The sequence below is a fragment of the Gracilinanus agilis genome, chromosome 6, assembly GCF_016433145.1.
Source record: "Gracilinanus agilis isolate LMUSP501 chromosome 6, AgileGrace, whole genome shotgun sequence".
NCBI classification, from domain to species: Eukaryota; Metazoa; Chordata; class Mammalia; order Didelphimorphia; family Didelphidae; genus Gracilinanus; species Gracilinanus agilis.
Genome location: NC_058135.1, coordinates 161,691,765 through 161,813,660, shown reverse-complemented (window position 1 = coordinate 161,813,660; position 121,896 = coordinate 161,691,765). Strand labels below are relative to the sequence as shown.

Genomic DNA, 121,896 nt, shown 5'->3' with positions numbered 1-121,896 from the left:
AAAATGTCTATTTTCCCATGACTCTTCAAATTTAAAAAAAAAAAAACTAACTTTCTATTTTTTCATTTGTGATATCATAATTCATCAAAAGAAAATATGAGAAATTGTTATTCTACCACATGAACCAATGAGGATATGATTTGAAAGGTCACATTAGCTGTCTAAAATCAAAAGGAGGAAAAAAAAAAACCCCTGCTGCAAAGAGTAAATTATTTTAACTTCATTTTAAAGAGCTTGCTAGAGTACCTCAGAACTTCAGTTCAGAAAATTTGTTCAACCATGAGAGTACCAAAATAAAGTCAAAATTGTTTTCAATTACTCTGTTCCTCTTCTGTATAGGGTATAGGAGACAGGTTTTTACATCTTTTTTTGCAACATTACCAGCTGGGCCATAGTAAATGGTGAAATGCAATTCACCCAAGAAGCCTGAATTGCAAAATAAAACAAACACAATAAACTAGAGTGGTTCCTAGTTTATACACAATATCCACAGATTCTTTATGGTTACATGGACCGCTAGCTTCTAGTGAAGCCTATGGATGGACCCCTTGTCAAACTGCTTTTTTTTAACATTTAATTTTTATTTATTTTTTCTCAATTACATGTCAAGAAAAATTTTCAACATTCGATTTTTCCAAATTTTGAGTTCCATAATCTTTTCCTCCCTCCCTTTTCCCCACCCCTTTCCTTGAGAATAACATTAAAAAACATAAGCTTACTAAGTCATAGTTAAAAATTTTATTTAGTTATTTTAACTCCACGGATCCCATGTTAAGAACCTCTGGGCTAGACTATCATTTTGTTTTTCAGTTGTGGAAAACCTTTGGGATATTAAGAGTAAACAAATTATAATCTATAGCTCAGTGTTTCCCATACAACACACACAGCTCCATTGTAAAACAAATCCCCATCATTCTAATCTTTTGAGGGTCATTCTTGAAGTTGTGGACATCTATTCAACTCACCTGCCTCTTATACAAGTGAAACTGTTAAACAGTATATACACCAATACAGCAGATAAGGAACTTCTTTTCATACTGCTATCCTAAGCCACTAATCTATTAAGAAAGTTTAATTACGAAAACATTCTAAAATAAAATGAGGGAAATTATTCCTTAAATAAAAGTAGTTTTAAATTCTATAAGAATTTTTTGGCAAGTATGGTAACTAAAATCTTCTTGCACACAAAATTGAATTTTTTCCTCTGAGTTACCATTGGATAATATGGAATAAATGTTTACAATTCCATTACTTTGCCCTAAGAATTTTTATTCAGCTATTTAATAAAGCTAAAAGGAAAATCTCATGTTCCTATTACTTAAGTATAATTAATCTGGGATAGTCAATAAGTAAAAACACTTTGGTTTTTATATCTTATAAAGAAAACAAATAAATGACAAAATTACAAAGGCAAACAAAAGCATGTGGCAGGATCCGATACTTTAAGACCTACTTTTAGTAAGTCAATCATTCATAAGGCAAATTTAATAAAAAAATTTTTAAGTTCAGTTTTACATCCCATATAAAACATACCCCCCTCTTTCCACCCACTACCCCATGGCACATTCACCATTCCAACTTTACAGGGTAGTCTCCTGTGAGACATGCTGTACAGTGACCGTGCTTTTCAAAGTATTTCAGACCATTTCCATTTTCTTGAATTATATTTTCTTGCTTCTCAATTTTCTGTTTCTTCAATTTCATCCCTTCTTGAACAGATGAAATTAAACCTTCCACGGACAGATATACAACACTGTTTGCCCCTGGGGAAAAGGGAAAAGAAAATGGGTCATAGATAGTATAAAAAGTAAAGTACACAGCAAGACAAAAAAGCTTTGGCCCTTTTGTGTCCATATATTAAAAGGAAAGATTTCATTCCCCCTCCCCACCACCGCCAAATTCTCTAAATCACAAATTATTGGGTAATAGCTTTCCAAAAGTCAAAGAAACTTGATTTAGTTTGAACATATATAAATTCAGGAGACAACCACAAGGAACTAAACAATTGAGATGGCAGCAGATCACAGGGAGTTATTTTTCAATGCATGAAGAAAACAGCATGAGTTTAGGGAAAATCTACTGATGGGCCAAAAAACAGAAGATGTTAAAAAAAAAAAAAAAGTTAAATAAGGGTATAAATATATAGAAGAGCCAAATTGAAGAAGCTCATAAGACCAACATGAGGGAGAAGCTCTTGAAGGCAGAGAGCTCCCCATGGATGAGCACAGGAGTGACAGTTCTCTTGTGCTTTAGGATCATTATGTGGGCAACAGTGTCTAAAGAAGTGAGAAGTCACAAGCAGACTCTGCAGCACTTACAGACGTCCAGGGAAGGAAAGGGAGCAGATGCGAGAGTCTCCATGAGGAAGATCAAACAAACCTTGGTTAGGGCAGGGGAAGACACCATTGTAAAGGGAAGGATTGAGTCTGGGGAACTGAGGGGATGATGATATTCCCCACAGAAACTGGGAAATGGAGGAGTGGAAAAATGAGGTCTATCTTAGGTCTGATCTGAAGTGCAAGGTAGGAAATTGGGGCCGAGAAGTGGGAAATGTGGAAGGCAACTCTACTTTAAGTGGAATTATATCAGGGAGAAAAATTCAAGAGTTCCAGTTTAAAAACTCAACTTTTCACCTTGGCCAAACAAACACAAACTTTTTTCTCTAAAACAACCCTAACTTTCTGCCTCACAATCGATACTAAAGTAGCGATTCTAAAGCCAAAGAGCAGCAAGGGCCAAGTCATTGGGGTTGTGTATTGGTCCCAAGGCAAAAAGAGTGGTAAGGGTACGCAATGGGGATCAGGTTACTTGCTCAGGGTCATACAGCTGGGAAGTGTCTGAGGCCAGATTTGAACCCAGGACCGCCCATCTCTGGGCCTGGCTCTCAATCTACTCAGCCACGCAGCTACCCCCAAGTATACTGTTCTTGAAAAATACACTGTTTGTAAGAAAACAATGGAATCTCCAAAAACATTTACAAGGGTACAGCTGGGTAGCTCAGTGGATTGAGAGCCAGGCCTAGAGACAGGAGGTCCTGGTTTCAAATCTGGCCTCAGACACTTCCCAGCTGTGTGACCCTGGGCAAGTCACTTGATCCCCATTATTTACCCTCACCACTCTTCTGCCTTGGAGCCAATATGCAGTATTGACTCCAAGACGGAAGGTAAGGGTTTAAAAAAAAAACATTTACAAAAATATAAATAATTTAAACTATTGTTTTATTAAACAAGTAATGAAAACTGTTCCTAAGGGGAAATGCAAATGTTATATTTGTGTGGTCTTTAAATTATAGTGTGGTCACAATATAAAAAGCAACTTAAATAAGGTTTTTGCTTCAATTTAATAAGTGATGTAACTTTTGACAAATCAAGACTTCTTTAAACTTTAGCTTTACCATATTCTTACTGAGGTTATTATTTGTAATATTTAAGTGTTTCAGATTTTTTTTAATTCAAAGATATTTTATTTTCCCAATTACACACAATAACGATTTTCAACATGTTTTCCAATATTATGAGATCCAAACTGTCTCTCTTCTCCCTCCCTTCCTTCCCCCTGTTAAAAGACAGTAAGCAATTTGATTTGTTATACATATGAAGTATTTCAGATTTTAAGAAAAATCAAAGGTCTATGAAAAGTGTATTTTAACTACGAGACAAGATATAAGCTAATATTTTTATTAGTGATAATTACAAATAACATTTAAATTAAATGCCCACCTATGTATTTTGCAAGATCATCAAATTCAGGCCTGTTGGCAATAAGCTCTTCTTTTGTAGGAATATTTATTCCCATATAGCACGGAAATCTTATTGGAGGCGAAGCTACTCGAATGTGAACCTTGGCAAGGAAATATTTTAAGAAGATAAAGCTCTGGTTATTGAGAAAAGGTGAATATTACTTAATAAAAAATTTTATTCTCCCAAACTTTAAGAATAACAACTTTAGATCTACAGTGGAAAAGTCAGTATTTTATAGTATTTTACAGTACATTACATCAAAGGCACCTTCTTTATCCTACAACATGAAGCCTTCAAATTTTCCTGTTTTTAAATAACTCCAGAGAAGAGCCTTAATCTTTATATGCAACAAATTTCATCTTCATTTTAGCCCGTTTCCACTAGTTCTGTCTTATTGGGAAATGGTCATTATTCATCAAAAAAGAATTTCTCAAATTTTTCTTATCATTTGTTATACTGCCAAGAACAACAAAGAGATCTTTTTTTTCTAGAGGCTGTCAGCAGACTTTCCCCAAACAACCATGAAATTATCAGAAATCCTCTTTAAGGTTCTTTTCTGTAGGCCACCTATTCTGGTTATTTTCCCCAGTATCCTTATTCTTCACGAGCTGCTGTTTTTTATTTATTTTTTATTTTTTTGTATTTTAAACCCTTAACTTCTGCGTATTGACTAATAGGTGGAAGAGTGGTAAGGGTAGGCAATGGGGGTCAAGTGACTTGCCCAGGGTCACACAGCTGGGAAGTGTCTGAGGCCGGATTTGAACCTAGGACCTCCCGTCTCTAGGCCTGGCTCTCAATCCACTGAGCTACCCAGCTGCCCCCATGAGCTGCTGTTTTTAGTGAAGCTTCAACTGATCTTTTCCAAAGATTAAATAATTCAAATTTCTTTATACTCCCAACTAACTTCTAGTCAACAAAATGAAAAACTTCTTACCTCTTTTGCTCCAGATTCTTTGAGCAACTTAATTATGGGTGAGATGGTATTGCCTCTTACAATGGAATCATCTATTAGAACAATCCGTTTGCCTTTAAAATTATCAGAAAGGACTCCAAATTTTTTTGCCACACCTAGCTGTCTTAATCTCATATTTGGCTGAATGAAGGTTCTTCCTACATATCGATTTTTACAAAGGACTTCTACATATGGTAGGCCACACTGTATAAGGGGAAAAAAAGGTATATATGTGTATATCCATAAATACATAAAATGGACTAGATACACAGGTAATATTATTAAAGTATTTTACATGTTGACAGCTTCCATTTAAAATGATAAAATGTATTTATAGCATACAAAAATTTATTTTTGTTTTGGAATAAGTATTATGAAGCTTTGGTACTGCCTAAAAAACACTCTAAACCAGATAATGAGAGGGAGGAATTTAGAGAGGATAAAACATGTAAGAAAAAGAATTTTGTTAATTATTATTATGGCTCTTTCAATGAAGAATAGCAATTTAACATTTTTATTTTGAGCATTTTCTGATGTTATATCTAAGCTAGCTTCTTCTCAACTTCTTCCCACTACTCCAGGTTCTGCCACCTGGGCAGCTAACTAGGTGGCCTAGAAGAGAGAGAGCTGGGCCTAGAGTCATGACATCCCAAGTTCAACTATGACTTCAGATACTAGCTCTGTAAACCATGGTCAATCAATTCATCTGTCTCCTCAATTGTAAAATGAAGATGATCAATAATAACACCTACTTTCAAGGGCAGCTGTGAGGATCAAATGAGATGTCTGTAAGCACTTAGCTCAGTGCTTGGTACCCAGTATAGTCTTCATATACATTTGTTCTTTTGACCTTAATCATCCTCCAAATCTGAAGCCCAACTATAAGTAATCAAATCCCTCCCTAACATGACAGTCCTTCAGGTAAATAGATACAACTCTCATATACCACCGGTTCCCTACCCCACCCCACCCCTTTTCTTCTTCCTAGTTTAAATATTTCCAGTTCCTTCAACTGATTCTGATACAACATAGATTCAATGCTACTCATCATGCTGATACTTCACCTTTGGAAACTCTTGATTAATCAATATTCTACCAAACCATCGTGCCCACAACAGCACATCCTAAGACTCCAAATGAGATCTGCTCTGGAAACAATACAGTGAGACCATCATCTCCCACAATCCTAAAAATTATGCCTCTTATAATTTGCAACTAAAAAGACATTAGCTTTTAAAATAACACCACACACTGATAACATATTAAGCTTTCAAGTCCACTAAAAAGACCAAATCTTTATCATAATTCTTTTCTAGTTGTTCTTCCCCAGGCTTGTATTTGTAATTTTTTTGTACTCAAGTGTAAATTTTACATTTATCCTCTACTGACTATCATCTTATGATATTCTACCCTGTCAAATCTTTTTGAATCCGATCTCTGGTATCCAAGGTATTAGCTATCACCTCCAAACTTGTGCAACTTGCAAATTTGAAGAGCATGTCATCTATGCTTTACTCTAAATCATTAATTAAAAGACTATTGATACCACAGAGTCAATAAGAGAAACTTAGGGTACTCTTAATCCTACCACACTAGTACCAAATTAACAACTAAATGGGTTAATACCAGGTATAGGAAAAACTCAATAAAGAGAATATATAGCATTAGAAATGTTTACATCAAGACAATCTTTCTTTAAAATATGGCACTCTACAGTAAGTTTAGCAAGTTTATAATTACTTCTGGAATGAAAAACTTTTCACAATCTCCTTAAAAAGCTAATGAGTAAATTAAAGTACCACCCTCACAAGCCTTTCCTTCCCTAACTATCCCTAGAATAAAGTATCACTAGCTTAATTTATTCAACTGTTATTAGAATCATTAATTGGATTTTTTAAAAATTAAGAAAAAATACCTTTCCAGCATAACCAAGTGCTGCTGGCGTGGCTGATTCAGGAACAGTACTGACCAAATCAGCATCCACAGGGGCTTCAATTGCCAACTGCTGACCACAACGATGTCTAACTGTGTATACCATCTGGCCTGATTTGATTAAAAGAGAATTAATTAGACTACTAATACTAATACTATATGTAGTTAATATTGATATTGGTCATAATTTCTTACAATGTATTATGAAAACTAAAGGAAAAATAAAAAAGTTTTGGTATAATACTTAAATATAAAGTATCACATCTTTAATGAGAACGTTAGATCCCTAGCCCCTACCAAGGAATTCAAATCTAAGAGTTAAATGAAAGGGAAAGACTATAACAAGGAGCTATGATTATTTTGGCAGCTAGGTGGTGCAGTGGATGGAGTGCCAGGCCTAAGTCAGAAAGATTCACCTTCCTGTCAAACACTTACTACTTGTATGATCCTGGGCAAGTCACTCAACCAGTTTCCTCATTTGTAAAATGAGCTAGAGAAGGAAACTGTATATCACTCCAGGATCTTTGCTATAAGTAAACCCCCAAAACGAGGTCACAGAGTGAGACTTGACTGAAAAAAGGACACAATTATTTTAAATTATAGGTCTTTAGACCATAGAATTTTGATCCCTTTATGAAACATCAAGTTACTGTGGCCTTTAGAGCTCTACTGGGAGAGATCAGCTATCAGGCCTAGAGATGGGAGGTCCAGGGTTCAAATATGGCTTCAGATACTTCCTGGCTGTGTGATTCCAGGCAAGTCATTTAACCCCCATTGCCTAGCCCAGTGATGGGGACCAAAGGAAAGGAAATGCTCATCTGTCAGTCTGTTTCTAAGGCAACTCTTTTGAAGTTTCATTGTATTGTATCCTACTCATTGTATTCGTCAGATTAGGAATAATGTCACCAGCCAGAAAGAACATTTCAAGCCCCTCCCTCCCCCCCATCTGGCCTAAGGGTTGTAGTTTGCCCATCACTAGCCCTAGTCCATATTGCTCTTCTGCTTTGGAACCAATACACAGTATAGAGGGAAGGTAAGGGTTTACCAAAAAAAATAAAACTCCACTGCCAGTGGAGTTTTGTTTTGTTTTTTTTTTTTTATAATATAGAGGAGCAGAAGCTGAAGTGACTTTTGAAGCCTACTAATGTGAACTGGTATTGCCTATTGCCATTCTGGAAATCAACTGGGAACTATGCCTCAGAAGTCAACAAACTGCCCTTTGATTCAACAATACCACGTCTAGGCCTACACCTCAGAGGAAAAGAACTTATTTATACCAAAGTATTTTCAACAGCTGTTTTTGTAGTGGCAAAGAAATGGAAACTAAGACAGGGACCACTAACTAAGGAATGGGCAAATAAATTATCAGTGTAATGGAATACTTAAGAACTTAAGAAATGATTAAAGGGATATTTTAAGCAAAATTCAGTAAACTTCTTTAAAGTGAGAATACATAACAATTTATTCAATAAAAACATTATAAAGAAAACAACTTTATAAGACTTAAGAATTCTTATCAATGCAATAATCAACAATTACAGAAGACAGGTGAAGAATGCTAACCACATCCTGATAGTGAGGTTGAACAAACTCAAGATGAAGAGGCAGAAAAGATGCAATAAGAAATTTGGCTAAAGTTTTCAATTTCTGCTGAAAAGAATAAGGAGACCTCTAATAAGATAACTATGTATCCTAAAATAAAATCGAAAGCACAATGTTTCTTGCCTTCAAATATACTATCCGGTCTTGCAAAATAAACATATTCAAAGATACAGAAAGCCACTGGATCTCCTCCAGACCTCGGTACAGTATCAAGAGTCTGAACATTATGTCTGGATATTTTCACAATTTCTCCTGGTAAAATTTCTCGATAATACCTTAGGGGGGGAGGAAAAAAAAATAAAAATTTTCTTTAAAAATAGTCCTAAATGACAATATTCACTATTCTAAAAACTTATAACGCATATCTCTACATTAGGATAGAATCATTAATACCAAAGTATTAACAGTACTTTTATTAAATTACATTTAACTACTCAATGTAAAAACTATTTTTATTAACTTAATATTTAGGTTCCCCCCATTAGAATATAAGTTCAATGAGAATAGGAATTTCTGTAATTGTTTCTCCTAGGTCTCCCACAGTGTCTGGTCCATAATAAATGCTTAATAAAGATTTGCTGACTGATGAAATTAAAGGGCAATAATGGAAATGCAAAGATTAAGTATATTTTTAAACTGGATTCCAAAAGGAAGGCCCTACCAGATAATCATCTGCAAATGTTAATGTATTTGTGAGGGATATTTTAAAAATTTGAAAGTGTATTTTAATCTATATCAGATTGCTTACCATCTCAAAGAAAAAAGAGGAGAAGGGAAAGAAGATGGGACAAAATTTAAACCTCAAATCTTTAAAAAAAAAATGAATGTTAAAAAAACTGTTTTTACATGTAATTGGGGATAAAATATTTTAAAGCATACTTCCAAAAGAATCTGTATTGGAATCTGAATTGGGAATTAGGAGTGTTTTATCACATTAATTTTTTTTCCTAAAAATATCCTTATATTTTTCAAATCACAAAAAGCAATAAGAGCACTAAATTTGAACTCAGAATATTTGTGTTCAAATACTATTGGAAATATTCTCCCAGAAAATGTAACAAATAGGAATAGCCAAGAATTTTAATGGCTTGAATGTTACAATAGGAAGAGCTAGAAATGTTAAGGAGGGGAAATTGGAATATCTCCTTTCCTGCTTGTGGTACTGAAGCTCTGTGTATCTGGTTTTGGCCTGCGAAGGGATAATGGCTAGAGACAGATGCAAAAAAAAAAAAAAAAAAACCCTCTATTTAATAACTATTAAGGTTGAGGAAAGGTAAACAAAGGTTTTGGGGACTAGGATTCCCTAATCTAAAAGGGTCTTAACATATCCCAGTCCCACGGGTCCTCACTGACCTGCTTTTCCTGTTCAGGGTTACCCTTGAGCCTCCTTAAAACCCTTATCTATCACTAAAAATCCTGAAACTATACTAAATAAACCTTATGCCTCTAATTATATATTTACTGTCTCTGTAAATCTCTTCAGCTATAAATCAGCTGGTAGCCTTCTCACTCTAAACCAGCTGCGAGGCCTCAGGCGTGGTCAGGCTTCTGGGCCCAAAGACAGGCCTCACTGCAGCCACCCAGAATGACAGTCTCTCCTCTTACATCTCTTTCAGCTTTTAACCAATTCGGTTATTCACTCACTCTGCCCATGACCAGCCCTTTCGGGCCTAGCAAGGCTTTAGGCCTAAGCAGGCCTCAAAATGGCTCCACCCTCTCAGCAGCCACCCAGAGGAAAAACAGTTTCTTTCTCCCTTCTGTTAACTTCCCCCACAAACTCCCTACAGATACTCTAAGCTATTCTCCTCCTCCTGTCACTGGGCTTTTTCGGCGTTCCAGGGAACAGAAAACACCAGGAGTCCCCCTAAGGCCAAAAACCACCAGAAGCCTGCTGGCAGCTGAAAAACCCCAACTGTCTCCAGCTACCCAGAATTCCATCTGCCACACTACCCAAGATTCTTTCTGATCTTAAAGAAATCTTACCCACTAGTCTTTACCCTGTCCTTAGCTGCTAATTAATCCTAATAATACTACCTTTGTTATTTAGAACTTCTATGGTCTAACTATTCAACGCCCTCTAAGCCTCAGTTTCCTTACCTGTAAAAGTGAGGGATTTGAACTATTTGACCTTTAATGCTTATAACTATAAATCTATGATCTCTAAAGTTCTCATTAGTGATTCAGCTATTATTTTTTAAACTAACATTTAATACATTATAAAGGACTTACACTGCACCAATAGATAAAAAACTGCAGGATTCAGATGATACCACCCATCCTTCAGTTTCAGAATTATTTTTTCCTATAAAGGGAAAAAAAAGTTATCTTTTCAGGTATAAGAAAATTACATTTTTAAGACTATGGCTAGTTAATTAATGAACAAACCAAATAAGGCATAACATTTTCATTTCCTTTACCTCGATTTGTACAGGTTCTTACTTGGTTTGGAACAGATGAAAAACTAAATGATCCTTGAGTTCCCTTCTAATACTATGTTTTGCTAGAATTAATCAACACTTGACAAGAGGAAAAGAAAATAATCACATGATATTTCAGAACTGGAGAAATACTACATATCAGCTGAAGATTTAGTTTTTTACTTCCTAATTTGAAATGGTAAATGAGTAACTACAAGGAAGAAATCCACAGAAGATTGACAGGAGGTGTCCAGGGGCAGACATTATTATCAAATCTGTCTTGGTAAAATAAAATGGCATTCTTTACCTTCTGACATTTCAAGAAAAGTGCTCTGGATTTCTTTTTCAATTTTAGACAATTTCTCTTTATTTCACAGAATTTTACCTCTTCCATTTATATCAGATACAGGAATAAGACGTCCAATACACAGGGGACGATTTCCATAAGGATCTCTTACTGCATAAATAACATCTCTGTGCATAATAAGTAATGAATATGATGTAGGGGCTTCCTTCATTAAATTTTTAATCCTAAAATGAGAAAAATTTAGATTATCCATATTTGTAGTTGTTCCTACTTATAGCTACATATGGAAATACATACACAGATCTCAATAACAGATAAATCTTTAAGCAATATTTTTTACTCCTATTGATGCATTTTATTTTTACACTTACCTTGCTACCCAGTCAGGGCTGTCATCTCTTTCATGTGGAGGTGTATAGGCCAGCAACTGAGTAATCATTTCACTGTCAGAACCTGTTGACAATCCAACACCATGCCGTAGAAGCTATTTTAAAAAGAGGATGAAGAAAAGAAAAAATGAACAATTAGCTAAAAATTTAAGGTCTTTTGGACTTTATGATATTTATGGGAGAACTAACATCAATGCAGTGTCATAAATTATTTAGAAATATTAACACTTCATTCAAATTTAACTATAGCTAGACTTTGGTCCCCAATGATACAAATGATATGATTTTGATACAAATGATACAATGATATGATACAAAACTGACCAGAAATTTTTACTGAGAAGCTTGTAGAAAGCTATAAGGGAATTAAATTATAAAATATAATTGTTATTTAAAGAGGCTAATGAGATAAAGCAGGATATATACAAGACAGAGGTATGAAATAATTGAATAGAATTAGGTTTCCAAATAAGTAGTACAGAAATATGTAGTACAGCAGTTTTGGGAACATTAGCATAGCCTAATTAGTAACAGAAGACTTCCAGGGAGATGTGAGGCTTAAAAACAACTTAGTTCCTACCATAAACCCATCAAAAATGCTGGAAAAAATTGGTATCTACAGGACAGATTATGGGAGGATAGGCAAACAAAATGTATTGCTGAATGAACAAACTGTGGTAGATGAATGTAATAGAATAGTACCAGGTCATGGGAGATAAAAAATGAGAGACTACATGGGAAACTTGTACAAAGTAAAATCCAAAAACAATTTACTTGATGACAACAATGACATGAAGAAAAACAACTGGGAAAGATGCTAGACCTCTGATCCACACTATGTATGATAATGACTTTGAAAAAATAAAGATGGGGGCAGCTGGGTAGCTCAGTGGATTGAGAACAAAGCCTAGAGAGGGGAGGTCCTAGATTCAAATCTGGCCTCAGACACTTCCCAGCTGTGTTATCCTGGGTAAGTCACTTGACCCACATTGCCTACCCTTACCACTCTTCTGACTTAGAACCAATACCAAGACCTGGTTCTAAGACAGAAGGTAAGGGTTAAAAAGAAAAAAAATTTAAACCAGTGGAAATGCGCATCGGCCAGGGGGGAGGGCGAGGGGTGAAGGGGAAAGTAGGAACATGAATCATGTAACCATGTTAACTTTTCTTAAAAAATGAATATTAATAAATGCTAAAAATAAAATAAAAAAATTTTTAATTTAGACATCATTTTTCAAGAAGAAAAACTGCCCTAATATCATAGAACCAGAGGGCTCCAAATAAAGTTCTTAAAATGAAAATTCCCAGAAATATTATAGCTAAATTACAGAACACCATATACATACATATATGCATATATATATGATAACTAGCCAAAAAGAAATAATTCAAATAATATAGAGATACAGTCAGTCTAACACAAGATTTTGCAGCTTTTACAACATGGTATGAGAAGGTTCTGAATGGCATTATGAAAGGCAAAGGAGCTAGGATTACAACCAAGAATCACCTTACCCAGCAAAACTGAGTATAATCCTTCAGGAGGAAAAAAATGGATATTGGATCAAAATTTTAAGCATTCCTGAGTAAAAGACCAGAGCTGAACAAAAAAATATGAATTTCACATACAAGACTCAAAAGAAAACAGAAAAAGGTAAACAGAAAAATCACAAGGGATTCAATAATGTTAAACAGAAGATACTTAAACTCCTAAAAACTATCATTATTAGGACAAGTTAGGAGTCTACATAGAGAACATAGGTATGAGTATGATAGGATAATATCCAAAAAGATAAAATTAAGGGATGAGAAAGAGGGATGCACTAGAACAGCAATGGCAAAACTTTTAAGAGATGGAGCACCAGTTCTTTGATTTCTTTATCTGAATATTGCCTATTCATCAATTGGGGAATGGTTTGATTTTTTATACAATTGATTTAGTTCCCTGTATATCTGAGAAAACAGACCTCTGACAGAATTTTTTGTTATAAAGATTTTTTCCCAGTTTGTCGTTTCCCTTCAGATTTTAGTTGCATTGTTTTTGTTTGTACAAAACCTTTAATTTAATATAATCAAAATTATTTATTTTACATTTTGTCAATTTTTTTCTAACTTTTGCTTGGTTTTAAAATCTTTCCTTTCCCAGAGATCTGACAAGTACACTATTCTGTGTTCACCTAATTTACTTATAGTTTCCTTCTTTATATTCAAGTCATTCACCCACTCTGAATTTATCTTGGTGTAGGGTGTGAGATGTTGATCTAAACCTAATCTCTCCCATATTATTTTCCAATTTTCCCAACAGTTTTCTGAAACATTGATCACTCATGAGAAGGATGAGATAACTTAATAAAAATGACAATCCTACTCAAATTAATTTACTTAGTGCCATACCTATCAAACTACCAAGAAACTTTTTTATTGAATTAGAAAAAACTATAACAAAATTCATTTGGAAGAACAAAAGATCAAAAATATCAAGAGAACCAATGAAAAAAAAATGTGAAGTAGGGGGGCCTAGCATTACCATATCTTAAATTGTACTATAAAGCAGTAGTCATCAAAACAATATGGTAATGGGTAAGAGATAGAAGGGAGGATCAGTGGAATAGACTTGGGGTAAATGACCTCAGCAAGAAAGTTTATGATAAACCCAAAGAGCCCAGGTTTTAAGACAAAAAGCTGCTATTTTATGGAAAGTTGGAAAACCGTATGGGAGAGATTAGGTTTAGATCAGTGATTCCCAAAGTGGGCACCACCGCCCCCTGGTGGGTGCTACAGCAATACAGGGGAATGGTGATGGCCACAGGTGCATTTCAGGGTGATGAATAACTGTAAGGGGGCAGTGATAGTATGTGACAGGGGGCGCTAAGTAATATTTTTTCTGGAAAGGGGGTGGTAGGCCAAAAAAGTTTGGGAACCACTGGTTTAGATCAACATCTCACGCCCTACACCAAGATGAATTCAGAATGGGTGAATGACTTGAATATAAAGAAGGAAACTATAAATAAATTAGGTGAACATAGAATTGTATACCTGTCAGATTTATGGGAAAGGAGAGATTTTAAGACCAAGCAAGAGTTAGAAAATATTACAAAATGTAAAATAAATAATTTTGATTACATTAAATTAAAAAGGGTTTGTATAGACAAAACCAATGCTATCAAAATTAGAAGAGAAGCAACAAACTGGGAAAAAAAAATCTTTATAACAAAAACCTGACAAAGGTCTAATTACTCAAATATATGAGGAGCTAAATCGATTGTGCAAAAAAAAAAATCAAGCCATTCCCCAAATGATAAATGGGCAAAGCATATGAACAGGTAATTTTCAGATAAAGAAATCAAAACTATCAATAAACACATGAAAAAGTGTTCTAAATCTCTTATAATTAGAGAAATGCAAATCAAAATTATCCTGAGGTACCACCTCACACCTAGCAGATTGGTCAATATGACAGCAAAGGAAAGTAATAAATGTTGGAGGGGATGTGGCAAAATTGGGACATTAATGCATTGCTTGTGGAATTGTGAATTGATCCAACCATTCTGGAATGCAAATTGGAACTATGCCCAAAGGGCTTTAAAAGACTGTCTGTCCTTTGATCCAGCCATACCACTGCTGGATCTATACCCCAAAGAGATAATAAGGAAAAAGACTTGTACAAAAATATTTCTAGCCAAGCTCTTTGTGGTGGCAAAAAACTGGAAAATGAGGGGATGCCCTTCGATTGGGGAATGGCTGAACAAATTGTGTTATCTGTTGCTGATGGAACACTATTGTGCTAAAAGAAATAATGAACTGGAGGATTCCATGTGAACTGGAACAACCTCCAGGAACTGATGCAGAGTGAAGGGAGTAGAACCAGGAGAACATTGTACACAGAGACTGATACACTCTGGCACAATCGAATGTAAGGGCAGCAGCAATGCAATGATCCAGGACAATCCCAAGGGACTTATGAGAAAGAAAGCTATTCATACCCAGCAATGCAATGATCCAGGACAATCCCAAGGGACTTATGAGAAAGAAAGCTATTCATACCCAGAGAAAGAACATGGGAGTAGAAACACAGAAGAAAAACAACTGCTTGATCACATGGGTCAATGGATATATGATTAGGGATATAGACACTAAATGATCACCCTAATGCAAATATAAATAATATGGAAATCGGTCTTGATTAATAACACATATAAAACCCAGTGGAACTGCTCATTGGCTACGGGAGAGGGTGTGGGAGGAGGAGAGATGGATCATGTAACCATGGGAAAAACACTCTAAATTAATTAATTAAAGGGTTTTTAGAGAAAGTTGAAACTAGATTTGTCTTTATATAGTTAAGACTTTGAAAATATTTAAATGTAAAAAATTAAAAAAAAAAACATTAAAGGGGGCAGGGCAGCTGGGTAGCTCAGTGGATTGAGAGCCAGGCCTAGAGGCAGGAGGTCCTAGGTTCAAATCCGGCCTCAGACACTTCCCAGCTGTGTGACCCTGGGCAAGTCACTTGACCCCCATTGCCTACCCTTAACACTCTTCCACCTATAAGTCAATACACAGAAGTTAAGGGTTTAAAAAAAAAAACATTAAAAAATTAAAAAGTGAAGAAAATGTTGAAGTGTGAGATTTGATTTGGCCCCATGCAATTCAACAAACAATTCCCTAGCAAACAAGGAAGACCTCATATCCTGATATTTGGGTGAAAAGGTTTGAAGAAAAGATACAAATCTGGGTGCCCTCTGTGCAGTGAGAATAGCTGAAATTATGTCAATGAATTAGCAGTGAGTACTTGAAAAAGGAAAGCAGAGAAACTAAGTCTTGAGGAAGTCTCCAAGATTCCATAATAATGACAAGGTACCAAAAGGAATTATCATTCTTTTTACCTCTGTTCTCAGGACATATGCCTAAGACTGTTTTTGATTTCTTAATTTTATATTTTATTTTCCACTTCTTATGCATGAGTATGGAAATTATGGAGAGAGGGAAAGAAGGAAGTTGGTCGGGAGCCCTTTGTATCCTAGAAAGTTCCTCTCTAATCATATGATCCAAGTAAAGAACATTCCTTATCAAATTATTCTTATCAAATTATCCTTAATGTACTCTAAGCATACTGAGTTATCTAATATTATGACAATACACTTTCCCAACTTAAGTCATAAAAATCCACCACTGACTCCTCAGAAAAAAAGCACTTAGAACTCTCACCTTTCTCCTCAGATAAACAGAGTTTATTAATTCTCCATTGTGTGCCACAGCAATCTTTCCATGGAGTGTTTCAACAACAAAGGGTTGACAATTCTCTAATTCACAGTTTCCAGTGGTGGCGTACCTTGTGTGGCCAATTCCAAGGTTTGAAACATATAACTTCTTCAAATTATCTTCAGTAAACACGTGGTTTACAAGTCCCATTCCCTTATAAAATAAAAGTAAATTGATTAACCTAAAGGAAAACAGACTGCTAAGATAGTTATTAATTCACACGAATGAGCATTTATGTGACTTATTCACATTAATAATCCAAGAGACTGTGCTAGGGACAAAATGATAAAAACAAAAACAGTTGTTGACCTCAGCTAAGCAATAGGAAAAGTACTCAAGAATGAGAAATCTCAATTCTAACTTAGCAAATTGTTTATTCTTATTTTTGTTTGCCAAATATACGGACAAAAAGTTGCCTTTTTTTTTTTTTAAACCAGTGGAACCCAAAAGGACACTGAATACTGTTAAAAATCAGGTGCAAATAAGCCTGAATTTTTTGGCTGGGAAAAAAAAAAAAAAGCAAAACTTCATTTTGAAAATCACAAAAAGAAAAGTTCAGGGTACCAGATGAGCAAACTCTTAGTTTAAATAAAAGCCATATATTCTTCTCATAGTGAACCACAACTATCCCATGGATATGTTATAAATTAAAACTATTTTGATTATCTTTGCCCACTGCCAGAGAACAAGTTCTTGTAAACCCAAGGCAAGAGTAGGTTCTATAGGAGGCAGCCAGTTATAGTAGAAACAACAGTGCAAAATGGAATCAAAGGTACTGAGAATTCTAGCTCTGCTATTCACTCACCTATGTGACCTCAGACAAGTCACTAAACCTGTCTGGTCTTGAAGAAGTTTAAGGACGACCTCTAACTCCATCTATGATGCTAGATTCTGAGTGTTAATCAACCAACTACCTGTCAAATAATTCATTATACAAAAACAATCAAAACTTGCTATCAGTAAAAGGACAGAAAATGCTCATCACACTTATGTATGAATCTGTATTTCCAGATAAGCAGATAAGAAATAAAGAGATAAAACTCAAGCTTCATATGGGTATGATGTCTTCCCCTTCCCACCCCACAACAATTAAGAAAGAATTGGACAACTGAAACATTAATAAACGTTGACTCTTTGAAGGAAATATAATAAACATTTAGGCTCTAATTCACTTTGGCCCTATGTAACCAATGAAGGAGAATTCGAAAGAGAATTCCTAAGCCTAATAAATATTAATTTCTTAAATTTACCTCCTCACTTTGAGGCAGATACTATAAAGCAGACCTCTACATTCAAAAAAATGCCACTATTTCCCAAAATGATTGAGTACTTGCTGCTCTTATGAATATCAGTGCATGAAGATAAAAAGGACATGGTAACATTAAAATCCCATCACTTCTTATTATGTGCTTTTAAAGATATTTTTTTCAATAAATTGCTAGCTGTGCTTTTAATAAAAATTATGATCAACTTGTTTTTAATGACAACCAGGAAATGAAAGAGCATGACATTACCTTGTGTGTTCGGATTGTTGGCATTAAACCGTATCCATCGCTTGTTACAATCCCAGCACTCTCCTGACCCCTGTGAACATAGAAAGGTAACACTGTTCAAACTGTCTACCTGATAAACATTGCTGAAGAACATAATTAGACTACATACAAAATATAAAATTTATACCACTTTACAGCCCTGCTCAAAAATCTTAAGGACTTTCTACTGCCTAAAAAATAGACTAGATACTCCTTAAGCCTGGTCTGGTTCACTTCCCTAAATCCAGGCTTATGTTTCTAGCCTTATTTCAATATCCCTCACCTTTCTGCACTCTGCCTGCCAGCCCAACTAGATTAACTAGCTGTTGTTCCCAAATCTCCACCTGTAATTCTCTTCTCTTTATATTTCTAGGAACTAAGTCTGTAATGTATACCTTATGTCTTTTACAATCTCTCTTTTCATTTTAAGCTAAGAACGATTGTGTCACCTCTGTTTTCCTAGAGCACTTTCTCTACAATTCTCCTTTGACCCTATTAAATTTCCCTACAAACCATAGATAGCTGTTCTGGAATCTCCCTGATACTCTGAGAGTCTGGTTTTTCAAGGCCTGTAATTTCACAATACCTTGAACACAGTAGCATATTAACAAATATTTTTTGAACTGAAACCTAAAACTGACAATAGAATAAGGTTATATGACCATATAAAACCAACTTGCCTCTTCTGACCGTGTCAATTCAGTCTGACAGAAGGTTCAACTTAATTAAATTGATTGATTAGTATTAAGAACTAAGTTTATTTTCCAAATATATACAAACCAATTATTTACTGTTAAACATTTCCTAATGAATATATCCTACCAGCTTTTTAAGAACACATCAATATTTTTCTTTTTTTTATATCTTAAACAACTGCTTCTTTAACAATAATTAATACATTAAAATTACCAACTGTACTTACCATCATGGAATAATGGAGAGTCTAAAGATTTGTGGCTTAAGATAGCTGTGGGGTTGTGGGTGAGTCACTTTACTGACTATGACACTCAATTTCCTTCTAAATGTCAAGCCTGGGATAATATGGGATAGCCATGTATCACAGTGGATAGAGAGCCAGGCCTGGAGTCGGGAAACTCTGGATTCAAATCTGACCTCAAATAATTCCTAGCTGTGTGACCCTGGGCAAGTCACTTAACTGCCCTTACCTCTTTTCTGCTTCAGAACTGACACTTAGTATTGATTCTAAGACAAGAAAGTATGAGTTAAAAATAAACAATTAGATGATATCTACACTGTCCACCTCACAGGACTGCGAGAAAAACCATTTTATAAATTACACAGCACTATACAAATGGCACACTTATTTATCCTTAGTGTGTCAATTACAGAAAATTAGTATGTTGGAGTCATTAGGACAAACTGGTCATCACTGGCATCAGTAAAGCTGTCTTTTAGTTCATCTTTTATGATTTTAATAAATTTGTTGGGTAAAACTATAGTTACTTAAGAAAAAACTAAAAAATGATTTTTAAAATGCTTAATTATGCTCTTCTTCTTAATGGAGTATAGGTTACCACTCTTGCAGATACCCCAAAGACTAATAAACATTTAGGTCTTAGCTCCTTTAATAACAAAGCCTGCTTATTTGGCAGTTTCTCAAGTTACACCCTTCAGGCAGCTTGAACCAGTTAAACTAGATCCTTTCAGCTCTGTGGAGCTTATTGACAACCAGTCGTCTGGTTTCCAAGGAAACAAAATCTTGGCTAGAAATAGTGAATCATTTCCAGGTCACTTTCAACATGGAGAGTGGAGCTGGGAAACATTGGACTGAAGAGGAGGTTAAAGCTTTGCTAAGTATCTGGTCAGAAAAAAACATAAGAAAGCAACTTTATGGAACATTAAGAAATAAAGGAATATTCATCTACATTGCCAAAAGGCTTCAGGAAAAAGGCGTTTTCAGAGGCTGGAAACAGTGTCGGGCAAAGTATAAAAATCTTAAGTATGAATACAGGACAGTCAAATATGCCCACAACTCTGGAGATGTCTCTAAAACTATGAAGTTCTTTCAAGAGCTGGATGCGATATTACAATATGAACCTGTCTCACAATTAACAGAGGATGAAGACAGCAGGTACCTGGCAACTGAGACCCAGCTGGACATAAGTACAGCTCCGGGGAACACCAAAGGTAAAAAATAAATAAAAAGTATTCTTCCTATGTTTTATTTCTAGTAATGAAATATTAGCATGAAAGGCTTTAAGTACATTAATACATGCATAACTTGGAAGCAAGAGTTTTAAAAAAATCAATACCTAATTTATGCTCCAAATATAAAAAGCACCATTGCAAAAACAGCACAACCTCATTAAAATGACACTAACTACTAAATGCCAACTGCTCCCTGAGCATTTGTTAGAAATGTCTATCATTTAAAATCTGGATAGAACCCTGAATTAGTCACAGCAATTTTTTTCTAGCTTATCAAAAACCTACAAAAAATTTCTAAATTATGTTTTTCTACAACTCAAAATTAGGCATTTATTTTTTCATTTATTTTCCAAAAAAATACAAAGCATGAAGTTTCTATTTGTTCTCCAGTTTAATCATCTATATAATGAAAGACAGGGTTATAACTCCCGATTTTAGATTTTTCTAGGGCCTTTTCCAACTGAAGTAGTGCATGATTCTTACTTCTGCTGTATTGTAAGATGTTTATCTAAATGGACTTATTTATTTCACCAATAAAAACCAATCTGAAACTACATTCTTCAACATTAACTGTAAATTTCACTATTTATTATAAGTGACTGTGATTTAGAAATAACACCAAAAAAAAAAACTTGGATAAAACAAAAAATATTTGTCTTTCAATGTTTGGTGTGCTGGTATGTCATATTCCCCCCCCAATACAATGTGCCTTACAGGGTCTGTTCAAGGCATATTTATGCATAAATACATTAATCATTAGCATCATGTTATAAGGAGGGTGGCAATAGGAAAAAACAATCAACTCACGATATATGAATTCATAAGCCAGTTTTTTAACAACCATGACAAGTTGACATTTATAGAATTATTTATATGTCTCTTTTGATATTGATAAATCAATATAGTTAGAGCTACAAGTAGAAAACTATATACCCTCCTTCCCATCCCTACTTTATTTTTTAAGTTTTTCAGTACTCAACAATGTTCACTGCTTCAATTTCTGTGAAGATGAGCAAAGCTTGATTCACATGAATGATATCTTCTAAACAATTGCATTTTTAAAGAAATCTTTTTTGACAAGGATATACTATTACTAAGCACCTCACTCATTTGATTGCACAAGCCTTTCACAGGGCTACAGCTAGTTACTGTCAAAGGATATTTTCCCCTCTCCAAGTTTTTTTCTCACTTTGCCACTATCCTTCAATTAGGTCCTAAGAACCTGAGAAATTAGGGGAAAATAATAAAATAATAAAAGCGTGGAGAGGAAGAACTGATGCTCTACAGGGGATATAGTCATCCTATTAGGAGGAAAATGTGCCCAGAGTTGTATCACTAAGAAAATTATTTGGGACACTTAGGCCAAATTAGCTTTTCAGCTTCCTATTGTTGAGAAAGTTATCAAATTATACTTCATAAAATATATTTCTAAAAGGTTGCTTAACAGTACAGAATACCTGGTGATACTTTTTTTAATTTTTAAATTAGATAACCAACACTATTTCCTAAGTTAAATTCTATCTGCAATAAATATGACTATATTTTGCATTTCAGTTAGTAATCAAAAACAAAAAGGTAATTCCACCATCCTATAATGCTATTCCCAAATAGAAATGCTATTCAGTAGCTGCCTAATGTTATAAACAATTTTAGTTCACACAAGTGCTTACTGTTAGTAAACAATTTTATCTCTATACTGTTATTATACTAAACTGGCAATGTTAGCTTCCTAACATGATATGGCCAATAAGGTCAAACAGTCACTCAGTCATTTAATTTTTTTCCAGGAACCTAGCAGTAAAAATGCTTGCTTACTGAATAGTATCTGCAATATGGATATTATAATTTAAATATCTGGCAAAATAAATGTCCCACTTTTATTTTAGGTTCTGAGATACACTGGCTAGTCACTTAACCTCTTTGTATCCCAGTGACTTTTAAGACTCTTAAGTTGCAGAGTTACATATGATTTGCATTAACAGAAGAACTTCTACAGTAGTGCCCTCCATCAATGAAATCACAGGAACATTAAAAAACAAAACATCAAATACCTTACACTTATAGCATTTATGATTCGACTTCAAATGCCAATTTAATGAAACCTCTAGAATTGTTTAGTCCTCTAGTTTTTCCTAAATTTTGCTTTGGTGATAGATTATCACCCTCCTTGAAAAATGAATTCAATACATCTGTACCATACTTTATTAAAAAGCCATGTTACACAACAGTGAAAATTAGATGACTATTACAAAAACATTAACAAAGAGTTCCTTTAAAAATAAAAATCTGGAGGGCATTGAAAATAAAACTTGGTCTACATACTACTCCAAATTGTATATACTGCATATGTGAGCAGAAAGTTGATTTTTAACCTTTGCAAAGACTGGATACACTACAAGACAACAATTAATTGGCTAGTTCCAGGATCTTTCCTTTGTACTGAAGGCAGAATGGCACAAGTTAAATTAAAACACTGATGAAAGGCAAATAATACAATAGCATGTAGCAAGCTATTAACCTTAGCTCAAATCACAAATAATCACCTAATCACTATGTAGACACGGATATAATACATTCAAATGTACTAGTCTTTTTTACTCTTTGCTTATTGCCAAATGGAAACTTTGTTCTCCCTTCAGGTGAAATACCAGTTGCACTAGAAGATGATGAGGATATCTCAAGGGATCCTTTACTTTTTATTTCCCATATCAGACCAATGGAACTAGGTAATAGTATGGTGGAACAAAACAAACAAACAAAAAAAAAAAAAAAAAAAGCCATGGGAAGTGAGACAGCTTAAATCTAAAAATGGGATAAAGGTGCAGGAGTTTCTAACCAGAAGTAGAAAACTCTTCTCTCTTTCCATTACTAAAGCTAAACTAGGAAGATAACCTTTTCTCTCCTTAGAACAAAGACTAAAGATATCTATGATGGTAATTCTGACCTACACTCTCTTTCCTTTACCTTGAACATAAAACAGGAAGCAGCATTCCAAAACAAGTGATTCTTTAACTTTTATTAAATATTAATCACCTGAAACTGAAATCATTTCCAAATGACAATTCCTTTTTCAATTAACTTTTTTAAGCCATTTTCTGAATAAGTAAGGAATTAATTGTTTTAAAGGGCAGAAGTAGAGAAGGCAAGGGGGAAAAGGAAACAAATTCATTTGTATAACCTTATAGAAGAAAGAGCCTACATTTTTCCACCATGGTTAAAAAACAAAAACAAAAAACAGAGGGTGTCAAATCCTTATGGAACTTCCATGGCTTTCCAAAGGTGTAAAAACCTCCAAGGAGAATGTCAGAAGACATGGGTTGAGAATTAGGTTGAATCACTTCTTTAAGCATTATATAAACATTTTCCTGTAAGTAACACATGCTGCAAAGATGTGTATTCATCTTCTCCAGAAAGGCAATGAGTCTCGGTCATAAATGAAAGAGTCTGAGTTGGTAGAGAAGAAAACCTAGGAAAATGTTGGACATGATCTTCAATTGTGTTAATAAATTCAGACACTGATATGATAAGGAACAGCTTTGCCAGTTAATGGTTTGCTTTTTCCTTATTTCAGGGATGGGGGGGGGGGGGGAATACGATTAAGTTATTCTACTTCCAAATAAAAATATTTCTTACAGAATTTTTTCCTCCTTCCCTTTTGTTTATCCTACCTAATATAGGTAAACCAACTTCAATACTGGATTCTTCTAATAATCCAACATTTATTCCAAGTGTAGCAAATGAAGGAGGAAAACACTGGACTATAAATGAAGTCAGGGCTCTAATAGGCATTTGGTCAGATAAAAACATTCAAAAACAGCTAGAGGGAACCATGAGAAATAAAAGAATATTTGAACAAATTGCTGCCAGACTTCAGAAAGTTGGTATAGACAGAGACTGGAAACAGTGTAGAACAAAATATAAAAACCTGAAACATGAATACAAAATTGTAAAAAATTCTCAAGACTTGGGAACAACAAAAAATATGAAATTTTTTGCTGAGTTGGATGCTATTCTGGGACATACTACAGAACTATCACAAAAACTAGAAAACAAAGGAAGACAAAGACCTATAAAACAGACAAATATAAAAATGGAAAATGACAATATAGGTAAGTATTAAAGCATTTTAATATTTTGTTTTATGCAAAGTAAAAATCATGCAAGATGCATAAAAGAAAAAGTGAAATAATTGGTTTTGTAAATAGTGTAATTAATCAAGGAAATTAGAACAAAACAAGGCAGGTAAAATTGTTTTTGAAATGGAAGATGCTAGTATATAAGTATCTGGCAAAGTAGATTCATACTGAACAAGTGAGAGGAAGATGTTCAACACACAGGAAACAGTATCAACTGGTGCTGTTGCTATTTCTGCTGAAGAGAATAGAATTACAGTCTTTGCCATGATACAGTTGTGTGATTTTTAAGCAAACCACCTAATTTCTCTGAGGTCAGCCTCCTCATCTACAAAACAACAATATTCCCTAAAGAGGTGTTTTATTGTCCCTATTTGACAGATAAGAACAGTGAGGTTCACAGGCTTAAATGACTTGCCCAAGTCACTCAGTTTCTATTGGTACTGGTATAGAAATGTTGGTCTATGAAGATAATTGTTCTTTCAGGTGTCTGTACCAAGACACTCATAGTGAGGTATAGATCATCTTTCAGTTCCATTCAGCATCAAAATTCCATGAATCTATGGACTTAGGTCTAAGTTGGGCTAAGTAAAAACTGAATGAAGAGGGGGCAGCTGGGTAGCTCGGTGGATTGAGAGTCAGGCCTAGAGACAGGAGGTCCTAGCTTCAAAGCCAGCCTTAGACACTTCCCAGCTGTGCGACTCTGGGCAAGTCACTTGACCCCCATTGCCCACCCTTACCACTCTTCCACCTAGGAGCCAATACATAGAAGTTAAGGGTTTAAAAAAAAAAAAAAGAAAAAAACTGAATGAAGATATAAGAGAGGAATTTGGGAAACAATTTATTATGGGGTCAAAATAAAGATATTTCAATTAGTTCTTGGAAAATTGGCATGCAGAAAGGGACATCTCCCTGTGCTTCAACAGGCCTGGAGGAGTTGTAATACCTTTAAAAAACACCAATGAGTTTTGGATCAAATAACATACAAATATAAGTAAGGCAGGCATTCTACCCATCCTTCTGATGGAGCTGATGAAGAAATATCTTTTGGACATCAACAATATGTGAATTTGTTTTACCTGATGACCCTATATGCTTGTTACAATAATTGTTTTTCTTTTTCTTCTTTAAACTGGAGAAGTAGGAGGAATTTCTGTTACTGTATTTTAAGAATGACATGAAAGTTATTTTTAAAAATCTGTAAGGTGATGTCCCAACCCCTTCCAAGGGAAGGTTAACTGAAATAATTGGAGGGCAATAATCACAATCACAAACACTCTAAAGGGAAAAAAAATGAGATTTAGAAATCATTGTTCTTTAAGATGAATAATATATAAAATTATATTTATATAGTAATTTCTGAAGATGTAGTTGAAGGCTCAGTTAGCAACATGTCTGAAAACCTAGGAGAAACAGCTGTAAAAAAAAAAATCATAAGTGATTTTTTCCCCCCTTCAAGCCTAAATTTGTGATATAGGTATTTTAAAAAAACTCTCAAAAAAACATTACAAGTAAGGTGTTACACTCATATTGGATAATCAAACTAGTTCAATCTTCTTATTTAACATATAAGGAAATAAGGCCCAGAGAGCTTTAAGTGGCTTGCTCAAAGTTACATATACATGTGATGATTTGCAGGGGTAGAACTAGAACCTAGGTCAGAGCACAAAATCATCTGCCCCCCACTCCCCTTCATAATGTTTCTAGGACTACAAATACATAAATGGAACAATGTTAACAGCTTGGTTATCTATTTTAGAAATAATTTTTGGCAAATTTGTTGCAAGATCATTGATTTTGTTATCAGAAGGTTTCCCTTCAAATCCCAGCACAGCCACTAAACTTTACCTTAGACAATCTCTTAACCTGGGAAGTCTCCAGAGGTAACATAATGGAAACTGGGTAGAGGGAAGGAAGATGTAAAGACTAACAGAAAGACATCAGGAGAGAATCATCAACTAAAAACAGTGGTATAGGAGAATTCATTAACAGTCCAAAGCTATCCATATTTTATAAAAATTTTTATTATATCACTCATCTAATAAAAATAAAAAGTTTAATGATGTTCAACACATTCTTTCAAAACAGAAGCTCAACAGTTAAGCTATCAAGAACTGGTTTTTAAATGTTTTAAATATTTATTTTTATATATATTCATCAAATTAACAGTTATTTGGACATTTCACCTAAGGAGAATCTTTCATTCTCCAATAAATGTTAATAAAAGAATTACAAATTTACACTAAAAAAGGCCTTAGAACCTATCTAATCCAACCCTTTCCATTTCACAGATAAGGAAAATAAGCCAAGAGAGATTGTGTCTCAGAAGATCTCACAGGTAGTGGCAGAAATAAGATCCTAGACCACATAATTGAAATCTACCTTTACAGATTACCTTCCACTCAAATTCAAGAGTGGAAAAATCAGTTAGTTGGTTAACATATAAAGAGATAACATATTCTACACTGAGTTCTTTACAGTTTAATCCTCTATTAAATATATATTTCAGAATGGATTTTTAAATTCGAATTTTACATAAAAGAGCACAAAGGAGCATCCTACCTATTCGCTCCTTTATATCTTGATTGGGGTTCTTTACCTTCTTTGTCATAGGCCCCTTTGGTATCCTGGAGCTCTTCTCAAAATGTTTTTAAATGAAAAAATATATAGGTTTAGAAAGGAAATTGACTATATTTAAAGTTATAAAATATTAAAAACAAAACAAAACAAAAAACAAAACAAACAAAAAAAAAAAAACAAGTTCTCCTAGTTGTGCTACCCTGGGAAGTCTCCTAACTCCCAAATGACTAGCCCTTACCACTCTTCTGCCTTGGAACCAATATACAGTATTGATTCTAAGACAAAGGTAATGGTTTTTAAAAAAAGTTCATGGAACCCTTGCTCTACATCAGTGTTTCCCAAACTTTTTTGGCCTACCACCCCCTTTCCAGAAAAAAATATTACTTAGCACCCCGGGAATTTTTTTTTAATTTTAATAGCAATTAATAGGAAAGATAAATGCACCTGTGGCCATCGCCGCCCTCCTGGATTGCTGCAGCACCCACCAGGGGCGGTAGCGCCCACTTTGGGAATCACTGCTCTATATGGTCACTTCATGTGATATTAAGATATTGTAAGGAAAGGAAAAAGGAGTGTCCTCTCCTGACAAATGGTGCCAAGAGGTATTGTTGTTTGTAAAACAACAACAAAAGTAGAACCTCTCTTCCCAAATAGGAGGAAGGGTAAAGCATCCAACTACCCATGGGGCTGCAGAAGCTCAATCTGGCATAGTGAATAAATGTTCTGCTTTTGAGTATAGAAGACCTTGATTAGACACATATACTAGCTGTAGATTGGACAAATCACCTATGCTCTTAGTTCTAAGATTATAGTGGAAAGTGGGGAAGGGATGCTGGATTTGAAATCATAGAATCCGTCTGACACAACCTCAATGACACTGGTCAAAACCTACCTTGACCTGGTTCCTAAGTTGCAAAACTAAAGGACTGTATTAGATGACCTTGATGATCCTTTCTATTTATGACCTAAATTCCAAGTAAGCTATCCTGCACTGATAGAGGGAGTTTCCATAACAGGAATTTCTTATACCGATGAAACTACTGAAGTGAACCAAAAACAAAGAAAACTGGGTATAAGCAAAAAGACATTCTGTATTGTAGTTATAATAATAGCCTTAGTCTTAAAAAGGTTATTAACTCCAACGTTACTGCTAGCAAGAGTTCTGTGTTCTCTCCTTATAAAATTGGTTTACAAAGAAATTCATCCACATCACTGACTTGTTCCTGCCTTATTCTCCTCCAGACTCACCTGGACTTGGTTCACCTTATGTGTGGCATTCCTAACTACTGTCAATTATTATTATTAATAATATTATTTTAATAAATAATAATAATAAATTCGTGTATAGTTAGTGCTTCAACCAAACTCAACTACCTATTTACTCTCTAACTTCACTTTCCAACTTTCTTTCTCATGGTTTGTAATACAGGATTGCTGCAAGAATCTCTTTGCATTTGCAAAATCACCTGATTATTTCTTTATTACAGGTTTTGGTTCTAAAGTCTTGAGTTCCCTCCCTTTCATTAAATAGGTTTTTCAAAATGTAAAACCTCTTTTATCAGTTTAGTAAGAAACATTCTAAGATATGGCAAGCAGAGGACACTGAAGTTCCAATGCTACTACATAACAATGCCACCTGACAAAAACCATCTTGCAAATTTTACTACTTATTTATATGAAATCAACTATTTTTTCTAGCATCATAGGACCAAAATAACAGCCAATAAATTAATTTACTTTTATGCCAGAATGAAAGTAATTTCATTTTCTTTAATATGGAAGAATTCTTACTTACATTTCTGTTTCACATTATATTAAGTTTTAAATGAAGTGATCATTATTTTAATAAAACATTATATTACACTTGGAATAACAAGGACTAATAATTATATCATATAATCTGACAATACTGATTTTATTTTTGCCTAGTTCAAGATCCAGAGAAAGAAGTAACAGTTGAAAACCCAAGAGTTATATACATAAAAAGGGAAAGTTTAGACACAGGTAAGTTGAGAAATGTAATGACAGGCAAGAATGTTTAATGCTAGAAACAATTTATTTTTTTATTTAGAATATTTTTCCATGGTTACATGATTCATAATCCCCCCCATCTCCTACTATTTGCTCCCCCCTCCCAAAGCCAACAAGCATTTCCACTGGGTTATACATGTATCATTGTTCAAAATCTAATTCTATGTTATTCATATTTACAGTAGAGTGATCCTTTAACATCAAAACCTTAAATACATCCCTATCGGACTATGTGATCGATCATATTTTACTTCTGCATTTCTGCTCCCACAGTTCTTTCTCTGAATGTGGACAGCATTCTTTCTCACAAGTTCCTCTGGATTATCCTGGGTCATTGCATTGCTTCTGGTAAAAAAGTCTATTACATATGACTGTGCCACAATGTATCTATTAATCTCTGTGTACAATGTTCTCCTGGTTCTGCTCCTTTCACTCTGCATCAATTCCTGGAGGTTGTTCCAGTTCACATGGAATTCCTCCATTAGAAACAATTTTTTAAGCAATTATCCAAAATCATTTAAACTAATGTAATTTCTTCATCCTTAATTTCATGTTTCATTTTTCCTCTCTTATATTCATAGGTAGGAGAGGCTCTGCTCTTTTGTTCCTTCTTTCTGTATTAGAATTTCACTGTATTAGAATTTCAGTAGTTCCTTCCTGTTTGTTATATGTCTTACACAGACACTCTCTCTGGGGCTGCTTATAGCTTTTTACAATGACAAATAATGCTACTATTATTGTGTTTAAAGAAATAGCTTTTTCTTTAGTGAGTTTTTTTTAAATTAATTATCAGTGTATATTTTTAACACTGGAATTGCTCTGTTATGGGTTGTTTGTGTTTTGTTTTGTTTTTTAACTTTTACTACATGTCAAGATTGTTCTAGAGAAAAATTCCAGAGAGGGAGGGAATAAACATTTATACAGTGCCTATATGTCAGACACTGTTCTAAGGGGTTTGCAAATCATATTCGGAATTTTCTTCCTGAATGCATTTTTTTTTTAATTTTCTGGGCTTTTATTTGAATGAAGCCATTGCCAAATTAACTACACTAATAGCACTTCTCAGTGTGAATCCATGCATGATGGTGAGATAAGCTTTGAGGGTTAATCATTAATCACATATCTATGCTTTTTCCCCCAGGTGGATTTTGTGATGTATACAAAAATTTGATTCACATCAAATTCTTTATTACATTTATTACATTATATAGTTCCTCCCCTCAAAACATGCTCTAATGCTCACATCTGATTTATCTTTGAATCCTCTTCACAACATATATATATAATATAAGTAGCATTTCTTTTCTCAATTCTCCCTCTAATACCCAGAGAAACCTGAAAGAAATCTATGTTCTTTTCCATATTGTTCACATTTATCCAGTTTCTCCTCTAAATGGATGTCCCCCAAGGCTGTCCCCAAAGAGTTGACTTTTTCTAACAAATTTTTTTACAGAAGAGTGGGGTAGGAAGCAACAAAGATGTCAAAGAAGGGAATTTTTTCAAAAATGAAATAAATGGCCACCAAAAACGAGCTAATCACATAGTGAAAGAAATAAGTAACTGATAAACAGCCATTATAATAAATATTAGAAGGGAGGGCCTTCATTGCATCGGTGGACCACCTATGGCAAATTCATTGGAGGACATGAACAAGACTAGCAAAGAATAGGCAGGCATGGATAATTTGTGAACTGAATTATTAGATCAAATACCTACACTAATGAAATTTAATCTGGAGTACTTAAGTATCATTTCCAAATAATTACTTTTTCAATCATTTTTCATTTCCTTATCTATTGCTTCTAGAGATCTCTTTATTTGTAGATTTTTGTTAACAAATTATTTCAGGTCTTGTTTTTCTTGGAAGTAAATGCTTCTGTTTTCAAACAATATCATCTATTTGCCAGAAATACAATTTAGAAATCTAATTTCCTTATTTTAGATTTCTGTATAATCTGTCCAATATTAATGTTTTTTCTTTATAGTGTTTGTTTTCTAATCTCTTGCTACTCAGCCTGGGGTCATCACTCTGGGCCTTGAGGCTCTAGACCAGCATGTAAGGAAGGCAGGCAGACAAATGGGGGTTGGGGGAGACCTATCTCTTCAACCCCCAAAAAAGACGGAGGTACGGGTGAATGGTCTTTAAGCGTATTCATTAAATCTTTACTGGAGGAGGGTCAAAGACGACACAATCTTCCCTTTTCCTAATTTCCCCAAGTTTCCCCCCTCCCTTTTTGGTCACAGAAGGAATTTAGGTGGTTACTTTTAGCAGAGCTGTCTTTACTGGCTTCTAATGATTCCCTTATCCATCAGATTTTAACATCCTAGATACTCTATTAAAAAAAAAGGAAATGAGTTGAAAGCCAATCTACTTTTTAAAGATGTCACTTAATTTAGCACAGTATATAATATAATAATAATGATAATAATAATAAATATTTGTATTCTGAAAGGAAGAAATGAAATACCACGAATGTGAATATAGTCATTGTTCATACATTTTCTTGCAGATGAAGACTCCTTAAGTACTGCTTCAGAAGACCTGAGTGGCTCAATAGAAACAGATGAAGTAAATGAGCCAGGTATAAGATCTGCTTTCTTTAATTTTTAATTTAATCTTTAATTCTTTAATTTAAGAATATTATCTTGACAATGAAAAAAGGAAACATCAATCCAATAATTAACAAATATTTATTAAGGGTCTACTAAGAGCCAGGTACCATGCCAAATGCTAGCAATATAAAAAGAAACAAAGAGCACCTGCCTTCAAGGAACTAACAAAATAGAGAGGACATTAAAAAAAATACAGGGGCAGCTGGGTGGCTCAGTGGATTGAGTCAGGCCTTGAGATGGGAGGTCCATGTTCAAATCCAACCTCAGACACTTCCTAGCTGTGTGACCCTGGGCAAGTCACTTAACCCACATTGCTTAGCCCTTACCACTCTTCTTCCTTGGAACCAGTACATGGTATTGATTCTAAGATGGCAGGGAAGGTTAAAAAAAATACATATACAGAGCAAGCTACATATATAGGATAAATATGAAATAATTAATAAAGAGAAGGCACTAGAATTATGAGGAGTTAAAGAAGGCTTCCTACAAAAGATAGGGTTCTGGTTGGGACTTAAAGGAAGCCAGTAAGTCAATAGATGGAGGAAGGAGGGAGAGCATTCCAGGTATAGGGGAGAGTCAGAGAAAGTCTCCAAAGTCAAGCTGAAAAGCAAAGTATCTTGTGCTTAGAACAACCAGAAGGCCTATATCACTACATCATAGAGTTCATGTTAGGGAGTAATGTGTAAGAAGCCAGGAATGGTAGGAGGGGGCTAGGTTATAATGGGTTTTGAATGTCAAACAGCATTTTATATTTGATCCTAAAGGAAAGAGGAAGTCAATGGAGTTTATTCAGTAGGGGAATGGCCTGCACTTTAGAAAAATCACTTTATGGCTGAATAAAGAATGAATTACAGGGGCAGCTGGGTAGCTCAGTGGATTGAGAGCCAGGCCTAGAGACAGGAGGTCCTAGGTTCAAATCCGGCCTCAGACACTTCCCAGCTGTGTGACCCTGGGCAAGTCACTTGACCCCCATTGCCTACCCTTACCAATCTTCCACCTATATGTCAATACACAGAAGTTAAGGGTTTAAAAATTTAAAAAAAAAAAAAAAGAATCACAATAGGGAGAAGCTTGAGACAGTCAGACTCAACAGCAGGCTATTGCAATAATCAAGGCCTAAGAAGGTTGGTACCAGAGTAGTGGCAATGTCAGGAGAGAAAGAATATAGGAAAGATGTCACAGAGGTTGAAATCAATAGGCCCTGACAACAGTGTGGATATGGAGAGTAAGAGATAGTGAGAATTCAAAGACAAAGCCCAAATTGAGAATGAGACTGGGAGCATGGTCTTCTCTAAAGTAATAGGGAACAAAGCAGGCTGAGGGTAGGAGGAAATAATGGCATTCCAATATGCAGAAAGTGGATAAATTCTCTATTGTAGCAATTTCCTAAAATGTTTCCTTAATATACTCTAATTAGTAAACTCTAGCATAAGCAAAACCCTTTCCAAAAGAATTACCTATTCTAATTTCTAACCAGAACCAAGTAAGATAAAGGGTTTTAAAATTGTTCAGACCTTCTCTGGAACAAGAGAAGTGGTTACATATCAGTTTCAAAATGTAGAAATAAGTGCAAAAAAAAGCGTGATGCCAGAATTAAGCAGACTAAATGATAAGAGTAGAAGCAAGTACTACAAATTTAAAATTTCCTAAGACCAAATGCTAGAAATCTGACAGCTTTTTCTCACCTTATTCAAATATGTGAGAAAAGTCTATAAGTCCTTGAAAACCTGGGGAAAATTACAAAAAACATTATATTTAACATAACATGCTGATATATTTACAGAATTGGCATATTTTATGTAAAAAACATTTATAAGTAGCATGTAAAGGCAATAAAGTCCAGTGAACTAAAACATGGAGGTAAAAAACACTTGGTCTTACTAAAGAACAAAGATTTATAGGTACAAAGAAATTTAGCAACCAGTTCAATCTCAGAGAAGTGACTTAACTATACAGTCTCACAGATACTGAGCTGGGATTTAAACTCAGGAGTCCTAAAACAACAAATAAATTCTCTTTTTATTTAATCACATTTCTTCTATGTGTCAAGAGAGCACTCTAATTGCATGTAAGAAAACGAATCTGGGAAAACTAATGAAAATAAAAGGATTGTCCCCCAGGAATCCTTTCTGGGGATCCCTTAAAAAGATTAGTGAGGAGGGCGGGGGAGAATTATTATCATCAGTAGGATATGATTATAGCAACAAAAGATATCTAGCGAATCCCAAAGGTTTCAATTAATAAAAATTAAAGCCCTCTATTCCAAATGGACATGGATGTTAATATGAAAAATGCAGGAATAATTTTAAATAATTTATGAACAATACATATTTATTTAAATAATTTGAATAATAGATATATATTTACTTAAATATAAATATATAGTATTAGCTTCTTAGTGTTAACTACATCATGAGAGAAACAAAATGACAGAACTGAAGTCAGAAGCAAAGTCTAAAACTCTCTTGGCCTAATTCTTCATCTGTAAAATAAAGGAGTTGAATGAGATGTTCTTTAAGGTACCCTACCACACTCAATATTCTAGAGTTCTAAATAAGCAAAATAGCAAAAAGGTTATTCAGATAAAATGGATAGTAAATGAGTAAGTGTTTTTCTGGTTTCACACTAAAAAAATAAAAACTTTTTGGATATCATAATGTGCACGGTACCCTCAAATTTATTTCTAGAAAAGTAAATGGATCCTTATTTTCTGCCATATTTAAGTTTTTGAAGAGTTAGAGATAGTTGATACCTAACAGGAAACCAGTATGGTATGAAGAAATGCCTTGTTATAGTATCCGTCATGTGGACTTCCAGAAGTCTTGCTACTTATTTGCAATAATAACACATATACTTGACCTTTTAAGATTTATAAGGCACTTTATTCTTGCAAGGTAAAAAGTAAAGGATAACATTCCCATTTTTCAGATGAGGAAAACAAGAGATAATACCTGTAGCAACTATCTCACAAGACTCCCTAAGGAGTAAGTGATATGATGTTTTAAAGCACAGTAAACCATAAAGCAATATATAAAAGTTAGCAATTACATATTCACAAAATCATAGAATTGGACAGGGGTCTTAGTAGTAGCCTTCCAGTCACAGAATCCTAGTCCAATTTACGTATTAAAAATATGCCTTCCACACAAATGGTTATCCAGTCTTTCTTTCAATGACTCTGAAAATGCTCAAAGGTAAAAGAGAATCTACTACTTTTTAAGGCAACATATTCCATTTTTAGAAATGGGCATTTTCCCCTTTACTATGCCTAAATGATTATTACCCTCTGAGGCCAAACAGAACAAGTTTAACCCACCAGTTAAATCGTAAACTACTTAAAAATAACTGACCAGCCTCTGTCCATTCCATTTTATTCCCACTGGTCAATTCAGCCCCACCCCTGGTCTTGTCTTCTTTAGGCTAAACATCTTTAGTTATAATTGGTCCTCCCAGCATAAATTTCTTAGGTGACCTTCTCTGGATGCTCTCCAGCTTATCAATATCCTTTCTGGCATGTACAACTCAGGACAATACAGGAACTCACATCCTTACTCCTAAAAACTATGCCCCACTAACTGAACCCAAAATCACATTAGCTTTTTTAGGCAACCATATAAATCAAAGATGACTCATTGAATTTGCAGCATAATAAAATCCCCGGTCTTTTTTTTTCCCCCAGAAAAACTTCCCTCTTCTCCACTTGTACTTATGAAGGCTATTTTTGCTCAAGCGTAGGAACCCACTTTCACCCTTTTAAATTTCATCTAATTAAATTACAGACCATGATCTAGACTGTCAAGTTCTTTCTACACACAGAGGCTGCCATGCTTCAGTGAAGGCCCAGTTAATTGTTTCACAGAGTTGTTGCAAAGATCAAATGAGCTAATATTTTGTAAAACACTTTGAAAACCTTCAAGTCCTATAATGTTCAGTTTGACTTGTATGGAACTTAGTGGTTCTAAAGCACTTCTACAAATAATTCTCAAATGACACTTGGAATCCTATGAGATAAATGGAGATAAAATCTACACTGATTTTAATAGCGTTGAGTGAAGCAACTTGACCAAAGCAATACAAAATGCCAGTTAAGTTAGACTTGAACCCAAATTCTAACTTCAAGTCCAGAGCTCTTAGTACTTACTAGATGCCTCTCTCCCTATACTTCCCATCCCTTTCAAGTCTACAAGAGACTTATAAACAAGTTGGGAAAAAGTTGGGAAATTTTAAAGGAGAGAGAAGGAATACCTCAAAGTGGGAGTATGTGGAGAAGTACATGAGAGCTTATCTGTGAAAAAGCGAAGGATTATGTGAGTGTGTGTCTCCAAAGAAGCCATCTTCTATCCTCTTCATCCTGGGTTATTCACATCTGTACTATCTTTTTTTTTTTTTAAACTCTTAACTTCTGTGTATTGGCTCCTAGGTGGAAGAGTGGTAAGGGTGGGCAATGGGGGTCAAGTGACTTGCCAAGGGTCACATAGGGGGGAAGTGTCTGAGGCCGGATTTGAACCTAGGACCTCCCGTCTCTAGGCCTGACTCTCAATCCACTGAGCTACCCAGCTGCCCCCACATCTGTACTTTCTAATAAACTCAGTTGCTCTTCCAAGAACATCAGTTCCATCATCTATAAAATAAGAATATGTACATCAACTGGAAAATTCTAAATTTTGATCATTCCATGTCAAAAATAAAGTAAGCAAAAAGTAGAATCTTTACAAACAGATACAATATAAGCAAAAGGAATAATTCTTTTAAGTTTAACATTAATGTAAAAACCAAAGATAATACAAGTTTTCACAATATTTGTTCTCTAGTTCTATACTATTTATTCTATGTGAAATTAATGACTCAAATGCTAAATTCACTTAATGCTGGCATAAAAGATCTTAAAGAATTCTGCAAATTCTCTAAAGTTGGAAGAATGAAATTAGCCCAAATTCCTTCAACTCTCATCCAAATAAGTGGGCATATCAAAAAAAGTGACAGCTAGATCAGTTTTCTAAAAGTCAAGCATAGAAAGAAGTAAACTACTAGAAAATTTTGTAACAACAAATTTGATGGACCAGGAAATACATTTTACTTAGCAATAATAATATCCATTTACCTTTTTTATTCCATAATTGATTATGGAAGCTAAGTATGCTTAAAATCAAACTATTCCATTTTCTTCTTGAAATTTTTATTAATACAACATATTCATTTTCAAGGATGTGGACCAACACTTATCTTCTGTGGAAGCTAGAAAACATAGTATACAAAATGTTGGACTTGATCAGGAAGAGCTGAATTTAATCCTGCTATAAGGCCATAAGTTATATGACTCTGGACAATTCTCTTACCCTTGGCCTCAGTTTCCTCACCTAAAAAAATGGAGATAAGAGCACCTGCCTCACAATTAAATGGAATAATATATATGAAGCCTTTAGCAAGTCTTTAAGTCCTATTTAAATAGTAGCTGTTGGTTTTTTTCCCCTCCATTCTTCCTTAAGTATTTGTGTCTAACTAATTTGAGTCACTATCCTAAATCATCTCTGCTTCACCACTTTCTTCAAACCAGAGTATCTATCATAGAATTCTAAAAATCCTAACATTGAAAAGTTTCTTTTTGACCAATGAAATGGAGTTTTGTGTGGCCAGACTGTACGTTTCATAAAGTCAGTCAAGTGATATACCTAACATCAAGAATAGCAATTAGAACAACCAAGATTTAAAAACTCAGGTCTTTAGATTTAAAATAAATCACTAATGAACCATCCTCCCCAGTGTGTTTCTGCACATTTTCATGCCTATCAGAGTAGAGAGTACATTAGCTGACTTAAGAACTTTTTAACAATGAGAGCTATCCAACAATGAAACAAGATGCCTAGCAGTATTAGGAGACTTTCTTATGCATCAAACAACCAGAAAAGTTTAAGACAGGACCAATCTTTTAGGTTCTAGTCTCAGCTTTGCCACTAACTCCATGATCACAGATACTAAAAATATTTTTCTACACCTCATCTGCAGAAAGGATTTGAAAAGAAAATTTCTAATTCTAACATCAGGACTCACTCTGTGATATCAGAAGTGTTACTAAATAATCAAATTTGGTCGCAGGTGAATCTATATGACTATGATAATTATAAAATTCTCCTATCTACACATTTCTGTTACAAGCTGAACTCCTTGGAATAAATGTCTTTCTGACAAAGAACTATTTTAATGAAAGATTCCCAGGCCTCAGAAAGGAATCCACTCATGATGTAGTAATTAAAAAGTACTTCTACTCTCCGTGGAAAGTTCATCGTAATAGAACTTTATAAAAATTACAAAGTTTATTTTGAAATAGGTTCTTATCAGTTAATGTATTCCAAAATACTGGGTTCATGGTTGAGTCATAATTTTAACCAATTTAAACTGCTTTATAAATACCACTGAAACTAATTTGACCATGATTTAATCAAATCACATCAAAACAAAAATGTAGGTGCCTACAGTGCATAACATAATACACTATTTAGGACTATCAGGAATCATATAAGACGTGTGTGTGTGCATATATATATATATAATTTGAGATGCATTTCTGTCTTTTTAAACGTGTTTTCAATCATTTATATTTCTTTGATTTACAGATAATCACATCCCTTTGGAAGATGCTCATAATCACTTAAAGATCATTACAGTTAGTGATGCTGAGGCTGGAAAACACTGGTGTGACAATGAAGTCAGAGCACTAATACATATATGGTCAGATGAAAAAATAAGGCAAATGCTTGAAGGGGCAACAAGAAACAAAGAAATATTCAAGGAAATTGCTAGAAGATTACTGCAGTTTGGAATAGATAGAGACTGGAAGCAATGCCGTACAAAATATAAAAATTTAAAATATGAGTATCGAGTGCTACAAAAGAAAACTAATCACCTTGGGAGTAACCCTAGAAGGAAAATGAGGTTTTATGAAGAAATTGATTGCATCCTAAGAAAACAGAATCTTGGAACACACAGCTGGAAAAATAACTCTAGTCTTATATCAGGTACTAAAATTTTGGTGACTGACCTCTCTCTTGGTTTTTTGTGTAACTACAATTTGGTTTTTAATCTTAAGTAAGGAATAAATCAGACACAATTGTTATTTCATGTTCAAAAGATTTAATAATTAGTTCTTAATTTTAATTCATCTGAATCTATTTCAACTTCATTCCTTAACCCTTCTCCTAGAGTTGTTTGAAAATCACATCATTTCTTTTCCCTAACCCTTCTTTATTTCTAGTGGAAATATAAGAAATTAAATGACAAAACATAAACAGGAAATGACAGGCTCTTGGTCCATAAAGTAAATTACTGTACAGTACAAACTGTACAATAAGCTAGCAGGGTCTACTTCAAATACACTAACAGCAGAAACAAAATTTCAACCACCAGAAAGTGGAGGGGAAATGAAGGCTAACTAGTAGCAAACAAATTTTGGTTAATATTTCCATGGTTTCACAATAGTATTAACTGAGTTTCTAATAGTATCTAATGTCCTCAATGACTTGTCTTACTTCATTTAAACAATTTACTCTAACAGTTTGTAACCCTTTCTTCTTTAGGGTCCTACTTTTCTTCCTATACCCTTTTTTGTGTCTATTAAGCATCTTCCCCCCTCATTTCTTATCCCACTCATTGCAGAATGCTACCATATATATCAATTTTGTGTTCATAGTACCCATGTGCACACATACATCAAGTGTGAAAATATTTTGCAACCCCTAAGCTCTCTGTAAGGATCACCCCCTCAAAAACCACTTTATGCTGATTTACATGTTAGAGAGAGTCACTCTACAAGCATTAGCTGAGTCTTCATTTGCAGTCATTTAAAAGTAAGCTTGTAGATAAAGTATTCTGGATAGTCTGTCATAAAGCACTTATTTCTCTTCCTTTGCCCCACCCTGCTTTTCTTTTTAAAGAATCAGGTGAAGATCATGTCATGACTGCAAGATCTATGAACAAGAGAAAAGCATATGAAAATGGTAAGAGCTTTAGAAAGACTATTTTACATGTTTTAAATTCAAATATATCAATTTCCATGTTTTTGTTAAAACTAAGATGTTTGAAAAATGAGACAATATACTATTTCCAAACTTAGCATAAAGCAATTGGCACTGCTAAGAAATATTCATTAAGAACAAGAGTAATGTCTGTAATAAGTACATTCTGAGACTCAGAAGACAAATAATTTTCCATAAAAATCATACTATCCAACATAAACAGCCCTTGTACTACTTGAACAACACAGCAATAAACAAGGGTTCTGAACTTTTCTTGCTCACCTAAGAAGTTACATATTTCAATGGAAGGTTCATAGGTTTGAAACTTCACTAAATTAATAGTAGCAACTCACACAGGGCTTTGTCACTGCTCAGCAAGTAAATACCCATAGATAGTGCTGGGATTCATTTTATTTTATAGATCAAGGGCCTAAAGTTGAAAGTTGAAATGGCTTGTCAAAGGCCAAACTACCATTAAACAGAATTACTACAGGCCAGAAACGTTCAAATCCATAGGAACCAAACTGGAATTAAAAAAGAATGATATTAGGATGATATAAAATCAGAGATCTGAAAAAAAATTACAGGTTAAACAGTTTAAAGTCTACTAGGTTTACTAATTTTATAAAACTGGGACCATAAAGGATTTCATGCTCAAAATAGCATATCAGGTTTATATACATTCTACTCTTATAACACTTCTTCCTTAGGGAAAGGAGAGAGATCTACAGATTTAGAAAGCAGAGACCTCAGTCTGCCTGAATATAACAGACAATAGTTGCATTACAACAAATGGGGATCGGATATCCAAAAATGTAAATAGGATATGGGAATAGTTATTTGTGACACGTCTTTTCCCCTGAAATTAGGAACTTATATAAAATACATCTAAGCCACTGTGGTACCCTCTATCTCAGCTGTTCTGGAATATAGATAGCCAAACTAAGAATAATTTAACTTAAAATTATTTAAGTTTGCTATACTTGTGGGGCTTGGGGAGGGGGGGGGGGGGGTTGAGTGGCAACTATGTGGCTTAGTGGATAGAGAGCCAGGCCTGGAGACAGGAGAGCCTGAGTTCAAATCTGGCCACAGATGCTGTCTAGCTTTGTGACCCTGGGCAAATCTCTTAACCCCCATTGCCTAGTCTTTACTGTTCTTCTGCCTTCGAACTTATTTTCAGCATCAATTCTAAGGTAAGGGTTTTAAAAAATAAATAATAAAGAAATTATTTTAATGCTATCAAGAAGATATATAGAATGGCTCAGCTTCACAAAACATCAAAGAGAAAAAACAAACATGCAAAAAGCATGACATGAGCCCCAGTTAAACCAAATCATTACAAAAATATACATAAATTCAACCAGAAGGAAAAGAAAACAGATGAAAATAGAATATTTTAGTATTTCTATAACTATCTGTTTTCTTCATTGAAGACAATGAAATCACCACATTTTGAATCTAATACTTGATGTGCCATATAGGAATTGGAAAGAGCCCATAATAAATAACTCTGGGCAAGAAAAATTGCACACCAATAAACTGTACTGGAAGTGACACAATTTTGAATAGTATTAAGAAAAATATTTTCAAGGTATCTGAAAGAGCATAAAGATACTAAATGACTGGGATACCAATTTGGGGCTGATTGGGGAGGGGTGTCAGAAATCATAGAGCAGTGGTGGAAAACCTTTTAGAGACTGAATGCTGAAACTGCAGCCCAATGAGGGCAGGTCATGTGACAAATGTCCTCAGGCCTGCGTGGAAAGGGGGCAGCTCCCTCCTGCATGATCCCACATAAGTGCCATAGGTTCAACAACACAGTCATAGAATATTATCCTTAATGTAGCACAGAAAGTGCTGAACAATTCTACTATTGGGTAGTAGAGAACTAGAAACCAAGAGGGTGCCCATGATTTGGAGAATTACTGAACAAATTATGCATACTCTTATGCAGTGAGAAATGACAAACAGGATGGTTTCAGAAAATCTGGTTAGAATTTTATTAATTAATCCATAGTTAAGTTAGCAGAATCAGAATAACTTAAATAACATTGTAAATAAATATAACTTTGAAATGTTGACTATTTGTATACCATTAGTACTCCCACAAAAAGAGATCAGGAAGTTAAATTTTTCACCAATTACATTTCCAATCAGACAACTTAAAGGCAGAAAGAATGTAATTCCCATTTTTTTATTGTAATAGATTTTATGCTAAATAACAAAATGTATCCTTAAACATGTCTAGAAAGTGGTTTCTGAAAATGTTACAATCATGCAATTCCTTGAAAGTTACATCCAAAGAAGTAATTTTGTTTGATTATCAGAGGTTCAGGGGATAGAGAGCCAGAACTAGAGATGAAAGATTCCAGGTTCAATGAACTAAGACACTTCCTAACTGTATGACCCTAGGCAAGTAATTTAGCCCTCATTATCTAGTCCTTTTCATTCTTCCACCAGGGGCCCAATTCACAAAAGATAAGGGGTTTGGGGACATCTGGGTGGCTCAGTGGATTGCCTTGGAGCCAATACACAGTATTGATTACAAGAGGGAAGGTAAGGGTTAAAAACAAAAAAAGATAAGGATTAAAAAAAAAAAACACCTAATAGTATCAATACTTCAGGGATCTAATTTTGTCATTGTGGGTAATAATCCTCCACTGTCAGAGATCACATTCTCTCTATAATTTGATGGATGATCTTCGAGAGTTGCTGTGGCCAAAAACTGTCAGTGTTTCTCCCCCACTCCCCCTGCAATTAAGCCCACAGAAGGTAAGACAGGTTGCCCTAAGACATCTACTCTGCCATTCATCTGTCCTGTAATTGAAGCTTTTTCAGCTTGGTGTGATGTGCTGGAGTTTGCAGCCTGCTGGGGGCAATAGAACCACCTCCACTCAATAAGTAGATTAAGAGGAGAACATTAACCAAAGAGCAATATAAAAAAAGGCATGAAATGACCACATGGGGGGCAAATCCAAGAGGGTACTCCCTACAGAAGACAAGAAGATTATATTCCTGTCTATAGATAACATGGTGTAGTATTTTGAACTTCAGAATATTGTAAGAGACTTATTTTTTTAAAAAGATACAAGCACACGCAAAATTTTTCTAACAATACGAAGGGGAAAAACAAAATGGAAAATAGAAATAATTTATGGCATGCAGTTGGATGACCAAATCACTGAGCATTTAATCAATCCATCAGTATGTATAACTTAGTTATTCAGTGTAGATAGACAATAAAGCTGAGCCCAAAAGCAAATGGGAGAGTGAAAGTAGGTAGGCTTGAATTTTGACAACTGTTCTAAGCTAAAACCCCTAAATTTTCTAAACACAGGCAAAAAGTTCTTTAATGCCTGTAGTCTTCTGGCAATACTATGTGGCTATGAAACATGGAACATTCCAATGTTCAAAGAATGAAAATTCTAAGTGACTTAAATGGGCAATGGAAGTATAAGTAGGCTTTAATACATTACCAATAATGACTTGCATACAAGAAATGAAACAAAGGATATTATTCAAAAAATGTACTATTAGAAAAAGAAGATAAGCCAGTTCTGTAGCAAGTTTTGTAACTAAGGGATGTTAAAAGAACTATAGGATCTGTGTGTGAAACATTGGGTAAGTCCTTTGTGGATATTTATGGACAAAAGGCATCTGGAATATGAAATATATGTATTATTGAAAAAGATACCAAAACTGATGACAAGTACCAATACTGAGTGTGGGACAGATGAAAAACAACTGAACAATGGCAACAAAAACTAAAATGTTTTTCTTCAATTTCACCAAAAATACAATGAGTTTAAGTGAGGTTTACTTCTAAGTTATTTCTTTATATAATGGGCTATATATATCATAATATAGTTGGAAGAATGTAATTCTTTAATGAAGTAGCAGAATCATAACCCATAATATAGAATTACTCAAAAATCATTCCAAAAGGCACATTTAATAAAACATATCCATAACTCACTCTCTTCCCTTAAATCTAGTTCTAGACTCAACTGCCTGGAGTCAAACTGGAAGGCAAAGGGTAGGGAACCTTGAAAGATCCACCCAGGGGATAACTATCCCCAAAGAGACAAATCTCCTTGAAGCCAGAGGTAATAGATGAATATTTCTTTGAAGTATCATGAGCAAAAAGCACCAATGACAGTCTGATGGGTGCTACCACTCCAAGGGCTCTTGAGCCTTTCTGCCTGTTGGCAGCAGGTGGTCAGCAGTTGTTGCTGGGATGATGAGAAAGGATAAGGAGGGCCCCTCTTCCACGAGGATTTCTCCCCTCCATAATAAGTAGCTCAAACGGGACTAGGCAGAAGCACAAACCTCCTCTGGTCTCTGTACTACCTTTCCTGCACTGTTCAATATAAATATCAAGTCACTGAAGGCCTGGGTAGAAATTAAAATAAGCATATTTTAATAAGTTAAAAGAGTCAGAAATGGCAAGCTTAAAAAATTTTAGAGTTAATAAAATTTTGAAGTATAACAAACAGCATTAAAATAGGTAGCCTCTAGAACCATAAAAAAAAAAAGTTCAAGATCACATTTTTAAGGCAAATAAATATTAAAAATTTGCCCTTATACTTGCAGACTATGATAGATTTAGATGAAGCACCTGATTAATCTTAAAGAGCTACATATAAATGTCAGGACTTGGGCTTTTTTGTCCAAACCATGGTTTAGGGAATCCCAGGTAAGTAAGCTGCAGATCAATAGCTGTACTACAACTTATAAGCCTTATACCAGGGGTAGGCAACCTTTTTGGCCATGAGAGCCATAAACGCCACATTTTTTAAAATGTAATTTTATGAGAGCCGTACAGTGCTCACAGTGCCACTCCTGTAATGGTGCGCACTCCTGTAACAGCGCCTGAAAAAAATTGACTTTATGGCTCCTGCAGAAAGAGCCATGATCTGGCCCTCAAAAGAGCCAGATATGGCTCCAGAGCCATACGTTGCCAACCCCTGCCTTATATTGTTAGTAGGTCACTGATAAGTTGAGTAACTTGTCTAGAGTCACATAGCTGGTATATGATACATATAGGATTTGAACTACAACTACTATTGCTCTTCCTCCTCTGGATCTATTATGAGATACTCATCTCAAATGGCTCTGGTTGTTATTAAAATATAGGGCCCTCCAAAACAAAACTTTCTCAGATCTACCCTATCTTGCTTCCTAATACAATGACCACAGGTTAAGGCATAAATATTTATGGGTATCATTCTACGAACACTTATCAGGCCTAGATTCAAATCAGAACTCTCACACTTAGTAGCTATGTAAGCTTTGGAAAGCCAGGTCTCTTCCCTAGTCTTCACCTAGAAAATTGGGAAATTGGACTAGATTAGTTGTGTTGGACTCAAATAAATTCATTTATTGACTCAGAAAATAACAAATTAATATTATCTATGTTGTATGGCATTCTTACTTATTTGTTAAATATTTCCCAATTACATTTCAGTCTGATTCAGGAGCACTGAGTTTTGCAGGCTTCAAGTGGCCAAAAATTTGACACTTCTAGATGAGATGATCTCTAAGGATCCTTCCAATTCTAATATTTTATGAATCTAGATCTCAAACTGTCCTCTTGGTAAATATACTATGTTCTGCTTCTAGAACTGGTCCTTCTCCCTCTAAAAAGGAGTGCTTCTGACACCACTGTGCACCAGAGAATAACAGAACAAAAAAATCCTACAGATAATCTCTGTAGACGGGAACCAAAGCAAGTCAGCCTACCACAGTCTGCCAAACAGGTAAGCTTTCTAATTTCATCATGTGAAAGACTATTTTTGTGCACAATTAATTCATCAGACTACCAAATTTTTGTTAGCCTATTGTCCATTATTTAATCAGACATTAGGGAGATTCATAGCCTGAAGAATATTGAGATCTTATAACTGCATTGAAAGGTATAATTTCTAGAATGAACTAAGTTACCTTCTTCAAGCATATCGAACCCTATCTGTAATACTATGTTTAGTTCTGGACACCTTATTGATAGGATATTGACATTGGAGCATCTCCAGATAAGAGTGATCAGGACAGTAGAGAGGACTAGAAACCATGGCATTTAAAGATCTATTGAAGGAACTGGAGATGTTGAGAGAAAACTTACATTGTATGTTGCAACTGTCTTCCTAGTTTAAGATTTAACATGGAGAAGGACTAGGTGGTTCATTTGGTCACAGAGGACAGAATTATGAGTGATAAGTAAAAATGTACAGGCAAATTTAGGTGTGGATTAAAGGAAGCATTCCAAACACTTAGAATGATTTGCAAGGGAAAGGGATTTCTCTATGTAGGTTTCTCCTCCTCATAGAGATGCTAAGGAGGAGGTTCCTGCAGAGGTAGATGGACTTTAAGTTCTTTCCAATTGAGATTCTTTAATAGTGAATTGCATAATTTAAAAATTGCTGCTTAAAGATTGTTGGGGAGAGGGTAGCTCAGGCCTAACATACAGAGTTGCTTATGGTACTTAAATACCTGTGCAATTGTTTCCAAGCTATAGTTCCCTATCCTGAGGAGCCAGGATAGTTGCAAACAGCTAAGCACTGTTCTATGTCCTAAGCAACAGAATTCTCTCTTACCCAAGGAGAGGAGATTCTAAATTTCAGTAAGTAATAAACCAAATAACTTACTTAGCTGCAGAATTTAAAACATTCTTAAATGAAATAAATCTGTGAAATTTGATATTCCTCACATAGAATGAATCAGAAAACATTCAGTAAGTACCTATATGCCAAGCTTTGTACCAGGTGCTGTGGAGACACAAAGACAAAACTCAAAACAGCTCCTGCCCTGAAAAAGAGGCTTAAATTCTATCAGGAGAGATTACATAAATAATGTACCCACATAAATAAACACAAAATAAATGCAAGGTAATTTGAGGGAAGAGGTGCTAACAGGGTCTTCAGCAAAGTCTTCATGGAGGAGGTGGCATTCCTAAATGACCAAAACCATTAAGCCTCTATAAAACGAGGCAGCATTTTATATCTTGAAATATTTGTTCTATGGTATGTTTGGCAAAAATCTTGAAGAGGAAGAAAATCCGTTTTGTTCACAAATCTCTTTGCATACCAATATATAAAGTGATGTCCTATACCACTATCTAAAAATAAAACTGTCACATAAAAGGAAACAACTTGTTATATTATAAAATGTTAGTCTAACACTTCCTTTGACAAGAAGCCAAACTACCCAACAAATCTGCCAGTGGACAGAATGTCTGCTAAAAATAAGGGCCAATAAATGACCCTACCGTGGATTAAGTAACCACGAGCAAACTCCATTTGCTTTTATATGAAGTTTTTCTATTACTACTAGATATTCTGGAGCTCTCCCTAAATAGTGAGCTTAGCTGCCCAAAATAAGAGATACAAGACAGAACCAAGCATATCACTAATGAAAGCTTTGATAAATCTGTCCTTCAGTTCCTATATTTTAGGAAGGAAATAGGAAGTCAAACCTTTAAATTTTTTACCACAGATAAACGAATAGTCTTGTCAGAAACCTAATAGCTCTTGTTTAACTACAGGAAGATATAATGTCTCTTCTAGCCCTTGCTCACATGTATGGATGGGCCTCACTGGTAAAGTGAGTGGAGTGCTAAGAAAGGTCTGGCTTACTGAATCTAGTGCCTTATTAGAACTAAGGGAGTTAAATCTCTAGTCCAATCAGAATCAGTTCTCCAAAAGAGAGAACACCACTCCTCTTAATACCCTTGCTAGGTCAGGTTAACATCTTGTTTATAGTAGATCATAACCTTAACAGGTTTAGAAAGTTAATGGTTCCCTATTTTCACTGGGGAATTCATAAAGAAGCAATTTATTTCCATTAATTCATTTGTTCACCTCAGAAATGGCTAGCCTTTGAAAATTGTTAACTTCTGACACAACAGTCTCTGCTAACAATAACATTTGGTCTAAGTCTGATAAATAGTTTCCAACTTTTAAAATCCAGTTTAATCTTGTACTAGACTAGCATATAATGGAATCGCATTTTTTATTTCCTGTTGGTGTTGTAGCTAATCCTCCATTAGGCAAGGAGTTCTTTTCAATATAAAAACCAACAGCTAAATCTAAGGCTTATTAATAAGTTGAATTGGCAAACCACTTCTGAGCAATTTATCAGAATCATTCTTAAATGAGGTTTTAGGAACTCCATAGGCACATTTATAAATCCAGTAATGAAGTAGAGGAAGAAAGAGTTATAGGAAAGGAGCTATGCAACCAATTTAACCTTTGTTTACCCATTTATAGAACACCAGGTTCAAAAGCAAAGCTTTTATTGTCTTTTCATGAAGCATTCTTGTTAACTGCCCAAAGTATTGAGTGTCCCTAAAGTGCTCTTATAAATCAAACATAAGCAGTAGTCATGGGAACACTCTCCTAAAATGAATACTGGAGAAATCCATTTTGCTCAACATTGCCAATTAATACAAGAAAGTAAAGAAAAAAATAAAGCATATAATTGAATCCCTTCCCTTCCCATATGACCATTTTTGACGGAAAGAGAGGGATTTTATCCAATTTTAGCCACAAAGCTAAAATTTACCAGCAAAATCAGAAATTCAAGGTCAATTCTTGGTCCGGTAATCAGAATGCAAAACTCGGGATAAGGATCCTAAATATCTGGTTTTTCCAGTAGGTGGCGAGCCTGGTGGCCGATAGTATTATTCTAACTTAGAAAACTTACTGTACTATCACAGGACAGAAGGTCAAGTGAGCTGTCTTCTGATTACCACTAAACTAAAAGATAGTTGACCTCGGGTAGAGTCAATTCAAAGATTTAAAGACAGCATTAATTCATTGTCTAACTATGTAAACTAAACTATGTATCTAAACTATGTAGGTGCCTTTCTGAAGGGTGGATCAGTTCACTCAGCAACAAGAAACAGAAAAACTCGACCTTTTCCAAGTACCCCTAGTCCCCAAAACTGTTGGCAGACAAGGGCAAAGACAGAAATGAAAGACTACTCTGTTTTAAATTCACTTGTACATGTAATATCAAGGTTCTTTCTTTTCAAGTAAGCTATTAATGCCATGTTGCCTGAAATTTTGAAATGGCTTTTAATGGTAATCAATGCCTCATTCCTTCTAACTTAAAAGTAAAATCTGCGTTAACAATTTTTAATATTTAGGATAAATCGGGTAGCAAGACATGTACAAATAACATATAGCAAAGCACTTGGTTCAACACAAAAGTCTGTGGCCATTTCACACACAAGAAAAACTGAGGCTCTGCCTCTAAGACACTTGTGCAAAGATTAAATCCAAGTTTCACTACAAGAAGAGTTAAATTAAGCATTTATTAAGCTCCTGTTATGTGCCAGGCTACATAACTAAAGTAAACTAAGCTGAAGCTACAAAGATTCAAAAATACCCGTAGTTTAATGGGGGGACACACCATGCAAACAAGCGAAGGTAAACATGAGATCAATTAGAGAAAATCGAGAGGAAAAGCACTAGCACTAATAGCTTCTCATAGAAGGTAGAATTTTAGCTGGGACTTCAAAGAAGCCAGGAGATGAGAAACTTTCCACCATACCATGGTCTTTTCTCAATTGTTTTCAACCATAATTTCCTCCTATAATTTAATAAAAATTTACCAAGATAGTAGACAGATTATAAACTAATTTTTCACAGTTAATTCTAAGCATCTCATCAACAGCTAACATTTAAACCCAAGCACTTGATCTCAAATTGATCGCTCTTCTAATAAGCTAGTCTTGTTTGTTAAAGTGCTTGGTTTGTCATCACATTTCTTTTCAAATCTCCAATTCCCAAATCCCATAACAACTGTTCCCCTGAATGTTGGTGTCCAAAGCTTCCGCCGGCTAGAGCCCCAGTGCGCACACTTCAGGGTGCCAAGGGACCAGGGGTGCTTCCAAATCCCACGGGGCAGGATCACGAGAACAGCTCCAATGGATTAAGGAGAGTAACCGATGCCCTAGAATCATGGGGAGGGACAGGTGCAAGCTCGGACCCCCAAAAGGTGCAAAGGAATCTGCAGCCTCGGTAACCTCCCCCACCCCGACTTGCGGAGCCCGCCGAAGATATCCCGCGCAGGGCGGGGGCTCCCCCTCAACCCAGCCTGGGGCTGGGGTACTCGAGCACGTGGTGGCCCACGTTGCCCGTTTTGGGGCGTGGGGGAGGGAAGATTTCAGCCATAGCACCCCAACCCCGGCCTCCAGCCCCGTAAATGCTTCCCTAGCCCAAGATGGGCCACCATCCCCGTGTGTGCTTACCGGTGTTGAAGCCCCACGAGTCCCAGGGTGATCACATGGGGCACATCCAGCTGCGTGGGCCACTCTCCTGAGGAGATACAGCCAAACACGCCGCACTCCTCCCGGATGCCGCTCTCCTCTAGCTCCATGTCGTCGCCAAAAAGCACGTGGATGTAGACGGGGCCGCGGTCCCGCGTGAACCCGCTGCCCCTCCTCCCGCCCGCCCAGCACGCTTCCTTAGTCCTCGGGCACTTCCCTCGCTCGCGTGGCTTCCTTCACTACAGCGGCGGCGCGTGGCAACCCAGGCCCCTACCCAGCCCGAGCTGGAGCCCTCAGTCCGCGCCAACTCCACCCGAGCCCGAGGCGGCTGTTTCTCTAGACTAGCGGGAGAAGGATCACAGGGACAGGAGGGAGGAGCCAAGGAGGAGGGGGTGGGGCGACCCTGACTCCTTTCACTAGGGACCGCGCCGCAATTTCTTGGGGCGCAGCAGAGAAAGCGAAGAAAGCGAAGAACTGCTAAATGACTTTAACCTATAGGCTCCCGCACAGGCCCCAGTCCTCCACACCTTTCCGCCAAGCCCAGTACAAGCCCACACTAGAACTTCCCAGGACCTAAAGAGGGTGAGTATGTGCGACTGTTAGAGGAGGGGCAGCCAAATCTTTTCCGGAATAGCGACCGAACGTGGAGAGGGACGAGAGGCGGGGAAGTGGATGCTTGGGGCCCGAGGCTCAAGTTCTGCCCTGTGCGCTTGCGCGGCGGGAAGCCGCGGCCTATCCTCCCGCCCCCTGAATCTCTCAGGGCGGGGCAGGTCTCTTTTCTTGCGGCAGGGTGGGGGCTCGGGTTGGCGGGAGAGCGAACGCGTGGTTACAGGGGAGGAGCTTCCGCTGCCAGGCCCCTCGGGTCAACCAACCAGCCTGCTACCCCTAAGGTCTTCTCTCTCCTCCTTCTCCCCAGGTTCCTTCCGTCCTTACGTTATCCGCCGCTTCTCCCAACGCCGCCAAGGAAATGGCTACCGCAGAAGGTGAGCGATCCCTTCCAGGGCCACTTGATTTCCCGGGCCGAGCTCGGAAGAGGCTTAAATGCGGGCAGGGGAGCGCGAGGCCATCTTACGGCGAGGTTGGGGTAGGGGAAGGACCAGCGGCGTCCCCAGGGCTCGCGGGATCCGCGGCAAACACGTGGTGAGGCCCTGTCCCCACGGAGCTCAACTTAAGACCGGGGATCTCAGCCACCCAAAGTGATGTCCCTGATCCCAGCCACGCCGTAGGAAGAGCAGGCTCCCGGTGTGTCTCAGCTTTGCGGCGCCCACGGAGTGTGCAGGCTGATGTCCAAGGCATCCTTGCCCGTGGCCATACTGTGCTAGCTACGTACGGGTTGGTCTAGAAACATTTCGCGGGGAGGAAGCCCCCGTGTTAACAGGGGATGGAAAGACAACTTTAGGAAACATGGGGAGAGGGGAGATTCGAAATTAGAGGAAAACTCCGAAAACTTTTGATCACATTGAAGACTAACGGTGTCCCCGATCAGTAGTTACTTAGAACCGGGCCATTTAATGAGAAGCCCAAACTTTCTCATATGAATGGTTTTCTATTTCCCCTTTGTTGACCCTAAAATCGAAGATCCGAAAGTGCTGAAAGTTAATTAGTATGGAGATGAAACCCCACCTTTTCTGGGGCTCAGCTCTAACCTCTGGGATTACACTGAGAAACACCGCTTTAGAAATTCAAATCCTATTTGACTGTATCTGTCTTTGTGACACCTTGGAATGTGAAGCCACCCAAGAAATATTACCCAGAAACCCCTGCTGCATTTGTCAGTATTGTACCAGGGACTTGCCTTCAAAAAGTGGGGTTCAAGTTAATGAATTCTGGAAAGTGTCTTAGAAGGAAGCTTATTAAAGTAGGGTGGGCTTGGAAGAAAGATAAAGATTAGAAAATCTAATCTTTGTCTTCTCAATCAAGCCTTAAGTACCTTTTTCCCTAAACCCAACTTAGCATCCCTTAGTCTTATTACCACCAAAAGAAGACAAAAGAGAAGGTGAGGTTAATTTCAGCTTGGTACTTTGAGCTATTGTTCATTTGTACTGCTGCAGCCTTTATGTCGCCTTGAACTATTTAGACAAGAGTAGTTTTTAATCATAGAGATCTAAAGCCTCTGGAATTAAATTATCTAAGAGAAATTAGTCCAAGAAAGAAAAATTGAGTCACAGACAAGGTTTTTTTTTGTTTGTTTGTTTGTTTTAAACCCTTACCTTCTGTCTTGGAGTCAATACTGTGTATTGGCTCCAAGGCCGAAGAGTGGTAAGGGTAGGCAATGGGGGTCAAGTGACTTGCCCAGGGTCACACAGCTAGGAAGTAGCTGAGGCCAGATTTGAACCTAGGACCTCCATCTCTAGGCCTGACTCTCAATCCACTAAGCTACCCAGCTGCCCCTCAAGTACAGTACAGTTTTTAAAAGAAAGTAAGAAATGTAAGTCACATTGACTGCTCATTGACATACTCTCATAAGTGCTAGATGTTGGTTGCCTCCAGGACAAGTCCATGGAACAAACATTAAGTATGCCGGGGGCACTAAGCTAAACTTTCTTGGGGCTTCACAACTGCCCTGAGAGGTAGATATTATTATTCCCATTTTACAGTTGAGGAAACCAGAGCTAAGTGAGGTTGACTTATCAAGGGTCACCCAAAAGTGACTTAGCATGGATTTGAATGTAGGGTTTCCTGACTGGAAGCACAGCCCTTAGATCTTAACCATTGTGTCACCACCTGCCTGGGGATGATGATTGCTACCTGCCTGTAGTGCTTGCTACCCTAAGAGAATGAAATGACAACATAAAGTTCTCTCTAAACACTGGTTCATGGGCTCTTAGGAATCAAATAAGATGGGCAGGTGGGTAGCTCAGTGGATTGAGAGCCAGACCTAGAGACAGGAGGTCCTGGGTTCAAATCTGGCCTCAGACATTTCCCAGCTTTGTGACCCTGGGCAAATCACTTAACCCCCATTTCCTATCCCTTATCACTCTTCTGCCTTGGCTCCAAGACAGAATGTAAGGTTTTTTTTTTAAAGAATCAAATAAGGTAGTAATTGTAAAGTGCTTAGCACACAATGCCTGACATAGTAAGCAATATATATATAAATGCTAGCTACTGTGTGTGTGTGTGTGTGTGTGTGTGTGGTGGACTCCTTTGACTTCTCTGTTGAAGCCTGTGGGCACACTGTCTCAATATTTTTAAATTCACAAAGCATAATACATAGGATTACTAAAGAAACCAATTATACCAAAATAAATATTTTTTAAAATTTTAAGACAAGTTAGCAGACCTCCAGATTAAAATGCTCTAACATATTTAATAAGCAACCTTGTGTAGGCTTTCAAATTCCTCATTTGAAAAAATGAGTGAATTGAGATTCAGGCAAATTATGTTATTTGTATAAAATCATAAAATTAGTAGTGGCTGGAACTAGAGCAGTTCTCTTGATTTTAGCCCTATACTTTCTGGATAACTGGTCATGTAGAATCTGAAGTTGTATTGGACCCCAGAGATGCTAAGAGATTTACGATATTTTTTGCTAAGTAGAGTGGAATGCTTACAATCTTTAAGTTACCCTCCCCTCTGGAAGGTGTTGGAAGAACAAATAATTCTACTCTCCCGTCCTGCACTATTATTGCCAGATAAATCTTCCTAAAATATAGGATCCTTACCTTGTTCAGAAACCTTCCATGGCTCTTTAGTGCCTATAATCTCAACTAACATTTTTATTGAGTCTAAGACTTCCAAAGCATTTTACATATATTATTACATTGATACTTATAACTATTCTGTGAGGTAGGTACTGCCAATAGCCTAATTTAAGCTAGTAAATATCTGAAGTAGGATTCTAACTTCCTGGCTCCTAGCTAAGTTCTTCGCCTTGTCTGATACCTCTCCCTAACTCATTCTGGTCTCTTTTGCTACACTTTACCTCCCCCAACTTAAGGGGATGAGGGAATTGTGTCACCAAAACTGACTCCATGTTGTGGCTCAATTTTAAATCCAGTTCCTTACCTTTCTATAGACTTCTGGATCTAATCCAGTTTAGCCCTATGTGCTAAGAAGCTGACCTATCTCTGCCTGTTGCTTACCTTACCTAAGGGCCTAGGTGATACTGCCCCAAAGATTGCTGCGTGGAGTTTTCTCATAATCTTATATCTTATAACTGCTGGTCAACCATTTATTGCTCCCTTATTCCTTTGATTGAATTCAGACACTTGGGAGCAATAGGACATTTTTTCTGATTTCAGGAAATTGCACTTGTTTACTCTCCAATCTTTCCTCCAATTAGAAAGTAGTTATTTAATCTTGAATCCTGTTTTATAGACTGTTTTCTTTTAATACATAAAGATCAAGTCTCCCCCAGTATTCAGGGTCCATGGAGAATATGAGGAGGCTTAGTCCTGATTTCTTGTGTAATTGGCATACATTGCCTAATAAATCAATGTTTGCAGAGGTTTGAACCTTTGCTTTCCTCATTATTTCAGATTTCGGCCCCTGAAGAGGGCAATGTCTGAAAAGTCTTAAAATCTCGGGCCCATTTTTTAGATTATCAGATAAATCAAAGCCAATTTCTTTGACATCTTTCCCTATTCTTATTCTTCTATTCCACACTGAGGCAGAACTGAGGAGTAACCCTTGTCCTTGTGTTTCATTCTACAGTAGTTATTTTCTCTTTATCTTTACTTGACTTTCTCTTTGTCCTTCACAGGGTTCTCTTTTAAGCCTTGTCTTTTCAAGCTCCATATCCTGCACCCAATGTGGACCCTTCTCACCTAAATTCTCTGAAAGCCCTAGTTGAGGTTGTGTCTTTTACATCAGTAGCTCTGCTTGGCCTCCCCTTACTCTCCTGCTTCTGATTGGAGGACTGAACTGTATTATTTATCCCCAGCACTTGACTGTCACACAAGAAGTGTTTAATAAATGTTTATTGGTTTGGTGGGGCAAAGGCTGGAGTAGGAAAGGAACTAAGACTAGGACTTGCATTTACTATGCAGGTCTGCCCATATATCCCCATTCCCAGTGAATTGCCAGTACATAAAAAACTGGCTAACTTTTCTTAGTCTGACAAATAGTAGAAAAGGAAATCAAAAGAATTGCCTAATGCATATTGTGTATATGAACATGAAAGTGCTATATATAAAATTAAGATAGGGGAGAAGGAAATACTGTTTAGATAGCAATCAGATATATGGGGAAAATATTAGACTTTACACAGGTTAAGAAAAATTCCAATTTTAACCACTAGTCCTTGGCTGAAATCCATTGTCTGGAACCAGCAACTAAAATAGCCCTGATTGCTCAGCGACTGGTTAGCAAACAAAAGTCACTCTTAGTCCTGAGGGTTTTAGGAGGAGAGCAGTTTAAAAATGTATGCATTATACCCTACTTCATTGCATAGGTAGACAGCTACAAATGTTGCCTGCCTGTTGTACATGTTTTCAGATGTTCTGGTATGTTGATTTTCCTTTTTTTTTAACCCTTAACATCTGTATATTGGCTCCTAGGTGGAAGAGTGGTAAGGGTGGGCAATGGGGGTCAAGTGACTTGCCCAGGGTCACACAGCTGGGAAGTGTGTGAGGCCGGATCTGATGATTTTCCTTTTTTAAAAAAATCTTTTTCTTTAAAAAAAAAAAAGTTTGTTTTTTAAATAGTTGTTTTACAGGACTTTAGCAGAGGAAAGGAACCTGGGGTAGGGGGAAGTACAGTGTTAGGGAAAAACAAGAAATAAATTTAAAAGATATATTGATATTACACAGAGAAAAACCCATATCTAGAGACCATAGAAACTCAAGCTAAATTAATCATATACTTGAAGGTTACCAACTCGATTCAACAAATATTTGCATGGAACTAGTTTTCCTGAAAAATAGAGGATAGATTTAATTTTTAAAATTAATCATCATAAAATAACTGGTTCTGTTATTATTTATAATACCAATAATATAATAATACTGATATAATAATAATAAGATAATACTAGTAAACAAATCTATTCCTTTCTGTAGCATTTCTGCCACTTTCATACCAGTCCTGTTCTCTTCCAGTTGACGGTTAAATTGAATTTTTGATTATGTGCCAGACCACATTTTTATAATCATTACCTTGTTGAACTGTCACTAGAGTTGAATTGTTGTTCAGAAGTTTTTCTAGTCCAGTAATTTGGCTTTAACCAAAACATAAACATTATAAAGTAGGATTTTATTATTCTTTTCTGGGGTCTCAAATTAAATAATTTAAGAAGCACAAAGTCTGGCAAGTCCTACCAACTCTTAAAGGCTTTGACTATTGGCACAGATAGCAACCATGTTTCTCAGATGTGCAAAGTAATCTGAATTTAGGGAAGTTTGTCTCTAAGAAGACTGGCTTTTTCATGATGAGTTTTTAAAAACAAATACCATCTGCTCAGGCATGTAGGAATTCTGATAAAACTTAACAGAGTGAGTATCCATATCAGAAAAAATCATCCTTTAAAATATTCAGACAAGGGGGCAGCTGGGTAGCTCAGTGGAGTGAGAGTCAGGCCTAGAGACAGGAGGTCCTAGGTTCAAATCCGGCCTCAGCCACTTCCCAGCTGTGTGACCCTGGGCAAGTCACTTGACCCCCATTGCCCACCCTTACCAATCTTCCACCTATGAGACAATACACCGAAGTACAAGGGTTTAAAAAAAAAATATTCAGACAAATTTTTAGTTCATGTTAGCTGCTGTAAATTTACTGAAATAACTTTTGTTCTTTGCATCTTTTCTACTTAGTGTATTCAAATATTATTATTTTTTTTAACCTTTACCATCCATCTTAGAATCAATACTGTCTTATTGATGTGGTTCCATGGCAGAAGTGTTAAGGCCCGCGCAATGGGGATTAAGTGATTTACACAGAATCACACAACTAGGAAGTGTCTGAAATCAAATTTGAACCTAGGACCTCCCATCTCTAGGCCTGGCTCTCAATTCACTGAACTACCCAGATGCCCCCTATTCAAGTATTCTTAAACATTTCTGTTTTATTTCCCCAGTACTGAAGATTGGCAAGAAACTCTATGAGGGTAAAACAAAAGAAGTCTATGAACTGTTGGATAGCCCTGGAAAAGTCCTCTTGCAGTCTAAAGACCAGATTACTGCAGGCAACGCAGCTAGAAAAAATCACTTGGAAGGAAAAGCTGCAATCTCAAACAAAATTACCAGCTGTATCTTCGAGGTGTTACAGGAAGCAGGTAAATGCCCCTTTTTTCTCTCTTGTTTCTTCATTTGTTTTTTCCAGTGTGGATAATTAGGCTAATTTCTTGAGTGACCTAGGATCTAATTGAGGAGGCCCTCTAGTATTCTTTGACTTGATGCAATCAGTACTAGCATTTTATGCAACTAAATGACCTCACCATCTCTAGGAAATGCTGCTTCCATTTGGAATTAGTCCAAGACATCATCCACACCAGGAGTGAACATCTTTCTTGAGCTTATATATCCCATTTTATATCTTACTTGGTATTAATAAAAAGATCATTGAACAAAGTTTTCTTTGAGCTTATATTGTGGAAAAATTAAAAGTATATTAAAAACCTTTTCAGTATCTCTAGAAATATTAAGTTATAATATTTCTTGCCACACTCACTATTTGAAGTTCAAGGACAAAAGACCTTTCTTTGGGAAACTAGTAGGGTGATGAAAATTTAATTTTAGAACTATGTATTAATCCTGTTTGTTATACTTCAAAATCTTAACTTAAAATTTTTTCAATCTTATTATTTTTGATTCTCTTAATTTATTAAAATACATTTATTTTAATTTCTGCTTAGACATTTAGTTTTATTGACCAGTGCAGAAAAGTAATACAATAACTTATACACACAAAAAGTGTCAGAAATACATTTTGGGGAAAATGAAATGATTTGAAAAAGAAATTGTCTATTCATGTAAGCTGTGAAATGCTCAGAAAACGAGGAGAAGCTTTTCAGATAATTAGGTAACTCTTCTATAGGAGAGTTATGGAAGGATATTAGCAAAAATGACATAAAATTAATTGTAGAGATGTGGTCTAGTACTATTAAAAGCAGTTACTCACATCAGGGCAGATCACTGATATTGTTCAGTATTCTTTCCAGTAGGGTGAATCGACTGGAAATAACTTCTCCCTGACTTTTCTGTTTCTTCTTTCTAGGGACCTTAGAGAAAAGAAATGGATTTATTGTATTCTAGATTTGGCAGAACATTCCTATAAGATGTGATAAATGACCCTTCTTCATTTTAGGGGGTCTAATATTTTACTTTTGGAAACAGGATCCTCTTCCCCTAACAGAACTGAGTGATCTTTTGGCTCTCCATTTCCTAGATTCCATTCAGACCACCACCTTCTTTTATGACATAATCTCAAATGATTGATTAAATTCAAGGGGGTTGGGGAGGTTTTATTTTTGTTTTCACATGGATTACATCAACCTGGGATGCAGTTGAGTCTTCTTTATTGAGTTTTATTGACTTGTCTTGATGTTTGAGTGGATGACAAATCTATCATCTAAATGCTGCATGTAACAAGACAAAGATGAGTTTTACCTCAACAACCCATTCACACATCCCTTAAGGAAGAGTAATTTTTTTAAAATACTTACCTTCTGACTAGAATTAATGCTGGGTATTGGTTCCAAGGCAGAAGAGGCTTAAATGACTTGCCCAGGGTCACAAAGCAAGGAAGTATCTGAGGCCACATTGGCTAGTACCTCCCGTCTGTAGTCCACTGAACTGCCTAGCTGCCCCCCCCCGCACCCCCTCCTCCTCCAACCCCTGGAAGAGAGCTCTTTTAGAGCTTTACCTTCAGAGTATTCTATTGTATAGACTAGAATTAGAGCCCCCATGCACCAGGGGCCTTGTGAAAACAGGCTTGGCATTGTCTGTTCAGTGACCATTCTCATATCATCAGGCTCCCAGGTTTTTACCAAGGACTTGTTCATTTGGTCATACTCTCCTTCCCCTTGCTTTATTTTGTGGAAATTGAGTATTTGCACCTATGTATAGGACTTGACAATTATTTAGTTTGGGCCCTTCATTCTAGCCTGTCAAGATGAATGAATAATAAGAGCATTCATTAAGTGTGCTCCCTTACTGTGCCAAGGACTAGAGATGCAAGTCACTACCCTTAAGGAGCTTCCCTTCTAGAAGGGTAAGACAGTCTGGAGAGAGAGGGAGAAGGAGGCATCTGAAATGACTGGAAAGTGAGAGGATAATTTGTCCTGGTTACAGACCATGAAAGATGAGGTTTCATCTATTTGATCAGATCATCTCCCTCAAAACTGGGTCCTCTGCAAATCTAGCTTATGCCATCCATCGGGCCACTGTTTGCTAGGCCCTGAAAGTCTGAAACAATCCCTCATGTCAGAGATGCTGTCCCTGTTCCTAGAAAGGATGGATCCCCTGGTAGGGTTCTGTGGCTCCCTCCCCATTCCAGTGACTCCCAAACTAACCCCTTCGTGTGTTGTCTTCCCCTCCTAGGAGAGAAGCTCCTTAAAAGCAGAACGGTCTTTAATGATCTTGCGTTTTGTGTTTGTAACTCCCGGGTTTAACACTGTTTCTCTTGTGACAAATGCCTTTAATCCATGCATTCATCAAAATTATTCATTTAAAACACTAACAGAAAAATGAATGAATGGATAGATAGATAGATAGATAGATAGATAGATAGATAGATAGATAGATAGATAGATAGATAGATAGATGGATGGATGGATGGATGGATGAAGAGCCACTAGCAGAGGCACTATCTTTAAGACAGTCCACTTGGCAGCTCAGTCCCAGATGACATCACTGAATTAATGTCTGTTCAAGATCTAGTCATTCAACTGATTCCAAATCTACCTCATGATGCTTTTAGCTAGCCTACTCTCCACTAGCACCTTTTCCATGAGGATAACATGAAAGACTTTAAAAGATCAAATGGGGAATTGGGTGGCTGTGAATTGAAGACCAGGCCTAGAGATGGAAGAGGTCCTGGGTTCAAATCTGGCCTCAGACACTTCTAGCTGGGTGGTGCTGGGCAAGTCACTGAACCCCCTTTGCCTAGCCTTTACCTCTCTTCTGCCCGTTAGAACCAGTACTCTCTATTGATACAGTGTTGGCAGCAGCACAGCACCATTCAGTGATGAGCAAATGCATGTCAATATATTTAAATCATTCTGGTTTTGGACACTTAAATGGTTCCTGGTAACTGCAAATAATGTTCCCATAAAAATCTTTGAACAGATGGTTCCTTTATTGTGTATTTGATAACATTTCCAGGGTATCGTCCTTCCCTTTGCAAATGAGTACACAGAGGCCCAGAGAAGAGAACTAATTTGTACAAACTCCCTCTGGTTTACTCAAGCCCCGCCAGACAGACAGAAAACTGCTTCTTCCCATTTTTGGAACATCACACAGCTGGGCTTCTTTAAAGTCTCCTTTTCTTTTTTATAAGAAAAGGCTCAATTCTGGGTAGCTGAGGCAGAGTGAGCATCTCCAGAAGTGGTTGCAAGTAGAAAAACAAGGCATCCCTAACACTTGGTGGTTTTTTGTCTTGTTTTTAAACCTTTACCTTCTCTCTTAGAATTGATAAAAATAGTGACTGAATGGCACTTATATTTTATTTTTAAACCCTTACCTTCCATCTTACACTATTTTTCTGATTTCATATATTGCTAGTAGAATCTTGATTCCAAGGAACTGATGGTGTACCTTTGCCTTCTTCATGAAGAAAATATCAATTACAGTTGTAGGTTCATAGCTGTTAGTCAGGGTAGATATTTCAATTAGGCTTTGCCATTTTCCTTTTGTTACAAGAGAAGGATTCTTTGGAGGTTGGAGGATTTGTTAGGCTCTGACAATGACAAACTCATTAAAATATTTATAAAACATCACTAGTTATCGAGTTTTACTTAAGCACAGTTTGTTTTTGGTTTAAACAAATATTCTTGGGATTGATGTCAACTAGAAATCTGAAACTACTTTTTCTTCATTCCCAGGTATCAAAACTGCTTTCACCAAAAAATGTGGTGAGACAGCTTTTATTGCACCTCAGTGTGAAATGATTCCAATTGAATGGGTATGTAGAAGAATTGCAACTGGTTCTTTTCTCAAAAGAAATCCTGGTGTCAAAGAAGGATACAAGTTCTACCCACCTAAAGTGGAGTTGTTTTTCAAGGTAATTATTATCTTATTTGTCACTATAAAAAAGTTTTGTTTGTTTGGTTTTTTTAAATAAACTTGAGCTGAATTGCAATTCCAGTCTTACCTTTAATGAATTTTAAGGCACGTTATTTTGAAGGTGGTCAGGGCACATTGTATTTTGGACATTGACAATGAGTCGAAAAGTTTTAAGCTCATTTGCTTTGGATGGTATTAACAAGTTAATTTAAATTAAAAGTCTGTCATTGGTCAGAATAATGCAGATACAGTCAAAAGAAGGAAAACTGGCAACATTCCCATTACCTGTTCTGGACAAAAATGATTACATGGATGTCTTGGGAATTCATTTTCTTTGAAAATTTTCATTTTTCTTTTGTTTTAGCCTTTATGTTACCTCATTATTGCCTTTTAATGAATGCTTGATTTTTAAAGAGGAACTCTAGCCATTAATTTATAATATCATAACTGTAAGTGTCCATTTTCTTTTCTTTTTTTTTTTTTAAATCCCTTACCTTCTCTCTTAGAGTCAATACTGTGTATTGCGTCCAAGGCAGAAGAAGTGGTAAGGGTGGGCAGTGGGGGTCAAGTGACTTGCCCAGGGTCACACAGCTAAGAAGTGTCTGAGGCCAGGTTTGAACCTAGGACCTCCAGTCTGTAGACCTGGCTCTCAATCCACTGAGCTACCCAGCTGCTCCCTAAGTGTCTATTTTCTGAGATGCTTAAAAACAAGGTTATCATGAAGGAGGTTGATTTAGTACTTGTGTTAATACAGAATCTATAAAGTTGTTGATTATAATTCCCTTTATTTGCTAGGCCATATGAAGCCTAGAGGGCTTGAAATCTCTTTGAAGTTGTCTAGGCTTCTGTGAAATTCTTAAGGTGGAGGCAGGTCAGATAAATTGTAGTTGTATTGCTTTCTGAAAATGTGGTTAATTAGCCCAAAATGCTTTGGCCCACCCTGCTGTGTATATGTTACAGGTAAAAGCAAGAAACACCTAGTTCAATTGAATTTAGTTAATAAATAGTTTATTAAACCTTACTGTGTGCTAGGCACTTATAATAAGGCTGTTGGGACAGTTAAAAAGAAAATATTTGGTGGTGACAGGGTGGTGGATTAGAAGTCCAAATAGAAGACAATTTTTAAGATAGGTAAATAAATATGAGATAATCTTTTTTTTAGGTGAAGGAACACTAAAAACTGGAAGATCAGGAAAGGCTTTGTGTAAGGTTGCACCTGAGCTAAGCCTTGAATGAAGGGAGCAGAGAACTTGAGGTCTGTACAGACAGGAGGAGCAGAAATGTGTGCGCAGCCCGACAAGCAGCTGGGGGGGAGGGGGGAAGCTGGGGTTGAGGAATGGGAAACAGTCCCTTTTGAATGCAGCGTGCAGTACAATAGGAAAGAAGCCTGCAAAGGAAACTGGAGCCATCTTTGGAACTGCTTTTGGGGTCATGGGGGTAGGGGAGACACTGCATTGGGTCCTAGTAGCAGTGGAGAACCAGAGGAGTAATGGGGTCATACCTGTGCTTTGGGGATGTTCTCAGGCAGCATATGGATGGATGGTGGATTGGTGATGGGTGAAGACAGGCTTTTGTTCTGGTTCTCATGAGAGGGGAGAAAAGACTGCCTCAGTGGTGGCTGGGCAAGTACAGGGAGAATCCACAAGGCCCAGCAGACATTGGGATGTGTGTTGTGAGAGAGAATGAGTAGTCAGGGATGATTCCAAAGTTTTGAATCTGGATCTTTGAATCTTTTCCTCCATCCTGTTGCATTTGGTGACCTCCTTAAGCTCCCATGAATTTTGGGATTGTCTCTGTGCAAATGACTCAGATTTCCATCTCCAGCTGCCATCCCATAGATAGCGTAAAACTCAGCACCTCCAGAACTGAACAGTAGTCTCTTCAAACCAGTACTATCAAGGGTATGAGCAGTTACCCGGCAGCAGCATGGGGATCAGCCTTGGTTCTTTACTCTCACCCCCACATCCCATCTGTTACCAGGGCTTTCAGCTCTATCTTCATAAACATCTCCCCTGATACTGCCAGTATCTTAATGTAAGTTCTTCTCACCTTGACCCCTGGATTGTTGTAGTAAACTACTGGTTGGTCTCCCTACCTCATGTCCCCCAGTCCAGTTTGTCCTCCACCCAGGAGTCTGATCCTATCACCCATCTTTTAAATAACTACAAAAGCCTCTGACAGAGCCCTTCATAACATCCTTCACTGACCCTTCTGCCTTTCTCTTCAGTTTTCTCAAACCTTACACCTCTCATGGATTCTGTAATCTAGTGACACTAGCCTTGTTCTTGGAGCAAGACATGCCATCTCTCACCTCCAGGCATGCCTCACATTCATGGAACCTTCAGCCCTCCTAATCTTGGTTTCTTGGCTTCCCTGACTTCTTTCCAAGTTTCAACTAAAGTCCTACCTTCTACAGGAAACTTCTTCCAGTCCCCCTTAATTCCAATGCCTTCTCTTTGGTGATAATTTCCAGTTTATCCTGTTCCTTGCTTCTTTATACACAATTGTTTATATGAGTTCCTAGTAAAGGATGGATTGATTTTTATTTTTATTTTTTTATTTTTATTCCTATACTTAGCACAATGTTTGCACATAATAGTAAATGCCTTAATAAACATTTGTTGAACAAGTTACTATATAAACCAGATATTAGTAATATATTTCATAAGGGGTGCTAATAGGCTATTCATTTTTCAAAGCTAACTTGTTTATTTTTAAATTCCTACTGAAAGCAGCATTAAAAAGTAAACTAAAGGGGCAGCTGGGTAGCTCAGTGGAGTGAGAGTCAGGCCTAGAGACAGGAGGTCCTAGGTTCAAACCCGGCCTCAGCCACTTCCCAGCTGTGTGACCCTGGGCAAGTCACTTGACCCCCATTGCCCGCCCTTACCACTCTTCCACCTATGAGACAATACACGGAAAGTACAAGGGTTAAAAAAAAAAAAAGTAAACTAAAGTGGAAAAGATATATAAATTTACACTTTACAAAAAGTTAGCAAAAGAGAAAATAAATTCTATATTATGATTTAATTTTTGTATTCATTTAAAATTTTAGTAAACAAGAACCTTAAAGAATTAAATCTTCCATCAGATTTTATTAAGATTTCAGGAAAATTCAGATTTAAATCCTTCACAGATTTGTTATTCATTCACAGGATGACGCCAACAATGATCCACAGTGGTCTGAAGAACAGCTTATTGCTGCAAAATGGTGCTTTGCTGGACTTAGCATAGGTCAGACTGAAGTGGATATCATGAGTCATTCCACACAGGCTATTTTTGAAATACTGGAAAAGTCCTGGTTACCTCAGAACTGTACACTGGTTGACATGAAGGTAAAAACAAATGGAGATTTTAAATAAAACTTAAAAGTAATGAGATAATCTTTAGTTTTCCAAGTGATTTCTCTTTTTCTCTATAGATTGAATTTGGTGTTGATGTAACTACAAAAGAAATTGTACTTGCCGATGTTATTGATAATGATTCCTGGAGACTCTGGCCATCTGGTGATCGAGCCCAACAGAAAGACAAACAGGTGATGTTTTGGATTGTATCCTTTCTTAGATCAGGTTAGGAGGAGATACAGTAGAAATGAAGACACTAGTACAACCAAAAGAATAATTTGATTAAATTTTCTTGATAATTTCTAGATAATAGTTTTGAGTTTAATCTGAAAAATATGTAAAATCATTCATAAATGAATGCTTTTGACAGGTTCCTCTCTTCCTCTCCCCTCATGAACCTAGGTACTACAATTGTTTAACAGAAATATGGATGGAAATATAAAAATTCAAATAAAAACAGCAAATCTCCAGCTAAATTGTTGGGGTTGCTCATTCTGAAAAGTTAAGGAAGCTTTTTGTGAGAAAACTGATACTAAACTTTCTGGATCTATATTTTTAGTCATACCGAGACCTTAAAGAAGTGACTCCTGAAGGCCTTCAGATGGTGAAGAGAAACTTTGAATGGGTTGCAGAAAGAGTGGAGGTACTTTTTTTATATAATAGGCTACACATTTTGTGTTTTCTTTCTACATGTTTCTCTCGGATTTTTTTTTTTTAATTCTCTTGTTGAGAATTTTGAGGAGCTTGGTGGGGAGGGGTGGTCTCCTAAAGTTTGACCTTTTTATACAAGCAATCTGTATATCCATATGTCCTTTCTATAAGAAAAAATCTCTCATATCATATGTTCTGGTATGCTTCCATGCCTTAGGACAGTGATGGGCAAACTTTTTAAAGAGGGGGCCAAAGGAAAGGAAATGCTCATCTGTCCATCTGTTTCTAAGGCAACTCTCGAAGTTTCATTATATTGTATCCTACTCATTGTATTCATTAGATTAGGAATAATGTGGGGCATGCCAAATAGAACCTTTCAGGGGGCCACATCTGGCCGGAGAGCTGTAGTTTGCCCATCACTGCCTGAGGAAGTACAATATACCAGACTTGATTGTTGGCTTAAAATCTCTAAAGTATCTCAATTTATTGCTATGGTCCATTTTCATTATGTAGTGGTGACAATGTAGAAACTCTAAATTGTCCAGATTGGTTTGGATTCCTAATGATCCTAAGATTTATCCTGGAAATTTCTTTTTTCTCCATAAATTTATTTAGCTAGATTTCTTGACATTTGCTTCTGAATCTTAAAAATGTACTGCCAAAAGATTAAAAAAAAATTGAACATTTTTTATACTTTGAATTATCACTCTTTAGTGATTGAATACCTATTAGCTTTTACCCTATTACACTCTCACATCCATATCTTTCTCATTAGTTACTTCAGAAAGTAGAAAGTTCGTGCAGAGTTGTGGTGTTGATGGGCTCTACTTCTGACCTTGGTCATTGTGAAAAAATTAAGAAGGCTTGTGGAAACTATGGAATTCCCTGTGAACTCCGAGTAACATCTGCCCATAAAGGGCCAGATGAAACTCTAAAGATTAAAGCTGAGTACGAAGGTAAACTTCAAATGACTTCTTGCATAAAACTACAAATCGTAAAGTTGTGTGGATATTATTCATCACTTTGTCATAAAATTATGTTTTCTACCAATAATGTTTAAGAGTTTTACTATTTTGCCAGGCATACAAAGGTATATGGTATGGGGGGGAATTTGGTGAGCCTCTATAGCCATGTTGGCAAGCATATGGCACACATGCCGGGGGGGGTGGGGTGCTCTCCTGCCCCTCTGCCCAGCAGCCCAAAGTTAGCACTTCCTACCCTATCTAGGGTCAGGGGGTGGCTCATATGCAGCATGAGGGTTGCTGTTCGGGCACTCGGTCTCTAAAGGGTTCACCAGCACTACTCTATAGTATTCTTAAAGTTAAGGTTTTCCAATTAAAGGACAAGAGTGAAGGTGGAATGTAAAGGGGAAGTATAAGTAAAATTGATATATGGATTAAGTAGAACATAGACATACCCTTGGGCCTATATCATGATCTAAATCTTAGTAGTACTTTATAAAACATCTATCTGCATTAAAGTCTAGTCTTTAGTTTTTAAGTTTTTTCCTTGCCCTCTTGTAAAAATACAAGATATGCAATCTCAATTCCAGACTTTAAAAGGTCAGTGAAAAACCCCATTCCGCTTTATTTTGTCCTCTTTTTTAGCAAAACAGGCCCCACTTTATATTTTGACAACAGATGAAAGAGTATATCTTAAATCTCCTCACTTATCAGCCTTTCATGAAAGGCAAGCAAACTTTCTCAAGGAAGAGAGTAAAGAGAGGGTGGGATACCCAGCTTATGAAGGGAGTTCTTAAATACAGTGGGACCCCAGGATACCTCCCAAGACCTGCCCTGTATGGCTGAAACTGCACATGTAAGCAAACACTTACTTGTTAACTAAATCACCAGATTGGGGGGCTGGGAGGGCTATAAAGGAGCACAACTCACAACTGCACTACAAGTACCTCTGCTCTTACCCTTTGGAGCCATTATTCCATTAATTAAGAGCTTTCTTAAACAAAGGCACTGCAAGTTCTAAGGGGGATCCTCAAGAACAGTAGAGGCATACTGGAGGAGTGTGGGTATGGAGAGAGAAGGACTTTGGAGGGCAAGGGCCAGCAGCCAAGAGAGTTATGTTCCTTTCCAAAAGCTAGGGAAATAGAACATCAGGCTTCAGGTGAAACCAGTTTTTTTTTAAAATAATCTTTTTTCTAAATTGCTTCCTACAATCCCCAGACAAGTCAAAGCTTTGGGGGTTGGGCAAGGTCAGCTCTTAGTCAACAAGACAAAGGGAGATGAGTCACATCCTGGGCTGGCACACGTGACCATGTTACAGCCTGTACTCCCTTGGTGAGCAATCTAAAACTTATAAACCATTTAATTTTTATTTTCTGGGATTTTTCTTTTTTTTTTTTTCCCATAGTTAAACCATGTAACTAGATTAACATAGACTGAATCAGCAAATCAGGGAGGGAGGTAAGGCTGAGATGTGCATAACTGTATCTCCTTTGGGGTAAACTTTTCCATTTTTTAAATTGCTTCCTGCCAAATAGAACCAATTTGACATGACCAAATGCTCTTCTCAACTTAGCCATGATTTCTTCTCTTAAGAGGAATGTGTTCCTTGTGAGTAGTTGTAGAAAAAAGAAGTTAAGGATTTACTAGAGAAAGAATATCTGCAGAAAAGTGTAAGAAGTTATAGACATAAATAATATCCAGAGTTGCTGATAATTTTGACACAAGTAAACCAGTTATTAAACTGCCTTCAAGAAAGATCCTTAGTCTCTGATAGTATTTCACCTAATGAGTCTTCTCCCTGTTTGCATTTCATGAAGTGAACCGCTAGATTCAAGTGGTAGCATGTCCTTTGTGAACTAAGGACACGCAAACCCTGAGCACCAGTGGTACCATGACTAGGAGACATCCATGTTTCCCATAATACTAAAGACAGCTCAAATGTAATGAAAGTTCAACCCTGAGACTTTGATACTTTGGAGTGTTTTCTATGGAGCTTTTTGATCTGTAATTGTGAGCTCTCATTTCATCTAGGAGATGGTGTTCCTACTGTATTTGTAGCTGTAGCTGGCAGGAGCAATGGTTTGGGACCTGTGATGTCTGGTAACACTGCATATCCAGTAGTCAACTGTCCTCCGCTTACACCTGATTGGGGGGCGCAGGATGTATGGTCCTCACTTCGAATGCCTAGTGGTAAGTACTTCAATTTTTATATTAGTAACTTTTAATTTTTAAAAGCAGATTTTGTTATTACATTAAGCATATCCTACCATCATGATATTCAATCATTATTTGGTGACATAACTATTAAGTCTTCGATATTTTTTGTTATGACATTTAGCTTCTCTTAAGGCTAAAGCTAAACTTTACATACCTATCCTACCAAATTAAAGAAGGTATGTCTCCCATATATCCTGCCATTGAAAAAGTTGGTGGGTTTTAAAATAGCCTATTATTTTAGTTCTGTTTAATAACATGGCTAATAAGCGATCTATGTTAAATTTCTTTAGAGTGAAAAAGTAATTTCTGGAAAAAAAAACTTTCAAGTTTCTCTGATAAAGGCCTCTTTTCTCAAATATATAGAGAACTGAGTCAAATTTATAAGAAAACAAGTCATTCCTCAATTAAAATCACTATTTAGAGGAGAAACGGGAATTAAAACAACTCTGAGAAACCACCTCACACCTATCAGACTAATATGACAAAAAAATGATAGATGCTGACCTGGGTATGGGGGAAAGCACTATGGGGCAAGCAGAAGGCAGAATGGGGACACTAATGCACTGTTGGCAGAATTAAGAACCATACCCAAAGAGCAATAAAACATGTATTCATTATTGTGTTATGATAGCTCAGTTCTCTTGACTTTTTTTTTCTATCCCTACAGGTCTTGGCTGTTCAACTATACTTTCACCAGAGGGAGCAGCTCAATTTGCAGCCCAGATATTTGGATTAAATAACCATTTGGTATGGGCTAAACTTCGAGGAAGCATATTAAACACCTGGATTTCCTTGAAGCAAGCAGATAAGAAAATCAGAGAATGCAGTTTATAAGAAAAATGCAATGCATTTTAAAGAGTGGAAAACAAAAAAATATTCTAATTTAGCTACAAAGAATATTACAGATCAGGCGAGAGAAAAGATGATTCTAAACTAATCATAGAAAAATACTAATAAAATTTCTTACTTGGTTTTATATCTTAAGTTCACAATCTGGTAGAGTGTGTGTTGTGTTTATCTTTAGTATGTATGTTCCTTTGTAGGAAAACTTTGTAATCCTGACTGGAAAATATTTTTATGATCCGTTACCCAGTATTCAGTAAGAGTTAGAGCCATGTTGGGTCTCAGATAAATGCAATTATTAATTTCCTACCTTAGAGCTAGCTCTCTAAAATTACTACCAGAAAACCTGCAAACACCCTAAATTTAGAAGATTAAAACAGAGCTATACTTGGAAATAATAGTAGGAGCCATGACCTTTATCTCCTATTTGCACTGTATTTAATTAAAATCTCTTATGTTCATAATTCCCTGTATTTTCCAAATTACTTGCTTTGCCATGCATTTGTCATAGAAAAGTTGATAAGGCTATGACTGTGGCGTTATTGTTGTTATTATTTCTTGGAGGAGTGGAGAAAAAAAACAGCTACAAAGGAAGAACATTATAAAGGTATAATAGTAGTGCCTTCATGTCCAAAAGTTGAGGAATTTGGAAAATCTGCTTTTCAAATGGATGTCAGGTTAATTCTCCCACAACTTTTCCCCTATTGACCCAAATAAGGGAATTGGAGAGGAATACAATTGTGTGGATTTATATTTTCATTATATTTTTGGTTATATAGTTTTGTTTATCTAATGCATTTTATTTTAATTCTCCCTCACCCATTCCCCTTCATAATTATTTTTTTCACTACTGGCTTCAAAAATTTGCCATTTGCTTCAAAACCAATCAATAAGCATTTATTAAGCAATTACTATGTGCTATGCACATGGCTAGGTGCTAGGGCTACTAAAAAAATTTTTTTTAATGGCCTTCCTCTCTTATTCTATGAGGGAAGATATACACCTGCATAAGTTTATATAGAGTAACAGTACAACATTGGGCAAACATATTTGGCAACACTTGACAAACAGGTTCTAAAAAGTGACATTGAAATTTCACAATCAAATTAAACATTCTGTGGTCTGTCTAATAGCCTAATAATACAGGCAGAGTTGCAAAATGAAGATGATCTAAATTTATCCCAAAGCAAGGGTTAAAAAGTGAGATTTTCTTCTGTGGCTATTTTTGCCATCTATAGTTTACAATCTGGCCCATCTCCTACTCTAGGCCAACTATTCAAACTTCTGTTATACTTAGGAAATCTCTCTCATTTAGCCTTTCTATCTACCCTATCCTTTCTGCTTTAAACTAACCCCTCTCCCTGTAGGAAATCCTTTATACCTCTGGGGAGGCTATTTTTCAGCATCTTCCATCTCTTTCCCTTCTCTAGCTTCTGTCTCTCCACCAGAAGTCTTATCTTGGGGGGGGCCTTTCACTTTGACACCCATATGGTACCCCCGATAACATTCCTATTTCTCTTCTTCCTTTCTGAGCCAAATTTCTCAAGGGATTGAGCTGGGCGTTGGGTTTTAAATTAACGGGGACCTTAGATATATTCCAGTTCATCTTCTTCATTTTATCTTTTTATCCGGATCTTCGTATGGTATTTGACCCTTTTTTTAAATTTCCTATTCTAGGTAACTTCCCTTTTCCCTGCACATCACCCAGAGTATCACCTTCTAAAGGGATAATACAGGCCACTGATCCCAAATTCCCCTTTACTTGCTTTAGACTAACTAAAAGTATTTGATGTCTAGCCAAATATGCCTTGGGCTTTCTTGCCTTTGTGCCTTTGCTAGCAATACACCTCCTTAACTTGAATATCCTTCCTTCCCTACCCCAGGGCATACCTCCTCCGAGGCAAATCTCAAATTGCAGTGCTCTGCATCTTTACTTGACTGCCTCCAGAACTACTCTTCCCATAGAACTTATCTTACTTTGCTTGATAGCATAATTACTGGTTGTAATTCTGGCCTTATCTCCACACACTGATAAAGCTCTGTAAACATTGAGAGTGTCTTTTTTATTGCTTTGTACCTAGTAGGCCTTTAATCACATTTTGTTAAGATTTTATGGGATAGTAGCCTGGGGTGAAGCTTCTTATTCTAGCACCACCCTCTGAGTAACTGACCTTAGGGGACTAGTGACTTCTGAGAGCCCCAGCTTCCTCAAGAGAAATGAGAATAAGAGATGACCTTTCCCCAAAGGGGTGAAAGGAAAATGCTTTCCAAACTGTAAACTGCTATATAAATGTGATGATCACATTGCAGTCATTCCACTCTGATGTATTTCACTAGAAATGTCATTTTTTCCCCAGAAGTATTGAGTTTTCTAGACAAAAATCTTTGGATTACCTATCTTCTAGATCCTTTTGGGAAAAATAATAGGGGAAATAGATTCATGGGCAAACTGCACCATAAGTACAATTTGGAAATTATTATATTGTAAATATTTTAAAAATATCTGACCCATATGAGATTCACGTAATTTGAGGATTGGCTATAACTGGCTGGTGATCTTTGGCCCTACATGGATGACACTTGTCGTGTATCCTCAACAGCTTTCATCCTGTTCAAATATTTCCTTTTCAGGTAACTTGGGGATCACATAGTTTATAAATTTAATTTCACTGGTATTTTATTAGATAGAGCTCTAGACCTGAATTCAAATCCTGCCTCAGATATTATCTTGGACAAGTAAATTAATCTCCCCTTGCCTCAGTTTCTTCAACTACAAAATGAATATAATAGTAGTATCTACTTCCCACCTTTGTTGTGAGGATTAAAAGATATTTGTGAAGTGCTTGCATGACATATAATAGGCACTTAAATTCTTCCTCTCTTCCTTTCTGTTTTCCTCTCTTCTCCCACCTTTTTCATTCCTACCTTCTTTTTCTATAAAATGCTATTGTCAAAAAGCCCAGCAATAAAAACGTGCCAACTTTGTGTAAGTCACCTTAAAAGGTTTAAGGATGTGGCTTGTTTCTTCTAAAATGGCAACAGTATTTCCAAGTTTGCTGGATATTGGAAATGACCTTAGCCAAATCTTTGTCCATTCTCCAAACTTAAACTGAAGCTCAAAAGACCAGAGAGGGAAGGTAAATGCCATTCACTTGCATTTGATCAAAGAGAAGCCACAACTGTATCCCCTGGAAGAATAAATTATTCTAATGGAAAATAATGTCCAAGAGAATCTGTCCCAAGGCCTACTTACCAGATACTGCTTTTTCCCCCTCATAGACTTAAGATAACAGCTCTGCCATTTGCTGTTTTTTTTATACACATAACTTAGGGAAACTAATTTAAATTATTTCACCATTTCAAAGTCCCTTTTTTTCACTGTGCAACCTAAGCAGAGAGATATACAAATTAAATAATCAAGAAGGAAACAAGCATTTATTAAGAGCCTTCTAGGCATTGTGCTAAGACCTTTGCAAATCTTATTTAATCTTCACAACCACCCTGGGATAAAGGTGCTATTATTATCCCTATTTTACAATTATGGAAATTGAGGTAGGCAGAAAGTAAGTGACTTGTCTATAGAGTCCAGAAGTCATTAAGTGTCAGACTGGATTTGACTCCAGCTCCAGAGTTCTATACACTGTGTACCCCTGCTGCCTCTAGAAAAGGAAAAACAAAGCTTTGGATTTTCATGTTATCTTTTCCTCATCTGTGAGGGACTTAGTTAACCTACTTCACTTTTATTTTTCTTAGACTTCCTAATATTTTTGCTGGCTAGTAGCTAGCTTCCATTGCTGGCTTCATAGTTTCACTTACTTTTACTATCTTAGGCAATTGGCTTTGGTCCAGCAGAATTGAGAATGAGAGAAGTATGGATTGAATGATTACCTAAAATATCTACACAAATCTGCCATTATCTCTGCATGGAGCTACCATTTGGTGTTATTGCAGGAACTGATGCTATGTCAGAAGTAATGAATAAACCACAGTTGTTGCTTTGGAGTCCATTATCTTAGAAGCAAGGACTAGAATAAATGATCTTCAGGGAGCAGCTGGGTAGTTCAGTGGATTGTGAGCCAGGCCTAGAGACTGGAGGTCCTAGGTTCAAATCCGGCCTCAGTCACTTCCCAGGTGCGCGTCCCTGGGCAAGTCACTTGACCCCCATTGCCTACCCTTACCACTCTTCTGCCTTGGAGCCAATATTGTCTCCACGCAGAAGGTAAGGGTTAAAAAACAAAAAAAAAAAGAATAAATGATCTTTAATCAACTATTAAGCATTAACATTTTGCTTATTTAAGAGAACTAGAGTCTACTGTGGAGCTAAGAGGTCCTAGACGGATACTAAGGCCTTTTTGTCCTTTTTGTCCTGGGGACTAGGAAACCTGTTTAGTCCCCTCCTGCCACAAATAGTAATTTGTGACCTTGGACAGTACTTCATATAACAATTTGAGAGTTGGACAAGGCCACAGAAAAATGGTCCCCTCCCCACCAAGTACAAACTTTTGTACTTGGTGGGGAGGGGACCATTTAATTCAGCACAGCAATGGAGTCAGTAATTAATTTCTAACCATTTTGTGAAGCTCCCCACACTTTTCTATTATGTTTAATGGCAGATGCAGTAACAAGTTGGACAACGCAGAAGAGTGTGTCAGAGTTCTGTGTTTGTAAGCTATCACCATTTTATAGAAACACTGCTTTTAAGTACTTTTGATTTCTTAACAATGATTTGAAAACCCAAATATTAAATAGCTTTGTTTTGTCAACCTAAGATGGGAAAAGGAAGCAACTTGTGGACCACTAGCCCTAGGACAAGAGTCCTTAACCTTGTGTCCACAGACTCCTAAGTGATCTTTGAATTTGGCCAGGGGTAAGAGATGCATATTTATTTTCACTAAACTCTAACCAAAATGTTAAATAGCCTTCAATTATTTTAGAACATTTGGGGGGAGGGATTAAAAGAGTAATAGGATGGAGTAATATGATTTGGGTTCTAGCCCTAGATCTAACTATCTGACTCACCCGGGGCTTCTCATCCTCTCTGGATTTAAAGTTCTTCATCTATAAAATGGGACAAACTAAATTATCTCAGCCAAGATTTGACTTCTAGTTTCCCATGCTGAAAAGGCAATTTCTGAAAGAGCAATCAAACTTACAGTAAACTTGCAGCAATTAGAAGTGTCTACAAGCCTTTTGCTTTCTGTCATCCTTAATCGAAAACGAAGATTCTTCTGGTAATATTTTTTACACTAAAATTTACACTGGCCAAAATACCTTGGTCTGACTTAGAATCATAAAATGTTACAGCTAATCTAATCCACTCACTTTATAGATGAAGAAACAGAGCTTTCAAAGGGCACCAAGTTGTCATTTCTGAAACCTATGCTGGTAATACCCTTAAGCAAAGACTGTTGAGGAACCAGAATGGTTTTTACATTTTTTTAAATATAAAACTTAATACAAACATTTTAAATACAAAACTATTTTAAAATGTAAAAAAATTATTAGTTCAAGGGACATACAAACAGGCATTAGGTTGCCACGTCCCTAGCCTGAAGGAATGGGGTGTCAACTTGAAATCTGGAAACCCCAAATTTGCCCCTGTTCCTGAAGTCCTTTCCCAGGTCACCCAGGCCTTAGCCTAGACCCTTTCCTTTGTATCCATTGTAAAGTATCAGCTTCTCCCTGATTATCCTGTCTTGAATTTCTCATTTCCTTGTAGCCATTGTAAAGCCAATCAATCATACTTCCCTGTCCACAGTTCCCCAGAAGGTATATAAGTTACCCAAATTCTATTGTGCTTTGGAGGATGTACTAGATGATCTAGCGTTGTGATCCTTCCAGGGATACATTCCCAGAGTCCCCAGGGTGTAGGCCCTGTGTAGTCTTTGGCACTGGGCTCTGTGTAGCAGTCGATTGATTAGTGAACCTATCCCTCTCTTGATTAAAGACTTGGCTTTTTCTGACTAATTTAGTAGTTTTGTGTTTTTTCCAAGTTAACAGGGATAGAGACCCAGAATGTTCTATCATCACTTGTGACATGGGCATTGTGCAGAGATGGCAGAGACCCTGTACCCCTTAACTCAGGCTGTGAACAGGGAAATTCCCTTCTCCCTTTCTGGCCTGGTGACTCCCAAGGCAATGACCATTGTCCTTGGAATTCCTTTAAATTGAGATAGACAAAGAAATACACCTCCTCGATAACATCAAATTGTATATCTCAGACATCCATCTGTCCCCCCACCACCACCACCACCGAATACCTGAGTGTTTTCCACTCGAGAATCACATGCTCATCATGACACAGCATCACGTCCCCACAATTGTAAAAAGTATATAATCCCCAGGATTGAGGGATTCGAGGAGAGCCTCCCATGGCTGCTCCACTCATGCTGTCTTGCTGGCCATTAATCCTATCTTACTAATAAATCTTTCTTTTTTACTTTTAAGCTAAGTTTGGAGTCCTCTCATTCTTGAGAATGGTTTCCTTCCCGAACCCAGGGGTTCACCAATTTGCACCCCTATGACACTTGAACCCAAGAATAGGATTCTGTGGCTAAATGCAAGCATTACTTCACCTTGCTGAATATAGACAGTGTAGACAGATCCTATTGTATTCAGTTGAAGAATGGTCCAAGTTTCTCCATTTCTCCTTTTTTGTCTCCACAACCTGACCAAGTCACTTGGACTACTATGTTCCCATCAGATCTTAAAGTGTCAGATGAGATGCAGGGCCATGTCTTCTAGTACAAAATTGCATCCATTTCTATCTCCCCTCTAGACCCCATAGTCTGGATTCTGAAGGACAAAAGGGGAAATGCAAGAATTATAATACAATAATGCCCAATGTTGCAACTTCATTTTCAAGTATATGTTTTAAAGTAAAAGCATAAGTAGAGAAAATTATCTCTGTCAACTGTATTTCTAGAAACCTCAAGTTTGCCCGGTCCCTTGGGAACTTGCCTTAAGGGAAGACCTATCTTTGGGAAATCATCTTTGGCAGTGAGTTTCCCAGAGACACTGTTCCCAGAGTCCCAGAACTTTGACTCTGTGTTGTATTTAGTGCTGGATTCTGTGTGGCAGCTGAATATTGAGGATGTGTCTCTATCCTGATTAAAGATTTGGTTTTTCTGAATACCTAGTGTTTCTGTGTTTTTCCAAGTTGACAGTACATAAGATGAAGCCCCCAAAAGGACATTGCAAGTGTATATAAAACAAAAACCTGGTGTTTGTTGACCCCACTCCCAAAGGTTGTATATGTTGACTTAAGTATAATAGAATTTGCATGTAAAATACCTTGACCTAGCTGACTTCTCAAACTGTGTTATCATCCATTTCTAAAAACACTTAGGAAGCAAATTTCCTTATTTCTACAAATCTCACTACTTGGCAGATACACTGGAGAAATCAAAGCAGCAGTATTGTGGGGGTTTTTTAACCTTTACCTTCTATCTTAGCATTGATACTAAATATCAGTAACAAGGCAGAAGAAGAGCAGTAATGGTTAGGCAATTGAGGTTAAATGCTTTCCCCAAAGTCACATAGCTAGGAAATATCTGGGGTCAAATTTGAACTCAAGACCTTCTGTCTCCAGGCCCAACAATCCACTGAGCCACTTGGCTGTCCCTCTCTTTTAAAAATTTAACAGAAATCTCCCTACCTCCTAACTCATTGGGAAAAGAAAAAAATGAAAAATAAACTTCTTATGAGAAATATGCATATTCAAGCAAAATAAATTTCCTCAATAGTTGTATAAAAAAAGTCTTATTCTACAACCCAAATCTAAATTCTAACCCAAATTCTAAAACCCAAAAATTACATCTTTGTATTATGTTAACTTGGAAATAACACAGAACTACAAAGTAGTTAGAAAAACCAAGTTTTTAATCAGGAAAGTGATAAGTCCAATATTTGACCCTTTACTCAGTGCCTGGTGCCAAACTTTTGCAAGGTCTATACCCCAGGACTCTGGGGACATTATCCCTGGGAGAGGCACCACCAATAGATGTGGCTTTACCATGGTAGCAAAAGAAAATGAGGAGTCCCAAACAGGAATAACAGTGAGGGCCTAATGCTTTACAATGGACCCAAAATGGAAAGATCCAGCCTAGGGCTTGGCCGCCTAGGTAAAGGACTTTGGCCTAAGGGGAGAAACCATTGGGACAAAAGAGATACTTAACACCTGATTGGATTAGCCCTCCCCACCTAAAACTACTCTAAGGTCTGTTTTTAGTCTGAGACTTAGAGGTTGGATTTTCCCAACAGGGAGAAACTCTTATGTGACAAGGTCACCTTTAAGCTACTAAACTGGGGGTCATCGAATTTGGGGGCTTCTAGATTTCGCATTGACAAATAGATAGCATTTTCTTATTATTGGTTGCCTAGAATCATGAATGGTCATAAAGTTGTTTGTTTCTCCAGTGTTATTATTGTATAAATTGTTCTCCTGGATCTACTCATTCTAAATTCAAATTTATAAAAGTCTTCAAAATTGTTCAATTTACAGTATTGATGTTATAGTATACATTTTGGTGGTTTGGATTACTTCACCGTATCAGTTCATATGCCTTTCCCTGTCTTTTTTTAAATCATCTGTTGACGTGGAATCTAAGAGATCCCAAATTTGTGGCCTGGTTTTAGGTATAACTTGTGAATTAGAGACCCAAAAGCTTGGTCTTGTTCCCGGTTCCCGTGAGAATCCACCCTGAAAGGAATCTCAGGCTAGCTGGTCCAGATTGAATAATGGGCCCTAGGGTAAATGCTAAATATTCTTTTGTTTTAGGGTAGTCTTCCCCTTTGTACCAGGGACCCTTTCCCAGGAAGACCCACCTGGACAGGGACTTGTATCCTCTCTGTATGGTAATGTCAACATCTTTCCCCGCCCCTGGATCTTCCCAAATAGTATAGAGGTTCCCTAAATTGTTTTGTTCCTTGGAGTAGTCATCTAGCTGAGTGTCTCGCCCAGGGGTCAGGGCCCAGAGCATTCGGAATTCCATCCTAGGACTCTGCATAGGCATGTAGCTCTCAGCTCTGACTAGGGGCCTACTCAGCCCTGTTACCTCTGTCCTTAATTAAAGAGTGGCTTTTCTGACTATTTAATGGTTCTGTGTTTTTTCCAATTCAACACATCTATTTCTTAATTTCTTACAGCATAGTAAATACCCTATCACACTTATGTACCAATATTTATCCACTATCTGGATTTATCTTTTTTAAAAATCAATTACCAAAGTAGTTATAATAAAGAGTCAGAAAATCCAGGTCAGAAAAATTGCAATCTGGGTTCCCCAACAGCACCATGTACCTTGTACCTTGGTACTTGCATTCCCCCAATGAAATACAGAGAATGGGGATTAAATAGTCTTTTTGCCGAGAGGGGAAGGACCACAGCAAGGTTTTTAGTTTTCACTAAGGTTTAAGAAAGGCTACAATAGCCTCTTCTTTGTCTCCACAAGCCTCTCCCAGTATATCACACCCTCCTTCCAAGGATCCAACTCAGAACTTCCAATTTACAAGACTGAGGGCTCTGCACTAAAAAGTCACTGGTTTGAACTTGGCCCTGATAGGAATGATCATCCCCACTTAAACTCAAAATAAGGTCTATTGTTAGTCTGAGACTAAAGAAGTTGGACTTTCCCTCAGGGAGAAACTTTCATGTGTTAAGGTCAAACCTGGTACTTTCACTTTTAAGCTAAGTAAACTGGGGGTCATTAAATCTTTCTAGATTACAAGTTTGGGGGCTTCTAGATTCCACTTGGACAGTATTTATAAAGAGGATTTCCACTGGTGGTAAAGAAGTCATTGGAAAGTGATAATGGTACACAAAGAGCAAGAAAGAAAGAAGGAAAAGAAAAAGGAAGTAAAGAAGAGAAAACCAATAAAAAATTTAAAAGAAAAATAAGGGTGGGGGCAGCTGGGTAGCTCAGTGAATTGAGAGCCAGGCCTAGAGATGGGAGGTCCTAGGTTCAAATCTGACCTCAGATACTTCCCAGCTATGGGACCCTGGGCAAGTCTCTTGACCCCCATTGCCTACCCTTACCACTTTTCTGCCTTGGACCCAATGCACAGTATTGACTCCAAGATGGAAGTTATGGGTTTAAAAAGAAAAGAAAAGAAAAATAAGGGATTTATACTATGATTACCTCATTTTCAAATAATCCTATTACTAGTTCTCCCAGTGTTAAAACAAAGATCTCTGAATTAACCATGAATCGGTCTTGCATAGTCCCAGAAAATATCCCTCTGCAGGAAGATTATGTTAAAAGGAAGACAATCAAATCTGAAAAAACAGAAACCCACTCCCAGCCACCTTAGTCTCTGCCTATTGCAACTTTCCCAAGCTTTTTGAGACATGTTTGCCCACTCCTTGTTTTCAAAAACTATTTAATCTCATCTTTTCTGTAGTTAAGCAGAACTCCTAGTACTGAGATTTTGTTTGGCTTCCACAATTATATTCTGTCTGCCTTGATTAAAGACCCTTACTATAACTACATTGGTAGTTCAGCATTTTTTCAGATCAACAAATAGGAAAAATGTTTAAAGGGCTTATGAATATGTGCTACTATTACAAAATTAAGTAATTGGATTAGATATTCTCCAAGATCTCTTTTAGCTCCATAATTTTGAGTCCTTATTATCTAAGTGAGGGAATGTCAACTTGGAAAAACACAGAATCACTAAAGTAGTCATAAAACCAAATCTTTAATCAGGAAAAGAGACAAATCCTTAATAATCAGCAACCACACAAAATCAAGCCCTAAATACCACACATTTAAAACTCTGGGACTAGTGTCTCTGGGAAATTAATTGCCAAAGATGATTTTCCAAAGATTAATGGAACACAGAAGTCTTATATACCTTTTGGGGAACTAAGGAGAGGGAAAGTATGATTGATTGGCTTTACAATGGCTACAAAGAAATGAGAAGTCCAGAGCTGGATCATCAGGGAGAGGCTGATGCTTTATAAATGGGTACAAAAGGAAGAGTGCAGCCAGGGGCTGGGCTACCTAGGAGAAGACTTCTAAAATAAAAAGGGTATTTAAGATTTGATTATCAACTAATCTCACCTAAATTGGGATAATTAAGTACTTTAAGGTTTATTGTTCAGTCAGAGACAGGGTCAGTCTGGGACTTTCCCCAAGGCAAGTTTTCAAGGGACTGGGGCAAACTTGGGAGTTCCCAAAAACCCAGTTGAAAGAGATATCAGTAAAACTTGTTTAAAAGAAGAAACTCTGGGGGACTTCTAAGACAAAAAGGGTATTTAAGATATTATCTACTAATCCCACCTACACTGGGATCATTAAGTACTTTAAGGTTTATTGTTTAGCCAGAGGCTAGGTCAGTCTCAGACTTTCCTCCAGGCAAATTCCCAAGGAACAGGGGCAAACTTGTAGTTTCCAGAAATCAAGTTGACAGGAATAAGAAAATGTTATGATTAAAATTCTCTGGAGATTATATATTAATTTTTATTATTTATTAGTAATGGTTAGAGTGTGAAAGATCCCATAATCACCTGGCCTCCCTAATTACTAGCCACTTTATACACTGTATTGCATCTGCTTTTTTTGTCAGAGCCTCAAGCTAAACCAGTGCATGCCTAGAGGTCAGAGGTCTAGAGAAGGGAGAGCCATGAATATCCAGTAAGAGTACTTCCTTTGTCCCTTTTCTTATAAAACCAGTTTTCAACACTCCTCCTGGGACTTTTTGATTGGGCAGGCTTAACATCAGCAACTTTTAAGTTAATCAATCAAAAACTCAAGTACCCCTACTTAGTACCTTACCAGTCACTAAGTATGGGAGTTCACAAGTCACTTGCTAGAGTGGGTGACAACTCCAGAGGCTACTCCCCCACCACCCCTAGTGCTAGGCAAATTGAAAAATTGGGATTGGTTCCTGTAAAGTGGGGAAGGGACAGGAAGTGACATGGAAAATAGGACTATAAAAAGTCCTTTACTTCCTGTATAAGGGACTTCTCCTTGAGACTTCTCCTTTGGAGTTCTTCTTTGGAGTCTCTGCTCCTTGGATCTTCTCCTTTGGACTTCTTCTTTGGAGGATGGCTCCTTGGGGCTATCAATGTGGAATCTAGAGACCCCAAACTTGTGGCCTGGTGGGATCTAATGAACCCCAAGTTTTAGGGTTAGTTTGTGAGTTGGAGACCCCAAAGCTTGTACCATGTTCCTTGAGAATCCACCCTGAAGGGAATCTCAGGCTAGCAGTTCCAGATTGAATAATGGGCCTACTGGTGAATAAGGATCCCAGTTAGGTGGAGGAAGACTATGCTAAATATCCTTTTGTTTTACATAATCTTCCCTTTCCCTGGAAGACCCACCTGGGCAGGGACCATCCTTTAGTATCCTTTAGTATCCATTATTAGTAGCCCCTAAAGGGTGGGAGTGATACCAATCAAGAATGGGTTTTCAAATGGAATAGGGTGGTGCAATTTATATTAAAATCACACAAAAAGTAATATTATCAGATAAAATTGCTATTACATTTTAGACATTTGGTAAGTGTCTAAGGCCCAATTTAATTTGAGAACTTCCTGACTCCAGGCCCAGTACTCCATTTATATTATTTATAAATATAAATATGGCATTTATATTTATAAATAATATAAATAATTATTATACACTTCCTACAGTGTGATAAGATGAGTTTATTATTTATTTATTTATTTATTTATGTTTTAAAAACCCATCTTAAAATCAATACTATGCATTGGTTCCAAGGCAGAAGAGCAGTAAGGGCTAGGCAATGGGGGTTAAGTGACTTGCCCAGGAACACCCAGCTAGGAAGCTTCTGAAGCCAAATTTGAACCCAGGACCTCCTGGTCTCTAGGCCTGGCTCTCAATCCACTGAGCTACCCAAATGCCCCCTGAGTTTCTTCTTTTAAACAAGTTTTACTGATATCTCTTTCAACTGGGTTTTTGGGAACTCCCAAGTTCCTTTTGTACCCATTTATAAAGCATCAGCCTCTCCCTGATAATCCAGCTCTGGACTTCTCATTTCTTTGTAGCCATTGTAAAGCCAATCAATCATACTTTCCCTCTCCTTAGTTCCCCAAAAGGTATATAAGACTTCTGTGTTCCATTATTCTTTGGAAAATCATCTTTGGCAATGAATTTCCCAGAGATACTAGTCCAAGAGCTTTAGCTCTGTGTGGTATTTAGGGCTTGATTCTGGGTGGCCAAATATTGAGCACTCTCTCTTGTCCTGATTAAGGATTTGGACTTATTAACTACTTTAATGGTTCTGTGTTTTTCCAAGTTGACACCTCTTATTTTTACAGGACATTTACATTTAGTCTAAACCGCACCCATCCAACTTATCCCTGTAATCAGGAAATTTGTTATCTTAAAAATTCAGATTCTTGCTTCCAACTCCTCCCCTCAAATGTCAACAGATAAAAATAATCAAATTTTTCCTATTTTTGATGACCTACTTAAAGAAATTCTGTATCCTTTTGTTATGGGGGATGGGAATGGTAAACCCCTGGGTTTGGGAAGGAAACCTTTCTCCAGAATGCGAGGACTCCAAACTTAGCTTAAAAGTAAAAAGAAAGATTAATAAGATAGGATTAATGGCCAGGAAGACAGCATGAATGCAACAACCCTGGGGGGTTGCCCTCTAAGATATGGCACAGCAGCATGAGTGGAGCAACTATGGGAGCTGCTCCCTGAATGCTCCAGTTCAGGGGTTTTTCTATTCTTTACAATAGTGTAGATAGGACTTCTTGCACTCCAGCATTCCTAGGGGAGGGGGGTCTGCCTGAGATCCTCAGGGCTTAGTCTATCAAGGTGTGACCCCAAAGGTATATCTCAACCTAAAGGAAGTCCAAGGATGATAATCTTTGCCTCAGGAGTCACAAGGACAGGAAGGAGGAAGGGAATTTCCCTGTTCATAGACTGCCTGACTTAAGGGGTACAGGATCCCTGCCATCTCTGCACAATGCCCATGTCACTTTGATTTATGCAAAAAACCTGTATTAAAAGCCAAGACTGGTCTGGCATAGCAGATAGACTGGTGGCCTTGGAGTCAGAAAAACCTTGTTTAAGTCTCTCTTCCACTTCTTGGTCTCAGTGCTCCAGGCAAACCTTTTTTTTTTTTTTTTTTTTTAATTTTTAAATTTTTGTTTAGAATATTTTCCCCTGGTCACATGATTCATAATCCTCCTTCCTTCCCCCTTCTCCCCTCTCCCAAAACCAACAAGTGGTTCCACTGGGTTATACATGTATCATTGTTCAAAACCGATTTCTATGTTATTCATATTTATAATAGAATGGCCCTTTAACATCAAAATCACATCCCTATTGCACTAACTGATGGAGCATATTTTTTCTAATGCATTTCTGACTCCACAGTTCTTTCTCTGGTTGTGGATAACATTCTTTCTCACAAGTTCCTCTGGATTGTCCTGGGTCATTGCTTTGCTGCTGGTAGAAAAGTCTATTACATTCGATTGCCAGGCAAATCTATTAAACAAGAAGTTGCAGATTTGGTGTCAATGTGCATTGGTAGAGGAAGTTCATTCACCAGAGCTTCCTATATAGATCCAGCCTAAAAGATAAAAAAAACTTCCTGTCCTTCTATCACTATTCTGCAATAAGATCATACTTGAGACTTTTAGTAAATGACTCCAGAAGAATAGTTCTGATTCTGAATTTTAGAGCTGTAATGGTCCTATAGGTCCTAATCTGATTCCTTCACTTTACAGATTAGGTAATAGGCCCAGAAGTGACTTAACAAGACTAGAATGCAGTGTTGTAGTTACCAATTCTATGTTCTGTTGATATTGTTCAGTTGTGTCTGACTCTTAGGAGACCCTGTTGGGGCTTTCTTAGCAAAGATACTAGAGTTTGATGTTTGCTTCTCCAGTTTATACAGATGAGTAAACTGAGGCAAATAGGGTGAAGTGACTTGCCTACAGTGACACAGCTGGTAAGTGTCTAAGGCCCAATTTGATTTGAGAACTTCCTGACTCCAGGCCCAGTACTCCATTCATTATGTCATCATAATTCTTTCAGAATAATTCTGTCCAGATATTTACCAATAGCTTATCCTATCTCTTTCATTAGACAAGAAGTTCCTCAAAGCTTTGTGGAAAATTAATATTGAATTGTGAAATAATCTTCCCTTTAGCCCCTCCAAGAACAGCCTGATTCTAGAGTCAAGCTAAAACAGTTTCTCTCTCTGGCTATGAAACTGGGTTCGATACTCCCTTCTTTTGTTTAGATCTTTGTTAAAGTATTAAAAATGGGAGGTCTGAGCAGTCACCAGGTGAACCCTGAACCCTGATTAAGAGTGTACTGCACAACTACTTAGAAAGTACAGTGGCCCAGCCAAGTGGTGGGGAGGAAGGGGCTTGTTGGCATCCTTAAAATCTACTTCTTCCTGGGATGAAATAATAAGGGAGAAGTTGGAGTCTCTAAGTCTACCTTAGTGGCTATTTACCAGTCTGAGATGTTTTGGAGTGTCCAGGGGAGGGTCTGAGTGGTAAGATCACAAAAGGTATATATATTAACATGCCTGGGAGGTTCCTGGTTTCTTTTTTGGGGCCACATGGGCTCTTTTGCCCACCTCTTCCTTTTGCTGCCCTCTTTTTTTGCCTCACTCATACTCTTTGACATTCATTTGGAGTGTGGAAGGATTCCACTGACTAGTTTAGATTGTCTTGGGTAGCTGATTAATAAATTAACTTAATCATCATAGCATCATGGCAGCAACTGTCTTCTTTTCTCTGCACATCTGCTACCTCTTGGCAAAGGACTTGGTAGAGCTCAGGATAGGACAATAACTGGTTTGCCTGTTCTAGAGGCCTCATTTGTACCTCCCTGAACTGAATCACTCCACTAAAGATAACTTCCTCCATAATATGCTGAACTTCTTATAAACTGCTTTTTTGGACCTTCAAATTATTTTTCACCAAATTCAGACAGCCCTTTGCTGTAAAAAGGGTATTGGATTTAGAATCTGGGGCCATTGGTTCAAATCCCCGTTCCAGCATTTACTTCCTCTAAGACCTCAATAAGATCTCTTAATCTCTCTGGTGTCTCATTTGGAATTAATGTAAAGCCCTGGAAGACTACATCTCCCAGGGATCCCTGCTACAACTTCCCCTGACACCTCCCACTTCCTTTGTGGGAGGTGTCAGAGAAAGTATAAAAGGGAAAGTTTGGTGCCTTTTCTCTCTCCACCTTGAAAGCCCTCTTGACCCTGGAATCTTAGCTCTCTACCCTGAGGCTCTGGTCTCTCTCTTGGCCCTAGACCTTCCCTTTCCTAATCTAAATAAAGCCTAGCTATTCAAAACCCTAAAGTTGCTCTCTGGTCATTTATTGGAGTCCCTGAAGGGCTCTGATCAATTTCCCCCTGCTGGGGGATCGCTGCCTTCCTTTTTCCCTTCCTCTACCTTTCTCTCTCTTTTCTCCAATTCCTCCAATCCTCCTACCTTCATTCCTTCACTTTCCCCATCACCCTGGGCCTCAGTTTCCTCATGTGTAGAAGGAATAGATGACCCTGTAGGTCTTTTACAGCTCTACATCTATGATCCTGTAAGATGAGACCTAGGTAGCATGGGACTCTAATATCTTTTATTCATGGATATAATTAACATTTGTTCATTTTTTTTTTCAAAAGAACTTAATGGACTTAGAAAGTCTTATAGAAGAACAGGGCCTACAAAACAGAAGGGCACTCAACCAGGTAGGGGCAGTAGATCACTCTCCTTTTCACTAATGTCACTACTGTCAATTTTTGAGCTGTCTTTCAGCATTAGATCAGCCATAGTTTAATAACTGCTACATTTAATCAGTTAACTGAAATCAATTTTATATTAATGAATAGAAGTGAAGTGTATTAAGTATTTTATACAAATACAGGTAGGTTTTTTTTTTATAAGTGGGCATGAGAAGTGCTGGAATATTTAATGTTTTGATGCAAGGGAGGATACCTCACTTCAGTAGAAGTCTTGGGTGACGTCTGGTTTCCAGATCAGGTTGGAAGGGAGGGGTAAAACACCTATTATGATGCCCTTGTAACAAAAGGAGCACAAGATCAGTCTCTGTAAGGAAGAGAATATCAGTGCTTAATATAAGGCACAACAGTGTTAAAGAGTAGAGCAATACCCTACAAAATTAGTTTAGGGGAGAGAGGAGGGAGTTGGAGAAGGAGTAGTTCAGATCAGGAGGCGTGAGAACCAATAAATGAATGAACAAGTAGATATTAATCAATCATTCTGTGTACAACACTATGCTAAGTATCTTGTACAGAAAAAAGCCTTCAAAGTTGCAATTAGATGTTTATTGTTTTAATATCATTTCAGAACTTCTGCTGAGAGGGAAGAATATAGATTAGGGATGTTGTAAGTTGCTCAAAGGGAGAAGGGAAGCTGAGGAACCATGTTACACCTATCAGATTGGCCAATATAACAGTAAAGGAAAATTATAAATGTTGGAGGGGATGTGGCAAAATTGGGATGCTAATCCATTGCTGGTGGGACAGATCCAACTATTCTAGAGGGCAATTTGAAACTGTACCCAAAGAGCTATAAAAAAAGTACATACCCTTTGATTCAGTAATACCAACACTAGATTTATATTCCAAAGAGATTTTTAAAAATGAGAAAAAACCTGCCAGCACAAAAATATTTATAATTTTTCTTTTTGTGGTGGCAAAGAATTGGAAACTAAAGGGATGCCCCTCAATTGGGGAATGGCTGAACAAATTATGGTACATGATGGTGATGGAATACAATTGTGCTGTAAGGAAAGATTGAACAGGATGATTTCAGAAAGAGCTAGAAAGACCTACATGAACTGATACAAAGTAAAATAAGCAGAACAAGGAAAACATTGTACATAGTGACCGCAATATTGTGGAATATTCAAATGTGATACTTAGCTACTCTCAGCAATACAGTGATCCAGAACAATTCTGAGGGACTTAAGAAAATGCTATCCACCTCCAGAAAAAGAACTGTTGGAGTCAGAACACAGATGAAAGCTTATGTTTTTTCACTTATTTACTTGGGTATGTGTTTTGGTTTTATAAGATTATTCTTGACTATAAATTAATAAAAAAAATGATCGGGAAATATGTTTTGTGTGATAATACATGTATAACCTAGATTGAATTGATTGTCAACTCTGAGAGGGGGAAGGAAAGAAGGGAGAGAGACAATATAGATCATAAAATTTCAGAAAACATATATGAAAATTTATTAGTACATGTAAGTGGTAAAAAAGAAATAAAGTAACCTGAAAAAAAAAAAAAAAGCTTTGAAGAGATACTTTGTTGATAGTGGGCCGTGAAGACCCAGTTGAGCTCTAACATAAAATAACATGAATTTGTGTTAAGTCAAGGCAACATGGTTGTATGACTGTCTTAAACAACATTCAGTTGCATTCATATAGGAGTGGAGAGGGTAAAGGATGTGGTATCATAGAATTGGAGTTTGTAAAGGCATGAGTGGTGGCAGAATTTGGGGGAACAGGATTCAAGCTAAGTGTAAAGATTACCTATTTAACTCAATTGTGAAGGCTGTGAAGGGAAGAAAATTATCCCAGAGTAGGGGGATAGAATGGAAAAGTAGGGAGGAGTAGAGTGACTTAGTCACAATGAGTATTCACTCCAACCAATGAAAAGGCAAGGCCTGCCAGCAGAACCCTGGATCAGGCAGGGTAGTCCCGTACTGGAAGATGGAAGAGTGCTGGCCATACAGTTGTGGCAGTAGTGATGAGAATGTGGCTGCTTGGCAAATAAACAGGAATAAGGAGAAGAGAAAAGAGGGGCAAAAAGCAGAGGAATTAGAAAAGGATGAAGAGGAGGAGTCTTACCTTACTTTGGAGGTTCTGGATGTGTTTAAGAGGCTTGTTGACATAAAATGTCCCTTCCTTGAAGGTCTTCATATTACTGAACTGAAAACAAAAAAACAGTTGCTATGTAGCCCCTCAATGTACCGTTTGACCATTCTGGAATGGTTGTTTGTGAGACTGTATCCACCCTCTGAAGAATTATTTTCCACTTTTAAGGACTACGAAGCTGAAGAGAAAATATTAGAACTGGTTAAACTAGGTAATGAATTGATGTTGTGTGGACCAGATGATCAGAATCTCATAAAAGGTTATAGCAATGTCAAAGAACAACTCTGTTTCTTTAAACAGTTACTGCATTTGGCCAGCAATCTGGACCCCGGACATGCCGACTTCTTCTCAAGTGCAGACAACTTTCACAACTTAGTGATGAACAATGAGATGCTACTACATAAGTTGTTCAGTTCAAATGTCCAGCAGATCCTGAACCCCCAACTGAGCTCTTTCCCTTTGGACATAGAGTGCCACTTTAAGACAAAGAAAAAGCTGAAGTCAAGCAAGAACAAGGTGAAAGAACTTTCTCAGAAACTGAATGAATTCAATGAAATGCTTGAAGACCTCAAAGAATTTGCAATCCTCCAAGGGAAAATGCCCAGCAAAGGCAGCAGCAACAACATAAGTCAGGCTTTCCGTGTAACCCTCTCTGATCTCCACCAGCTGATTGTTGCCTTTTTCCATGTCTATGAAACTGAATGGCAGGAACATACTAACCGCCCAACCCCTAATATCAACCCATGTGGCTCACAATTTCACTCTGTGTATGAGATACTCACTCTCTACAACCAGGAACTGAAAGCTATCAGTGAAGTTATTAATACCTCCAAGAATGTAGAGAAAATTGTAAAAGGACAGAAACCAGAGAAAGTCTATGTGGCTAGAGAGAACTACATGATGTCTTTGGCCTCAAAAATGGAAAAACTGAGACAAAAACACAAGCTCTTCCAAGATCCTCTACAGAAACCCAATGAAAGCTAAGGCATCATTCCTTAGGGTTCAGCTGCTGCCCCTGGTTGGGAAAAGAGGTTTCCCTGAAGCTTCTGGAGAAGCAGATTTTCCAAGGTGTCATTAAAAGAAGATAAGTGTGGCTGACCAAAACCTCTTCCTCAGAAAAATGAGAGGCTAGTGTTGGGGAATCTAGTGTTCATTTTCCTCTTTGCTTCTCTGGTAACCTTTTGATGATGGGTTTACAAACACAATTTAACATTTATTTATCTTATATTCAACATGATTTCATATTTTTACTTCCGAATTCTATTATCTACTCCTTCAAGCCAAAAAAAAAAAAAATAAAGTCTCCTTCTATATGTTTCCTAGATCTTATCATGAATTTATCAAAATCTTAAGGGGCTTCCCACTGTTGGAGGAAACAACAATAGTAATTTCTTTCTACTCAGTTGGAATCAAGTCATGCTCAATTAGGATTGGATTCTTAAGTATACTTTAGTACTTAAAAGTTTATTTTAGGGGTCAGCTAAGTGGCTCAGTGGATTAAGATTAGCCAAGCCTAAAGAAGGGAGATCTTGGGTACAAACTTGGTCTCAGACACTTCCTAGCTGTGTGACTTTGGGCAAGTCACTTAACTATTATTGTCTAACCCTAACTGCTATTTTGCCTTGATTCTAAGGCAGAAGGGAAGGGTTTTTAAAAAAAGTTAATTCTGACTATGATGTTATATAAATTTTCTTTCTATGGTATTCTCAAAGAACTTATGAACATTTTAAGCCAAAAAAATGCTCAATAAATGAGCATCCTCAATGAGGAGAGACTAAGCTTGATATCACTCTTTGCAGATGATATGATGGTCTACTTAAAAAATCCTAGAGAATCAACTAAAAAGCTAGTAGAAATAATCAACAACTTTAGCAAAGTGGCAGGATACAAAATAAATGCACATAAATCACCAGCATTTCTATATATCTCCAACACATCACAGCAGCAAGAGGTAGAAAGAGAAACACCATTTAAAATCACCCTAGACAATATAATACTTAGGAATCTATCTACCAAAACAAACACAGGAATTATACAAACACAACTACAAAACACTTTCCAAACAATTAAAACTAGATCTAAACAATTGGAAAAACATAGATTGCTCATGGGTAGGACAAGCTAACATAATAAAAATGACCATTCTACCCAAATTAATTTACCTATTTAGTGCCATACCTATCAAACTACCAAAAAACTTTTTTACTGAATTAGAAAAAACTATAACAAAGTTCATTTGGAAGAACAAAAGATCAAGAATATCAAGGGAAATAATGAAAAAAAAAACGTGAAGGAAGGTGGCCTAGCAGTACCAGATATAAAACTATACTATAAAGCAGTGGTCATCAAAACAATATGGTACTGGCTAAGAGACAGAAGGGAGGATCAGTGGAATAGACTTGGGGTAAGTGATGTCAGCAAGACTGTCTATGATGAACCCAAAGAGCCCAACTTTTGGGACAAAAATCCACTATTTTACAAAAACTGTTGGGAAAATTGGAAAACAATATGGGAGAGATTAGGTTTAGATGAACATCTCACACCCTACACCAAGATAAATTCAGAATGGGTGGATGACTTGAATATAAAGAAGGAAACTATAAGAAAATTAGGTGAACATAGAATAGTATACCTGTCAGATCTATGGGTAAGGGATTTAAAACCAAGCAAGAGTTAGAAAAAATTACAAAATGTAAATAATTTTGATTATATTAAATTAAAAAGGTTTTGTACAAACAAAAACAATGCAACCAAAATCAGAAGGGAAACAACAGACTGGGAAAAAAATCTTTATAACAAAAAATTCTTGCAGAGGTCTAATTACTCAAATATACAAGGAGCTAACTCAATTATATTAAAAATCAAGCCATTTCCCAATTGATAAATGGGCAAGGGACATGAATAGGCAATTTTCAAATAAAGAAATCAAAAGTATCAATAAGCACACGAGAAAGCGTTCTAAATCTCTAATAATTATAGAAATACAAATCAAAATAACTCTGAGGTATCACCTCACACCTAGCAGATTGGCTAAAATGATAGAAGGGGAGAGTAATGAATGTTGGGGAGGATGTGGCAAAATTGGGACATTAATGCATTGCTGGTGGAGTTGTGAACTGATCCAACCATTCTAGATGGCAATTTGGAACTATGCCCAAAGAGCTCTAAAAGACTGCCTGCCCTTCGATCCAGCTATAGCATTGCTGGGATTGTACCCCAAAGAGATCATAAACAGACTTGTACAAAAATATTTATAGCTGCGCTTTTTGTGGTGGCAAAAAACTGGAAAAAAGAAGGGATATCCTTCGATTGGGGAATGGCTGAACAAATTGTGGTATATGCTGGTGATGGAATACTATTGTGCTCAAAGGAATAATAAACTGGAGGAATTCCATGTGAACTGGAAAGAGCTCCAGGAATTGATGCAGAGTGAAAGGAGCAGAACCAGGAGAACATTGTACACAGAGGCTGATACACTGTGGTAAAATCAAATGTAATGGACTTCTGTACTAGCAGCAATGCAATGACCCAGGACAATTCTGAGGGATTCATGAAAAAGAATGCTACCCACATTCAGAGGAAGAACTGCAGGAGTGGAAACACAGAAGAAAAACAACCGCTTGAACACATGGGTGGATGTGGACATGGTTGGGGATGTGACACTAAATGATCACACAAATGCAACTATCAATAATATGTAAATAAGTCTTGATTGATCACACATGTTAAGACCAGTGGAAATGTGCATTGGATATGGGGGGCAAAGGGGAGTGAAGGGGAAAGTAAAAACAAGAATCATGTAACCAAGGAAAAATCTTTCTAAAAAAATAAAACATTTAAAAAAAAATAAATGAGCATCTTCTAGTTGCTTCATTAACCCAAAGCTTAGTCATTAACAGAAAAAATAAAAACAAAATAAAAAGGGGATACATAGGACTAAAACTATAAAGAGTTTAAGGAGATCAGAAAGTAAAGAGGGGCTACAGAGATACTAACTGGATTCCTGTAGGCTTTTTCTGAGAACTATATGGAACAAAATGACAATGACAATATACCATGATTGTACAGAGAGGGCAGAGGCTCTTGTTTCTATTAAATGATGCCCTCTGAGGGACTTGAATGCCCTTTGGGACGACTTCATGTGAGAGTACAAGTCAATATGGAAATGGGGGGACTAGATTGTATAGGATTTTAAATATAAACCTGAGGATTTTGTATTTTGTCTGAGAGGCAATGGGAAGCCACTAATGATTTCTGAATAGGGAACAGATATGGTCAGATCTGTTTTAAGAATAATAGTTTGATATTTGTGTGAGAATGGATTAGAGAGGAGAGTCAGAGAGAGGAAAACCAACTGAACTCTGTGAATGGAGAGAATGGAGTTCATGAATGCTACTGTAGAGGAGGAATACACAGGACATAGTAATTATTTGAGTATGGGGGTAAGAAGGAATAGAAGAGCCAAAAGGCCTCAAGATTGCCTTTTGTGACAAGGAGTGACAAGGAGTGTGGTACCATCAAATAAACAGAAAAATATTGAAGTGTGGATTAAAGATACCAGTGAGTTCTGCTTTGGACATATTGAATTTGAGGCATCCAGGTGGAAATGCCCAGTGGATGATAGAAATATGGAAATGAGGATCATCTATATCAGTGGTTCCCAAACTTTTTTGGCCTCCCACCCCCTTTCCAGAAAAAATATTACTTAGCCCCATGGAAATTAAATTTTTAATTTTAATAGCAATTAATAGGAAAGATAAATGCACCTGAGGCCATCGCCACTTCCCTGGATCACTGCAGCACCCACCAGGGGGCAGTGGCGCCCACTTTGGGAATCATTGATCTATATGGTTAAAAAGATGTGCTCATAAATTTGGATATTCTAACAATACAAATTTAAACTCATCTACATTTGTCCAGCCAGTCCAGTTGTTAAAATCCCATAAGTTTAACACAGTGGATCCATCCACTATCCTTGGAGGCTTTCCTCAATTTTTCATGATATTATGAAGATACACTGGTGGGCTGTCCAGCTATTATCCCTTGATTGGCGATGTGAATACTTGTTTTTTGATCACCATTACCTCAGGGCCAGAAGAGGGACGGAAAATCATTTCTATTTCTATTTCATGAATTGCCATGGTCAAAGTCTTCATCAAGTGGTCAATTTACTAGTAATAAGCCTCTCCACGTTTATAGTCTTCTGAATTTTAGTGTTAGAAGGGACTTCACATTGCTATCTGCTCCAACCTTTAATGGAAAAAGAATTCCCACTCTAACAAAACCAACAGGTGACTGGGATGAAGCCCAGGTTAATTCAGTCATGGTCTAGATCAGTGATGGGCAACCTTTTGAGCTTGGTGTGTCAAAATTTGCCAAAAAACTGAGCATAACTTGGGTGGTATTTTACTTTGAGAAAAAAGAAACCATAATTTCGTGATATTTATAGTTGAACAAAAATATATAAGTGTAATATATAACTATTTAATAAACCAAAATAGGTAGAATTGTTATCTATAGTGCACAGAGAGTCTACACTACACTATAGCACGTTTCATCCTCAACAGGCATTCCCATACTTCTCTGTATGAGGCCGCTTGTGGCCACATATCATCAAAAATGGCTACGCATGTCATAGGTTTCTCATTGGCGGTCTAGATGCTAAAGAGCTGTTGCTTCCTGGAGAATAGGTAACTAGCACTGTCTGCTGGAGAACCAAACAACAGGAAGCAGTGAAGCAGAGATAAGGAGAATGACAGAGGCAAGAAGGTCTTCCGATATTTGTCAGTGGCAGAAGGATCTGCAGTGCTTACCAAGAGTGGAGGCCAGCAACAGTGACAATGACAACAGTGACTTAACATGACTAAGGTCTTACTCCATAATAGTAGTTTAAGGTCTTAAAGGTTTTCACAAAACAGTTAAAGAGACCTGTAATGAATAAAGCAATAGTCCTTTATTATGGAGCATTTTAACTCACACAAGGGAAGAACCAAGGGCTAACATTAGAAACCAGGGGGTAGGAGTAGTACTTGAGAATAGTGCCAGGGAGGTTAGCAGACCTTAGGAGAAGAAAATGGGTGGGTCAGTGATGATCCCTCAGAGAGGTGGCCTCTGGATTTGGCCTAAACAGCTTCACCAGCTCCGAGACCTCCTAGTCTATGTGTGAGACAGTTGGGATATCATCTCTTCCACACCATAACATCTTTATGACACAACAGGGCACAGGCTTTATTGAGAAGGAACTGATTTCCTATCTCTGATGTCACAGGCAAGGAGGTGCTTGGTTCTGGTGGAAGGATGTTGGCATGGGGCATGGATATTTCCAGCACGTGGCAGCGAAGTTTCCAGGAAAGGGCAGGGCTGGTGTATTGAGCAGTGGGAGAAGGCACGTCCAAAGCACAGCCAGCTTGCTGAAACTGAGAGCTATGGGGCAAAAACCAAAGAGCATCAATAAAGAACAAATCTCAGCTTTTCTAGGATCTCACCTAGGGTAGTTCAGTAAGTGAGAGGATCCTACATGACTCTGGGACCCCGAGTCAAGTCTTGTATTGCTCTCTCTATAGACTGGTATAAATTTTGAATCATGAGCCAAAGCTTGCAAGAACAGATGATGACCACTCTAGGGGAAGTGCCAGATAGTGGGAACTAGGGAGCCCTATCAAGTCAGGTAAATGAACTATCACTTGAGTGTGTATCCCTAGGCCCTGCATGTCAGGAGGGTGCCTCTAAAAAAATGGGTTACACATTTCTAATCTTATGAATCGATTTTTACTTAATGCCATGAGTATGAGTGGCATACACTTCAAGAGTTTCCTATTTCTATCTAGATAAAATAAAAACTCTTCAGTTTGGCATTAATATTACTTTACTCCTTTTCACACATCATATTCTAGTCAAATTTGCCTTCTTGGTTCTGATAAGTATCCTTTCTCCTGCCTTTCATCAGGCTGTTCCACATGCCTGGAATGCACTTAACTTCCAATTGTTAGACCTCTCAGTTTCATTCGAGTTTCACATCAGGTGTCACTTCCTACTTGAAACTTTTTCTGAACCCCAAAGTTCTTTGTGCACTTGTTCTCCCCCACTGCATACAAAAACAACCAAATTTCTTCTAAATATTGTCCCTTGTCTCTTTTCCCAAGCTAAACTAGAAAGAGGTGTCTATTCTCACTGCCTTAATTTCCTCTACTCATTCTTCAATTCTTTTTCCTGCAATAGCCTTCTCTCAATCCTCTTCCTTCCTAACCTCTACAGCCCATGATATTGTTGGCTACCCTAACCTCCCAGATATTGTCTTTTCTGGTTTTTGGTGACACTGCTATTTCTTGGTTCTTCTACTTACTTGCTCTTTCTCAGTCTTCTTTGCTGGATCATCCTATCACAACCCTTAATTATGGCTGTTCTCCTAAGTTCTGGCCTGATATCTCTTTCTTTTCTCTCTCTCACTGTGACCTCATCAGCTCATGCAGGTTTATTTTTCATTTCTATGCTGATGATTCTCCATCTTCTGAGCTCCAATCCTGCATCATTAACTGCCTATTGGGCAATTTGAATGTCTTTTGGCATTTCAAATTCAAAAGGTCTGAAACAAAGTTCATTTTCTTCTCTTCCCCATTCCCTCCCCATGTACCTCTCCTCTTCTAAGTTTTCCTATTTCTATTGAGGACATTACCATCCTTCTATTCAACTGAGTTCACAACCTCAGTGTCATCCTTACTTCCATACTCACTAATTCTACCTATCAATTTAGTTGTCATTCGTGTCTCCATAATATCTCTCAGACTGACTGCTTTCTCCACTCATATAGCCACTGCTTTAGTTCAAGCCATTGTCACCTGTCCTAAGACTTCTGTTATAGAGGCAGGTAGGTTAGAGGACCAGGCCTGGAGACAGAGAGTCCTTGATTCAAATCTGGCCTCAGACCCTTCTGAGCTGTATAACCCTGGGCAAGACACTTAACCTAGGTTACCTAGTCCTTACCACTCTTCTGCCTTGGAACCAATACTTAGTATCACTTCTAAAACAGAAAGAATAAAGTAAAGGTTAAAAAAAACTACTAATTGTTTTTTAGTCATTCAGTCATGTCAGATTTTTTGACCCTTTTCTTGGCAAAGATATTGGAGTGGTTTGCCATTTTCTTCACTAGTGTGTTCCAGATTTTACAGATGAGGAACACAAAGGTTAAGTGATTTGCCCAGGGTCACCCAACTAGTTTGTTTAAGATTTGATTTCAGATCTTCCTGACTCCAGGTCCAGTGCTCTAACTACTGTCCCTTGCTATCCCTAGAATCCTAACTGATCTTCTATTTCAAGTCTTTCTCTGCTCTACAATATTATTCATTTGCAAATACATGCTTTCCTGATTCTTTCAACTACAATGCTTCCCCATGCCCTTAATCACCTTGTACTTTCACATATTTTGTATATACCTAGATGTTTTTAGATTGTTATATCAGGTTAGGCTATAAGGTTCTCAAGGAGAGTGTTTTACTTTTATTCTGTACCCCTAGCACCTAGATCAATGCTTTTATAGAGGTTATTTAATAAAAGCATGCTGAATTGAATTCCATTTCCCCAATATTCTCTTAAAATTTCTCAAATATTGAACTTGTATACCAAAAAAGAGCAATTTAATATCTAGAGAGCGAAACACAAAACATTTTATATGAAGCAATGAATGTCTCAAATTGCTTGCTTTTTGAAAAAGTTATATAATAAATTCTATAGATGACTTTCAAAACTTAGAGTTTTCTTATCAGTTCTCTTCTGTGTATTAAAAAAGTTTCACTTACCTTTTTGTTTTGATAGAATTAGTATTGCTAACCTTATTATTCCACCCCAAACCCCTTTAACCCACTTAAAAAAAATAAAATCTTTGTTACAAATAAGCAAAGCCAGGCAAAACAAATCCACATAGTAGACATGTACAAAAAATATCTCTTATGCTCATCACCTCTCTGACAGGAATGGATAACATGTTTTAACGTAAGTCCCCAGGAGATATGGTTGATTATTGCATTGATCAGAGATCTTCATAGCTGTTTTTGTATGTGTATGTATCTATGTATACATATATGTATGTACATGTGTAAGTATACGTTTTGGGGGGTGTATATATATATAAATCTATAATTCTCCTGGCTCTGCTTACTTCACTCTGCATCAGTTCATCCTTTCCAAAATTCCCCAAAATAATCTCTTGCAATTTCTTATAATAGTATTCCATTGTACTCATATAATCAAATTTGTCCAGAGAGTCTCCAATTAAAGAATTTAGTTCTGATCTTTTCTTTAAACCCCCTTCAAGATTTGGAAGTTTGTTCTGCTTTCAGTTATTCCCATCCTGGTTTTATCTCCCCTCCCTCATATTTGAGTCCTTCCATGTTGAGAGTGATGGAGGTTCTACACCAAATTTTTTTTGTGTGTGTGTGTGTGTGTGTTCAGTCAACTTTCCTTTGTATAGTTAAGAGTAAGGTTCATTTGATGCCTGCTACTCCTATTCTTTCCTCAATAATTTTATACTTATTCTTCTTTCACACTCTCATTGTGGGAAATTACCTCTTCTTTGTTAGCTAGTGTATTCCTTTACACTATTACTTCTCCCCCACCCCTCTTAAATCCTTAGAATAAAATCAAACTACCCCTAGGGTCTTGTTTTTCTTTTTTTTTTTTCTTTTTCTTTTTTTTAAACCCTTAAATTCTGTGTATTGGCTCATAGGTGGGAGAGTGGTAAGGGTGGGCAATGGGGGTCAAGTGACTTGCCCAGGGTCACACAGCTGGGAAGTGTCTGAGGCTGGATTTGAACCTAGGACCTCCCATCTCTAGGCCCGTCTTGTTTTTCTTAAACTCCTTCAGTATCTTCTGAAGACATTAAGGTTCTGAAGGTACATGTTTATTCTCCCCTTAATAGAATATCACCATGCAGACTTTCAAATGCTCAAATAAAATGAATTTTCTAGGACTCTCTGGACTTTTCCATTTCTAATTCCAAATTCCCATTCAGCTCTGGTCTTTCCATCAGAAATGGAAAGTCTGGGTCTGAAAGTCCTCTATTCTATTAAAAATCTATTTTCCTTCTATAGGAGTATACTGTTTTGCAGAGGAAATTACTTTGGTTATAAGTCTATTCACTTTTGGAATATTATATGCCAAGATGTACTTTATAGCAAAAGCTTCCAGGTCTTATATGATCCTGACTAAAGTTTCTTGGTACTTGGATTGGATTCTTTCTAGGTACTTCTAGCATTTTTCTTTAATGTAGCAGTTCTAGATTTTGACTGTGATGTTGCTGGGACTTTGGGGGGTTGCTTTCACTGGGTGATATACTCTTTTCATTTTTATTATGCCCTCTGGTTTCAATAGATCTGGGCAGTTTTCATTTATGATACCTTGAAATAAAGTGTTCCGGTTTTTTTCTTAATAATAGCTTTCAAGGTATCCAATGTTTCTTTAAATTTTCTCATCTTGCCTCATTTTTTTTTTTATATTGGATAGCTTTCATTATTTCCCTCAATCTTTTTATTATAATATTTTTAGAGATCAAATAAGAGTCACTAAATACTGGTTGGTCCACTCTGGTTTTTCAAGCAAGATTTAACACTTTTTCTTTTAAGTTATTTATTCTTCTACTAATTTTTTCCTCTAGAGCTTTTATTTTTAATAATTTTCTTAAATTCTTCTAAGCATTCACATAGTCCTTGTGGAAAAATCCATTTTTTCCTTTGAGTCTTTGTTGGAATTGTCATGGAGCTATTCTCTCCTTTTGTGGAATCTTTGGATTGTTTGGTCAATGTTTCATCTTGGTTACTCATTTTTCTGTTTTAGTTCCTGAATTAGGATTTTATGTCAGTTAAGCTCTGCCCTCTGCTATACTAGTTGTATAGAGTAGCTATACTAAAGTAGTGGGCTAGTTGATCTTAGTTGGTCTCCTGGCTTCATGTATTGATTTACTTTTCTCAGGGTTAGGCAGCCCTGGAAATTTGAGGTTCAGAATCCTGGATCTTCAGGGCTCTCTATGGGTTCTCAGGCCTTTAGAACCCTGGGATGTTCAGGTCTTAATAAGGCTTGAGCAGATCTATTTCTAGGGATTTCCAATCCCCTTTTGCCTCAGAGGTTTCCAACTACTCAAGGTTTTTCTTGCTACCTCCTGACAATGGCATACAGGCTATGTCTCTGACCCTTCTGTTATTGAGCTTGGTGGTTAAGGGATTTTAAAAAATCTTCATTTAGGTATACAAGGACAGGTAAAAGGTAGTTAGATTTAATAATGTAAAGGCTCTTTTTATTATTGCTTATGATCTGCTGACTTTTGGTGTAATTCTAAGGTAGAAGAAGTCATTCACTGTACTTTTCTCACTGATCATTATTGAGAATTTCAGGTTTTTCATATAATGGGAATGAGGGAGCTGGGGAACTTGCCTCAGTTCAAATAAGTCATCCTAGCCAAAAGTCCCTTTTTTTCTCTATTCTCACTGGCAATACTCTAGACCAGACCTTGATTATCTCATATTTTTTACTACAATGGCCTTCTAACTTTAATTTCCCTGATTTTTGTCCTCTAATACAACTTAGACAGTAATCTTCCTTAAATGTTTTCATTATAAGTAAGCAAGCCTAGCTGAAGCAGCAGAGTACTCTGAGAGTCAGTAAGTGCCAGATAGGTCAAAAGATCATCTCTATCATGACCACAACTTCCCCTGTAAGGTCCCTTACTCTCTGTAGATGCTATGCTACTATATTTAGTGTTAACAGCCCATAGGGTACAAGGCAAATTGATGTTTTAGGATCTTGGGTCCTAAATTTGGGAGGGATCATACAGATAGTAATAAAACCATATTTTTTAAAAAGTTTTTTTTCCTGAAAAACATCATGATATACTGGAAAAAGCAGTGGATTTATAGTTAGAAGACTAGTCCTATGTCTGCTCTTTATAACTTGGATAATTTCTTAATTATTTTATCTCGGTTTCCTTTTTTGGTTAATTAGTTTCATTCTTGTTTTGAATTAATTTTTATTTTTAAACATTTTTCCAAGTTTACATGATTCATTTTCTTTCCCTCCCCACCTCCCAGAGTCAACAAGCAATTTCACTGGGTTGCACAATTGTTATCACTTGATACCTATTTCCATATTATCCCTTTTTGTCATAGAGCAATTTTAAAAAACCTAAACCCTAAATTACATACCCATATATTATACATGTGATAAGTGTTAAGTCATATGTTTTGCCTTTGCATTTCTACTCCCATAGTTCTTTCTCTCAATATGGGTAGCATTCTTCCCCATAAGTTCTTCAGGAGGCTTGTTGCATTGCTGCTAGTTCAGCTTCCTTTTTTTTTTGTAAAAAAGAGCTGGCTAGACTAGATTATCTAACAGGGCCTTTCCTGATCTAAATGCATACTATGATTCTTTGAATTGCTCAATTGATTCATTCAGCCTACAATGAGAAAGGTCATACTTCTAGCTACTGTTAACACACAGACATATACATACCGCCTCTACAACCCCACCCCCCAAACTTACTGAATTGAGATATTCCAACAAGTCCAGTCAGCACTTACCTCCCTCTCTACTCTTCAGAGCCAAAGAGGTAGCCTCCTACAGAAGAGAGTGAGCTGCCCCTGGAGCCAGGAAGAATTGGTTTCAAGTCTTGTCCTTTACACACACTAGCTCTTCCTCCCACACAATTCTAAGGCTGTAAATTGCAGAGTGGGTACAAATAGATTGATAAAGGGAGTTTCCCTTATTTGGGGTTCCCTACACTAATGAAACACATTTTTTTCTTTTACAGTTCTAATTTATGTTGTCAGTAATAAAGATGTATATGATCACATATATATGTATATATACATAAATATATATTCATTCTTAAATTTCTGGACTTGAAGCTGAATTCTCATCCTCCTGCTTCCCACATTCCCATTTTTTAAAAATTTTAAACCCTTAACTTCTGTGTATTGACTTATAGGTGGAAGATTGGTAAGGGTAGGGAATGGGGGTCAAGTGACTTGCCCAGGGTCACACAGCTGGGAAGTGTCTGAGGCCGGATTTGAACCTAGGACCTCCCGTCTCTAGGCCTGACTCTCAATCCACTGAGCTACCCAGCTGCCCCCTCACATTCCCATTTTAACAACAAAAATAACCCCATCCATTCACTCTCCTTTTCCTAAACCTCTTTAAACGATATACCAGCAAGAATTAAAAATGACCGCTATGGGATAAAGAATTAAAACTATCTAGAAGGTCTTGGAGATGGTCTTTGTAGAGCTGTAGTTCTTCAAGTTCGACCATAAATAATACAGTTCTTCAAAGTAACTGGTATACAACACCTGGGCTGAATAGGTAAAGCCCTCTCCATACATACCATATTTGGGCTGCATGTACTTTTGTGACAGCTACTGCTTTCCCTCCTTGGTTGTCCTCTGTTTTTCTTGTAACCTAATTTTGTCTCTATAAACATTTTGGGTTTTTGGTTAGGGAACTGGGCAGGCCCCTCAGTGTGAGGCAGCCAGCTTATTTTCCCATTGAAAGCATATCCACAGTCGCTATCATTGTAAGGAGCACAGAGTGGGTTTCTTCGATTGTACTCCAGTATACTTTGCAATATCAAAAGAGTTTTTAGAAAGCAGGTATCTCAATCTGCAGTCTGTGGAGTTTTAATATTTTGACAACTACTTCTTTTCTTTTTCTATTTCTAAATCCCTTACCTTCTATCTGCAGTCTTTGGAGTTTTAATAAAATATTTTGACAACTACTTCTTTTCTTTTTCTATTTCTAAAGCCCTTAACTTCTACCTTAGTTTCAATCCTAAAACAATCCTAGGAGCGGTTTGGCAGTCAGGGTTAGGTGACTTGCCCTGATCACAGCTAATTTTAGATAATATCTTGATTCCAGGCCTGGTTCTCTATTCACTGTGCTACCTAGCTGCCCCAATAGCTATTTTAATGTCATTGGTTTCTTTTGGAATGCTACATGTTTTACTATATTAATTTAAAAATATGATTCTGAGGTTTCACAAGACTGCCAAAGAAGGGATAAAGAACCTCTGCTTTCCAAGTTTGCAGTATAGGCCAGAATAGAAGGGCAGCCTTGGATCAAAGCCCTCTCCATCCAGGCTGTTTCTCACCACGGGCTGAACTAGTCGAGCCGGGCATCATTTAGAGTGGATTCGGGTAGGGGATGTAACGGATGCTTCATCTGTTCGACTCTCTTACCACATTCTGCCACCCTGGGGAAGAAGGTTTTTAAGGGAATAAAAGGAAGGAGCATCCCTCCTCTAGAGAGGACGCCGTGAGCCCGGTTGCTCTTAGCAACGGCCCGGGGTCACTTCCTGTTCCTGCCTCTCCCCACTCCCTCGCCGGAATCCGTTTCCGGAACCAGAGGTCGTCCCCGCCCACCTCCGCGTTTCCTCCAAAATGGCGAGCGGCGGCGGCGGGGGGGCGTCAGTTGCTGCCCTCTGGAGCGAAGTGAATCGTAACGGCCAGAATGGAGACTTCACGCGCGCCCTCAAGACCGTGGACAAGAGTGAGTGCCGCGCCGCTCGCGGTCGCCCTGGAGGCGCGTGCTGCCCCAGCCCCGGGAGGCGCTCCGTGGGGAGACGTGGCCTCTCTTTCCGGCGCGCGCCCGGCAGGAGGGGAGGGGAGGAGGGAGGCGGAGACTGTGGGAAGACCCCGGCCGCTAACCCTCCGGCCAGCTCGCGTGATCGGCGCCACGCTGGGGCTCCTGGCCAGGGAGAAGACCCACTTTCCGGCTACAGCTGCGTCCCCGCTTCGGGCCCGGTCCGCAGTGGACCGCCCCTCCCCAGGCCGGCTGACTTGGGTTCTTCAACCCCTTAGAGTAGAGCCACGTGTACTTTGCCTCTCTTCCATCACCCGGGCCCAGAGGAAGCTGGGGAGGGGGGGAGCATTTAAAGGACTCGCAGCCTCTATTCCTTTCTCCCGAGAAATTGCCTTCTCACCTGGCCCCTCCCTCTCTTTCCTCTAGAGATTGGGGTTTGCTAGCTCGAGGAATGAGTCCTCTCCGGAACTTTGCGGGAGACCCAACAGCTGCCCGAACTGCTACTTCTGTATTCATTAATCACAAATGCAATCGTTTCCTTTTATGTAGGTCTTGAGGGATGTGAAGCACGTTTATAACAGTTTTATTAAACCCATTTCACATGTGAGAAATCAAAGTCACATAAAAGCACTTCTCAGTTTGACACAGTTGACAGGCTGGTACCAACTCAGACTCCCACTCCAGCCTTTTCCCACTGTCAGGCAGCTATTAGGAACTTGCAGTCCAGCAGTGGAGAGTATTTTGTAAACAAGTTCACATCGGAGGGAATTTGGAGAGCAGGATAGAAGTTCCTTCTGGAATAAAAAGGAATAGAAAACTGAGCTGTTTGTTTTGAATTTGTTTTAGTAAATCAGGCTTAGTGGTTTCAAATTGTATTCCATGGTAAAGTTTTCTAATACTTGTATTATATCTTTATTTTAAAAAATCTTTAGTGATATCTAATACTGATAATAATTACCAGCATACTATCATTTTTACTATCTAAATTTATATTATATATAGTACAACTTTTAAGTATAAAAATAAAAGTGTTAATTCACAGTGCATAAATTCGCTTCCCATTTCTTTAAACTTTTAATCTAAATTCCCATTTAAACTTAATGCTTAATGATTTTCATCTAGTCATAAGATTTTGCTCAAGATTCTGTAAGTAGTAAATAGTAAAACTGAGATTTGAATTCTCTGCAAATCCAGTGCTCTTTCCACTGTACCTCTCTTTAACTTGATGAGCCCTAATGTTATAATGTGATACATTCCTTAGGTTATGTCTAAGCCTCACAGAAAGTGCTACTTGGAAGTAGATGTTTGGATTCCTTGATAAATGGGAATGAAGGAGGTATAAATGTTAATAATACAATAGCAGCATTAGTATTACATCTTTTCTATAAATGAGGTATCCTGGAGGCATCTCAAACTCATGGTCAAAACACTAGTTTTCCCTCCTCCCCTGCCCATCTCCAATCCACCCTTCTTTTGAATTTTCTTATTTTTCTTTTAGGCATCACCATTCTCTACTCACCTGGGTTTGCAGCTTTGGAATTATCTTTGTCTCACTATTCTTCACTGCCTGTTTTACTTCAGAACATTTCTTAAATTTGTCCATTTGTTCCCTTACCTCCATTTATACCACATCCACCCTACTCATGCCCTTATTACTTCTCAAATGAATTACTGTAATAACTTCCTACTTCATCTCTGCAAATCTCTCCTCTCAATTCCATCCTGATTTGGGGCAGCGAGGTTTCTGAGTAGGTGGGCCCTGGCCCTGAAGTTAGGAACACCTGGGTTTAAATCTAGCCTTAGTCACTAATTTAGCCATGTGACACTGGTCAAGTTTTTTACACTTCTATTTTCCTCAGTTTCCTCAACTGTAAAATGTAAATAACAGCACATGCCTATAAAGGTTGTTGTTAGGATCAAAAGAAATATTTGTAAAGTGCTTAATACAGTGTCTGGCACATAGACCTATATAAATGCCTATTCTGCCTTCTAATCCTCCCTGTAGTTGTCAAAATTATATTCTTCAAATACAAGTCAGACAATGTTGTACCCTTCGTTAGAAATTTATAGTGGTTCCCTGTAATCCCTAGGAACAAATACAGATGCCTCTCTGGCTTTCAACAACCTGGTTTCCGAGTACCATTCTAGGCTTATTATATAGTAATCGCTCTTGTTAAAAGTAAATTGGGGAGGGAGAGTGGGGCAGCGGGGCAGCGGTTAGCTTAGTGGATTGAGAGCCAGACCTAGAGATGGGAGGTCCTGGGTTCAAATATGGCCTCAGACACTTGTGTGTGACCTTGAGCAAGTCACTTGACCCCCATTGCCTAGCCCTTACCACTCTTCTGCCTTGGAACCAGTGCACAGTATTGATTCCAGGATGGAAGGTAAGAGTTTAAAAAAAAAGTAAATTAGGAAGCCCCTTAAAGATGGTTGTTAACAAGTGGTCAGGTTTTAATGTGACCTGACTTAATGGGATACCTCCCCTCTGAGACAGATCAAAATAAATGTCTCTCTCTGCCCCTTACTTGAGGACCACTAAATGGTGAATCAAGAAACCCTGTAAGGATGGAACTGGTGACCAAGAATGTTTTGCTTAACTTGGTCTGGCAGGGCCGCTTCTACAAAACGCAGGGAGCAAGTGTTCTTTCAGGCTCCCTGAGCTGGGTCAGCTTGGCTTGTGTGATAAGGGGAAACACAGCAGTTGTGCCAGAGAGAAACAAACATCTCAGGAAAGAGGAATGTTGGATTGCTAGGAATTTTACTTTTACCCAGTTTCCCTCTGGGACAGCTTGCAAGAAAAAGAGAGAATGACTTTGCCCAAATGAAGTAGATTATCCCCCCTCTAAGATATCCCCTAAATTGATATCCCCTTATGGCCAATTGATCTGACAGCTATAACTTCTTCATAAGTTGATTTATTGAAGTGAATGGTAACTAGGAAAGCTGGTTAACAGGAATCCCTAGCTACCACCCCAATGGTCAATAGTCTTCTGCCCTCGAAAACATAAAGATCCTCTCTAATCTAGATGGTTCAATATCTAAACTAATCCCTAGGCTAAGAAATCAATCAAGTCACTAGGATATTAGCAGATTTGGATTAGTGGTTCACTGCTGGCTCAGTTCAGTCCACTCTAAGGTAGAATGTGCTTTGATTGATTCAAGGATTGAGGAATCAAATACAGTTTTTCACTAGTTCTTTCACAGGGATCAATTTTAGTTCAGGATTTGCTGGTGGAGTCCAAGAACTGTCTCACCCACAGAGTTCAAGCCTCCAAGACCCCCAGACTCCAACTGTTCCTTGCCAGATTCCGTTGGCTCTCTCAGAATCCTCTCACCAACATTCTATCTCCTCTTCTTGCTTTTCCTACCATCTACATTGCTTGAAATCTTTCTGCAAATCTCTTTCCTCACTCTTCATATATTTTTCAGTTCCACCATCTTAGTTGCCTTGCTTTGTTTCAGCAAAACAAAATGTTCTTCCAATATTTTGTTTGTTCCCTGTCCCTGGAATTTTTCTCACTTCAACCTATTAAAATTTTTTGATTCTTTTAAGTGTCACCTCTCTTTATGAGATCTTTCCTGATAAGAGCTGTTAGACACCCCCACCTTTACCCCAAAATTACCTTGTATTTTTCATGTATATAATTTAGGAGTACATTGTATTCCATTTTGAATATAATTTCCACTAGGACAGAAACTGTTTTGGTTTTGCTTTATATCTTCAAAGTCTTGAACATAGAAGTGCTTGTATTGTCTTAATTGTTTAGCAATTAATTTGTGTGACCAGCTTTTGCTTAACTACATTTAGATGAAAATTAATTATTTTATATATATAAAAGCACTTTGGGTTATTTCAAACAATGAGAAAAGTAGCCATTAGTTTTAATTGTTAGAATCTCTAATTTGATTTAAATTAATGTGAATTTGATTTTTGGGTAATCGTGAAACTATCAAAGCAAGGGATGAATACAACGTTTTTGGTTGCATTTTAATACTATTTTTTATGACTTATTTCCCACTGACTCTGGCATCTGTTATCTTTCCTTACAACAAATAAAAAGTAAAATCAGCCTGAGTTGTATCCAATAGTCTGTGTTCATAGTTCACCACTATTCACCCAAGAGGAGTGCTTATCATTGTCCCTTTGAAACCAAGATTGGTCATTCATGCAACGTATTAAGAGACAGTTTTTTTCTTAACTTATTTGTATCACAGGAATTATCCATCTAACTATCTTTATTTTCTTGATTAGTGAAAATTACGATGGTCTTTAGATTAAAGGATTAAGAGTTCTGCATATTGACAACAATTCTACAGCAAGTCTCCATGATTCTCCTAATGTTTGGTTAGTGGTTAGTATTGGTTTGGTTAGTATTGATGTCATACCTTTGCTATATAAACCTATCCATCTGGGCTTTTTTCTTTCAAGTTATCTTTTCTCAGGATCCTATGATACTGAGAATGAAACTAAAGCCCTGAATGACTTTTTGATGAAATTACTAGCAAAATGAATTATGAATTCTGTTTTTTGTTTTGGTGCAAGTGTATACTTGTTTGGTCTAAGTGTACCCAACTTAGTGTACCCATGGATTAAATCTCAAGAAGGAAAGTTTTGAGAACCACTAGAATAGTTTTAATTTTTAATTGCACATATATTTAAACCCTTACGTTATGTCTTATAATTGATATGAAATATCCAGTTCCAAGACAGAAGAACAGTAAGGGCTAGCCAGTTGAGGTTAAGTGACTTATCTGAGTCACACAGAGGAAGTGTCTGAGGCCAGATTTGATCCTAGGACCTCCTGTCTCCAGGACTGGCTCTCTATCCTCTGAATCACCTAGCTGCCACTTCTTTGCATATATTCTTGTAAATTTTTTTTTTTGACCCAGGATAAGTGAATTTTGGTGTCTTGAAGAAAAACCTATTGTGTACATTTCCCTCATTCTTTACTTAACTTTTTTTGCAGCTTAAAAATGAAGAAAAGTCATTTTTTCGTTGACTTTACTGAATTATTCCCGAGTGAAAGGAGGGGAAGCTCTATCAAATGTACTCAGTATTATAAAGGAAAAGCACAAGAGATAATGGAGCTAAAAAAATTCTCTTTATTTAGTATTACAGATCAGCAAGGATGATATAACTGCGCTGCATTGTAAAGTGGTGTGCCTTATCCAAAACGGTAATTTCAAGGAAGCTTTGAGTGTCATCAATTCTCACACCAAAGTGTTGACTGGGTGAGTGACTTAGCCTTAATGATATTGGAAGTTCTGAGTGAACCATCAGTTTCAAGATAGAAATAATTTTGTAGATTGATTTCCAGCTTTCACTGATTTGTGGTATAATTTATTCCCTGTACCCACTCACCCAAATTGTGCTTCTGAAAATAGAGGGGTCAGAATTCTAAAAAATCTGTATGACATTTGACAGTTAACAAAAACTGTGAACAAATAATTTGGCTTCTTCCACTCCTGTTCTCCAATCTCTTTGTTTGCCTTTTAAGAAACTGTGAAGAAGATAGCACTGGGCTTTTTTTGGTTTGGATTTTGTTTTTTGGTGGTTTTATGTGGGGCATATAAGGGATGATGAAAGTCCTTAAAGGACATTTGAAGTTTGGGATAAACTATTATATAGAAATAAAGAGACGATTTTATTGGTCTATGATTTAATTGTTACTATGGCAGGCAAGAAACTTCTCTTGACCAGTGCAGAGTGGGAGCTCTTCTGTGAATTAGCATCTTAGTGGGTTCCCTGGGGCGATTACTTAGCCACACAACTAATGTGTTTTCAGGTGATATTCTCAATTGCCAGAACAGATCTCTAGTTACCAGATCTCACAACTTTTTAGAGAGAAGGGCAAGGGTTATAAAATAAGTTATGGAGAAAAATATGCTAACATTATTTAAGTATTAGTTTAACTGTGTATTGGGATCTCCTTCTTTGGATGTTGATATAATTTCTCTCAGTACTATGCCAAACTGTTCAGGTGATTTTCACCATCATTTCATGGTTTTTCTTGACCATTTTAATAATAGAGGAGGTAGTCTTTTAATTTTATTCAAGTAATTTTTTTTTTCATTTTTTCCTTGTCCTTCTCGCCCATATTTTCTTCCTCCCCAAGCCAACATTCCAAAGATACACAATTCTATAAGGAATTTGGAGCAGTGGGCATGTCTATGTCTACAATTAAAAAATATTTTTAACTAAAAGTAGAAGTATATACCAAGACTGTTTACTCTTTAAAAGGATACTATTCTTTATCATTTCACTGTGCCGAATGTGAAATAAGTTTGTATAAGAAGTGTTAGCTAGCTGACATTAGGATAATATTTGAAGCCCTGTGGCACAGTAGCATGTCTTGACTTAGGGAGTCAGGGAACCTGGGTGTGAATCTCAACTTTGTCCCTCCCTGGCTATGTGACCTTAGGGAAGTTACTTAACCTCTCTGGTCTCAGTCTCTTTGTTGTAAAATGAGGGGGTTAGATTAGATGGCCTCTGGAGTTCCTTCTAGCTCTAAATCTATGATCATGTGATATTTTGTGATAAAAGTTAATGCAAAGAAACATATTTCCTTTTACTTTAAGAAAAACCTGTTTTTCTTAAGATTTATTGTTGTAATTCTCAAAGGAAAACTTTTGTTAATATAGATACAATTTAGAGACTATACTGACATTATTTCTCTGATTTTTGTGTCCTTAATTTATTGCCTAATTAGGTGCTCTGTCTTTTATCAGTACCATTTATTTTTTTCTTGCTTATGGTTGATTGTTGGCTTTTTAAGCTTATAATAAAAAAGGATTTTTAGAATTTTTTTAAACTTAAAATATACAATAAAAATACAGTGATCCCTCACCTATTGTAGGAGTTATATTCCAGAGACCCCTGCTATAGGTGAAAATCCATGAAGTAGTGGTGTTATATTTATTTTATTATTTATATATATTTTAAGGCTTTAATAACCCTTTCCACTCTCCTATAAACCTTTTCCACACTCTGATTACCCTACAGTCACTGCGCCAATCAGCACTGAGGCTACAGAATGCAGAGCTGTATTTGGTCTTCTTTCATTTCATCAGCCAACAATGTGCAGCAATACAGAATTAGATCTATATTTTTTAAAAACCTGTGATACAGTGAAGCTGTGATAAGTGAACTGTGATACAGGGATGGCCAACTTTTAATTCTTTTTATTGTCTTTGGAGCAAGGAAAATTTGGTATCCTGCTGATTGATAATTTCCTTTAAGAAATTAAATAAGGGTACCATATCTAATAGACTTGTTTCAAATAGGCAAAGGAATGTCTTAAGAGGTTAGATGTCATTTCACTATTTCCCATAATCATATGCTGATTTGTTGCTTTTGCAGTGATTCTATTTCGTTTGAGAAGGCATACTGTGAATACAGGCTGAATCGAATTGAGAATGCCTTGAAAACAATAGAAAGTGCCAGCCATCAGACTGACAAACTAAAGGAACTTTATGGACAAGTGGTAATTACTACCTTAAAATACTTTTTGATGATCCTGGTTTTGTCTTTAGTAGGAACCAGGAATGGGAACTCTGGCTAACTCTGATTCCCCAAGGAATATGCTGTGAAGTTGGCTCTTTGAGATTTAGTTAAGTTCATTCATCCTTAACTAGGACAGATCTGACAGACTTACCTGGTCTTCACAAAAACAGCTGAATAGTATGTTGTATGAGTACGTATGAACTGTATGAATATTGTACACTGCTATGTTCAGTCCTCCTGAGGGAAATTAGTGGGAAAGATGAAAAAGCTGTTAAAAGGAAAGGGGGGTGGGGGGAAGTGGAAACTTTGGTTTGGGGAAATAAGCTGAGGAGATATGGTTAAAATTTGAAAATAAGAACAATGAAATTTGAAATGAAGTTTAAAATAATAACATTGGTCACCAAATCCCTGCTTCTTTTTTTAGGCTTTATATACCACTTATTTCCAAATAGATTAGAACTGATATGAAGTTATATCTCATGTAAAACATAATTAAGGATAAAAACAGGACATTCTTTGAAGCTTAAGACATACATTTAGAACAAATAAATCCTTTATATAGAAGGTTGTGAACAAAAGAATTTGTTACCCCCATGAGGAGGTAGTATAGGCTAAAAATATAAATAACATCTGAAAAGATTTAGATAAGTTTATGGGTAATACCCCAGTAATGTGGAACCTTTCCTGATTTCCATAGCTGAAAGTGATTTCTCCTTCAGATTTTCCTATAGCTCTCTTGCTGGGATATATTATTTTCCTCTTCTCTTATTCTTCGTCATAATTACCTATGCACCTAATGCTAACTCCTGTTATATTATAAAGTCTTTGAGGACAGAGATTGTGTTGTGATTGCTGGCATCTAGCAAAATGTTTTGCATAGAGAAGGTGCTTGCATATAGAAAGGTGTTTGCAGGATTAAATTACAGATTGAATATCCTTCATATTTTGAGGTTAATATTGTGAAGTATAAAAGTTGCTTTTTTCTAACATGTTTGACTTTAATGGGGTAAGCTTGATCCTATAGGCCAATTTTTAGGTTCTTTGTAAAACATTCTTATAAAGTCAGTGGAAATTGCAAATGCTGTTTGGATGCACTGGGAAATTTGTTTTAGTCAGAAAATTGGTGGCTAAAAGAAAAAGCAAAATGGAAAGGATAAAAAGCAAGATGGAAAAAAAAGATTGAAAGCAGGGTAATAAATAAGTCTCATTAGAAAGGACTATTGTTACTTTTGTTATGTCTGATATTGTTCCAATTAGTGAAGGCTTAGCAATCCTTTTGTGTGGATGACATCTTTTATTTGGTAATTTTCTTTGCTTAATGACTTAGGAGCATATGGTAAGACTTTCTTGACCTTTTTTATAAACTTTTCCTCCAACTTTAGAAAGGAAGATAGTGAAAGTTATTTGAATCATAATTATTTACTTAGATGGCATATCATGCTTTAAAAGGAAAACATGAGGGGCAGCTGGGTGACTCAGTGGATTGAGAGCCAGGCCCAGAGACTTGAGGTCCTGGGTTCTATAATGGTTAAATTGGGATATTGACTAAATAAGAGTTATTAAAAAGTGGTCACCAATTGGCAGCTTTTAACAATTTTGTTTAATTGGAATATTAGTAAAAAGAGGGAAATGTGGAAGGAAAAGAGGTAAGGATACTGCCTAGCCTACCCTAAATGCTGATCCAGTGAAATGAAGCTCACTCCCTGACAGAGTTCAGATCTCCATGTGGAAATCCTAGTTCCCTCACCAGCAAGCTGGGCAGGGTCCAGGCAAGGTCCCCATGCAGAAAAACCCTCTTGAGCTAAACTCACTGAGGCAGCAGTGAATCTAACAAGAAAGTCCTCTACTCCAAGAAGCTTCAAAATCTAAAGTTGAAGTCCCAAAGCCAAAAACTCCAGTCAAAAGGCCCAAAGCTCCAAGTCGAAGTTGAAGTCCAAAAGCCCCAGGGAGCCATACTCTGAAGGAGAAGTCTCAAGGAGTTCAGGACTTTTTATATCCTTTTTACATGTGCCTTCCTGTCCCTTCTCCACTTTCTGGGAATCAATTGCAGTCTTTTAATTTGCTTAGCACTGCACAGGGGTGGGGCATTGGCCTCTGAAGTTGTCACCCACTCTAGCAAGTGACTTGTGAATTCTCATACTGTAGAAAGGAAAGAGAGAGAAATGGGCTATTTCAATACTTAGTGACTGGTAAGGTACTAAGTAAGAGAACTTAAGTTTTTGATTGATTAACTTAAAAGTCACTGATTGATAGACAAAAGAGAATTTGACTCACTCTTCACAGTTCAAATCTGACCTCAGACACTTAGACTCCCTTTGCCTAGCCCTTACCACTCTTCTGCCTTAGAACCAATGCACAGTATTGAGTCTAAAATGGAAGGTAATGGTTAAAAAAAAAGATATGAATTTATAATGTTGAAAAGTCGTAAACATTCATTGAAAATTGCATTGTGAAAGTATTGGTACCATGCAGAATTTATAAAGAAAGAAAATGTTCAAGGGGCAGGTAAGTGACACAGTGGATAGAGTCAGGAGGACCTGGGTTCAAATTTGGACCCAGACACTTCCCAGGGCAAGATACTTAATCCCATTTACCTAAACCTTGCTTAAAATGGATACTAAATAGAAGGTTAGGGTTAAAAAAAAATTTTTTTAAGTAGAAGAAAATGTCTGAAAAAGAGAGTAAACTACTCACCATTTTTTATGAATTGAAATTTTCCTTTTTTTAGAACTCTAAGAAGGTATTAATTTACAAATACCACCAATGTTTATATTTGACTAACATCATATTTTGTTTACTGTCTTTCTCTTCAGTTGTATAGGTTGGAACGTTATGATGACTGCTTAGCTGTATACCGAGATCTCATCCGAAATTCTCAGGATGATTATGAAGAAGAAAGGAAAACAAACCTTTCAGCAGTGGTTGCTGCCCAGAGTAACTGGGAAAGAGTAGTACCAGTGAGTCTCTTTATATACTTAGAAAGCCATGAAATCATGTTTTGTTCTAGTAATTGACTTGGTAATTTGTTCCATGACAGGAAAACTTAGGCCTTCAGGAAGGCACTTATGAACTATGCTACAATACTGCATGTGCACTAATTGGACAAGGCCAGCTGAATGAGGCACTGAAAATCCTACAAAGAGCAGAAGGTAAAAAGGTTCTTAGAATTATATATAAATTCAACAGTTATACAACTGTGCAAAATGCCTGTCAGAAAATAAAAGAGCTTTGTGCATTTCTACCTGGAATTTAATGTTGGAGAATAGGGATTGAATTTCTAATGTGAAGGTAGCCAGATATTTAAGTGCCCAAAAATAGACCTTCCCTCTTTTATTTTGTACAGTAACATGTATCTGTGGACACATTTATGTTATGAAAAAATGTATTCATCTTGTAGAAGAGAAGACTTAGTTAGAACTTAATAATTATCTTCTAACATTGGAAAGATTGACATATAGAAGAGAAATTACACTTATTCTTAAAGCTCCAAGCTCCAGAGGACTAAACTAGGAATAATGGATGCAAGTTTTGGGAAGCATTACTGATATAAAAGAAGAAATAATGTTTTGTTTTTTTAAACCCTTGCTTTCCATCTTAGAATTGATAGTAAGTATTGATTCCAAGACCAAAGAGAGGTAAGGGCTACGCAGTTAGGGTTAAGTGATTTGCCCAGGTTCACACAGCTAGAATGTTTCTATGGACAGATGTGAACCTAGGACTTCTGTCTCCAGATCTGGCTTGTCGTCTACTGATCTACCTGACTGCCCCAGAAATAATGTTCTAATAGCTGTATTTGAAAATGGAGTGGTCTTCTTTTTGAGCTGTAGAAAATGAACGATACCATAAATGACCATTTACTGAGAATGTTGTAGGATGGATTTATACATAATTTGATTACATTATCTTTTAAATTCCTTCTGGAAATATACTTCCATATGTGGGGCAGTATGGTATAAAGTGCTGACTGAAGACAGGAAAATCTTTGTTCAGAATTCTGTCTCTGATATATACTTGTTGTGTATCCATGAGAAATTCATATAACCTCTTAATATGGGCATCTCTTTAAGAATAAAATTTACAGATGTTGGCCTACATCAGTGGCAGAATTTTCCATATCAGTTAATCACAAATCTAGACATATACCCCCATCCCCAAATTAAAAAATGATTGTTTATCTGGTCCCTTGCCAAACTTACTGTACATCCTATTCTCTGAGGCTTATCTCAGACTCATACCAATACTTCAAAATCATTTTAATGCTAACAGTCTTCCTTTGTGTTTTGGACAAATTCTAGGAGATGTCTGATATTGAAGTAAAACAGTTATCATTATTAACAACATCCCAGCCTATTTAATATTTTCATAAATATAATCACAAAGTTAATTCTGTGTACCTTTTAAATTCTTGGTGAGGAAGAGAAATAGTATATTTGATTAGAAAATGTTTGACTCCTTTAAAAAATTTAGTAAGAATACCATATTGTCATATTAGGACTCCTGAAATACTGATGCCTTTTCTTTTTTTTGACATATTTTCCTCCACAGAAATTATAAATTTGAGATGGTTTAGAACATAGTAGATGTAGGAACTAAAGAGAACAATGATGGGCAAGGTAGAAATAGCATGTCCCATAGATTTGAGTATGAGTAAAGGAGAAGACTAGATATTTATATGTAGCAGTTCAGTGAAGCTGTTAAGCACAAAAAAGGGTCCAGAGAGTTGGAATTAATCAGATTGTAACAGTTGTCTGTAGTGTATTTGATATTCTCAGTAAATCTTGATTTGGCAGATAATTAAAAAATTTCACTCCTAAAATTCTCTTCAAGGACTCTAGACCCAGTTATGTGGAATGTAGAGAAGAAAAACTATAATTTAGCCTTAAGTAATTTTTTTAAACATTTTATTTCCTATAGATCTTTGCCGTCAATCTCTCTCAGAAGACTCTGTAAGTATGCCATTATTGCTACATCATATTTTAGGCATTTGGGATTCAATAATTGTTAAGATTTAGTGATTTATTGACTTTTCTGAAGTATGTGATGACTTACTGATTGAATTAATTAAATTATTGAACTTCTGTGTGCATTTGGTCATTAAGTGTGAATTGAAAGTTGGGTAAAATTGAAACTTGGGTAGCTGTTACATTTTTTTTTTTTGAGGAAAATTTGTTCTCTTATATTTAAGATATGCCTTAAAAACCCATAAGAGAACTTTATACATCTCTAATTTTTCTCCTGTTTTCTGGATGACAAGCTATATCTAAATAGACTTATTTTTTCCTTACAAAGGCTTTCTTTATGTTCTCTTTAAATTTACTACTCTCAACCCATATTATCATTTCAACCTGGGTATTATAAAGAATCATTGAGTTATAGAATTTGAAAGGGATGTTAGAGGCCAACTTATTAAATTCATTCCTCAATAAGAATCTTTTTTTTTTTTGTGACACTCCAGAAATGGTCATACAGACTTTGCTTGAAGATTTCCTGTGAGGAGCAACCCATTACCTCCTGAGGCAGCCCATTCTAGTCTTGGGACTGTGTCTTTGTTATGTAGTGTTATTTCAGATTAAAATCCTATCATATTTTCTTACCTAGGATGTGACTGAGGAAGACATACAAGCAGAACTAGCAATCATTCATGGTCAGATGGCATATATTCTCCAACTTCAGGGTCATACAGAAGAGGCTTTGCAGCTTTACAATCAAATAATCAAATTAAAGTAAGGGATTTATGAAAGTGGCATGTTGTATTTTTTCATGAGAACTTGGTTTATTTTTAATGGCTTTCGCATTTTAACTGTAATTTGTTGTCCACAGGCCAACAGATGTGGGATTGCTTGCTGTAATTGCAAATAACATCATTACAATTAATAAGGTATGGAAGGATCTAAATTTTTTTACAATGAAGCCATTATCTCTGTACTGTCTAGGAATGTCTAGGAATTTTCTTTCTAATAGCAAACAAGAAAAATTTTATTGGATCAGAATCAAAGGGTAATTGTTCTGGTGCTCAATTTTATATTATTTCTTGTGAAAATTAGGTTTTCCTTTGAGAAGAAAAATTCAAATTATCCCTTAAAAGTTTAAGAATCTCCTTTCATTTAAAGTAAACTATGTAGAAATATTTGTTTTGTGTGTGAATTGGTTAGATTCTTCTCTTAAGTATTTTTGCAGTTTTTTGTTAAACTTTTTATTTGATGAAGGTTATAGTTTTAGGAGTATGTGTGGTGCTTTTTTTTTTTCCTCCTTGAGTGTATGTGGATACATCTCCCTCCCTCTGCAAATAATTGAAGAGGTGATATATCATCAGTATTGGTACACTAGAATTCATTGATTATCAGTGCAGCTAAAACTTATATGTTGTTCATGATTTAGATCAGCGATTCCCAAAGTGGGCACTACCGCCCCCTGGTGGGTGCTGCAGCGATCCAGGGGTGTGGTGATGACCACAGGTGCATTTATCTTTCCTATTAATTGTTATTAAAATTTTAAAGTAATTAATTTCCAGGGAGCTAAGTAATATTTTTTTCTGGAAAGGGGGCGGTAGGCCAAAAAAGTTTGTGAACCACTGATTTAGATGATCAAAATGTTTCATTATCCAATTAGCCAGACTTCTTAGGAATCACTTGAGGCTGATCTTTGTATAATAGATACACAGCTTGTGTGTATATGTTGTGTGTGTCTTTATGTATGTGTGTGTGTGTGTACATACATATATACACACATATTTTTTAAAATTTAATTTTTTTATTTTAATAACAAAATTTCCACATTTTCTGAAGTTAAATGATCCAAATTGTCTCCCTTCTTCCTTCCCCTCCACCCAGAGCTGGCAAGCATTTCAAACTGGGTTATACATATTATATACACATATACATATAAGAAACAACTGTTTTAGAACTTTCTAAAGTACTATTGAAAGCCAATTTCCCTTATTCTGAATAGAGTTCATTGAGATAGAGAGGAAAGAGAGGAGGGCCTTGCTAAATACAGAATAACATTTTTTAAAATCCCGCTATAATTTTACATAAATAGCTCTTGGTTCATTTGAATATCTCTTCAAGTTTTATGGATCTTGCACTGTGCAGATAATCAGAAAATACACAGATTTGGAGAAGGGAGAAATAAGTTATAGGCTTGAAACAGTTATAAAAGACTTCACAGAAGGAAATGAAATTTGAAGAGGGATTTATATAGATCAGTGGTTCCCAAACTTTTGGCCTACTGCCCCCTTTCCAGAAAAAATATTATTTAGCCCCCTGGAAATTAATTTTTTTAAAATTTTAATAGCAAATAATAGGAAAGATAAATGCACCTGTGGCCATCACCTCTCTCCTGGCACCCACCTGGGGCGGTAGTGCCCACTTTTGGAATCACTGACATAGATGAAGGGGAAAAGAGATATTCTGGGAGCCATTTGAGTGCATGAGAGGTGAGAATGAGCATACCATGTTAAGAAAAGGGAGATTGACAGGGTCAGCTGGGTAGCTCAGTGGATTGAGAAGCCAGGCCTAGAGATGGGAGGTCCTAGGTTCAAATCTGGCCTCAGACACTTCCCATCTGTGTTACCCTGGACAAGTCATTTAATCTCCATTGCCTAGCCCTTACCACTCTTCAGCCTTGGAACCAATACACAGGGTTTAAAAAAGAAAAGAAAAGAAAAGAAAAGAAAAGAAAAGAAAAGGGAGGTTGACCTGACCAGAGTATAGAAGACAGTGAAAGGCAGGGATAGAAGTACTTATATTAATATATATTTTATATTTAAAATTAAGAATTGCTTAATAACTCCATCTTTTTATTTTAAGGGTCCTATAGACTATATGGTGTTTGTAATCTAACTAAATTTAATTTAATAAGCTAGATCTAGTGGTATCTAGTTGCTGAATCTTTCAAAACAGTCAAACTAGAAGCTTAAGAGACTAAAAAATTGAAAGACCAAGTGTCATGAATCTTTGTTTGTTTTTTTTAATAGGACCAAAATGTTTTTGATTCCAAGAAAAAAGTAAAACTAACTAATGCAGATGGAGTAGAGCACAAGCTTTCCAAGAAACAGCTGCAGGCTATAGAATTTAACAAAGCTTTACTTGCAATGTATACAAACCAGGTAGGTTATATTCTAAATGTTGTTAAGAAAATACAGCATGCCACTTCTCTTTGTTGTTGTTATTTTTTGGCTAAGATTATTTAGGCCATAGCTGCTCATTTGTGTTGTTATTTTTTTTAACTTCGTAAAACTACATACCATTTTATTTCTATCATGACTAAATATCAATATATCTGAGATATGATCTGCTCATTGTATAGTTTCATAATCTCTAAAACAATCTCTAAAAAAGAAACTTTTAGAGGAGTGTCAGGCCCTCACCCCACTCACTAGACAGAGTGCCATGCCCACATGTACCCCCCCCCCCAAATGCCAGGCTCTCCCCTCCCCCCCCCCCTTACCTTACACAGGGGAGGGAGAAAATTCCGGGCAGAGGGAAGAGTGAAGTGAAGAATGTCCTCAGCAAGTGTAGAGATGGGGAGGAGAGTGAAGGACCTTTCCACTTCCCTCCAGCTTTGTCTCCTATGAGTTGCCCACCTTATTCCCTGTGTGTTCCTGTTGGGCAGAGGGGCGGGAGATGTGAAAAAATGTTGTTGGGCATGGTGGAGAGGGGGGAGGAGGGGAGCAGCTCTGCCCAAGTCCGTCTGCCTTTCTAGTAGCAGACTCTGGTGGTGGATGGGGCAGCTGGGTGCCCACAGAGCATTCTGTATACCAAAGGTTCATATTCCTAGAATATGCAATAGACATGAGTTTTTAGAAGGCAAGAATAACATTCATAACTTGTTAATTTTGATAAATTCTCTTCCAGTGTTCTGTGTCTCATCATTCTTGGTTTACATTTTAGTTCTATGATATATAGACTGAATTATTAATATAAATATGATCAAAGATCTTAACTCTCCCTATTCCTAAAATTCATATTAAATTCTAATTTAACATTTACCAGAGTGTAGAATTCAGGTTCTATAAGTTTTTTTCTCCCTTTGGAGCTGATTGAACAATTTTAAGTATTAAGATATTGATTTTAAAATATTTAGGTAAGCTAGTTTTTTTTTGTTTTTGTTTTTGAAACCCTTACCTTCCGTCTTGGAGTCAGTACTGTGTATTGGCTCCAAGGCAGAAGAGTGGTAAGGGTAGGCAATGGGGATCAAGTGACTTGCTTACAGTCCCAGATTTGAACCCATGACCTCCAGTCTCTAGGCTTGGCTCTCAATCCATTGAGCTACCCAGCTGCCCCCAATAAGCTAGTTTTTTAAAGGTAGAGCCTTATACAAAGTGTGACTGAGATTTTATTTTAAAGGTGCTAAACATTAAATATTTAAATGCGCTAAACATCCAAATACGTATTTATTTACTTGAAAAAAATAACTATAGAAAGCTAGACACCTATTGAAAAGAATACTGACATTACTCTGTTAATTTTTGGAACCCTTTTTTGACTTTGTCTTTATACCTGTGACATATTTCTTGGTATTAAGTTTCCATTCTTTGAGGATAGATTTGGCTTTATGGAACTACAGGAAATTATGAAGAAGCCTATGAATAAAAGGATTGTTCATGTTGCTATTAGTAATTTTTTGGTCCAAAAAGGGATTTAACTGTAAGGTGAGGTGTTTTTCTTTTGTGAATCATAAATTAGTTCTGAAGACAGTTTCACAGAACGATTATACGTTTTTTCATTGAATACACATTTACTAAATTACTATATGCCATGCACTAGGATATATGGGAAGGGGGTATACAATGACATAAAAAAAACCAAAAACAACTAATTGTTTTCCTTCGTAGTACTCCTAAGGCATCATTATGGAGAAAATTTATTCAGAGATTCAAATTATGGTTTACGTGTTAAGGTCAATCTTATTGTTTTATGTTTACTGAATTGTACTTGTGAAATACAGCTTATTCTCAAGGACAAAATAAGTGTAAGAATATGTATGTAATTCAAATAGAATTGTTGTATCTTATTTCAGCTGTTTTCATCTCTTTTTATTCATTATGATTGTTAAAATTTATTTATTTACGTGAAAAAATGTAATCTTATTTACCTAGGCAGATCAGTGCCGTAAAATATCAACCAGCTTACAGTCCCAAAGCCCTGAACATCTCTTGCCTGTGTTAATCCAAGCTGCACAGCTCTGCCGAGAAAAGCAACATGCAAAGGCAATAGACCTCCTTCAGGTGATTGAAAATTTTATTTTAAAATGAGGCCCCAGAGAGATGTAGCACACTGGGTCGTTTTCATCATGATTCAACAGCTACTAAAACTTGGTTCGAGAGGTGATGGTAAGGGATATTTGGTAAATCATAATTCTCTTTTAGTTCATTTTAAAATTATACCATTATTAGATTGTTTTCCTTCTGGAATTCTTTCTGGCACAAACACATTGAGTGCCTTTACTCATTTAGAGACCTATTTTATATTAGTTCCAGATTTCTTTCATCAGGTTAGGCATGATCAAACAGGCCATGGAATATTACCCTTTCTTCCACCCTACTCTATTTCTAGATTAATCTTAGCCCACATTTATGAATTTTCGAAATTAAATTCTGACCTCTGATTTTACTGATAATTTGTTTGGAATTGGGTGAAGGGCAAGCAAAAACCAACTCCATTTATTGGAAGAATGTACCTCACATTTATTTGTTAGATTGTGTGACATAACAGTGAAATATTTTCCAGGAAACCTGATATTTCTGAGCATCATTCAGAGAATAAAGGTATAAGGGTAGAAGTTATAGTGTCTATACATTTTTTAAAAGAACTTATTCAAATCCATAATATTCATAATAATCAACTTTCTATATTTGTAAAGCATGAAAAACTAGTCAGCATTTATGTAGGGCTTCACGGTTCACAAAGTACTTAACATTTGACATCTCAGCTCTATGAGGTAGGTGTAGGTACTATAGTTTCTATTCTCATTTTAGAAATAGGAAAGCTAAGGTTCAGAGGTTGAGAATTTTCCCACAGATACATAGTTAAGTGTTGGAGGTGGGATTTAAAATCATGTCTTTGTAGGCTCCAAATCCAACTGTCTTTCTAATATGTTTCTGTTGCTTCTCAATTTCCACAGCACAGCTTTGTGCAGAAATGTGTTGAGATGATTATATTTAAAGTTATTATTAAGAGCTTAAAAGGTTATTTGAAAGATCAAGAGGTATATTAAATAAAATATGTCTCTTATTTTTTTCTTCCAAAACCATTTAGGAATTTTCAGAACAGCATCCAGCCAGTGCAGCAGAAATTAAACTGACCATGGCTCAGCTGAAAATTGCTCAAGGTACAGACATGGTTAACAGTTTGGGAATGTCATTTTGTTTTTAATTGAATGAGGGATGATTCTGAGTAATCCTGAAGTAATTTTGGCTTCACACGAGGTAGAATGTGGGAAGAACCATTTTGGAGTCTTAAGAATTTTAGCACTGATTTGGTCTTTTGGTGAGATCTTTATAGGTCTCTTTTCAAACTACTTATTTAACATCTTTATAATCTTTACTTTGTAGAGAAATATTGAACTTTTTTTTAACTCTTTCCTTCTCTCATAGAATCAATACTAAGTATCAATTGTAAGGCAGAAGAATGATAAGGGCTATGCAGTTGAGATTAAATAACTTGCTTATAGTCACACAGATGGGAAATATGAGGCCAGATTTGAACCTAGGCCCTCCCAGCTCCATCCTGGTGCTCTATCGACACTGATCTGCCTAGCTTTTCAGAACTGTCTTGACAGTTAAAAAGTTACTCTTACAATTATATTACTGAAAATAATTTTGAAATCATTTAGGTTCCCTCTCTCATAACAGATGAGGAATCTGAGCCCTAGAAT

The 121,896-nt window shown here is 36.9% G+C and overlaps 4 protein-coding genes across 5 annotated transcripts in view; 3 read left to right on the top strand and 1 right to left on the bottom strand.

Moving 5' to 3' along the window:
• Positions 1-617: 617 nt before the first annotated feature.
• Positions 618-50,045, bottom strand: PPAT (phosphoribosyl pyrophosphate amidotransferase). Its single transcript, XM_044680099.1, has 11 exons — positions 49,918-50,045; positions 18,113-18,182; positions 16,545-16,751; positions 11,322-11,434; positions 11,029-11,174; positions 10,456-10,528; positions 8,350-8,501; positions 6,608-6,735; positions 4,675-4,896; positions 3,720-3,840; positions 618-1,763 (listed from the first exon to the last, which is right to left on the bottom strand). Exons 1-11 carry the CDS (start codon positions 50,043-50,045, stop codon positions 1,567-1,569), a joined length of 1,557 nt encoding a protein of 518 aa, XP_044536034.1. The 3' UTR covers positions 618-1,566.
• Positions 50,046-50,130: 85 nt separating this feature from the next.
• Positions 50,131-69,569, top strand: PAICS (phosphoribosylaminoimidazole carboxylase and phosphoribosylaminoimidazolesuccinocarboxamide synthase). Its single transcript, XM_044680100.1, has 10 exons — positions 50,131-50,517; positions 50,852-50,918; positions 56,945-57,142; positions 60,911-61,089; positions 64,244-64,423; positions 64,510-64,623; positions 64,992-65,075; positions 65,859-66,039; positions 68,077-68,235; positions 68,930-69,569. The coding sequence occupies exons 2-10, from the start codon at positions 50,903-50,905 to the stop codon at positions 69,094-69,096; spliced, it is 1,278 nt and encodes a 425-aa protein (XP_044536035.1). The 5' UTR covers positions 50,131-50,517; positions 50,852-50,902; the 3' UTR covers positions 69,097-69,569.
• An 18,225-nt stretch (positions 69,570-87,794) lies between these two features.
• LOC123252395 (HAUS augmin-like complex subunit 7) lies at positions 87,795-88,943 on the top strand. Its single transcript, XM_044681726.1, has one exon. The coding sequence runs from the start codon at positions 87,795-87,797 to the stop codon at positions 88,941-88,943; it is 1,149 nt and encodes a 382-aa protein (XP_044537661.1).
• A 13,417-nt stretch (positions 88,944-102,360) lies between these two features.
• SRP72 (signal recognition particle 72) overlaps positions 102,361-121,896 on the top strand; it is a 38,663-nt gene continuing 19,127 nt past the window's right edge. Inside the window, exons 1-11 of one of the 2 annotated variants that reach the window (XM_044680425.1) lie at positions 102,361-102,482; positions 107,627-107,747; positions 109,876-109,999; positions 112,833-112,976; positions 113,057-113,168; positions 114,934-114,965; positions 115,618-115,742; positions 115,840-115,897; positions 117,995-118,126; positions 120,119-120,247; positions 121,278-121,350. In XM_044680425.1, coding sequence (XP_044536360.1) covers positions 102,374-102,482; positions 107,627-107,747; positions 109,876-109,999; positions 112,833-112,976; positions 113,057-113,168; positions 114,934-114,965; positions 115,618-115,742; positions 115,840-115,897; positions 117,995-118,126; positions 120,119-120,247; positions 121,278-121,350 — 1,159 coding nt within the window. In that variant the 5' untranslated portion in view covers positions 102,361-102,373. The remainder of the gene's footprint in view (positions 102,483-107,626; positions 107,748-109,875; positions 110,000-112,832; positions 112,977-113,056; positions 113,169-114,933; positions 114,966-115,617; positions 115,743-115,839; positions 115,898-117,994; positions 118,127-120,118; positions 120,248-121,277; positions 121,351-121,896) is intronic. The other variant, XM_044680426.1, reaches the window with a different exon arrangement.

Coding starts and splice junctions, on each gene's coding strand:
- LOC123252395 (XM_044681726.1), top strand. CDS start 87,795: ATGGAAGAGTGCTGGCCATACAGTTGTGGCAGTAGTGATGAGAATGTG.
- PPAT (XM_044680099.1), bottom strand. CDS start 50,045: ATGGAGCTAGAGGAGAGCGGCATCCGGGAGGAGTGCGGCGTGTTTGGC. Junction 11,435..16,544: donor CTGTTTATCTGAGGAGAAAG/GTGAGAGTTCTA, acceptor TTTTTAAAATAG/CTTCTACGGCATGGTGTTGG. Junction 1,764..3,719: donor TGATCTTGCAAAATACATAG/GTGGGCATTTAA, acceptor CCTTTTCCCCAG/GGGCAAACAGTGTTGTATAT.
- PAICS (XM_044680100.1), top strand. Junction 57,143..60,910: donor CGAGGTGTTACAGGAAGCAG/GTAAATGCCCCT, acceptor CTTCATTCCCAG/GTATCAAAACTGCTTTCACC. Junction 64,624..64,991: donor CCCAACAGAAAGACAAACAG/GTGATGTTTTGG, acceptor CTATATTTTTAG/TCATACCGAGACCTTAAAGA.